We start from the raw sequence: 144,179 nt of genomic DNA on the forward strand, positions 1-144,179 counted from the left end.
ATCTCTGCATGCACTGGCATAGATAAAATGTGAGCGAGCCTGTAAAACAGTCTTGTAACATATCAATAAAGGTATAACATTTGCTCAATATGTCTACTGTATGCAGTGTAATGTCAAATACAGGAGAGAGCCTGTAGAAAAGAGTTTTAATGTAAATAAGAAAGGTGTAATAATTGCATTGTGTATGTGCCAGTTACTCAGAAATGTTGTAGAACCCTTGCAGTGAAGAAATGTTACTCTGTTGTAGTAAGTGCTGACAACCCCCAGTAGTGCAGTCCCATATAAAGTGGATGAAGAAAGTGCCAGTAGCTGTGAAGTATGCAACAATCCTAAACAGTTGTGAAATGGCTGACATGCATAGGTAAATCTGGCACACAAGTTGCCTGTCAAGATGTTCCCCAGAAACTTAAATGTGTTACCTGAAAAGTAGGTTTGTGTAGAAAACAAGTGAAAAAGCCATGTGAACACATCCATATGTGCACATAAATAAACAAGTCAATTTAATGCAAGTATGTAGCAGTAACATCTGCATCCTGGACAGTTACCATGTCAGATATAGGCCAGGTATATCATGAAGTAGCAAAACCCATAACGCAATCAAATGCATGTTGCTCAGTGTAAGAATACATGTAGGGGATATACACCTGCAGTCAATAGGAATGTAGTGTACAGTTAAAGTACTAATAAGATGTTAATGGAAGTTTCTTTTTACACCCTACTCCATGTGCATAAATAATGCAATTCCACACCTCAATGGGTATGTGTAATTTCATAACATTTGTTGGGACATATGTCCTATTGTTATTTAAATCTGCACCTACTTTGATGCATGTCCCCTGTTAAAACACCACAATCCTGGTGGCCTGTTGCCACCAGTCATCCCTGCATGCTGTTGGAATGTCCACTGTCGTTCAATACATGCATATGTTATGCTTGCTGTTCAACTGTTGTAACCCTGGTGTGTTGGGTTAATGGGAATATTACTGCATGCTGTTACAACTAACTTGGAGTGCTGTTGTTTATGTTGTAATTAAAAACACCTAATCACAGAACGTATGGGAAGGCTGGTCCCAGCGGACCCACCTGTCCCACCTCAGCTGGCAGTTGCACCTGGCACCAGCAGGTCTGGTGCCCAGCCCGGGCCATTCTCCTCCGTAGGTCCTGTGCCACCTTTTGGGTGGAAGTGCTGCAGGGGATGGGGCTCGCCTCCCCTGCAAGCGTGGGCGGAGAAGGGCCTCCTTTCACCCTCCGAAGGGTCCAAGTTGTGGTGCGTAGGGAGATTCAGCGTTTAGTCGAGGCGAGAGTGGCGTGACTCACGGGTGAGCCTGCCTCACCTACGCAGCCCCCACCACAGCGACCCTCGGGTCTTTGAAGGTCCAGTGGTGACTGCCCATGGGTGGGGATATCAGTCCCACTGTTACCATCTGTGGGCTCATGCGCTTGCGATTTCCAAACATCCGTCCCCATCAATTGTGTTTACCCACCCCATGTGTCATACTCCGCCCCTGTATGCATCTTGCTTGTCTTGTCTGTTTATCTACCCAACCTACCTCCCCAAATATACCTACTTCCTCTCCCTCACTTACTACTCTCCCCTGAAAAAAAAAAACGGCAATCTGTACCCGAAAAAAAATTCTGCCCCATACATAGCTTTCCATTTTGCACACATGTCCACTGGACATGTACACCGACAATTCTAATTGGCAGTGCACCAAACTATGTTGTCCTCACCCCTCTCTCAGGGGTGGAAGGTTTCAAATCTCACTCCAAATTTTCAACATATGCACAGCTGTTGCTGGTAAGGAAATGGGGAGCTATGGGCCTTCCCTACACCCTTCCTGCACATCCCAAGCTTGTTTTCCTACTGTCTTTTACTCTCTGTGCCCCCTTTTTCACCAATTTCCTATCTCCCCATTTTCTTTTCTTTAAAAGAAATTAGCGCGGGGGTTAGCGGGAGTAAGCACTTTTAAGCAGTAGTAAGCGGGATTAAGCAAGTGTGAGTATGTGTGCGCTTAGCTAAGCATAGCTAAGCATTGCGCAAACCCACGCAGACCCACTTACAACTGCTTAAAAGTGCCATAGTCACTCTGTATGACAGGGCCCTTGTATTGCTCAGCAGCAAAATAAAATACACCTGACAGTCTCAAACCACAGACCTTGGGCTCACTAGTCTGTATGAAGTACCACTACACCACAGCAGATATACAATACCTTGGTGCTGAAAGAAATATATCATGCATTACAATTAGTGAATGTAAAGGGAGAATACGAATGGCATAACACAAATCATGTTCTGTGGCCCATAACCAGCAAGTGTTGTGGAATTGCATGACATGACTGTGAAAAGAGAACCAGCCATGCTAGTAGGGAATAATGTTACAGTAGCACCTTACAAACCCCACACAGTATCAGAGCAGGATAAACAATGGCATATTTGAATAGGTCAGAGGCCAGACCTCCCAACTGTGACTGGTTTACAGGGATGTCCCTGATTTGCAAACAAATGTTAGCTGTGCCCCTCAGACTCCCTGTGAAATGTAGTAACAGTAGGCAGAAACGTGGGGAATACCACTTAATGATAAATGTCAATAAGTGAGAGTAGACACTGCTTGCACATCAGAAAAGGTGTAGTAATACATATGCTCAGAATCCCCCAAAGTTGCACCTGCAAAATATCTGAAATATATCACAGTTGTATCCCACTGATATGTACCTTTCCCTGAGGCTGTTCAAATATATACCTGAGAGTATCTGAGGCCTGGAAGAGTCAGAAACACGCAGGCATATCAGCCTGTCTGCTATGACACACTCTGCGAATAGCTGTAGAATTAATTCCACAAGCAGGCCCTTATGTAGGAGTATAACACAGAAATATCAAAGGATGTAGCCATGTACTGCTAGCAACCACCTGTGACAATGCCATCGTTCAGGTGCTGATAAGACTGGTGTGGTGCACAGTCAATGAATACTAGGCTAACCTCTGTCTACCATCTGGATATGTCCACAGGTTGGAGCTACTCAGACAGATTACTAGCCTTTATAGACTTACAGGTACACATCAACTCTGCATGTTCAGCAAGATAAACATCACACGATAATAAATAATGCACTCTGCAGTTCTGCACCCCTACCCAAAGGTACTATATACCCGTGTAGTCAGGCACAACCAAGGGTGTAGGTAGGCATACACAGTAGTGAAATATGTCCAGTTGTCCTGAGCAGACTGTGCTAATGTCAACACAAACAAACCACAAACTGTTCAGAAGTGAGTAACGTACTAATGACAGTATAGCAGTTCACAAACAGTGCATGTGCCTGATATTCATAATTGGTAGTAAAACATACTTAGTTGTCCTCACCCATCTCTCAGTGGTGGAAGGTTTTAAATATCCTTCCTAATGAATTGCATATGCACAGCTGTTGCTGGTAAAGAAATGGGCAGCTATGGACCTTCTCCACACCCATCCTGTACATCCCGAGCTGGTTTCCCTACTGTCTTCCCCTCTTTGTGCACCCTTTATCACCACATTCCTATCTCCCCATTTACTTTTCTGTCAAAGAAATGAGTGCAGGGGTTAGCGGGAGTGAGCACTAGTAAACAGTAGTAAGCGGGTTTGCACCAGTGTGCGCATGTGTGCGTTTATCTTAGCATTGCTAAGAGATGATAAGCTAAGCCAAGCTTAGCTTAGTATTGCTAAAATAAAATAAGCTAAGCTAAGCTTAGCTTAGCATCGCTAAGCGTTGTGCAAACCTGTGCAAACCCACTTACAACTGCTTAAAAGTCCCTTAGTCACGCTGTATGACAGGGCCCTTGTACTGCTCAGCAGCAAAATAAAATGCCCTTGTCAGTCTCAAACCCCACACCTTGGATTCACCAGTCTGCATGATGTACCGCTAAGCCACAGCAGATATGCAACAACTTGGTGCTGAAAAAAATATAACATGGATTACAATGAAGGAATGTAAAGGGAACATAGGAAAGCCATAGGAATAAATTGCAATAACTACTTTTGTATGCCAGTTAATTCTCTAATTTGAAAAGAAAGTACATATTCCCATGTATCCAGTGTTAGCATTAGGAGGTGTGAGTAAACCTACACACTGAGAAGAGTGTACTGGAAGAAGCAACAGTCAGGTTTCACTACAACATGCATTTTACTGGCTACAACCCAGCTTCAGATATGAGACATATACCAACCATCTAACTGAGACAACAGTGTCCACAGCAAACAAGCATGGTCCCCACCTTGCAAAACTGAAAGGGCTATGCCTACCTAACCTATCATTTTATAGCAGTGTCCTGAAATCACAGTGAGAACTGCAATTACCACACAGCAGGCTGCATGCAACAATTACTAAATGGTGGGCACCAATTGGTGGAGAGGCCATCACAAGCACATGTGCAGATACCTAGAAAAGCAGCCTGTATCTGCTGTCCACACATGCAATAATATCATTGCACCAACTGGGAGAGAGAGAGAGAGCGCAAGTGACAGAGACAGACAGAGACAGACAGAGAGACGGATACAAACAGGCAGTAGGAGACAGACACTGAAAAAAAAGCCCAACACACAGAGGAAACCAAAACCAAAAAAAACAAAACAAAAAAAAAAACACCTACAACAGACGGAGGTGGGGAATATAAAGGTAAGGTATTTAACAGATATGTATTTGCTGACATCCGAATGATGTGTCTGAAGGGTACTCTACATACTGTGTATCATCCATATGTGGCAGCAATCCGTATCTATATGTACATGCACATTTGCATAGGGCAAGGGACATACTGCAACTGTTAGTGAAGGCTGGACATATGTATGTTGTTGAAGGCTGCTATGTTCACATATGTATGTAGGTGGTAGTGTGTGGCATTGCAGACAGAAAGCAGTGCCGGTATATGTCATGTGGTGATTAAATGCTGTGGGACTGAGCTACAGGCAGTGAGGCCTGCTACAGCTATACGGCCTGAGGCCAGCAGAATGCATTCTGCACAACATTGTGCAATAGTATTACATAACCGTACGTCTCACAACTGTTGCATAATTGACATCCCCACCATGAAAGTTGGGCAGTATATGTGCCTATATGTGCAGCTATATGTACAGCAATGGATGTTTAGATGTATGTGTATATATATATATATATATATATATATATATATATATATATATATATATAGATATATATATATATATATATATATATCTATATCTATATATGTGTGTGTGTGTGCGTGTGTGTGTGTTTGTGTGTGTGTGTGTGAGTGTATATATATATATATATATATATATATATATATATATATATATATATATATATAGATAGATATATAGATATATGTATATATATATATATATATATATATAGATATATTTAGATATATATATATATATATATATATATATATATATATATATATTATATGGATATATAGATATATATAGATATATATGGATAAATATAGATATATATGGATATATATGTATATATATAGATATATATAGATATATATGTATATATATAGATATATATAGATATAGATAGATATGTATGGATATGTATGGATATGGATAGATATGTATAGATATGTATAGATATGTATAGATATGGATAGATATGTATAAATATGTATAGATATGTATATATGTATATATATATATATATATATATATATATATATATATATATATAAATATATATATATATATATATATATATATATATATATATATATATATATATATATATAGAGAGAGAGAGAGAGGGTGGGGGGGGAGACACGGGGTCATATGTACTGCAACAGGTGCCTGTTGTCCAAGGCATGGACTGAACACCAGTGCTGATACTGCAGTGCCATACCCCAGTCCATAACACCTTACGCAGTAACTACCACATAGGTGGTAGCCTGCCTAACACTGAAGGTGTCAGAAGGGAACATGGGACGCAGGTGGACAGTAGGCTCCCCTTTAATAATCACAGTGCCACAATAGTCTTGTAATCTGTCTACGTGGTACGTGTCATCACAAAAGGTGTGTCATCTAGGGAAATATAGGTCGGTGTTCCCCTCTACTCATCACAATGCCTCATGTGGTATTTACCTCACATGACAACTACAGCAAGTGGAAAGGCCACAGACATACCTAACAAAGAGTAATACTGCCCTCAAACACATGCCCTATGCAGACTGTCTCACAAAACCACAGCTAGAGTGCATTGCATACCGCCCACCCAGAGGTTACCACTGCCGGACATACAGAGGTATGTCACACCCATAGCAGTCGGCCAACCATCATGACAACACCTCACAATCCCTCCAGGCTACATGACCTAGGGCCCTAATCATTGTCACCTCACTAAACAGCACATGCTGGAAGTATAGGTTCCTATCCACAAATATGCCATACTCTGGACTAAACCACTCAGCATTAACAAACAAGGCTCCTCATTAGCAGATGTCATACATACCCCTGATGATTGTTTTGGAGATAGGTAATATGCCCTGGGAGTCACCTCTGTGTATCCGGTTGACAGGAGCAAGTGAAATCACATTACATGTGTGTCAAAGGGCAGGGTAGCATATGGCTAGGCTGCTCTAGGCCCTAGGTCCAATAGCATATTACCTACCTATGACACAATGCACACACACATGTACTCAGTGCAATATCTGCTATGTGAGGTGGAATGAGTGTGACAGTAACTGTGTGCAAGGTTTGTAAAGGTGTGATAGCTTAGTGTGAGGTTGTGTCTGTCATGGTAGTTTGTGTCCTAGGTGTGAGGCCAGAGAAAGATGTGTCAGTTATTGGGAAGCAGACATAGTAGGATGGCATATGTTGTGATGTAGTTCCTTGTGTATGACTGTGGTGCCCCATTGTAGGCTGAAGCAATACATGTATGCTCAGTAAGTGGTACTGCTGGTGAATCCAGCTCACATATGAACTGTTGTACTACCTGAAGCTGTAGGCCTAAACAGCACAGTATGTTGTATGTTCACATTCCCTGGTAACACTGTCTTGTGTGTTTCCTGTAGTCTGCACAGATTACATACCTCAGGCATAGGTATCTGTAAGTAGGAGCACACAGTACTATAAGGTACACAGGTAATGCTCATCTGTGTCGGTATACATTTGTGTGTTGTATGTATGTCTGATGTGTGTGTAATGATGCCTGTACCATGCCCGCAATCACATGTGTGTTACAGGGTATGTGTGTGTACCTAGCAACATGTATACTCTGTTACAGCAGTATGCCAGCTATATTAACAACCGTGCACATATGTTCAGTAGGGGTATGGCATCAAAGACTAGGGTGGTTTACTGGTAATACTGTAAATGTACATTACATTCATTGCATCGGATGACATATTTCTTCATGCATTAGCTTGATATATACCCCCAGGGCGAGGTTGTGCATTGTATCCCAAACAGTGTGCCGACTACTGGTGTATACTGGTTTGTTATATGGAGTGTGGCAGGCACTGTCAGCCAGTTATGGGCTGAGCAGTGATATGTGGTATTGAACATGTGTATCCTCTGATAGACAGATAGATGCTATATATGGCAGTTAAGTGATATCTGTACTTCATAATGTTAAGTGTGCCACATGACTTGCTCACACATACCATTTAATTGTCTTCCAGGGTTATGGCTCATCAACGCAGTCCATCGTATACAGCAGCAGAGAAGCAGGAAATACAGAACAGCCTGGTGCAGCACTATAACCTGCTTTTTTCTAGGGCCAGCCAGCACCAGCATGAGCGTACTGCACTGTGGCAAGATGTTGTTCACCGGGTAAATGTCATAGGCATGCATAACCGGACATATGAGCAGGTACACCATCACTGCAGTGATTTAATTAGACATGTCAGGTGGCATGCATCAGATATCCATGGGCAACAGCTTGCCACAGGTGATGGGGCGGCCATACATCCCCCCCTCACCAGAGTGGAGGAGCTGCTCTTAAGTGTGGTGGCTCCTGGCCTACAGCAGCAACAGCATCACACATGTGTCATCATGGAGGCCGGATCCACCCAGCAGGATGACATGGAGCGTGCAGGTAATATGCCCTAGCTGTAGATTACCGTTACATATATTGTTAGAATATGCATATGTGAGATGTGTACTGTGTGTTTAGCAGTTGTGCTGCCTATCGTGTGCAATACTGATATTTGGAATAGTATCTGTACACCTGTGACTGTTGACTGTTGTTCCACTGTAGTTTAGCACACTCACAGTAGCAATGCCACAGTTGTGGCCACTGACAAACTGTGTCATATTCTTGTAGGTCCCTCTGGTGTGACAGCAGGGCAGACGATACATGCTGGTGAGTGTGTTAACACTTTAATATTGGTAATGAAATGTGCATGTCATAGGTGAGATGTAGGTCATGTACACAAAACACACCTACGCATAATGCATGCTGTGCATGTTTGCTGTGAGACATCAGTCATCCCAGTAAAGTCAGTAGCTGCCTCAATCACATGCAATGCACAGTGCAGCAGACACAATTGTGGCAACACTGTACTGCACATTGGATATGCATAGTTGCTACAGGTGTACACAACAGAACACATTTATCATACGCAGTACACAAAAACATGCTACATTTGGCATTACCACACACCCGCTGTAAGGTCACACTTCAGTATCCCACATGTCATGCACACACACATGATGTACCTCAGGGGTAGAGGCCTATCATAGGGCTGTGCAACACTCTGCAGCACATACAGTCATGTTAGGTAATGCTCCCTATTGGGCACCTCACACACCCATGTACAAGGTGGCTGTGTAATTGTGAACACAGCCACAGCACTGCAGTTCAGGTACAGCATGCTAGGTGGTGGTGTTGCACACATTAGTAGTTGTGAGTGCCCACAAGATGCATGTTGATGATGGCACAGGGTACTACACCCCATCCAGTTACAGTGACCATAGTACTACTCATAGCAGTCATTGCTTTGCACCTCAATGTTGTGTGTGTGCAAACATATGCACCTATACACAATATGCATAGCATGTTGTGTGTGTGCTTACATATGCCAGTATACACAATATGCACAGCAGTCACCATCCAAACAGTGTCACATATATGTCCTGGAATGCTAGTGGGTGTATAGGTCACTTGACACACATTGGGTATGTGTGGTGTTTAATGTTGCAGTCGTGTAGCATGCCATGCCATGTCTGGCACCGACATATCTGCAGTATGTCCCACACTCACCATCACCACAGTACACTGGCCATGTCGAGCATTGGGATTCCTTCACGTCAACATGCACCACTCATCCTGTGTGTGTACATAGCATGCATGTGTTACACCCGTGCCCACTATTATCTGCTATGGACACAGACACTGTACTCAGACATGGATATCTATGTGTCACACAGATAACAGATGCAGCCATGGCATGTATACTTGTGAGTGATGGTGCACAGAGCATTGCAGAGCTGATAATACCTGCAAAGCAATGTTGTGTCCATGTACACATTGTGTTCCAGGGTGTAGCCAATCACTGAACAACTACACAGTTGCATCAAAGCCATGTATACTGCCATTAAATAGGGGCGGCTACACTTGCACTGCATGGTCTTGTGCAACACATATTCTGCATGCTGACACATGTGTGGTGACTGTTTACCTTGTCCAACAAATAGTGCCAAAGTAAACTCAACCAAAATCCAAAAAGAACACACCACGTAGCCAATATCCTCCAACCTCAAACCACACTTTATGTGTACAACAACGTGAATAGTTAAGCGCTTTCATTAGTTGACTTCATCAGAACAATAGTAAAAGACAAACACACTCTTATATATAGCTACAATCCTCATTAGTCCTAAAATACCATCAATTAAACAATTAATTCTTAAAAGGGAAATTTATACAAAAATATATATATATATTTTTTAAAAAATACTTATATATGTTGTATGTATAATGAATTTAAACATCATAAATAAAAACTACAAAATATGTTATATATATATGTACATTGAGCATGTTGATTGTAAAAAGAATAAATAATAATGATAAAAAAAGAGAATAACCCTCTTAAACATGATGTTAATCATAATTTGTAAGCTCTATACTTGAGCTCAGGTTTGATACTGGTATGATCGTTTAGTCCAGGGTAAACTGTGGCATTCAGTTCTAATTGCCACTTTACCTCTGCCCTTAGAAGTTTATTAGTCCAATCCCCACCTCTAACATCCTTACCTACCACTTCCAAAATACCAAACTGGAATTTATGCTCAGGAAATGTTTGAATATGTTTAGACAATGCATTTTTATCATCCTTCTTGGAAATACTGTATAAATGTTCATATATCCTCCTACGTAACTGTTTACCTTGTGATACTGACACCCACCTTCACCCACTATAGAGTATGTGTTGGATTGCTGGTGTGTGTCTGTGCATGTGCTGTAGTGAGGAGTGTATTAGTGTTCATGTGTTCATGTGTGCATGTGTTCATGTGTGCATGTGTGCATGTGTTCATGTGTGCATGTGTTCATGTGTTCATGTGTGCATGTGTGCATGTGTTCATGTGTGCATGTGTTCATGTGTTCATGTGTGCATGTGTGCATGTGTGCATGTGTTCATGTGTGTTCATGTGTTCATGTGTGCATGTGTTCATGTGTGCATGTGTTCATATGTGCATGTGTGCATGTGTTCATGTGTGCATGTGTTCATGTGTTCATGTGTTCATGTGTGCATGTGTGCATGTGTTCATGTGCAGACTGTAAAGTGTGTTTCCTGTCTTCCTCTCACAGGTGCTGAGTTAGGGGTGGCCGAAAGCAGCAGGGAACCTGAAGCCACTGCCATGAATAGTGGTGATGATGAGACATGTATTTTGGCACAGGAAGGTTTGACAGGGTCTGTCGTTGGTCTGCCAATCGACAGTACACAGCATTCAACCCCATCTATGCGCACACTCATACTGTCAATACATCCCTCACCACCAATGGCCATAGGCGAGGGACAGCATACAATTGGCATTGACCAGGAGAGTGTGGTACCCATGGCACTTGCATCCCCTCACTGCAGCTATAGCCATATTCCTGGAATGGTACCACATAGGCGGAGGTCCAGGGGTTCTCGGAGGAGCACCACTGGTCATATTGCCCCTGGCAGGTGTGCCCTCACAGGTCTTACGACTTCCAGTATGTTCTGGGCTGTAATGCAGGCTCATGCACTTATGGAACGGTACACCAGGCAGGGACTCAGGGCACAGAGGGCACATTGCACCGCTATCAATGACAGCATCTGTGACCTTGCCGGTGTCATCCAGACATACACCAAGGTCATTGATAGACATTGGGGGGAGACATTAGATGCCCTCCACAATATGTCTTCCATGAGCCAGGACCGTGCAGGATGGTTGCGATGTCGACACAGATGCATGCCAGCAACAGCTGGCAGTGGTCGCGGATGGCCCACATTTCACAGCCGCTCCCATAGTGGCAGTACCAGCCCCAGCAATGCTGGGACTGGCATGTCCATTGACCGTCCCAGTAGACCACGTGCATGTGGCTCTGGCCAGTCCCAGCAAGGACATGGGTCCAGTCATAATACCTCTGCCTCTGATGACAGTACCCAGTCAGGGTTGGTACTCAATACTGTCCATAGCACCCCTGCCAGCCACAGGTACTGTGTCTGTGGCCAGAGACAGGGATCTGTACAGCCTAGCAGGTACAGTCTGTGGCTGTCCCACAAACTACCTTATATGGCAGCCACATGGTGGAGCTGTGTGCATGCAGACACACACATATTAACCAAACAACTAGGGCTCACACATACACACACACACATTACATCAACATTGGCCCATGCTGTACTGTTGTCCCTCACACACACACACACACACACACACACACACACACACACACACACACACACACACACACACACACACACACAAACACAGACATGTTGATTGGATGGGTCAATGTCAGGCTCTGGCAAACAACAAAACGCCTTGTGCATATGATGATACCTGTGTCGCCTCCTGTCATCTGTAACATTGACGGAGGAACAGGCTAACATGGTGCTGATGCACAGGGTGACACTATAGCAGTGCAGCAATATTAGCAAGTTGTCAACAGGAAAGTGTAATGACATCCTTGTAGGTATATCTGAGCAGACATTATGCATCAAAGCTCTGATTGTCAATGTAGCATCGTTTACACCACTGTTAGGTCTGAGTATGTATTGTCCACCCATGTGCCACTTGGCTGAAGTATAATGTGTTGCCAGCATGTGTTAGTGAGTGGACAGTATGTGTGTGATGTGTACAGTGCAGATTAGCAAGTGTACATCTGTGAACATGGTGTGTGTGCACTGTCTACATGTACGTGCATAGTGGACACATGGGACATGTGGCATACCCTGTTGTACACATTGTTAACATCTCATAGTATCTTTCAATGGCCAGTATGCATTCTACTACAGTTATGTACTAACGTGGGTAGACATGTGTGTATAACATGGGTTGACACTATGCTGTGGGTGATACCGTTAATATCTGTCAATGATTTGTGGTCTGGTAGTATACACAACCTCAACAGCATGACTATAAGAAATCAGTGGACGATGTCCTGACAAAAGACACACAGTCGTAGGGAACTCAGTAACAGTTGGATCCTTCCGGTGCTACACTATAACACTAACCAGTGGTAATGACCACCACCCATACCTGTGACCACACCTGTTTGGCATATAGCCCCCTTAGGTACATGCAAACACACTAGGGATGTGTCTATCCAAATCTGGAAATGCATGGATTGGCCTACAATGCATTCCCTGGATGGGACGCATATCCTACACAAGGGTATCATACAGACAGATACCTGTTGTCTGATACATGCTGTATAGCAGTAAGCCGACTATGGCATAGTCATCCACATGTACTCTACATACTATCCAGTCAGTACCACACAGGTGGTAGCCCTCAACATGTATGTTGGGTACCAATGTGTACATACAGCCTCATGTTATGGCATGTGTCCCTTGGTATCCACATATCCATAGGTATTGTGGAGTCCCAAGGTGTATCACATAAGAGATTAAAGGCCTGAATGCATATCCACAAGGCAGTTGTACACCTATAAAGACTGTCCATTATTGGTAGTCATTGCTGTGTATGAACATGTCTGACATATACCCCAGGCATATACCCTCACTCACACTACTCTTAAGTAACTGTCATGGGCGTGTGTGGCACAGATGACCTTGGCCACAGATCATGACAGTGGACGGCCTTGTCACATACATACATATGTGACCTAAGATCTGAGAAGCAGCGGCACAACCTGTCAATGGAAACAAATGTATTCATGTAGTATGCAGGCTTCACACCTATGTACTGATTGAGGGGACATGTACACATATATTTGCCCACAGATACCTGATGTGTGCAATGCACTTACTGTAGTAATCATAATATGTCATACCATAGTAAAAGCAAAACCCACACCGCATTGACCAACAGTGACACATACACAGTCAGCGTTTGCAGGATTCAAGACCCTACCTAACTATGTTATGATACTAGAGAGAGACACATTAACACGGCACGCCATTTGCTTTACTGGGTGGTTTTTCTTCTCCGTCTGTATTTGTAGGATGGTGACATCATCAGTCTTTCCAAAGAGGAATGTACCTCATTTAGTGTGTTTTCCCAGTCTCCAAAAAGGGCACTCCTTTCAAAGACAATTGCACACATACACACACACACAGTCAGCATTTGCAGGATTCAAATCCCTACCTAACTATGTTATGATACTAGAAAGAACTGCATTAACATGGCACGCTAATTGTTTTACTGGGTGGTTTCCCTTCTCCGTCTGTATTTGTAGGATGGTGACATCATCAGTCTTTCCAAAGAGGAATGTACCTCTTTTAGTGTGTTTTCCCAGTCTCCAAAAAGGGCACTCCTTTCAAAGACAATTGCACACATACACACCCCCCCCACACACAGTCAGCATTTGTAGGATTCAAATCCTTACCTAACTATGTTATGATACTAGAGAGAGACGCATTTACACGGCGCGCTATTTGTTTTCTTGTTGGTTTCTCTTCTCCTGCTGTATTTATAGGATGGTAACATCATCAGACTGGACATGGTAATGTGTGTACACTTTGTTTTATGCCATTCCAGGAATGGTCCTTGTGGGTCGTCGGGTGTCAACAGCTTGAACAGTAACTCATAATCCTTACCTTGTGTGATCTATCTGTGGACACATTGACATTCCTTCATATGTCAACACATAATTATACACAGCTTGTTGGTTTTGTGGGTACTACATGTGTCTGGGATGTTGATAAAGGGCTATTCAAAGTCTATGTTAGACATGTGTAGCTGTGTTCAGTGATGTATGTCCTGGGTGGCTGCCTTGCAAACAGTCTAGCATGTTTGGGAGCCATGATCCGCACATGAACATAGCACAGTTAGTTGGGTTGTGTGTATGTCAGCTTCCAATAGCTCTGTTTATGACTTCAACCATGACGGACTCCATGGCCTTGCAGATCAGACTTCATAGGGGTACTGGACTGTACTTCCCATGGTGTGTTGTGCACCAACACTTGTGTGGAGTGCCATATGTTGCTGTAACACATTCAACGGTTCCACATCCTGTGTAGGGGGGGAGGCTCAGCTGACTGTTCAGGTGCAGGATCTGTTTATTCTGTAGTTTATGCATGACACATATTGGGAATCAAAGTATTCCACTTGCTGCCATGCTTTTGGCATTGGGGGTAGCTGTTCATCCATTCTACATGTGATATCTCCTGGTATGATGATATGGACTATCGTCAGTGGGAGGTGGGTCGGTATATATGGGCCTGTCTGTCAGGATGTCGGTATTGTCAGTCAGGTACAGTTGGCTCTGACTCAGGACATATGTGGGTGTACATTGCTATATATGACATAGCTGTCGGAGGTGTCATGATTCAGTCTGGACTCCTTCTCAGCTACTCTTTACAGAACACCAATGAACCTGAGCATTAATCCCTGTTGCACTCTTTTACACACTTAACACCCTACTGATCCTTTGTGATCTGGCTACAGTGTATGTCATCATAATATCCCGGCATGTCCAGGGGTCGGTTTCGTGTGTACTCTCCAGTCCAGCTGGTGAATATTGTGATGTTGACACAATGTCACATCTGCCTCATGTACACAGACAACCCTCTCCTCCTCCTGACAAACTCAGATATATGTGTGAGATGCACTTATAGAGACATACAGGGTACTGAACTCTCTCGACCCATGACTGGCACAGTCTATCAGGTGGTGAAGGTAACCACACACACCACATATCAGTCTCACATATCCTCTGGTGACAGCACTCAAACCACATTATCACACATAGACATACTCGGATGCTGTGAATTAACTCTGCCTAAGCAGCAGAGACCTCCACAGCAGATACACACACAACTGCTACCCCACTACAATGCCCACGTATCACATAGTTCACAATGTTAGTGTGCCACACAGTCACTGCCCTTCGGGCTAAACAACACACCTAATACACTTGTAATAGGCAACACTTATTGTACCACTCACCAGCCCAACCATGGGAATAGTCACTTTGGGCTGTCTGTCGGGTGCCAGTATCTGCCACATAACACATGCAGTCAGGTCACTCCAAAGCAAGTACAGGACTGGCACCATCATTGTCTATGCTGGTGTGTAAATCCTCAGATGTTACTCTCTGGACCACATGACATGGTACATGGAGGAACACTCTGATCATGTAGCCCAGGCCAGTATGACCCTGACCTTGTCTAACATCTTACACTCAACAATTATGATGTCACAGTATACAGGCAAACATATCACGTTTAACAGTTGGCTAACAAATTGGTGTCATTCATAGGGGATACAGTGTCTGTCAGCCTGTGGTGACATGCTCGACATGCCATGTAGCTTCACTATGGACAGATTGCACCTGTCACCCTTGGACTTTCGAATGCTGCCTAAGGCTGTTGCTACCACCATAGTGCATTTGTTGAGCAGGGCTCAAAAGACAAACCCACCTCCATAGACATTACAGGTTAAATGACACTAAGGGTAATGCTACTCAACACCAGATGTGTTACTCTCATATTGCGGCCACTCAGGACTCTCCTCAGTATGGAGGATAGCGATATCTGTGCACTAACAGATGCCTAGTTCAGGCTCACATATGCACACCAGGACTACCAGGTTGTGTTTCATACCATGCTTTCTGACCACAGGACTTGGAACGGACAACACGACTAGGGGGAGTATCCATATACATCACAGATACACACACCTCCGGGTTAGTAGCACTGCACAAAGCATCACAGACCATACATATACAACTACCATTGTGCAAAACTGCCTTTCAGTTTGTTGCCTGCTACTGACCACCCTCCCATACTCAGGAACCACACTCAGCATTCCTGGGAACGGTGGAGAATATGAAGGTCTCCACAAACACCATTATATTGGGTGACTTCAAATGCACAAATATTGACTGGGGATACTACTCAAGCCCCAACACCCTCGCCCTACAGTCGCTACAATTTGTAAATTCATATGCTATGGCACAACCAGTCACCACAGCCACAAGGGGGAATACATATTGGACCTGATCATCACCAACATGGGGAATCTATGTTCCACACCAGCGATATACCCCTCATTGGTAAGGTCAGAACATACATATATCTCACTGGACATACATATACCCTCCACACACCCATCCTGGGTAATCTTGGTGAACTTCTCATGAGCCAACGTCTCACTTCACCAAAGCAAGGTGGTATCCTTCAGAGACCCTGCGACAGTGGCAAATACGTCTCCGACTGCTGAATCCTTTACATACACATTCTATGGACACCTAGTGGACTGCATGGATTGTGCTATCCCAAATAACAACAGGACTCACTCCTCCAATGGCAGGGAACCTGTCTGGTAGACCCCAGCCATTAATAAGCTGTACAACATCAGGAGGAAGCTACTACATGATAGAGCACAATCCCAGACGGGGAAAGCATCTGTGATCTGTACTAGCAGACAGCTACAATCACTCATGAACGTATCTAAGGGCTGCTTCTCATGGACAATTGCACCAGACACATAGGACTATCACAAGGCCTTCTTCAGTTATGTCAGGAACCTGGGTGAACACTCACTGATATGCTGTGAGTTACTGCATACTGACTAAACTTACCCTGAACCCACTGGCATTCCCAACATCCGGGCAAACAGGTTCAGTGCAGATGTCTCCCCCCATCCCCCATAGGGAGCAACTATCCATCCCAACAGAGTGTAACCTCTCTGACATCACACAGTAACAGGTCAGTTCTGCCCTCCCCAAAGCATACATCACAGCATCAATGGGACCAGATAGTGTCCTGGCATGCATCTTGTATGAGCTTCATGACAGACGTAACCCTCACATTACATCACTGTGCAATATCGGAGTTACTACAGGATATGTACCCACAGAATGGCATACAGCTACAGTGGTCTCACTCCACAGTATTGGTGCCACAATGGACCACAGACAATATTGTCCTATAAGCCTAACTAGCCTGTTCTGCAAAGCTATGGAGCGTATTGTCATGGGTCTCTTACACACAGACATCGGGAACCTACAGACACTGTGTCCTACACATTTCAGCATTGTTGTGGGCAGATCTTGCCTCTTGAACATGTTTGTGTTCTTTAGAGGGTTAAAAGGCAAATCGACATAGGGACAGTTGTCCACACAGCCTACCTGAACCTTACAAACCCCTTCCACACAATAACCCACTGAGCCATTATGCATAGGCTCACCAGCGTCAATATGGACACATATCTCACATGATGGATTGCTACCTGGATCAGGGATAGCACCCACATAGTCAGAATTGCAGGTGCCATGTCTGACTATACACCAGTTACACATGGCATCCCACACGGCTCGGTCCTGGGACCTGTCTTGTTCAGTATATATTTGTCTGATGTACAGGCTACCACAGGGGGAATATGGCTGACTTTGTTCGCACTTGACTGCAAACTGGGTGCCATAATCAACTCTCCAGCTGCCACATGCATACTCAAACAGGGTCTCACAGAGATGGTTGACTGATGCCTGAGCCATGGCCTACAGCTAAATGCCATTAGTTGCATAGTCATCCCCTTTGGGAATAGCAACATGCTCACACATTACCACATAGGTAGTACTTCATTACATATGTTAGGAGTTGTTAGGTGATTGGGGACATGACTTGTTTGTACTGTCGCCTTTGACATTCACGTTGCCAAAGTGGTTCGACAGACCTTCTATATAAGCCACCTTATCCCATATGGTTTCACATCTAGATCGAGTGAGGTCATTGTGCCCCTATACTCATCACAACCATGTTTGGTTACAATGCCACATTTGGGGTGTACCTTACCCAACACCTGCAGCAACTGCACTGGCCACAGAAGTTCCTCACCAAGCAGATGTAGGGACTCACACAGATGACCTGCACAGTTCGGATGCAGTAACTCCAGCTATACTCAGTCGCTTACCACCTACTCGGATATGATGTGTGCCTGTTGTTTACAGAAATACCCAACCCAGAATTACTGGACATGCTCCACCTCAGCATATCCAACTCCCTTGGAGCTACACACTCCAGGGACATACACCTCAGCACAGATGTTAATAGGACATGCTGGAGGGACAGATTCTTATCCCAGGGCCTCCACTCACTCCGGATTGTGATCACAGTTTCACATAGGCAGAGCCACCCACTGACCACCTACAGGGGACATCTTGATGGCTGTATGGGTGATCGTATGTTTACCCCTGGGATATCCTCTGTGTCCCTGCAAGACAGAGGCACACTAGCCTAGACGTCCATGGGCTATCTTGTGTGACCTACTATTCACTGGCACAGTGTAGTAATCTTACAGGGTTGCAAAAGCCAAACAAACTCTGGCTAGGCTTGTACATGCCCTAGGGCAGATAGCCTAGTATCGATCTCTGAACCTATGCTTATGTTCAGGATGCACAATATTTATTGTTGATACTGTTGAAGGTCTTTATTGTCTTTGCTTTCCCAGTTTCTATGAACAACTTAAGTATCTGCAGAACATATTTGATTATGACAGGGTTCCACTATATTATATATGTGTCTGTTGTCATGTAACTGTGTGCACAGGGCAGATTGCTGGATAGTGAGAGGTTCCTGGGTTAACACATGCAACTGCCAGATATGTGTGGCCCACTGCTGTACTCAGACATGGCCTAAGTGTGTGAGCATGCCCAGTTCAGGCTTTCCATGTTTTGTTGCCTGGCATTTGTCTCATTTATAAGTGTGTGAGCATGCCCAGTGTGACCTTTCAGTATGTTTCAATCTGAGGTCCACTACATTTGTGGATGTGTGTGACCATGACCAATATTAACATTTATACTGTGTGTGTGTGTGTTGGAAGTCAAGTTCTGTTCTTACTGCAGGACTCACCTTTGTGTCATAACTCAACAGGGATTATGCTGTGCCTGCAGTTTTTCCATGAGATACTTTGCATAGACTTATCAGCATTCCTTCATACTGGCTGCAAACTGCAATACTGTCATGGTTTAGTGGTTCAGTACTTTAGCTATAGTGCACAGTATCCTGGGTTCGAGGCCCATCACTGCTTTATATTTTCATACTGAGCAGACCAGACTGCTTAAGGGCCCGTTAAGCAAATATGAGCATGTTGGCTTTTGTTCAGCTATGCCCTACTTAGACCAGGCTTGTCTAACATTGCTGAATATTCACCAACCTTGCTGGACGTTGCCCAATATTACTCAACATTGACCACAGTTGTGCTAGTTGTGTGCGATTCTGTTTGCATATACTACATGGTGGTAAATGCTGTTTAGCACAGCTTTAAATTGCTTAACACATGGCAATCATGCCTCAGGTGGTGCTGCAGGGCTGCCTTCGTCGGATGCACATACTACACTCCCTGTACATGTTTGAAAGCAGGTAGTGTCAACTTAGGCATCACTTTTACTATATGTGCAAGTCAGAGAGCGGTATCATTTCCAGAGTTCCTACTGAGCCAGTGAATGTGCTACACGTTTCCTCTTTGCGAAGGCCAAAGCATACTGGGCATGCCTCCTTCTGCCTACTGGGGCAGGCTCAGGTTGTTCCTCCTCCGAGTCACGCTCTGCCTATGATGACCTTGGCAATGGTGGGGGGCTGTTTGGCCCAGGCCTATGCTGGTCCTGTTGCAGCTGTTTCTGCAGGATCATATTATGTAGCATAGCACATACCATGACAATTTGGGTACATGTAGTTGGTGAGTACTGCAAGGCTCCAGCAGATGTGTCCAGGCACCGGAACCGTGACTTGAGCAGCCCAAATGCATGCTCTATTACATTTCATGTTTGTGCGTGTTCCTCATTATGGCATTCCTGTTCAGGTGTATGTGCGTTTCTGATGGGTGTCATCAGCCACGGCTCCAGTGCATAGCCAGCATCCCCCACTCGGTGACCATGTGGGATGCCCCCATTGACAAATGTCTGGTACAGCTGCATCAGATGCCAGATATGGGAATCATGGTAGCTTCCAGGGCAGCCAGCACACACATTCAGTATTATGCCCTGGGCATCACACATGACCTGGCAGTTGATGGAGGGGAAGCCCTTGTGGTTGAAGTAGACCCTACCCCGCTCGCCAGCTGGTACTTTGATGTGTATGTGCGTGCAGTCTATTGCACCCACTACCTCAGGGTATTTCACTATTTGCTGGAAGAGATTCATATTGCTGGCTAATACCTCACGGGAATTGGGGAAATATACATGATCACCGACATGTGCTGACATGGCATCCAGGAACTGGTGCAGTACCCTGGATGCTGATGCCTGTGATATCCCCATCATATCACCAGTTGGTCTCTGGAAGGTACCTGTTGCTAATATTCTTAGGCCAATACATACCTTGGTTTCCACTGGGATGGGTTCCCCTCTGTTGGTTCTGTGTGTGAGGCGTGGCCTGCACAGCTCAACAATTTGCTGCAGGAGGTCTCTGTCCACTCTAAAGCCCTCCTCTATCTCCAGCTCATGTAGCCTCTGGTAGGTTACCCTGGGCCTGTACACTCTTCTCCGTCTCCTCACTGTGGGTTGTCCAGCAGCATTTCCATTGTCACCACCCTCAGCATGTTGCATATGTCACCTTATAACAGCAATGGCAGCCCCTAGCATTTCTTTGTCTCAGTAAAGCTTTTTCAGTTTTCACTTCTATTAGCTTACTGCAGTGTCTCTTGTGAGAAACATTATGGACTGTTGTTTGCAGAGTTTTAAGTGCTAGGCTGGGCTTGGCTAGTGTACTGCATGTGTAATTGCCTGATTCTGATTGTTTCACCTGCTAGCTCTGCTAGTACTCCCTGGTAGCTTCCTACTATTTGTTGTGTTTCCTATTTCCTTTCAGTTTCCTTGGGGGGGGGGCAGCGCCACGCACACAAGCGCAAACACACTCACAACAGCTCACACGTGCGCCCACATGCTTACACGGACTACAACTTGCTTATTCGGGTTAAAACGCGCACACACCAGCTCAAACACGCTTACAACACTTTAAACTGCCTTATACATGCTTACTCCGGATTATACGTGCGCACTCACGCTTAGACGTGCGCACACTCTCTTACTCGGGTTTACAGGCGCGCACACACGCGCATACCTGCTCAGCATGAAATTTTGGTGTTATTCATGGCATACACCTTCCATTTCTTGCCTTTACCTAGCCTACCTGTTGACACACCTCTTTTAATGATGTGTAAATGACAGCTGACACATGCCACTCTGCTCCAATGAGCTTCCCTCCTTTCATACATACCCCACTCATGATGTCACCTATATTCTACTCTGTTACTCCCCTTATCCTACTCCTACACTCCACTGACTGTGCCCATTTGCTATGTAAACCTGCGATTCACTATCCAAACCCTCATTTGCATAGGATTGCCTACTAATGCTTCGTTTCATCTCTTAGACTGTGCTTCCCCCCTTAGCAACCTCTACTCGGTGGCCATGTTGTCATCAGCCTGCCATTCCCTTGCATTGTAAATTAACAATTTAAATAAAATCCATATTTGTGGGTTTTAATTTTTATTTTTCTGGTTTTTAGAGCGCAGGACGTTTGCGTGGCGCTGCGCTACACTTAAACATTGGAAATCAGAGAAACAAAATAATTTTTTTTTTCATATTGCATCAGGAAACATTGCCATTGGCCGTATATTTGGCCATTGGCATGCTTCCTGCACTGGATGCAACCTTTATTTGGAGCTGTCACGGCTCCGTTTTGCTATTTGCAGAACGGTACTCAGTTGTCAACTGAGTACATTTCTGCAGATAACACTGCTCTTACTCAGACAGGTTCGGGTTTCCTGAATCACAAATCTACCTCATTTGCATGCCTTTCACCTGCAATTGAGGTAATTTGCATAACCCGGCCCTGTCCGTGTAAAAGCCATTTTAGGAGCTCTCTTGCACGCCCCTGCAGGCTGTTCCTGGATCGCTCGTCGGACATGATGGCTGCATGGAGTCTTGCTCTACTCTTAGACTCCATGCAAGCCATCGTGAATCCGGCCCAAAGACAATTATATCTAACCATATAATACTATATGGCATACTCATGAAATTTCTGACCTGCATGAAATATAAATATGAATAGAAATATAACTGTAAAAATGTAAATACAAAATATATATATATATATATATATATATATATATATATATATATATATATATATATATATGTCATCCTAACTAACCTAACATAGTTGTAAAATAGGCTTTATGGTAATATACTCATTAAGTCCTGGTTCTCTAGCAGCATCAGTTAGTATCTGCCACATAATTTCTCAGCCCTAAGAGAGAAATTATGTGGCAGATACTAACTGATGCTGCTAGAGAACCAGGACTTAATGAGAATATTACCATAAAGCCTATTTTACAACTATGTTAGTTTAGTTAGTATGACACACCACATTATATATATATATATATATATATATATATATATATATATATATATATATATACATATATATTTTTATTTTGATATTTACATTTTTACACATATTTATATTTCATGCAGGCGAGGAATTTTATGAGTACGCCATATAGTATTATATGGTTAAATATAATTGTTTTTATATTTCAATTAAATGTACTGGTAATTACGTCTCAGCTTCTCATAACAATTGTATTTATTTATTTATTTATTTATTAATTAACACATACATTTATATAGGTAATACTATACATTTTAAGTGGATATATTATATTTACTATTTTTAGTACAGATTTTACTTATATTGATTATTATTTAATGAACTTCATTGTTGAATGCATAGGGAGTTTGCATTTTTGTATGTGGTCATAAGAATTATTTAATTGGGCACTGGGTCACTTTAAATTTTCGTGTATAGAGTGACTTTTGACGCCAAATGTTTTTTAAATATTTCAATGAACAGTTGTTATGCATTCTGATGAAGTCTACCTTAATGTGGATGAAAGTGCTTAATGTGAATGTGTTCATTCTTTTAATGGTTCATCAAAAGAAGTATGTTCGTGTACTTTGTGCATTGGCTTCTGTTTAGTGTGCTTCATACATCCGTTACCTAATTGTGGTTTCAGCTTTTTGTTTTGTGAATGTTAGCTGTATTAGTAATATGTATAATAGCTTACTTGTTTTTTTATTTATTTAAATAAATAGGATAGATTCTCACAGCTTATTTTCAATTACTCTGTACTTAAAATTTTACTTGGTGCACATTATATATTAAAAGTACATTATTTTGTACTTACAGATCCTTAAATGTATAATCATGTTGTATTGTTATTCATTTATTGGAATCATTACAGCTGCAACTTACATCACAACCATGTTTGAAAAGTGCCTTCTCTAAGGCTGGATCATACCTGAAAAGTGTATGATGTCTAGTTTGCTTACCTGATTAATATGCAAACAATCTAAATAACTGAATAAGAATATGCTTTCATTTACTTGTCTACATTGTTCTGTTTGCCCCAGCATTCTGCTTGGATGAAATTAGCTTTTATTTGGACACCCCAATACAATACTTCAGAACAGTAACAGACTACTCATCGAGTAAAATCAATACTAATCTACTAGAAATGCACAGCTTATGAAGGTAGGAGAAATAAAGGGTTAACATCCAAGTCACCCCTGATTTTAAGCTCAGTATTTAATAGTTTCCTTTCTGTAATGTTGGCTCTTCACTTTGTAGTAGTAGTAGTAGCACTTCTACTGCATGAATTCACTGTCTTGCATGATATCATGCAAGCATCATACAGAATCTAAATGTGTTAAAATTGACCCATATGTGTTAGGATGAATAGCAAACTGGCTGAAAGATAGAAACCACCAAGTAGGACTTGCTGGTTCCTTTTTAGAAAGTATGACAGTGGCCAGCAGTGTCCCTCAAGGCTTGGTGCTGGGAAATCTACTTTTGCTACTTAAATCTCAAATTATCAAGCAATGTGCCAAATTCTTTGGCTTAGAAAGTTTGCAGAGTACTGCAAGCTGCAGATTGTTGCTAATTTCCTCTATGATACAGAAACACTCCGAAATGAACTTCGGCTAGTAAATTCTTGGTGTACTATAATTAGTCTCAAACTAATGCAGTTATGGGTTAAGATGTTCACCTCACAAAATACAGGATTTGTTTCCTAACATTGAGCACTTTCTTGTTATTAGCCAGACATGCAATAGTCTGCAAAGTGATTACCCAGCATTTACCCGTGACTAAAATGTTTAGTATCATCACTGTTGGTAGACAACACCTCCTCTTCTGCATCAATAAAACAGTACTTCATCTTCTTCTTTTGGCTTTTTCCCAGTTGGGGGCCACCACAGTGGATCAACTGTCTATATAATGAAACTAGAATCCATGACCTAGGAAACTGCTGTTTTATTTAGCACATCTAATTACCAAAGGAATACCATCAAGGCATGAACAGGTAAACACTCTCTTAGACTCTGCATTGATCAAGGCAGTTATGGAGTAGAATACCCCCTTCAGGCTGTATTTCTCTAAACATTTCAAACAGGTTGAAGGACCTCAAAAGGTTGCTAACTAAAAAGTCACAGGCCTAAAGTCCCTGCACTGCCAGGACAGCCTGAAAGATATATTCCTTTACTCAGTAGTTTATACATTTTGAGGGGAGATCTCCATCTCACCACAGCATTAGAGACCTGGTTGTCCTAGACCTCCTGTATCACCGCAAGTCCAAAATCTCAACTAATACCAGAAATAGGGGCTCTAAATCTTCTACATCAAATGAATAAAATATACTGGAGAGACAGGTCTATACCCCAGCACCTCCCAAATGTTTCTAATAAACTTCCCCTATATTTTAAGCAGTGTGACTCATTATCTTCTTTTAAACATAACCCAAATGGCTAGATGAGTGTTCACAAATTTACTCTAGGATTGACTAATAGGGTCTTCCTGGAGAAAGGAGGAGTGGCCTAATGGAGGGTACTCACAAGACACTAATGAGCATAAGAGTGAAAGACCTAGGGCTATCTAATAATCTATGAATCTGTAACTGTTTTCCTTGCATTCCCAAACTTTAAATAACCATATTTAAGGCACAGGTTCCATCATGAAGCATTTGATTAAATAGATTATCATAACTATATGAACATCTTTCTTCCCTATTGGTACCACACTACTGCAATGGAGTTCTGAATATATTTTTTTCATGGCCGATTTGAAAGGAAAGCCCTCATTTTATGATGTATCCAAATACTTTTTGGTGCTACATGCCAAGTCTTAGATGATTCTAATCTTTTTAGAATCTTTTGCAATTATGCTCTAATTTTATTATCCTTCTAACAATTTTATCACATAACTTAAAGTCAAAGAACATAGATAAACCAGCTGCATATTTGGAATCCAAATTGAGGTGAGAAACTTGTCTGCCTTTTTTCTGACTTGCAGTATTTAGAACTAAGTTTAATTACTGTTATCTTAATGTTGTCTGGTAATTTTCAGGAAGAACTCCCTAAATAATGTGGAAATTGAAGTAGTGAAAACAGCTAAACTTCTGGGCATCACTATAGATGATAAACTATCATTCAAACAATATATTCTTAACACCATCAAAAAAACACACTCAAAACTAGGTAAACCATATAGACATAAACTGTATATGAATAAGCCCACAAGAATAAAATTGGCACATCCCCTCCTACTTCCCTCACTCTTCTATGTTACCCCCATCTTTACCAACCTTCATGCATCCTTAAGTAATAAACTACAATCATACTGTTATAAAATTGCCAATTTTGATTCTGGACTGCAAAACATTACTCACCACTATCACACCATTAAAGAATTAAAATGTTTGGAATTCCCACATTACCTCCAATACACTCAGCTAACTCTTTCTCAGAAATGAATATACAATTCAAATAACTACCCATCACTACGTGCTATTGTACAGTCCTACATCCCAACCTGAAATCTTCATTCTGCTAATTATTAGCTTCTTACCGTATACAATTCCAATAAGAGAGCTGGAGAAAGCTAATACTCTTACTTCATAACAATGCTATGGAATGCCCTACCCCCCATCCATAACACAAACTGAGTCTATAAAAACCTTCAAAGTCACAGTAAAAATCACTTTCTTAATAATCACATCTGTCCTTGTGATCAGAACTTCATACCATCATAAACCAATACCAATGAGTTCATTGACTAGAATACCACTTTTTTTAGATAAACTGAAATACCAGTAAACCAACTGTACTTCCGTTACTTTCTCTTAAACAAAGTATGCTAATCAATAATTAATCCTTAAGAAACTTCCAAAAGGCAAAATTATAATCTCCTTCATGTTGTACAGAATATAGGTCGGGTTTCACTAATCCTCCGTGTAAGACTAACTAAGTCTTACACGGAAACTGCAGTGTAAGGGTATGATGTCAGTACATCATGCATATTCATGAGGGTGCACTGACTCAACTCTAAGGCTTACACGGAGCATGCACGAGTGCAGGGGGCATGTCAGACTGCCAAGCAGTCCAAATATCCACACCCCTGCAAGTGTCTAAACTGCAAATGTCAACTGAAATGAGCGAGTCCGCTCAAATGTCCACATATCCAACACTACACTCCCCCACATTCTAAATCCCTGTACAAGTTGAAAATGTAAAGGTTTCCTTTTTTTTATTATTATTATTCCCAATATAGCTGCCCATATTTGTGCGTGTATGCGCAGGTTTGCCCATTGCTTAGCTACAGGTAGCAGTGTAGACATCGAAGAGGATAATAAACTATTTATATGCAAATTAAGCCAAATAGTAATAGTGTAGTGTTAGAGGCCTCGCACAAAGAGGAGGCATTCCCGGTTCAAGTCCCGCCACTCCCCTACCTATTTTCTGCCGGAAATGTGTGCATAAATAGAATTCCTGACATTTACCTTTTAAATCTCAGTAAAATGCATTGAAATGGCCTATGTGTTAGTGAACGATATTTAATATTTATATATATAAGAATGTGGAATGGTCATGCATACTGATAAATGCATAAGTAACATATCTTAAGCAATGTGAAGCACTACTAAGCAAAGTTTACTAGTATTAAGCACAGTTAAGTATAATTGCTCATAGCTGAGCACTGCTATAACTAGCGGAATAGTTTTGCGCAGAGCTGCGCAATGTGCCAACCAGCGCAAACAAAACATGTTCGCGTGGAGCTGCGCACCGCGCTAAATAGCGCAATGTCAGGCAACGTCGGGCAACATCGAGCAGCATAGAGCAACGTCGAGCAACATTGGGCAAAGTTGAGCAAAGTCGGCTAAACACAGCCACACCTCCAAGCCAGTCTGGCCAGTAGTAAAATAAAAAGCAATGGCAGGCCCCGAACCCGGGATACTGTGCACCATAATCACAGTACTAAAACACTAAGCCATGACAGCTTTAAATATAGATGCATTTCCAACACACTCATATATATATTAATGGAAGTTTACCCATTGCTAAGCAGGTTTGCTTTTAACTGAGAATTTTCAAAACCAGCCAATCACAAATAAATGCGGGAAATGAGGCATATTTAAGCTCCATAGGTGGGAATAATTGCTATAACTGGTTGTAGCTCCCATTTGCAGACAGTATGGCCGGTGTTGGAGAGGGCTCTTGTTTTCGAGCGCAACGGTGGGGCATTGAGGAGTCAAAAGTAATGGTTTGGCTCCTTGTCCATCATCATGTTGCAAGACTCCTGCAGGGCCAGTTTCAGGGCACTGTTTACAAAGCGGAAGCCTAGAACCATCTAGCACATGATCTCATCAGTGCCACAGGCTTTTCTCGGACTGGTGAGCAGGTCAGACACCACTTTTCAGACCTGAAGAGATGCAAGAAGGACTGACTGAACTAGTGGATACAGGAGGTCCGTCAAATGGAAAATGCCCTACTACTAAGTATGTAGCCATGGAATGAAGTATGTAAGAATTGCTATAGCAGTCCATGTTATGGATAGGTATGTCTCAATATCCCTTCATTTACTTCACAGCTGCAGGTGCCCGTGCTGTGAATCAGCAAGCCTATGCAGATAGGCTGCTAAGGCTGAGCCACCAGGTAGGTTAGTAATTATTCTGCATGTGTTGTCATATAAAAGAAGTGAGAGAGCCTGAAAAAGAGTGTTGTAATCCATTAATAAAGGTATAATGAGTGTTGAATAACTTATCTGCATATACTGTTGTATAAAATAAGTGAGACAGCATGAAAAGGTGTTGTAACCCATTAATAAAGGTATAATATGTCTTGAATAAAAGACCTCTGCATGCACTGATATATCAAATAAATGAGAGAGCCACTAGAAAGTTGTGTAATGTAATTAATAAAGGTATAATTCCTGGAGTGTGTCCATGTCACTTTCTTCAATATGTTGTTGTACCCTTGCATTATAGAAATAGTACTGTTGTAGTAAGCGCAGTCAACCCACACATGGTAGGCCCATATAAAGTGGATGAAGGGAGTGCCAGTAGCTGTTAAGCATATATACAGTCCTCAACTGTCAGTTCATGGCCGGCATGTACAGGTTAATCTGGCACATGAGTAGCTTGTTATTCTGTTCCCCAGAAATGTCAGTGTGCTGCTAGAAATGTAGAGGGCTGTCAACATATACCTGATAATGTCACCTGAACACATACAGACATGTGGATATATAAATATAAATGAAATATATAAATATGTAGCAGTAACATCTGCATCCAGGACAACTTGTATGTTAGATACAGGTCAGGTATATCAAGAACTAGCAAAACCCATTTTACAATTTAACAGACATTGCCCAGTGTAATAATACATGTAGGGGATATATAACCACAGTCAATAGGAATGCAGTGTAAACTACAAGTATATATAAGTTGTTAATGGAGGTATCTTTTTACACCCTACTGTATGTGCATAAACAATGCAATTCCACACCTCAATGGGTATGTCTAATCTCATAACATTTGTTGGGACCATGTCCTATTGTTTGATAAATATCTGCATTTACTTTGATGCATGTGCCCTGTTCACATACCACAATCTTGGTGGCCTGTTGCCACCAATCAATCCTGCATGTTGTTGGAATATCTACTGTTGTTCTATATATGCATGTGTTATGCTTGCTATTCAACTGTTGGAATGCTGGTTTGTTGGGTTAATGGGAATACTACTGTATGCTGTTACAATTAAATTGGAATGCTGTTGGCTATTACTAACCCAAATTGTCATTAAATCCTCCTAAACATAGAACATATGGGAAGGCCGGTCCCAGCGGACCCACCTGTCCCACCTCAGCTGGCGAAGGCACCTGGAATCAGCAGGTCCGGTGCCCAGCCCGGAACCTCCTCCTCCATTGGTCCTGTGCCACCTTCAGGTGGAAGTGCTGCAGGGGATGGGGCTCGTCCCCCCCATGCAAGCATGGCCAGAGGAGGGCCACCTATCAGGTTCCGAACGGTCCGGGCTGTGGTGCGTAGGGAGATTGAGCGTTCAGTCACTGATCCTCTATGCCAGCTCAAGGCCAGAGTGGCGCGATTCATGGGTGAGCCTGCCCCTCCTATGCAGTCCCCAGCACTGCCACCCTCCGGGCTGTGAAGGTGCAGTGGTGACTGCCCATGGGTGGGGATCTCAGTTCCACTGTTGCCATCTGTGGGCTCATGGGCTTGCGATTTCCAAGCACCCTTCCCCATCAGTGGTGTTTACCCCCCCATGTGTCATATTCCACCCCTGTATGCATCTTGTTTGTCTTGTCTGTTTACCTCCCCAACCTACCTCCCCAAATATACCTACTTCCCCTACCCCACATTCCACTCTCACCTGAAAAAAAAAATGGGCAATCTGCTCCCACAAAACAATTATGCCCCATACACAGCTGCCCAATTTGCACACATGTCCTCTGGACACATAAACTGAAATTTAATTGGCAGTACAACATACTTCGTTGTCCTGACCCCTCTCTCAGGGGTGGAAGATTTCAAATTTCCATCCAAATTATTAGTATATGCACAGCTGTTAATGTTAAAGAAATGGGCAGCTATGGACCTTCCCTACACCCATCCTGCACATCCTGAGTTGTTTTCCCTACTGTCTTTCCCTCTTTGTGCCCCTTTTTCACCACTTTCCTGTCTCCCCATTTTCTTTTCTTTCAAAGAAATGAGTGCGGGGGTTAGCGGGAGTAAGCACTTTTAAGCAGTAGTTAGTGGATTTGCACGAGTGTGCGCTTGTGTGCGCTTAGCTAAGTATTGCTAAGCATCGAGCAAACCCGCGCAAACCTGCTTACAACTGCTTAAAAGTGCCTTAGTCACTCTGTATGTCAGGGCCCTTGTTCTGCTCAGCAGCAAAATAAAATACCTCTGTCAGTCTCGAACCCCGGACCTTTTACACACTAGACTGCATGAAGTACCACTGAGCCATGGTAAACATACAACAAATTGCTGCTGCAATCAATATATCATGCATCAGAATGAGTGACTGTAAAGGACAAATAGGAATGCCATAACACAAATCCTGTTCTGTGGATCCTTACCAACAGTTCTTGTGGAATTGCATTACATGACTGTGAAAAGAGAACCAGCCATACTAGCAGGAAATAATGTTACAGCAGCACTTTACAACCCCCACACAGTATCATAGCAGGACAAGCACTAGCATATCTGATTAGGGCAGAGGCCATACTTCGCAACTGTGACTAATTTTCAGGCATGTCCCTGATTTTGAGACAGGTTTTAGCTGTGTCACTCTGAATCCCTCTGAAAGCTACTGACGTTAGGCAGAAAGGTGGTGAATTACACTTAATGAATAATGATAATAAGTAAGAGTTGGACACGTTGGGCAGAAAGGTGGTGAATTACACTTAATGAATAATGATAATAAGTAAGAGTTGGACACGTTGGGCAGAAAGGTGGTGAATTACACTTAATGAATAATGATAATAAGTAAGAGTTGGACACGTTGGGCAGAAAGGTGGTGAATTACACTTAATGAATAATGATAATAAGTAAGAGTTGGACACGTTGGGCAGAAAGGTGGTGAATTACACTTAATGGATAATGATAATAAGTAAGAGTTGGACACGTTGGGCAGAAAGGTGGTGAATTACACTTAATGAATAATGATAATAAGTAAGAGTTGGACACCGCTTGTACTTCAGGAAATGTGTATTAATCCATATGCTCTGGTTCTCTCAAAGTCTCAACTTAATGTATCTAATATTGTAAAGGTGTACCTCACGTCTACCTACTTTTCCCTGAGTCTGTTCAAATATGTACCTGAGTGTTTGAGAGGCCTGGCAGAGGCAGAAACACACAGGCATATCAGCTATTCTGCTGTTACTCACTGTGCAAATAGCTTTGGAAGGAGTTCCAGAAGCATACCCTTATGTAGGAGTACAACAGTGAGATACCAAGGGATGTAGCCACGTACTGGTAGCAACCAACTGTGACAATGCCATTGTTCCAGTGCTGAAAAGACCGGTGTGGTGCACAGACAAAGAATAACAGGCTAACCTCTGGCTACCATCTGCATAGGTCCACAGTTGGGAGCTACGCAGACAGACTCCTTGCCTTGGTAAACTAACAGGTACACAGCAACACTTTAAGTCCAGTAAGATAAAGTTCACACATTAATACATAATGTTCTCTGTCCTTCTGCTCCCCTACCCAAATGTACAATAAACCTGTGTGCTCAGGGTCTACCAAGGATGTAGGTAGGCATACTCAGTACTGAAATTTGTCCAGTTTTCTTGAGTAGCCTGTGCTAATGTCAACACTAAAAAGCAGAAACTGTTCAAAAGTGGGTAAATTAATATTCACAGTATAGCAGTTCCCAAACAGTTCATGTGCCAAATGAATACATCTCAATAACTACTTTTGTATGGCAGTTAATTGTATAAGTAGAAAAGAAACTGCATACACCCATGTATCTTGCTTTAGTATTTGTAGGGGTGATTACAAATCTACACTGACAACTGTGTAGTGGAAGTGGCAACATTCAGGTCTGAGTACAACATTTAAATCTCTGGCTACACCCCTAGCTTTACATATAAGAAGTATACCAACCTTCTGACTTACACAACGGTGTCCACAGCAAATAAGAATGGGCCCCACTTTGGAAAGCTGAAAGGGCTACACCTACCTGACATAGCAATTTATAGCATTGGGTTGCTATGACAGTGAGTACTGCGATTATCACACAGCAGGCTGCATGCAATTACCAAATGGTGGCCACCAATTGGTGCAGAGGCCATCACATGCACATGTGTAGATACCTATAAAAGCAGGCTGTACCTGCTGGCCACACATGCAATCATCCCATTGCAGATGCTGAGAGAGAGAGATTCAGAGACAGAGAGAGAGAGAGAGAGAGAGACGCACACCCCCTTCCACACCAGTGGAAAAAATAAATAAATAAAAACAATAAAAATCTAAAATAAAGCTAAAAATGCAGCAAAGTGAAAACTACAATCACATACAAAGGAAAGGTATGTAACAGATATGTATTTAATGGCATGTAGTAGATGTATTTGAAGGCTACTTTACATACCTTGAAACATCAATATGTGGCAGCAGTACGTATCTATGCACAGATGCCCTGCATAACTACTGCCATGGACAAATCAGTGTGTAGCTGTGTGCAGTGGGACATAACTGTGATATATGTAGCTCAGCATTAAATGTCAAACATCTGAACCATGTCATCTGTGCTCTGTACAGTAGTGTGGACAATGGCTGTTTGCTGGTATATGACATGTGGTGGTTAAATGCTGTGGGTGTGATTTGTTAGGTTTGCAGTGTCACAGCCAGTGAGGCCTGCTAAAGCCACATGGGCTGAGAACACCTTCAATGCATTTCGCTCAAGACTGTGCTATATCATTACATAAATTTATACCTCCCATGCTTCGCATAATTGATATTCCCACCATGAAAGGTGGACTGTATATGTGCCTATATGTATATACATATAAACACCAATGGATGTTTATATGTATGTTTATATATATATATATATATATATATATATATATATATATATATATATATATATATATATAGAGGCAGGGAGAGACAGAGTCACATTTACTGCGACAGATGCCTGGTGACAAAGCCATGGCCTCAAGCTCAATGTCTGAAATACATTCACATCCTTTTGCTAAAAACTCTGTACCCATGAACTACCACATAGGTGGTAGTCAACTTAACACCGACAGTGTGATAAGAGACCATGGGACACAGGTGGACAGTAGTCTCACCCTTGATAATCACAGTGCCACACTAGTCATGTAATCTGTCTACATGGCACACCTCATCACAAAAGCTGTGTCATCCAGGGAAAAAGAGGTCAGTGTCCCCCTCTACTCATCACTCACAAAACCCATTATAGAGTGCAATGCCCCTTCCGGTATGTACCTCACAAGACATCTACAGCAACTGGAAAGGCCACAGACATATCTCACAAAGAGTAATACTGTCCTCAAACAGGTGTCCTATGCATACCGTCTCACAAAACCACAGCTACACTGTGTTGCATACCGGCAACCCAGAGGTGACCCCTGCCTAATATACAAAGCTATGTCAAACCCAGAGCTGTTGGACATGCTCCACGTAAACATATCACTATCCCTATGAGCTACATGCCCTAGAGACCTAAACCTTGTCACCACAATAGACAGAACATGCTGGAGGGATAGATTCCTATCTCAGAGACATCCCATACTGTGGAACAAACTACCTAGCAATAGCAAACAAAGCTCCTCAGTAGCACCTGTCATGAATAGTCTTGATGATTGGATGTGAGATAGGAATTACCGGGAACCATCTCTGTGGCTCTGCTTGACAGGGACACATGGAACTAAATTACTTGGGTGTCAAAGGCCAGGGTACCATTTGGCTAGGCTTCTATAGGCCCTAGGGCCAAAAGCCTATAACCTACCTATGAACCAATACACATCCACATGTACTTGTTGCAATAATTGCTATGTGAGAGTGACTGAGTGTGATGGTGAATGTGTTGGTGAATGTGTCACAGTTGTGTATATGTGGGATAGCTTAGTGGGAAATTGTTTCTGTCATGGTATTATGTGTCCTATCTCTGATCCCAGCAAAAGATGTGTATGCTATTGCTAGCCAGAAAAAGCAGTATGGCATATGGTCCGATGTAGTCCCTTTGTGTTCACTGGGGTGTGCCATTGGAGGATAAAGCAGTACATGTATGCTCATTGATTGGTACTGCTGGTGAATCAAACCCCTGTATGAACTGTAGTACTACCTGAAGCTGTAGGCCTAAACAGCACAGTATGGTGTATGTCCACATTACTTGGAAACACTGTTCTGTGTGTTCCCTGTAGTCCTCACAGATTACATACCTCAGGCATAAGGGTTTGTAAGTACTGACACACAGTACTGTATGGTACACATGTAAAGCTCATCTGGTTTGCCATACCTCTATGTCCTGTATGTATGTCTGATGTGTGTGTGGGTATGCCTGTAACATGCCCAGGTCATATGTGTGTTACAGGATATAAGTGGGTATCTAGCAACATGTATAGTCTAGTACAGCAGTATGCCTCCTATATTCATGAATGTGCACATATTGTAGGCAGGGGTTTTCCATCAACAACTAGTGTGGCATACTGGTAATACTGTAACTGGACTTTACAATCATTGCAATGGATTACATATTTCGTTATGCATTAGCTGGATATATACCTACTGTAGTTAGGTGGTGCATTGTGTTGCATACAGTGTGCCATGTACTGTTGCATAGTCTTACATAGTGGTTTATCTTTGTTGCTGTGCAGAAAATGTTTTAATATATAGAGCGTGGCAGGCAGTGTCAGGCAGTTGTGGGTTGAGCACTGATATGTGGTATTGAAAGTGTGTATCGTCTGACAGACAATAGTTTGCTATTTATGGCAGTTCAGTGATATCTGTACTGTAGAATGTTGTGTGCCACATGACTTGCTCACACATATTGTTTTCTTGCCTTCCAGGGCCATGTCCCACCATCGCAATCCTGCATACAGCCGTGCAGAGGATGAGATACTAACCAACTGCCTCATCGAACAGTACAACCTGCTATTTTCAAGAACAGGCCAGGACCAGCATGAGCAGACTGCGCTGTGGCAAGATGTTGTCCGTAGGATAAATATCATAGGCATGCATAACCTGACTTATGAGCAGGTACAACATCACTACAGTGATTTACATAGACATGTCCGGCAGCATGCGTTTGATGTCCGTAGGCAACAGCTTGTCACAGGTGGTGGGGTTGCTACCCATCCCCCCCTCACCAGAGTGGAGGAGCTGCTCCTGAGCCTGGGGGCTCCTGGCCACCAACAACAACAACAGCACACATGTATCATCATGGAGGCCGGACCCCCCAGCAAGTTCACATGGAGCATGCAGGTAAGTTGGCATATCTGTAGACTACTGTTACCTCTATTGTTAGATCATGCATATGTGAGATGTGTACTGTGTAGTTAGAAGATGTGGAGCCTGGTGTTGTTCAATACTGATAATTTGGACATGATGTGTAGGCCTGTGACCGTCAACCATTGTGCTACTGTAAGATTGCAAAGCCACAGTAGCAATGCCACAGTTGTTGCCACTGACAAACTGTTTCATATCCTTGTAGGTCCCTCTGGTGTGACAGCAAGGCAGCAGACCCATGCTGGTGAGTGTGTTCTACATTTAATATTGCTAATAAAATCTGCATGTCATTGGTGAGGTGTAGGCCATGTACACATGTAACACACCTACCCATAATGTATGCTGTGCATGGTTGCTGTGAGACTATGCACATCTCACTAATGTGAGTGGCTGCCTCAAACACATGCAATACACATAGCATCCCAAACAATTGTGGCTACACTATAGTGGACATTGGATAGGCAGTCGATACACATGCACATGACATACACAACTCCATCATACACAGTACATGTTAGTATGCTACACATGGCATATTCAGACACATGCTGTAAGGTCACACTCCAGTATCCCAAATGTCATCCACACAGCACACATAATATACCTGAGGGGTAGTGGCCTATCATGGGGCAGTGCGACACTCTCCAACACACAACACATTCATGTTAGGCAATGCTCCCTAATGGGCACCTTACAAACCCATGTAACAAGTGGCTGTGAAATGGTGAATGTAGCCATGGTACTGCAGTTCCGGTACAGCATGGTATGTGTTGGTCTGGCACTCAGTAGCCTTCAGTGACCACATGATGCTGCATGATGATGGCTCATGGTACTACACCCCAGCCAGTTACAGTGACCACAGTACCACACATAGCATTAACTGCTATGCACCTCAATGTTGTGTGTGTGCAAACATATGCACCGATACATATTATGCATAGCAATCACCATTTGTGCAAAGTGATACATATATGTCATGTAATGCTACTGAGTGTATAGGTCACATGACATGCACTGTGTATGTGTGAAGTTTAACTTTGCAGATGTGTTGTAGCATGCCATGTCATGGCTGGCACTGGCATGTCCACAATATGTCCTACACTCACCATAACCACTGTACAATGGCTATGTTGAGCAATGGTATTCCATCAGGTATACATGCACCACTCATCCTGTGTTTATACATAGAATGCATGTGCTAAACCTGTGTCCACAATCGTCTGCTAAAGACACAGACACACTAATCAGAAATGAATATCTATGTGACACACAGATACACATCCAGCCATGGTATGTACACCTGTGAGTAATGGTGCACAAAACATTGCAGAGCTTTTAAGACTTGCACAGCAATGTTGTGTCCATGTATGCATTGTTTCAGGGTGAGGTCGATCACTGAACAACAACACACATGCATCAAAGCCATGTATACTGTTATTAGCAAGGGCTGTCTACACCCGCACTGCATGCTGTTGAGCAACACACGTCCTGCATGCTGACACATGTGATATAACTGTTTGCCTTGTGATACTGTACCCACCATCACCCGCTATTGAGTATGTTCTGGATTGCTGGTGTGGTGTGTGTGTGTGTGTGTGTGTGTGTGTGAGTGTATGTGTGTGTCTGTTTTAGTGAGGAGTGCATTCGTGGGCATGTGAGCATGTGTGCATATGTTCATGTGTGCATGTGTGCATGTGTTCATGTGTGCATGTGTGCATGTGTGCATGTGTTCATGTGTTCATGTGTGCATGTGTGCATGTGTGCATGTGTTCATGTGTTCATGTGTTCATGTGTGCATGTGTTCATGTGTGCCAACATCATGTACAGGTCGTAAAGTGTGTTTCCTGTCTTCCTCTCACAGGTGCTGACTTTGGGCTGGTTCAATGCAGCGGGGAAACCAATGTCACTGAGCAAAATAGTGATGATGATGATAGGTGTGTTGAGACACAGGCATGTTTGCCAGGGTCTGTTGGTGGGCTGCCAATCGACAGTAAACAAGTGTCCACCCCATCCATGCACACAGTCATACTGCCAATACATCTATCACCAATGCCCTTAGCTGAGGGACAGCATGCAGTCAACATTGGCCAGGACAGTGTGGTAACCATGGTGCATGCATCCCAACACAGCAGCCATGCCCAGATGTCTGGAAGGGTACCACATAGGCAGATGCCCAGGGTTCTCACGGAACACTGCTGCTCATCATGCCACTGGCAGATGTGCCACAGATCTGACAATGTCACGCATGTTCCAGGCTGTCATGGAGGCACAGGCGTATGGAACGGTACACCAGACAGGGACTAAGGGCACAGAGGGCACATAACACTGCCATAATTGACAGTATCCATGATCTTGCAGGTGCCATCCGTCATTACACTGAGGTTACAGATAAACATTGGGGAGAGACATTAGATGTCCCCTGCAATGTCATGTCCATGTGTCATGACAGTGTGGAATGGTTGAGTCATCGACATGGATGTATGCCAGCAACATCAGCAGCTGGCAGTCGCCATGGACGTCCCACAAGTCACAGCTGCTCTCGTAGTGCCAGTGCCAGCCCCAGCAATGTTGGGGGTGGGCTGTCGATAGAACGTCCTAGAAGACCAGGTGCACATGGCTCTGGACAGTCCCAGCAGGGACCTGGGTCCAGTGTACATCCATCTACCTCTGGGGATAGTACCCAGTCTGGCTTAGTACCTGAAAGTGTCAGTAGCACCCCTGCCAGGCACAGGTACTGTATCCATGGACAGAGACGGTGATCTGTAAAGCCTGGCAGGTACAGTCTGTGGCTGTCTCACAAATACCCGTATATGGCAGCAAAATGGTGGAACTGTGTGCATGCAGACACACACACACAGGAACCAGACACCTGGGGCTAACACATACCTGCACACATTACATCAACGTTGGCCCATAGCAGTGCTCTTGCCCCTCACACACACACACACACACACACATACACACACACACACACACACACACACACACATGTCAATTGGATAGCTCACTGTAGGCCTCTGGCAAACCAACAACACACCCTGTGCATATGATGAAACCTGTGCCACCTCCTGTCATCTGTAACATCAATGCAGGAACAGGCTACCATGGTGCTGATGCACAGAGTGACTTTATGGCAGTACAGCAATGTTACCATTTTGACAGCAGTAGAGTGTAATGATATGCTTGAAGGTGTAGCTGAGCAGGCATGATGCATTAAAGCTATGATTGTCACTATAGTATTGTATACACCAGTGTTAGTTAAAATAGTGTATTGTCTGCCCCCGTGCCACTTGGCTGATGTGTGTAGTATTGGCAGCATGTGTTAGAGAGTGGACAGTATGTTTGGGATGTGTGTAGCACAGATTTGCTGGTGTACATCTGTGAACATGGTGAAGTTGCACTGTCTGCATGTACGTGCATAGTGGGCACATGGGCAGGGTGACATGCCCTGTATTACACAGTAACACTACATAGTTTCTATTGGTGGCCAGTATGCATTGTACTACACACATTTCGGAACCTGACTACACATGTGTGTATGACATGGTTTTACACTGTGCTGTGGGTGATACTGTTACTATCTGTCATTGTTCTGAATTCTGGTAGTATACATAACTTTGACAGCCTGACCATAACCAATCATTAGATGATGTCTTCACAACTGACACACAGCTGTAGGACACACAGCAAAATTTGCATCCTTCAGGTGCTATACTATGCCAGTAACTTGTGGTATTCACCTGCACCCATTACTGAGACCACTCCTATCTGGCATATAGCTCTCTTAAGTACAAGCAATCACAGTTGGGATATGTCTGTCCACATCTGGTAATGCATACTGTGGCCTATAATGCATTCTCCATATGACACACACATCCTCCACAAGGGTACCATTCAGGCAGATAACTGTTGTCAAGCCTATGCTGTAAAGCTATTATCCAAACTAAGCATAGTCATCCACCTTTACGGAACATAGTATCCCCACAGTACCACATAGGTAGCAGCCACCAACATAATGAACAGGTACCGATGTGTACATGCAACCATGTGTTACGTCATCTCTCCTTTGATAATAGGTTCATAGGTATTTACTAGGCTATTGGCCCTAGGGCCTATATAAACCTAACCAAAAAATGTACCCTGGCTTTTACCACCCAAGAAAATTATTTTCCTGTGCCCCTGTTGAGCAGAGCCACAGAAGTGATCCCTGGGGTGAATTTCCCATTTCCCATCCAATCATCAAGATTTTTCTTGAAGAGTGCTAATGAGGAGCTCTGTTTGACATAGATAGGTAGTCTGTTCCAAAGTATGGGAAGTCTCTGGGACAGGAATCTATCCCTCCAGCATGTTCTGTTTATTGTGGTGACAAGGTTTAGGTCCCTAGAGCATTTAGCTCGGAGGGATTGGGATTTCTTTAAGTGGAGCATGTCCAACAGCTCTGGGTTTGACATAGCTTTGTATGTTAGGCAGAGATCGCCCCTGAGCAGGCGATATGCAATGGAGTAAAGGTGTAGTTTTTTGAGACGGTCTATATAAGGCATCTGTTTGAGGCCAGTAATCCTCTTTGTGAGGTATTTCTGTGGTCTTTCCAGTTGTTGTAGATGTCTCAGTGAGGCCCTTTTGTAGGATGTCCACATCTTTAGTGTTTACAATTATGGCACCTAGTTTGCAGTCCTCTGGTAATGTCTATAGCCACAGACCTTCCATGTTAAGGTTTACTTCAGGGAAGTAGATACTAAACAGGAATAGACACAGGACTGGACCTTGTGGTACTGCACTCATTCCTGGTCCAAAGTCATACTTGGAGTCTGCTACTTTCACAGTGTGTTCTGTCAGTAAGCCTGTTGGCAACCCATCTTGTGACATAGCAATTTATACCTAGATTAGTGGGTTTATCTTTAGTTCCAGAGTGTGCGGTGGTGTTGTAAGCCATGGCAGGATCAACATAGGCTGTGTGAACCACCTTACCCTTGTAGACGGTTTTGTTGACTGCTTAAGTGTCATCTATCAGGTTTAGGTGACATGATCTGCATTTTACAAACCCAACATGGTTGTGGTCCAGGGTTTGGGGATTACAAATGTAATTGTTTATATGTTGTATGATGATACATTCCATGGCCTTGAAGAGCAGGCGCATCAGGCTGATGGGGTGCTAGTTCCTGGGGTCCGTGGTGTCTCCACCCTTGTGTAGTGGGATAACTGTCACTGTGCACCATTCAACAGGCACAAGGCATGATGTGAGGCCATGACTGCACATGGTAAGTCAGTGTGGTGCCTGTTAGTTCTGTGGTTTGTGTGGAACACAGCCTGTGAAGTTATCTGGTCCCATGGCTGCTGTGATACTGGCTTTGGAGAGTGTTTTTTACCTGTGCAGCCGTGATGACAGCAACTTTTCAGTCTTCCATTATAGAGGTGTGCTCTTTCATGGGTGATTTTGGGGTACAGTTAACAGTGATACTATCTGCCAGGATGTTGGCAATATCAGTTGGGTCTGTATATTTAGTGCCATTGAGCTGTAACTCAGTACAGATCTGAGTGTAGCCATGACATGGACCTGTCTGTTGGGCAGAGATCTCCTGAGTAGACAGTATGCAACAGAGTACAGATTGGGTTACATTCAGTCTTGTTGCATGGGGCAACTGTTTGAAGCCAGTAATCCTCTTGATAGGGTACTCCAGTGGTCTTTCTGGCTGTTGAACGTGCCTAGACTGATTCATCGCAAGTGTGTTGTGGTACTCTCTGGTGGGTCTGATGACTGATGAGTACTGGGAACCTCCTTTGACCTACATGCACAGACCTTGGCATTTTATGTGAACACATAGCATGATTTTCTGATAACTTTGTGAACGTGTTTCTGGAAGTAGAAATGTCTATCCACATTTGTCCATAGATCCCTTATTATCACCTCCGTATTTTGCATAAGTGTGTGAGCATGCCCAGTATGCCCTTTCAGTCAGATGATGAATGAAATCCACTACATTTGCTGGAGTGTGTGAGCACGCCCAGTATAGACATTTAAAATATATGAGTATGGAAAGTCAAGCTGTATCTTTACAGCAGGGTTCACCTTTGTGTCATAGATCAACAGGGATCATGCTGTGCCTGCAGGACTTCCATAAGACACTTTGCATAGACTTATCAACATTACTACATACAGGGGGGACAGCTATTCTTTGTACATTTCTACCCAGGGGCACACTTGATTGCTACTGTGGGTGTACATAGGATGAGGGTTTCACCTGACACTTATACACATTTGCTATGCCTGCACTGCTATGTACCGTACACCATTTCAGTCTGTACTGTTGCCCATCATACTGGCTTGAGGCATACTACTGTGCTACAGATCCTAGCATCCAATGTCACGTATATTAGATCGCGACTTCATAGCCTACACTACCCACATCACACCACCTGGCCTGATGTTCTCTGTCTGCATAGGCCTGTAGGGGAGGTTACCCATATGCATCTTTAGGGACATGATACAGCATTTATTTGTGTTTGCATTACTGTACAATTGTCCTGCTGTGTCTGTGTCACTGGAATGCTATAATGGCTTAGTGGTTCAGTAGTGTGACTATAGGGCACAGTATCCAAGGTTTGAGCCCTGTCACTGCTTTTTATTTTCATGCTGGGCAGAGCAGACTGCTTAAGGAACAGTAAAGCAAATATGAGCATGTTTATCTGACTTTGCTCAACTTTGCACGACTTTGTCCAACCTTGGCCAACATTGCTCAATGTTGCCCAACATTGAGCTAGTTAGCACAGGCACTTTTGTTTACATATACTAAATACTGGTAAATACTGTTTAGCACTGCTTTATATTGCTTAAAACATGGCAATCATGCCTCCGGTGGTGCTGCAGGGCTGCCTGTGTCAGATGCACATACTACACTCCCTATACATGTTTGGAAACAGGTAGTGTCAAGTTAGGCATCCCTTTTATTTTATGTGCGAGTCAGAGAGAGGTATCATTTCCAGAGTTCCTACTGAGCCAGTGTATGTGCTATGTGTTGCCTCTTTGCCAAGGCCAAGGCATACTGGGCATGCCTCCTTCTGCCTACTAGGGCAGGCTTAGGTTGTTCCTCCTCTGAGTCATGCTGTGCCTGTGCAGTCCTTGGCAATGGTGGGGGGCTGTTTGGCCCTGCCCCATGCTGTTCCTGCTGTGGCTGTTTTCACGGGATCATATTGTGTAGCATGGCACATATCATGACAATTTGGGTACATGTAGTTGGTGAGTACTGCAAGGCTCCACTGGATGAGTCCAGGCACCGGAACCATGACATCAGCATCCCAAACACATGCTTGATTACATTTTGTGTTTGTGCGTGTGCCTCATTATGGAGTTCTTGTTCAGGTATGTGTGCATTTCTGATGGGTGTCATCAGCAACGGCTCCAGTGCATATCCAGCATCGCCCACTAGGTGACCGTCAGGGATGTCCCCATTGGCAATTGTCTGGTACAGCTGCAACAGATGCCAGATATGGGAATCTTGGTAGCTTCCAGGGCAGCCAGCACACACATTCAGTGTTATGCCCTGGGCATTGCACACGACCTGGCAGTTGATGGAGTGGAAGCCCTTGCGGTTGATGTAGGTCCTATCCCACTCACTGGCTGGTGCTTTGATGTGTATGTGCATGCAGTCAATTGCACCCACTACCTATTTGCTGGAAGAGACGCATATTGCTGGCCAATACCTCAAGGGAATTGGGGAAATATACATGATCACCGACATATGCTGACATGGCATTCAGGAACTGGTGCAGTACCCTGGATGCTGAGGCCTGTAAAATCCCCATCATATCACAAGTTGATCTCTGGAAGGTACCTGTTGCTAGTATTCTTAGGCCAACACATACCTTGGTTTCCACTGGGATGGGTTCCCCTCTGTTGGTTTTGTGTGTGAAGCATGGCCTACACAGCTCAACAATTTGCTACAGGAGCTCTCTGTCCACTCTATAGCGCTCCACAATCTCCAGCTCATGTAGCCCCTGGTAGGTTACCCTGGGTCTGTAAACTCTTCTCCGTCTCCTCACTGTGGGTTGCTCAGCAACATCTGCAATGGCACCACCCTCAGCATCTTGCACATGTTGCCTTATAATAGCAATGGCAGCCCCTAACATTTTTTGTCTCAGTTAAGCTTTTTAAGTTTTCACTTCTCTTTGTATACTGCAGTGTTGCAGTGTTTCTGAGTAAAACATGGGGGAATGTTGTTTGCAGAGTTTTAAGTGCTGGGCTGGGCTAGTGTACTGCCTGTGTAATTGGCTGATTCTGATTGATTTCACCTGGCAGCTCTGCTAGTTCTCCTTGGTTGACTTCCTAATACTACTTTTCCTTCCTTTTCCCTTTTCTGTTTCCACAGGGGGTGGCACCACACAAACAAGCGCAAACACATGCACACAGCCTTACACAGGCTTACACAGGCTTAGGCGGGTGCACATCCATGCACACAGGCTTTCACAGCCTTATACAGGCTTACACGGGTGCACACATGTGCACACAGGCTTACACGGGTTTACAGGTGCGCACACGCATGCACACAGTGTAAGCATCTTTGCAAGAAACTTTGGTTGTAGCCACAGCGTACGCCTTCAGTTTCTGGGTTTCAGTTCAGACAACTGTAGACACGCCTCTTCCAGTCCTGCGTCACTCACAGCAAACACATGCCACTTTGCTCCAATAAGCGTACCGTCTTTGATACATACCCCCCTCATGATGTCACCTATCTACTACTGTGATACTCCCCTAATTCTACTCTTACACTCTAGGGACATGGTTCACATGACAGGGAAAATTGGGATTCACTATCCTTATACTCATTTGCATAGGATTGCATTCTAAGGCTTGGTTACCTCTCTCACACTGAGCTTCCCCCCTTAGCAACCACTACTCAGTAGCCATGTTGTCTTCAGCCTGCCATTCACTTGCGTGGCAGATGGATATTTGTAATAAAATAACTATTTTTCACTTTTATTTTTATTTTTTTTTTGTTTTTTAGACTGCAGCACGTTTGCGCGCCGCTGTGCTACGCTTAAACATCGGGGAGCGGAGAAAAACATTTTTTATTTTTTATTATTTTGCTACACATATAAATGCCAATGGCCTTATATCTGGCCATTGGCATGCTTCCTCAACTGGATGCATCCTGTATTTGGAGCTGTCATTGCTCCGTTTTGCTATTTGCAGAACAGTACTCAGTTACCAACCGAGTACATTTCTGCAAATAACACTACTCTTACTCAGACAGGTTAGTGTTTCCTGGATCGCAAATTTACCTCATTTGCATAGCTTTCAGCAGCAAATTAGGTAATTTGCATAACCTAACACTGTCCGTGCAAGAGTTGTTTTTGGAGCTCTCATGCACACCCCTGCCGGCTGTTCCTGGATCGCTTGGCAGACATATTGGCTGTCTGGAGTCTTACACTACTCTTAGACTCCGTGCAAGCCTTTGTGAATCCAGCCCATAGTGTGTCATGATTGCTTATATTGAATGTCCTCAACAAGTTATTCTTTTATATATTGTACAAGTTCTACTGTTATTTATTTTCACTCTTCACTGCATGATGACATTGTACTCTGCATATTTCTATCACCAAGAAATGCTATTTATATTTTTTATATTTGTATGATTTCTTATTACTATAAATCTTATCCTGTAGTATAATAATTTTTGTTTAGTTGTTTGCTGTAGTAAGTTTTAATTTGTTACTGGAGCTTTTTTTCTCTGGGCCTCCAGTGAAAATGGGTTATTCTGACCCAGTGGACTTTCCCGGTCAACAAGTGTCAGTCAATCAGTCAATCAATCAATCAATCAATCAATCAATCAATCAATCAATAAATAAGAAATTATAATAATTGATTCTCTACCCTGAAGGCTATCTGTGATGCAGATGAACACTTAGAAGTTTTTGAGAAATGACACCATAGCTTCCAGCTTGAGTAAAGTTGCTTAAGGAATGTGTTCTTAGAGCTTTAAAATATTAATAAACTTTGCAATCTTTAATATATATATAGGTCTGTCCTAAATGTTGCAGAACCATCTGAAAGAAATGGGTGAGAGTGTAGGACAAGGGTATTACAGTAGACTATAAACAGCCTTAGTATTTAATTCCCATGTTTTGATAGCATTTTGCTGCTAAGTTAATTCACTCATATTTAAATATATCAGTCTTTCCTGGAAACTGACAACAGAGGCATCCTTCATCTCCAAACACAGATTAGCGGCTTCACACAAGAAAACTTCTAAAAAGCTGTTAATGTCCACATTGGAAAGCAAATTTGGAGAATGATCAATGGGGGGTATATTATTTTATCAAACTGTCATAGAGTATCTGATTTCCCACATGGGGAATAACTGTAAGGCAAAAACTAGCAAAACAAGGGTTAGTATTTAAATTCTTATGATAGCCTACTGATGAAAGGAGACAGAAAAATACTGTAGCTTAATCGTCATCAACATTGACCACAGGGAAGAAGTTTTCTAACAATATTTAAACAAATTGTTATTATTGATATTTTTGCTTCTTTCAGAGTCTTCCTTGACAATCAGGCTTACAATAACGGTTTCATTCTTCCTTGACAATCAGGTTTACAATAACTGTTTCATTCTTCCTTGACAATCAGGTTTACAATAACTGTTTCATTCTTGTGCCTCATGGACCTTGGTGATGAGCCCATTTGCATTAACAAATGCTTTACGAAATTACCAATAAAATAAGTAGTTAGCAGAAAGTGTAGATGTAAAACAGGCAATAAGAAATGAATGTCTTCTGAACTCATAATGCTATGTGAATGGAAGAATTATGCCTTTATCATTTGTAGGAATATTAATCCTACAGAAACTGGAAGTTTGTTGTAATTAAAAAATATTTGCAAGCTAACTTCTCATTTCAAATTATTATTATTAATAATAATAATAATAATAATAATAATAATATAACTAGAAATGAAAATCTTGCTTGACTTGAAATGTATTTGTAGTTCTTTAACTTCTGAGCTGTGTTATTCAGAATATTGTGAGTCACTCATACATTAAGCTAAGGAAAATACTTAACCTGCTTAGTCATAGCCAGAGTTTATCAAACCAGCTTAAGAATTCATTTGCTGTTTCAGGAGTTTCTTATCTTTTAAAAATTTAATGTTAAATGTTATATCAGCCTAAAACATTTTGCTAAATTGAGGTGTTTAAAACATTTTATTAAACTGAGGTGTTTTTAAGCTGATCTGTAAAACCATTTCAGCAGAAAGAATGCTGTTGAAAACTATTCTCACAATAGTTATATTTTTAACAAGTCATTTTCTATCCAATTGCTTCTATTTAAATTACTTGATTGGAAGTTTTCTTATCTGTAAGAAGGATTACAAGTCTTCTTTCTGTAAAGGTTTCAGCTTAGTAGGTCTGGGGTTAAAGCAAGCAAGAATAATGTTTTATTGTTCCCTGCATAATTGTTTTTCTTGAATGCAATGCACATACCTGTGTTACTTTAATTTTGTGCTTCAGAGTGCTTGCTTCATTAAGGAAAACAAAACTAGGCTACATTTATGTATTTATTCATTGTCACCTAGGTTTTACAATTGCATTAATATGTCTGCGGCAGTTTAAGCATGTTAAATAAAATTCAGATTAAAAACTCAATGTGCTGCAGTTATCTAAAGTGTCATATTTCAGATTCTATACAGTGACCTGACATACTTTATATTTCTAATATACTAAGCTAATTTGAAAGTATAAAAATAAATTACCAGCAATTGAAATTACATGACCATCTTTAAAGTCTGCAAAATGGGATTTGGGGCACTAATCATAAATGTCATGCACCATGGAGTATGGCTGGTAATCTGTAGAATGGCGTAACAAAGCCCTATAATTCATAAAAGAGGTAACATGTTTGGGTAAGACTACATATCTAGTTCAACTTGATTATGTAAGCATAGTACTCTGTTCACAGAGTAGGTATCGAAATGACCCAACCAAACACACACACACACACACGCACACACACACACACACACACACACACACACACACACACACACACACGCACACACACACACACACACACGCACACACACACACACACACACACACACACACACACACACACACACACACACACACACACACACACACACACACACACACACACACACACACACACACTGTATGCAATTCACAAACATTACACAATTAGTTGTACCATCTGGTTCCAGTTAGTTAACTTACAGGACTCCATATGTGCACCTACAGATGGTGTCACACTTCTGAGCACTTGTGACCACAGAGAAATCCCATTCCCTGCTGATACATTGCTGAGCTGACAGAGGTGATAACAAAATCAGGCTGTAATTGTAAAAAGATACTTCACATGGTTAACCTCATACTTTTCCCCTCATTCCACTTCATCTATCATATACTGCATCAGTGGGTCCTGACAATATGTCTACATACATCTTAAATAACATCAAGCAAGATTTAGTCCACCCCCAACCCTCAGCTACGCAATTTCACTTCAGCCTTCAAACAACTTTTGTACCAAGTGAATGGAGAACAGCTATCATCCTTGCCTTTCATAAGGAAGGACCTTCCACAAACTCATATTTCTGCCCAACTTTTTATGCAAAACCATGTAAAGACTTAGCATTGAATTACTGAATAAGGATATAGGGAACCTTAAAAGACTGGACGGAACTCAGTTTGGCTTCATCAACGGCAGGGCATGCTTACTCAGTCTGGTAGACTTTTTTGAATAGTTCACCAAAGCAATGGATGAAGGCAAAACACTATAGATCTCATATCTCAACCTGGTTATTGGTTTTGACACAGTCCCCACTCAGATGCAGTAGAAAGGCTAAATAATCTGGGAATAATACACTCCATTACCCACTGTATTTCCAACTGAATCACAGACGGGATGCAGGCGATCAAAATGAAGGAAGCTACCACTGCAAAGACAACAGCCAGCAGTGGAATACCCTCAGGGTTAGGTGCTGGGAAATCTCCAGTTTGGTATCTATTTCTCTGAAGTAAAATATAATAAATGTGGTCTCTAGCTGAGTAAGTTTACAGATGAGCACAAACTAGGAGCTATTATTAAATCCCCACATGATTTAGCCAGCCTGCAGGAAGGATCGTATCAAACATATAACTGGCGCCAGAATCTTGGGCTAAAATGAAATGCCAAAAATTGCATTATTATATCCTTTTTGATAAATGTCTTACCCCAGGAGAACTACCATATTGACAATATGCCCCTGAAAGTTGACAAAGGTGTTTTGGAATTTGAGAACTTATGTGGACAGTGACATAAACTTCAACCAACATGTGTCCACTGTCATAAGAAAGTCCTTCTATATTGCACAGCTTATAAATAAAAGGATTAAAACTATTTCTGGAGGTCATTGTCCCTCTTTACTTAGCCCTCATTAGGCCAATCATTGAGTGTAACATGCATGCATCTGTTCAGACACATACAATAATTGGAAAGCCCACAAGAGCTACCTTTCTGAGAAGACAGAAGGCCTAAACAGTATGCCTGACATGGAACTCATTAAAACCCTGTCAGTATACTCAGTATCCTACTGACTGCTATGAGACAACTTGTACATAACCCATGTGTGGCATACCAGGTATCCTCTAACCAATACTGATGGGCCTACTGCACATCAACAAGTCAAGTAGCATCACAAAAACTCAGTTCAGGGACCGTAAGCCTCTTCTGCAACATCACCAGAATAGTTTGGGGGGCAGGTTTTATCTTGCAATGTATAACACTGCTCTAGAACAGACTCCACATCCACAGAAAACAAAGCTCATCCCTGTCTGTATTCAAGCACAATTTGGATCTATGGATGGGTAATAGAAAATTTACCCAAGGACTGTCCCCTATACTTATAAGGATAGAGGCAACTCATAGTTGCTTTATCCCATGCACGGGTACTCCCAGATTATCTATAGTCTAATCAGTTGTTATCAGTAAGGATAACATATAATTATTGACCATGGGATGGGGAAAGCTAATCTAATACCAAATGGGATAGATTAATTCAAGAAACAAAAGGTAAACTAGCTAGGCTTAAAATGGCTCTCAAGGGCAGCTTGCTTCATACTTAACTATTAACCTATGAACCTAAGAAAATCCTTAGCAATTATAGAGCCCCCATTGTTGCAGTCACTCTCATACCTCTCAACCTCTTAGTGCAAGAAATCAGGACAAAGCCTAAAATAATGGGGTACAAACACCCAAAAATAGAGACAGAGTTTAAGTATTGCTCTTATAAACTTGGAAAGTTACTAGAATAACAGGATTTGTATTTGCATACATTTCTGAAGGAATCCAAGTCCAAGACTCAAATTTATGTCATTATTTAGTGACTTCAATCCTCAGTGGTTTGCCAGAAAACCATACATTTTATGAGGAAGAAACTAAAAGTATGAAGTAAAAATCTGGGCAGTTGAAAGGTATGGTCACCCTCACTGCCACGACCAATCCTGTTTGTGTTTCCATTGTATGATGCTACCAGCATTCCACCAGTGGGATATCGAACAAAACAGTTCCTCCATTACCTTAATATGATAGTCACCACAGATCCAGCTTCTTTCCTAATTAATTAAGCTTTTTGTAATAAATCAGTCTTAGGCATACATGTGGAGCATAGCACATCTGTGGGCAATAACACACTGGATTATTAATAGGAAGAAAAGATCTAAAAATTGCTTCTTTGAACATCAGTGGTATAAACATTGAGGGAAGCACTTTGCAATCATGGCTAGTCACTGGAGAAATATATTTATCTGCTATTTCAGAATCTTTGGTTAAAAAATGATTCTTCACCTCACAATTTATTTACTGCAACTACAGTATATTCAGTAATGTTAGACTTGGCCCAAGAACTGATGGTGCTACAAGACATGTTGGTGGTACAAGAACTAGTGGTGGTACAAGAACTAGCAGTGGTACAAGAACTGGATGTAATACTGATGGTGGTACAAGAACTGGTGGCTGTACAACAGCTAGTGGTGCTATAAAAACTAGCAGTGGTACAAGAACTGGTTGTGGTACTGGTGGTGGTACAAGAACTGGTTGTGGTACAAGAAGTGGTGGTGGTGCAACAAATGGTGGTAGTACAAGAACTGGTGGTGGTACAAGAACTTGTGGTAGTACAAGAACTGGCAGTTGTACAAGAAGTGGTAGTGGTATAAGAAGTCGTGGTGGTACAAGAAATAGTGGTGGTGCAAGAAGTGGTGGTAGTACACCACTAGTACTAAGAAAAAAACAGCACCACCTCCATCAATATCTCTCAAACTAAAGAGGTAAAACTAAAGATGACAAAATTGATAATGGGATTACAGGTCATCTCCCTCTAGGAAGAGGTACTCATTGTCATATAGGTCCTATTTATATGCCACCCTCTTTAATTTTTTACATGCAACAATTGTTGAATGAATTGTATCCTAATGGTATCCCAAGTACCACAATTACCCTTTGTGATTTCAACATAAATGCAATAGACCCTTCTTCTCATCACCTAAATAAGACACTTCATCATTATAGACTTGAGCAAATACTAAAGCAACCAACAACACCAAGCATTACAATATTAGTCTACATAAAGCTAAGATGTCTGCAAACTGATGCCTTCCCAACCATCTTTGTAACCAATGTCCTATAATCACATCATGGGCATTTAGAATTCAGAAAAAGCTGTCTCATAGTCTTAAAAGGCAGACCTGTGTCTAAATCTAAGCAGACAGTCCTTAATATATACCCACAAGCTGTAGAATGGTCAACTTTGCATCATCAAACAGGCACAAATGTAACCCTATCCTACTTCATTAGTAAATTTGCCAAACTGCAGATCACAATCTTTCCAATAACATACTAGAGATGTAGGAGACAGAAAAGCCTATGGCTGACAACAGGCTAAAGTACCTACCAACACAGCTATGTAGTCACAGCTATATGCTCTTACAGCTTACCACCTCACCTTTAATTTTAAACCAGCAACAGTTAAGGGGACCAAAACATTGATTAAAAAAGTTAAGTATTAGCTCTGGTGCTAAATTCTGTAAGCTACACTCACCTAGGATTCCTAAGAATGACAGCTTCAGCTATTGCAAATTCACCCATAGTTACGGTCTATTTTTATCATCTGTAATAGTCCCTACTCCCTTTAAGATTTTTATCATAATTTCCTTGCCTAATGACTCTGCCTAAATGACCATAAGGATTAAGGACCTAGTTTTAAGATATACCTTGCAATTAAAACATTTGAAAAGATACTATGTACTCAGATCTTTGACAATGCAAACAGGTATGGTCTTCTGTGTGATCAGCTACACGGTTTCTGTAACTCCTTCAGTACCATGAATGATTTGTATATTGCATTGCAATATGAATGATAATCATCATGGCCTGTTTTTTTAGATATGAATATGGCTTTTATAACTGTTAATTACTCACTGTTATGAAACAAACTTATCAAACGTATCTGTGGTTCTACAATTAACATTAATTTAAAAGCTACCTGTAAGACAGAACTTTCCAAGTATATCACAGCAGTTCCTTCCCTTAAATTTGCAATACCACATGGATCAGTTATTGGCCACATTGTCCCTTCTCTTTTCATAAATGATTTATCCTGTGATCTCCACTCCCTCAGCATTGTCGTGCATGCAAAGGATCTACTGCAGTTTTACTCTGGCAACTCCATCATCGAACCTCAATACAACTTTTAGACTTGTTTCAGTATGCTGTGCAACAGAGTGCACAATATCAGACTACTAATTAAACCAGATAAATCTAATCCTATGCTGTCTGCCTCTCCTTAAAAGTTAACTAACTTTCCTCTAAAGAAAACAGGAACAATAATGACCGGAGTTCCGCTGTGGCGACTCCTAACTGGGAAAAGTCGAAAGAAAAACAAGAACAACTTGGTACTACACAAAAACAAGCTAAGTTGATCCATTGGAGGGAACTGTTTTGTATTCAGATGCTATATGGGAACAAACTTGTCAGAGATAAAGTTATCTGTCTTGGAGCTGACAACATCAAGATCCACTCATCACATCTGGCTTGCTGTTCTAATTAAATCTGAGCTACCAACGTGTTAATGGTCAACAAAGTTTCTTCCATTATTGGGCTGAATAGCTGCAACGGTCGGTGTTGGGGCTTAGATGTCAGTGCTGATATAGCTGTGACCTATGTGGCCGCCTAGTATGCCATGCCTAGGACTCAGTATTAGTAAGGTATATATCCTACACAGCTATTTCTTGGACTGTGAACTTTGAGGACTTGGCAGATCTGACTACTTATTGACAGCATTAATCCTGAAGTATTTTAGGCCCTATTGTATGGTGTGTATTCCTGGAAAAGCAGTGGTGGAGGAAAGACTTAGGGAGTGCTTTGCCTTAAACAGCATCTCTTGTACTGGGCGGTTGAAGTAAGGCAAAGTCGTGGTGGATTTTTAATACTATAGCTGCTGAAGATCATTTCAGAAACAGAGTCCTCTGCATAGAGCATATGCACACTCTTGTGGAGCAACAGAGACAGAGAGAGCAGCGGATGGTGTGAATCTACTTAATGGAGCAGGAAGAAGCCAGGAAGTGGAGAAGTTTGTTTGCTTTAAGAGAATACTAGTTTGGTGGATTTAGCAGTTTTATGAATGACAGACTGAGAAGGGACTTTGCTGAATTCTAGCACTGGTCATAAGGACTTTTTTGTTCCCAGAGACTGTTTTTTCTCCGGTGACCCAAGCGGGCCGGTCTGATAGATTTTCACAGCTGGAATCAGTTAGTGGACAGCAGTGACGCTATTCTCTGGGGGAAGCATACCCTAGGTGTACTGCACTTCTTATATGCTATACAAAAGCAACAAACAGAATTCGAGCCCGCACAAGTAAGAAATAAACCGAAGGGCAACATCCGTTTTATATGTTGTATAAGTTAGTTATTTATTTAACTGTTTCTGAATAGAATATCAATAGTATAAGAAACCCTACTACTGTATGCATTTACTATCTTATCTATTTTGACATTGAAATATTTATTTTAATTGTATTCTGCCTGACGTTATTGTATAACTTAAAAGATTTTGTTTATACTGCATGTAATTAAAATGAAATCACACTCTCACTGCATCAAACCCAAAACATCCTCTATTCTAACCACAAAACTTCATATAACTCCTCTCCTTCTACAACCATCCACGACCCTCTAACACAGAGAACTCAATTACCATGTTACCAACACCACTCTCCCACAACCATATCATCCCATTACTCTTGCCTTCTCCATCTGTCTTTACTTTATCTTCATCATTACCACTTATCATCACCCACTTAACACCATGTACTGTATCAAATCACCCACCCTACCATACACCACAAACAATCCCTCCATACCTGCAAACACACAACTAATTATCTATTTCCCTTTAATTGTATAACTCCCCTCTCCTATCCATTATACCTCACAATCTAAAAAAACACCTTAGCCTCAAATACCACTTCCTAGCTATATTCTACCTTAAAACCATCACCAGCATTGCAGCTCAGCTACTACTAAGAGGTGATATTCACCCCAACCCTGGCCCAACAAACAACACCCATACCACACCTGACCCCAATCTCCCATTTAAAGACAAATCCACTGATATGCTCATACTAAACCTAAACATTTGCAGTATCATAAATAAAATAGAACAATTACATGGAACCATCTCTGTATATAACCCAGATATTATAGTGATTACAGAAACATGGCTCAAACCCCACATTAAAGATAACTTCATAACTCCACCTGGTTTCAATATATTAAGTGCAGACAGACCTCACAGAAAAGGTGGTGGTATTGCCCTTCTTTACAAATCCAATTTAAAAGTTCAGCTACTTCAGAAAGAAACCCCAGATTTCAACACTGCCAAGACCCTATTTACCAAAATCCTACTAAATCAATACAAACAACTAAACCTACTCAGCATTTATATACCACCAGGAGACAACATTAAGACACTAGTATCTATACTCCACTGGGCTTCCCATTACTTGTCCCAAGAAACTGTACTCCTAGGTGATGTCAACATAGACTGGAACACCATACACTCACCCATAGCCAGCAACCATATAAACCTATATAATTTCATACAACTCATACACTCACCCACAAGAATTGACAAAACCACCAAATGTGAATCCACCTTAGACTGGATCCTGACTAACCAGCCCAATACTGACCACCTATCCAGGATACTACCTGATTCCCTCAATGACCATAGCCCAACCTTTCTACTTTGGCAGAAACTAAAATCTGCCAACACCCCCGCGCTCTTACAAATCTGCTCCCACAAAAACTTCTCCCCAGTACAATTCTCAGAAGCCCTAAAATCCTGTGACTGGGCTCCTATAAAAACCCTTTCCCTGGATATTGCAGTAGAATACTTTAATGCCAAATTCCTAGGGATTTTAAACCATCTAGCCCCACTGAAAACAATAAGATTGTGAAGTAAACCTGCTCCCTGGTTAAACAAAGCCACAAAAATCTTACTTAAGACTAGAGACAAAGCTTGGTTAACTTGGCAAAAATACAAAACTCCCGAAACTAGACAAAGCTTTGCTGAGCTCAGAAATAAAGCAAAAAAAAAAAAACGGGTCAGGTTGGACAAGATAAACCACTATAGGCTTATAAATACCTTTGGGCAGATAGCCCAGTACCTACATATGAACCTATGAACCTATATTTCCCTACAAAGGAAACATAACAACTCACAGAAATTCTGGGCTGCAGTAAACAACATCCTCCAGCCTGGAAAAGTCACCATACCACCCCCAGATATCAAAGGTATTGTGTCACATATAGCCTCAAGTTTCAATAACTACTTTACCTCTTCAATACTGAACCTGGTAAGTGCAATATCACTGACAACCCAACCTCAGCCATTAAACTACCAGACTAACTCCACCCCCTTCACACTCACCCCAGTACCAACATCTACCATTCAAAATCTCTTAGCTAAACTAAAACCTACCAGACTAGCTGCCGACAGTCTTCCAGCTAAATATCTACAAATTGCATCCAAGGCCATCACCTACCCCGTCTCCCTACTTATTAACAGATCTATCACCCTGCATACTATTCCTTCATTATGGAAAACCTAATATATCATCCCCCTCCACAAGGGAGGTCCATCTACTGACATCTCCAACTATCATCCCATTGCAATCCTAGCACCTCTGTCAAAAATTCTAGAAACATGTATCCACCACCAACTCCTTACCCACCTGCTAACCAACAACCTTCTAACTAAAACCCAGCATGGATTCAGACCTTCCCATAGCACCAACACTGCCCTAATTAACTTTTCCAATATCATAAACTCACACAGGAACCAAGGAAAGCTGGTCTCTGCCACCTTCTTAGCCCTATCCAAGGCATTTGATACAGTTTCCCATAACAAACTCCTCACCTGTCTAGCAGAACTCAACCTTGATGACCCCACTCTTCAATGGTTTAACAGTTACCTAACAACCGGTCACAATCTGTCAAATGGGGCAACTCCCTATACCCCCCACTCCCTGTCACATGTGGTGTCCCACAAGGTTCAGTGTCTGGCCCCCTTCTTTTCAACATATTTACAGATAATCTCCACCTAGCTACCACTAAAGCCAACATTGTCCAGTATGCGGATGTCACTACCCTAATCTGCTCAGCAACAAACATCCAATTACTTCAAAGTAAAACCCAAGAATCCTTCACTGAGGTAGAGAACTGGCTAAACAACTACCAACTAATACTAATCCCCCAAAAAACACAGCTAATACTATTCCACCCAACCAATCACTGCAATGCCACCTTTACCGTCTTGTCTAACAATGGCCCCTTCATCACTCCAGTAACTGAAGCTAATCTCTTAGGTATCACTATTGATCTTCAACTTAAATACAACAAGCACATATCCCAAACTATCTCTAAAGTCCATAGGTTCATATGCTCATAGTTGGGTACTAGGCTATCTGCCCAAAGGCATTTATAAGCCTAGCCAGAATGTGTTGGCTTTTGCCATCCCCTTAGATTAGTTCATTGTGCCTCTGTCCAGCAGAGCCACTGAGGTGATCCCAGAGGTAAACTTTCTGTTTCCCATCCACTCGTCAAGGTTTCTTTTGAAGAGTGTTAGCGAGAAGCTCTGCCTAATGTAGATGGGGATCTTGGTCCAAAGAATGGGAAGTCTCTGGGACAGGAATCTATCACTCCAGCATGTCCTATTTATTGTTGTGGTAAGGTTTAGATCCCTAGAGCGTGTGGCTCAAGGGAATAAGGTTTTCTTTAGGTGGAGCATGTCCATCAATTCTGGGTTGGACATAGCCTTGTATGTAATTGTCCATACAAAACCAGGTTGCCTATATCATTGCAAACTATTCCTAACCCCTGAGACTAGAACAACAATAGCCAGAACTCATCTCTTATCAACACTACTTTACGCTTCTCCGGTTCTCACCAATATTAACAAAACCAACCTTAACAAACTCTCTACATGCTACAATAAAATAGCTAGGTTCGCTGCCAATAATAGATCACACTCCCACCATTGCCTATCTCTAGCTAAACTGCACTGGTTAGAATTTCCAAACCTCCTATGCTACCACCAACTGATCATAGCCCTTCAAATTCTCTTCCAGCTGGGGAAGAGCCCTGCCCTTGATGACATGCTAAACTTTCACAACCCTAAAAGGGAGCTATGTTCATGTATCAAAAACCTGACTGAAGTTAATCCATGCAATAACAGTTCTGGGGAGGCCTTATTCTCCCATGATGTTGCCAAAGCATGGGACACCCTCCCACCTGAACTCAGGCTACAAAGTCACACAGGCACCTTCAAAGGCCTTTTTAAATTACACCTCAGTACTAACCCTCTGTGCAACTACAAAGACCCCCCCCTGAAGACATACTTTTCCATATGTAAGTGACCCGTTGAAGCCTTTAATGCATACACTATGCTCTCACCTGAAATGTACTTTTTGTATATATTGTAAATAATGGTACTACTCCTGAGTATCTTATTGTTCTACATAATTGTTTTTGTACTTCATTGTTTCTCTTATCTTGTATGCCAGTTTTATTGTTATCTAAAGCATGTATGTACACTATTATTTCTTTGGAGCTTTTCTCCCCAAGACTCCACTGAAAAAGGACACATGATGTCCAGCTGGACTTATCCTGTTAAAATACATGTTAACTAAATAAATAAAATAAATAAATAATGCAACTGAACATTGCAAGAGAGCACTATAGTAACTCGCAGGATAGAATGAAAGCTGTGATGCCCATCATATGAAATTACATTGAAAGATCCCAGACAATATATCATGTATTGTATAATAGAAATGTAAGGACTAGAGATTTCAAACTAAAGACCACATGTTACTTTTGGCTCTATCAGCAGAAAACAAGCATTTAGTAAATGACAGGTTCCCTTTAAAACAAACAATTCAAATTATGTTAACTTTAGAGATACAGTTTGGTAAGTAAGGCCAGAATAAATATACCCTATCAACATTCTGAAATGATTAAAAGATATGGATACCTATATAATTGGTTTCATGGCAGAAACTAAGAAAAATAGTGGAAAAAGAAAACTGACCTCTATACCTGCAGTGCAGGTTGATGACATACTATCTAAGCCATAGAAACAAGAGATACTAGAGTTCCTGTTAGGAAACTATGAAATGTTTTCAGATCTACTTGAAAAAGAGCAAACCTGGTTTTGCAACAAAGTGAGATCACTTAACTTAAACCCTTACATAATACCAAAGTAACAGAGCACAGTTGTGCAAGAGGACGCAAAAAAATGAATACGATTGGGGGAAATAGAGGAGTCAAACAGTGAGTCTAACAGCCACATATCACTAGGCCTAAACCTTGACAAAACAATCAGGTCTTGTAGTGAGGAAAGCAAGATTCTTGATTGCATTAGGTCTGATAAAGTGGTACTTGCAAATTCCTAATATAGCGGAATCCAGAAAAGAGATATCATTTTCACCCCCCAGAGGCCTTGTTCCTGCATACTATCCTTTCTTTTGGGTGACATGGTACCCCAGCAATTTTTCAAAGAATAAACATTATGCTGAGCAAATAGCATGGAGGTCTGTCCATATTCATTAAGGATATCCACACCTCCAGGCTAGTTGCTCAGCATAATGCATCAGAGGTTATCCAAGTGCAACCAAATTGTAGCTTGTTACAGATCCCCTCCATGCCCCAGGATTCCCACTCCTCTTTTCTTGATGTACTGGAAAATATTAGGGTTGAACCAAACACCCTAATAATGGGTGATTTCAACTACCCCACCATTAACTGGGAAAACTACTCATGTACCAACTCCTTCACTCAATGCTTTCTGGAATTCATAAACTCCAATGCCCTGGATCAACTTACCACACCCCCACCAGGGGCAACAATATCCTAGATCTAGTCATTACCAACATGAGTGATCAGTGTTCCACACCTGAAGTCAACGCCTCATTGGTCCGATCCAACCATAAGCTAATCACCTTAGATATCCACATCCTGCCCCTACCCCACCCCACCCCCCATTAAGGAAACCATGGTAAAAAATTTCTCCAAAGCCAAGTTCATGCTTCTTAAGACAAAAGTGGTGAACTTCATGACATCCATGCAGATGGACAATACAATTACGACTACTGAATCCTACACAATTTCACTTTATAGGCACTTACACAAGTGCAAGGATCGTGCTATCCCAAGCAGAACCAAGATGCTATCCTCCAAAAAAGGAAGCCAATCTAGTGGTCCCCTGCCATAAACAAACTGTACAACAGAATGAAGAAACCGTTGTAAAAGAGTAAAATCCCATGAGAGTAAAATACCAGGAGGATCTCCCTGGCCAGCCTCAGTAAGAAGCTGTGATCCCTGATAAAACCCATCAAAGCTAGTTACAAAAACAAAATTGCCACTGATTCTAAAGACAACCACAAAGCATTCTATAGCTATGCCAAGAATCTCAAGGGCAACACTCCGATCTGCTCTGAGTTACAGCACAACGGCACTAAATATACAGACCCAACTGATATTGCCAACATCCTGGCAGATAGGTTCAGTGCTAACTTTACCCCCCTCTCACCCCCTAAAGGGCCCATCTCTATACCTGAAGAATGCAAAGTTCCTGTAATCACGGCAGCACAGGTAAAAATCACACTCTCCAAGCCAAGAACACAGTATCCATGGGACCAGACAACATTCCAGGCTGCATTCTACACGAAGTACAGAACAAACTGTCACCCCACCTAAGTACCATATCTAATCATAGCCTCACCTCAGGCTTTGTGCCTGCTGAATGGCACACAGTGACAGTTATCCTACTCCACAAGGGGGGAGCCACCATGGACCACAGGAACTACCGCCCCATTAGCTTGACAAGCCTGGTCTGCAAGGCCATGGAACGTATAATCAAATAACTTATAAACAAAGACATTGGTAATCTCCAAACTCTGGACCCCACCCAGTTTGGGTTTGTAAAAGGCAGATCATGTCTCCTAAACCTGATAGACTTCTTTGAAGCAGTCAACAAAGCCATAGACGAGGGTAAGGTGGTTCACACAGCCTATCTAGATCTTGCCAAGGCTTTCGACACCATCCCCCACTCTGGAATTATAGATAAACTCACTAAACTAGGTATAAATCCCTATGTCACAAGATGGGTTGCCAACTGGCTCACTGACAGAACCCCACTGTGGAAGTAGAAGACTCCAAATCCGACTTCAGACCAGTGACAAGTGGAGTACCACAGGGTTCAGTCCTGGGTTCTCTCCTGTTTGGTATCTACTTCTCTGAAGTACAGGCTAACACAGAAGGTCTTTGGCTAACAAAGTTCACAGATGACTGCAAACTAGGAGGATAATCAAAACTCCTAATGATATGGACATCCTACAAAAGGGCCTCACTTAGACAGATGCCTGGTGTCAAAGCCATGGCCTCAAGCTCAATGCCAAAAAGTGCATTGTCATCTCCTTTGGTAAAAACTCTGTATCCATGAACTACAACACATGCAGTAGTATACTTAACACCAAAAGTGTGATAAGAGACTTTGGGACACATGTGAACAGTAGTCTCTCCTTTGATAATCACAGTGTCACAGTAATCAGGAAATCCTTCTGTGTGGCACACCTCATCACGAAAGGTTTCTCATCCAGAAAAAAAGAGGTCACAGTGCCCCTTTTGGTATGTACCTCACAAGACATCTACAACAACTGGAAAGGTGGCAGAAATACCTTACAAAGAGGATTACCAGCCTCAAATAGATGCCCTATGCAGACCGTCTCAAAAAACTCCAGCTTTACTCCATCGCATATCGCCTACTCAGAGGTGATCTCTGCCTAACATACAAAGCTATGTCAAACCCAGAGCTGTTGGACATGCTCCACTTAAAGAAATCCCAATCCCTCCAAGCTACACACTCTAGGGACCTAAACTTTGTCACCACAATAAACAGAACATGCCGGAGGGATAGATTCTTGTCCCAGAGACTTATCATACTCTGGAATAAACTACCTAGCTATATCAAACAAAGCTCCTTATTAGCACTCTTCAAGAAAAATCTTGATGATTGGATGGGAAATAGGAAATTCACCCCAGGGATTACTTATGTGGCTCTGCTCGACAGTGGCACAGGAAAATAATTTTCTTGGGTGGCAAAAGCCAAGGTACCTTTTTGGCTGGGCTTGTATAGGCCCTAGGGAGATAGCCTAGTACCTACCTATGAACCTATGAACCTATAATGGGCAAAGGTCTAAAGCCCAAATGTGTCTGCTTACCTTGACAATGTCATAATGTACTCTGAGGATTAAAACTCCCATCTAGAGAAGGTACAGGGCATGTAATACACTCCAAGACAAACCATATTGGCAGTTAATGCCTCCAACTACAAGAATAAGCATGATGGAAGTAAAAGTTATAGGACAGTTAACTGAAAAAGGAATTGTAATCCCCAGAAAAATAATCTAAAAGCAGCAAGTAATTGAGCCATTGCAGTTAATAAGAAGTCTCATGCTGCATTATTGCAACTATTCAATCATTGTTAGAAATATGCACCCTTTTTTGTTTCAATAGTATGCTCTCTTACAGATTAGACAAATAGAAAGATGTATTTATGTTTAGGGTTATGTTCCCCTATTTGTTTGTATTATTTCTATATTTCAGATAATCTGAAGTGTAGTGTTCTTGAAAGCTACATGGAATTTTTTGATTCCAATATCTCTCATTTAAATAATGTATTGTCACTATTTTCTTTGTAAATTCCCCTGGTGAATGTAGGATGTTTCCTTTTCAGTATTCTCAATGTTTTATTTTATCTTTACTGGTAGTTTATTTGTTGGCTTTTGTAAATGATTTGTTGCAGTCTGTAAATTTTTTTGACAGCCAATACTCTGTGCAATGTCATACGGCATTCATATTCTGTTCGCCCTTTCTTTTTTCATGCCATAAACAAGCATTGAGATAACACTTGAAGTATGTTGGAGGCATTTGTAATTTCTTTGGCAATGTACTTGGCTTCTGTGAATGCTTCTAACATTTCTATGCCACTTGTAGTTTATGTATTACTTTTGTGTTTAACGTCACATATTTTTATTGTATTTATATACTGCATCATGTATATTTCCTTCTTTTCTTTTCATGGTGGTTTGTGTCTTCAGAGTTAGTTATTTTTTTTTTTTTTTTCAAATTTCAGTAGAATTTATGTTAATATTTGATTTTGTTGCTATTTTAGCTTTTTTGTATTGCATTTTTCCCATGCATATCCAGTAATGATCGTGTTCCTTTAGTATTTTTTTAATTTAATATTTAAGATATTTTATGATATATACCCTTATGTTTTCCTTTACCATTTTTCTGTATTTCTTGCTGTGGTTTGTTCTTTCTCTTTTTTTTTGGTAGTTGTCTATTTCTTGGGGATTTTTTTTTGTAAGGCAATGGTAGCTATACCTTGTATTATACTTAACTTACTGTTTTCTTTCCTTAATGCAGTTCTAAATGTTGTTTTCTCAGGAAAGTCACTGCTATTCAGAAATGTATAAATGTAGTGCAAGAGAGCTGTTCCTGCCATGTATTCAAATCATCAGAATGTGTGGGTTCAGACTGAGAAAATATCTAATTAAAGTTAGGGTTGATGAAGATATCATAAACACATATCCGCAAGAGGCCCTTATTGCAGCTGGTTTGTGTGATTTTTCACAACATTGCACAGGCTCAAGGTCATCTAACTGAGTTTAATATTTCATAGACTCCAAAAAATGATATTGTAGACTCATACCATGCTGATAAGGACAGATTCCAAAATTTGTGGACATGTGTTGAGCCTGTCTGCAGCCTTCTGGGAGTCTTGGAGTACTCTTTCTGTATATAGTATGTGTCACCTTATGCATATTAGTTGTAGGGACCTTTCAGTGACCTACTGGGTGCATAGTGAGCATATCTCAAACATCGACTTCAAGACCATGCTGTAAGTTTATCAATGTCATGCTTCAGCATGTGGCGAGCATATATGGTTCACATATACCCTAGAAAAGAAAGTCAACACCATATGGAATTTCTATGATATAGTCAATTTTCATTATATACTGGTAGCCATAGATTGTACCAACATTGAAATAAAGGCCCCATGTGATAAATTGACAAGTAGATTCATGTACTGAAAAGGGTTTTACTCTGTCAACTGTCTAATACACAGAGTATGGTTCTACAAGGACATGGCCTGGCTTGGTCTGCTGAACAGGTCCAGGGCATGCATGGCAGAGGTTTCAGCATTCTGCTCAAATCTCCCAAGAGAGCTGGCTCTACCAGTAGTTGCACTGGATTTCACATGACCTGGATAGATGCTGGTGTGGTGTTGTGCTGTGTGAACATGAGTGACATGTGCTATGAGATGTGTTACTATCATGGTGACCGTGACCACATGGATGGTCTCTCCTGTGAGTACACACCTCCAAAGCAACATTAAAGTGTCATTATAAACCAAAATAATTAAATTCCTATATAAAATAAGCCCAACATCTATCTTGTAGATATGGTGATAGCCAGTAACTGCATGTGTGCAATAGGTGGGACATATAAGACCTGATTTGTGTGCTAATTTTCATCCAGAGGTGGTGTGTGAAGGAGACTAATATATTTCTCCATCTCCTCCATCAGGATTATAGGTAGAGGCTCCTGCAAGAGAGTTATAAAGGGCCTCAGCAAAGGATTAAAGCCTGCCATGTTTTTCCAGGCTGTAACCAGTGCAACTGGAATCCTAAGCAAAGGGGATCAGTACTGTCACCATTACAGTGACATGAGACACCATAATCCTGAATTATACTAGCAGGAGGCTGCAGTAAAACAGCAGGCACCTCATATGTACTGCTAGCATAATGCATCTCAACTACATATATATGTCATAGTATGATATCCACAGGTATTACACAGTGTTTTCTTTATCTCTATAGCCCCTGAAGATGACAAAATGACTAGGTAACTTCACTAGAAATGATTGGAGAGCTTAAAAGAGCACAAGGAGGGCTATACAAGCTTCATGCTTTCTTGTTTTAATGTATCAATGGTAGGAAGTAATTCCAAAAAAATGTAAAACGCTGATACACCGCTGCCACTTCTGCAATCTCTACCACGAGTAAAAGATATCAGTGTGACTGTTCAGTGTCATTACTGTGTAGATGTATCCTCTTGTTTATGTGAAAAACTGACACAGGATGTTAAGGATCTCCTCTCATGTGGTGCGTATGCTTGTGCGTTCAATTCATTCAATCCCCTCCTCACAAGTTGTGTTATCTTGAACTATATCTAAGGTTTAATTTTCCATCTCATTATAACTGCAACCTTATACAGAGCAAATTGGTATGATCCTCATTATTGGTAGGGTGGACATGTTTCACTTTATAAAAGAGAAGTTTGGTGTTGTATTTGTAGATATTTAATCTTACATTACAAGCTAGCAATTACACTGGTATTGTTGTGTGTTAGGCTTGCCTCTTTCTGTGGTTATGTTTATAATGTCACTGTATTCTCACATATGTGATAAACAAGCGCTGTTCTCTTGAATGACATTCATCTTCTAAGCTGGCATAAGTTGTGCTCTCTTGTCTTTTATCCAATTTTCTTTTCTGTATTCAAAATAACCTATCCCATTTTATTTAAAATTGGCCTTACCCATCCCATGGTCATTAACTATATATTATAGGTTCATAAGTTCATGGGTTCATATTAGGCTAATGACCTCAAGGGCATTTTTAAGCCTAGCCATACATCACAAATCTCTGACAAGTTCTGATACCCTAGATAATTGCAAGCATGGGCCTGGGAAATGAACCATTTACAGGTTACCTGAGTCCATTAGAGACATAGGTGCCAATAAAAAACACAAAGTCACAAACTGTTAAAGAAAACAAAAAAAGAATGCTAAGCTCTGGTCCACTGTAAAAATCCCAAAATACATTAAACACTGTACGCAGACAAATTAAGCTCTAGTTCATAAAATTCCAAAGCATTATTAAAGCTTTATTCATACAAAATAAACACTTTCATCTCAACCAGCATAAACAGACTTAATCAGACATCAGTAACACATAAAATTCAGTTTAAATAGATAAATGAATCACATGACCCTAATTATCCATGTAATCACTATAGCAACACTAATGATGTAAATGAAAACTAAATAAATATTAAACAGTATCCATACTAAAAGAACAAGATACATATCATAAAAAAAGAAATATCATTAAAAAGTAACATAACAATCTCGACCAAAATATATAAGTCTATCTACTTAAAGCTTTCAGCTTTAAGATACATCCAATAGGGGCTGTTTCATCAAGCCCAGGCCAAACAACCACATTTAATAAAAGAATCCAATAAGCTTCTCTTTTCTCCAAAAATAATTCCCAAGCCTGTTCTTGAATTTTTCTTAACTTTCTCAATAACCATACATTTAAAAGTATGATCATGATATTCTAGGGTATATTTAAATAAGGCATTAGTAGGTTTTTGTTTTTCAATCTCATACAAATGTTCATACAGCCTATTTTTTAATTTATGTTTGTTTTTGCCAATATAGAAAGCCGGGCAATGTTGACATAATGCACTATAAACAATACCCTCTGGGTCACAATTAAATCTGCCTGTGACTTTCAGATGATACCCATTAATATCAAATAACACACCCATAAACACATATGGGCATAATTTAGATCTACCACATTTGTTCATTGAGTTGGAAATACTTTTATTAAAATCAGGAACAGGGTGCACAACTACATTTTTCAAATTACATCCCTTTCTAAAAACTATCATTGGCCTATCTGCAGTTTTATTCCTAACCATTCAGTCCTCTTTTAATGCTGTCCAATTCTTATAAATTATTTCTCTAACCTGCACATGATTAATAGTGAAAGTGGTAATGAATGATAAACTAAAATCAACATTCTCAAGGGGGATCTTTTGCCCTGGGTAATTTTGATATATGGCCATCTCTATATCCAGTGGATTGAGAATAGGTTTTGGGTAATTTTGATATATGGCCATCTCTATATCCAGTGGATTGAGAATAGGTTTTAAAAAAAATAATAAGTTCTCTTATTGATCACCTCAGTTTTTATTTCCTAACTAAGATGATAACCCATCTTTAAAAACATATTCTCCAATAAATTACATTCCATCAAAAAGTCATTTATTTATTTATTTGTATTTATTGATTTATTTATTTTACATTTTTTGACCGGGAGTAACCAGCTGAGTTATTGCCCTTTTTCAGTGGAGGCCCAGAGAGAAAATCTCCAATGATATACAATGCAATAAACATAGCAATACAGATACATTTCAGTAAAAATAGCAATAGAGCATTTTGGTAGTTAAAATATGTAAGCTACATACATGTATATTGTTGACAGATAAAACAGTCCTATAAACAAAAAGGAGAATGTTTAAAAAGTGGAATATGTTGTATGTTTTGGTTTAAAAAGAGAGTTGAGTAAATATAAGGTTACATAAGAATTTTAGGGAGCAGAGAACAGAAGAAGGTTTGGAGATTGCATAGGAAGCATAGGATGAAGTAGTTAATCGTAAGTTTTAGTAAGTTAATTTTACTGTACTATAAAAGGTAGGTAATAATCAGGGAGGAGGAGTACAATTGCAGGACTGGTGTTATTTTTTTTTAAATGGCCTTTGGTTGCTAGCTTAAATTGTTTGGGGTGAGTCAGGGACCTTATTTCTAGTGGGAGTTTGTTCCATGCAATAGAGGGATGGTAGCTAAATAGGTTGCACCCTGTGTTCGATTTGGGTTTGTGGATTTCTAGTAGGTCTTGGGTTGAGCTTGGGAGAAGTCTTATAGGGAGTGGTGAGAGATGACAAAAGATAGACTTGGGCAGAAATCAGGCTGATATAGGTTGGAGTGTATAATTTGGAGATGAGATTGTAGGAATGGGTGAGGTAGTTTGGGTCAGTACAGGTATTTTAGGGAGAGACAGTGGTGAGATTTATATGTTTGTTGAGCTGCAAATCTATCTATTTTGTGGTAGGTTGATTCTAATTTAGTAAGTAGGGAGGAGTTCAGGTTTGTGAGTATTTGGGAATAATGGGATAAACATGGTAGAAGGCGCGCATGGATAAGAGAAATCCTAGCTTCAGTAGTTAGGAATTTGTTGTTCCTGTACAGTAGTCCTAGCTTTTGCTGTTTTTTTTTTTTTTTGATACAATTGATCATGGGAAGATCGGATTTTAGTTGGTCGTCAATGGTAATGCCAAGGAGTTTTGTGCTAGTTTCAACTTCTATAGGAGTACTGTTTAAGGACCTTATGGCGAAGGAAAGTTTAATGTGGTTTGCAGATTTAGGTAGAAATAGCAGCAATTTTGTTTTCTTAGGGTTGAGGATGAGCTTATTATTACTGAGCCATGTCTCTACTGAGTTGAAAGATGTCTGGGTATTTGTTAGGAGTTCTAAGGGGGAATCAGCAATAGTTATGACTGTAAAGTCATCTGTGTATTGGACAATATTAGACTGAGGACAAGAGGAGTGGAGTGAGATGGTGAAGATATTAAAGAGTTGAGGTCCAAGAATGGAACCTTGGGGAACACCAGTTCTTACTGAGAGAGGGGTAGATAGTGTTGAGTCCCATCATATTGACTGCAGCCTATCAGAGAGATAGCTAGAGAACCATGCAAGTGTATCAGGGGAAACGTTTAGGTCTACAAGTTTACTAAGTAGCAGAGGGTGTGAGACAGTGTTAAAAACTTTAGAAAGGTCAAGGAATAGACAGGATCTGAGTTTGTGATCATCTTTAGCCAGGGCTAAGGTGTTGAGAAATGATAGAAGAGCTGTGGTTGTGCTATGCTTGCTGTGTTGGAGTGAGAAGTTTTTCTTGTAAGAGATAATGCACAACTTGTTTGAGTATACATTTCTCAAGGATTTTTGAGAGAGGGGAGAGGATAGTGACAGGTCTGAAATTAGATATTTCTGTGGAGTTACCTCCTTTATGAATAGGAAGACTATAAAACTGTTTCCAGATAAAATGAACTTTAGATTCAGAGATGGAGTAATTAAATAGTATAGATACAGGCATAGCAAGGGAGTGTGCAGAAATCCAGAGAAAGTAAGAAGGAATATTGTTTGCTAATACAGAGCATGGTTTGAGCTTTGAGAGTACAGTTCTGACATAGTCAGTTGAGACAGGTTTGAGAGAGAAGGAGTTTATTGAGACAGTGGTTGAGGGGTGTATAGGGAGGTTTGAAGTGTTGTTGTTTGAGAGGTTGGGGTTAAATAGCTTGATAATGGATTTGATAAAGTAGGTGTTGAAGGTATTGACAGTTTCTTCAGGTGACTTGTCAGGACATGGGTTTGGTGATGTTGGGTTACCTGGATGTAGTATTTGGTTTATAGCATTCCAGAATTTTTTTGGATCAGATTTTAATGTTTTTGGGGGATTATAGTAAAAGTCTTTTTTGTCTTTGTTGATAAGTTTTTTTTTTGTCTGATTTCTAAGTTCTTTATACTTTAGGAGGTCAGCTGAAAGTTTGGTTTGTACCCATGTTTTCCATGTCCTATCTCTGGATTTCATAAGAGTATGGGTGGTTTTAGTTAGCCAGGGTGAAATGTTTGCCTTTAATCAAACTTTTCTCAGTGGGGCTAGACAATTTAAAATATTTAGGAAAGTTGAGTTGAAGGCATTTGCTGCTTCATTGAGTGGGAGCAGAGTAAGGAAATTCTAGTTAATTCTAGATTGAAGGGTTTTAAAAGTATCTGGGTTAAAGATTGACAGTTTGTAGCAGGTGATAAGCCGGTGTGGTCTGGGGTGGTGGGTGATGAATTGTGGCACTTTTATAGGTGAGTGGTCACTCAGGGCATCGGGTAGAGTTTCAGGGTTATGGTATTTGCTGGGGTTAGAAACAAGTATCCAATCTGTCATGGACCTTGAAGAATGAGAGTTATTAGTATGGGTAGGTTTGGAGATTAGTTGTGTAAATCCAAGGAGCTTTATGTGTTGTGGAGGTTTTGAATTATTAAGGTTATGCCAATTAATGTTTATGTCCCCAAGAAAGATAGTTTTATTAGGGAAATTTAGGGAGAGATATGACAATATATTTTCCATTAAGGGGATGTTGTCTCCTGGTGGAATGCATATGGCTACTACTGTGATGGTAGTAAAGTCACTGGGTTTGAGGTTTGCTATTAGTATTTCAGCAGGTGTAAAGGAGGGAATTGGTTCTTTAGGAAGGGAGAGAGTGAGGTAATTATAGTAAACTAAAGCAACACCTCCACCTTTTTTTCTTTAAGCGATCTTGGTGCAGTATATTATAATCTGGAGGAAGAATGTCTTTATCTTGGTTTTAAGGTTTAAGTCAAGTTTCTGTGACAGAGATAATGTCATATCCAAGCATAAAACTGGCTTAGTTTGTTGAGCATACTTTGAGTATTGATAGCATAGAAGGAGAATTTATTTTTTGGTATGGATGGTTAATTAGAATTGGGGGTAATATTTGTGGGGTGTTAGGAATAGTGGTAGGATGAGGGTTAGGGTGTATATCACCTGACAAGAACAGAGTCCTTGGAAAGTCATAATCTTTCATTTTTTGTGGGTAGTTGTGAAAGTATTTTGTTTTATACTTATATGTATTATGGTTGAAAGGAGGAGATTTTATTTTATGGAGCAGTATATTCATTGGAAGGATAGATGCAGAGATGGGTATGGGCTGCTGAGGGTAAGAAACACAGCTTTGGTGAGGGTAGGTGGGGGTTTATGTATAGGGGTTAAGAGTGTGTGAGGTGATGTTATGTTGTGTAGGAAGAGCAGTGTAGGTAAAAGTAGGACAGGAATGATAAAGGTCTGGCATTTTTGAAGAGGTGGAGAGGGCTTTAATAGGGTGAGTTGGTTGAGGGTTTAGGGAGGAGTTGTAAGGTAGAGAGAGAGATTGTAGTGGGTGTTAGCTTGTGTAACAAGAAAGGGAGGAGTTTGATGGTTGGGAGGGACCTGTGGTTAGGTATAAAGAAAATGATATGGGGGTGGTTGGGAATGTGGGTGAGAGGAAATCAAAGTGAATGGAATGGGGCTACACATGGGACAAAGTACAAAAAAAAATCAGCCAGTAAAATCCAGTGTCTGGGGAAGATAAACAGTCAGAATTAAGGGCAATTAGACAAGCTAGATTCTAAAGAAAAAAAAAATGTCTTTTCTTTTCTGTTTTTACTTTTACTTAAAAACACAGGAGCCACAGTTCACTGAGAAGTAGAGAAATAATGTAGTTATGCCAGGAGTTTTAAAAAGGGACATGCAGTAAATTAGGAGTCAATAGAGTAGTATTTAAAAGGAATGGAATATGGTATATGCAATTATATTACTGGGGATTCCAATGAAGCAAGGGCAAAAAAGCTAAGTCAAAAGATGGTGCCTTTCTACATCAGTTTTTTTTATTCCTCTGTAATTAAGCAGGAGTGGGAGGGAGATGTGCAGGTTCAACATGGGAGAGGTAGATAGACATAAAGTAATACAAGGTTGTGAGCCAGAAAAACTGGACTAGGCCAGCTGCTAAGAAAACAATCAAGGAAACCAAGTTCAGTCAATTCCAGGTCAGTGTAGTACAGTATCTTCCTAGTAAGTACAAATCTTGTGTTACTAATCTAGTAAAGTGTGATGAATAGGACCACTACTTCTGTATGGAAAGACAATTGAAGTATGGGCTGCAGGTACATAGGTAAACCTTTTCCAAGAGAAAGAAAATAGTTTTAAGTAATTGACCTAGGAGTACAATAGTTAAAGAAAAAATGGGGAGGGGGGACCAGTAGTGTGCATGCTTACAGTAAAAGGCTATCCCAAAAAGCCTTCAGTTTAGAGGACAGATTAAATACAACTCTAACATACACTAGTGTTACTGAAAGCACTTTAGTGTTCCACAAATACAGGGTCTCACAGTGCAGGACAACCAGACAGCCTTTAGTTTATTGGAGGTTGGCCAACAGAATAAAACTTTTTCTGGGGTGAATTAGTGTAGCTGAATGCACTTTAGAGTTCCACTGATGCAGGGTCTCACAGTGCAGGACAACTAGACAGCCTTTGGTTTATTGGAGGTTGGCCAAGACAGAATCAAACTTTTGCTGGGGGGAACTAGTGTAGCTGAAAGCACTTTAGTGTTCCACCGATACAGGGCCTCACAGTGCAGGACAACCAGACAGCCTTTGGTTTATTGGAGGTTGGCCAAGACAGAATAAAAGTTTGCTGGGGGGAGCTAGTGTAGCTGAAAGCACTTTAGGGTTCCACTGAAAATTTGTCAGAGCTGCAAGGAGACCATACATGCAGCTCTGAGAAATTCTTCTTTGACAACCACCTTCTTTTGGGATTTATGGTGGGAGCTAGTATAATGTAAAAATGAATTTGAGTAGGTAGGTTTCCTATAGATGTTAAAATTAAACCAACGGTTAACCAAAACATCAAGATAGTTAATACTTAAATCATTCATTTCACTTGTAAATTCCAGAAATTTAGTAGTGCTCTTAAGATATTCCAGAAAAACATTAATCTTACTTGGACTGTCCTTCCAGATGATAAAAATATCGTCAAGGTATCTAATATATAATTCACAAACTTTAAACAAATCACGTTTAAATAAAAAATTATATTCCCACTCTAACATCACAATATTAGCATATAATGACTCACAGGCGGACTCCATGGCAACATATTTTTCTTGCACAAAATATTGTTCATCAAAATAAATGAAATTATTTCTTAAGACAATCTCAAGCATTTCAGAATCTAGATTATCATCATCCTGGGACAAACCATTCTTAAAAAGATAATCGTTAAAATACATAACATCAATATTGTTGGGAGTCACAGAATATAAGTCTTTCACATTAATTGTTAGAAAAATAAAAGACTCATTAAATCTTAGTTGTTTGCAGAAAATTTGAATCCACATATAAGTGTGATTCTTTTGCAAGCAGACCCTTAAGTTTCACATCCACAAATTGTGCAAAGGTAGATGTAATTGAATTATGTGAATATATAATAGGTCGCATAGATGGATTTCCAATGTTTTTATGCAATTTTGGCATGCCACATATAGTAGGTAATGCAGGGTTGGTAACACTCAAAAACTTAAAACCAGACAAAGAAATACATCTATCTGTTAACATATCATGAAATTAAATGGATATCCTTATTTAAGCTAAGTTTGCTTCATTCCTAGACACCTGTGAATATGTGTCGCTAAATAAAATATTATAAATCCTTTCTGTATAATGTTATACATCTATTACAACCAACCCCCACCTTTGTCAGGCTTGATAAACCTAAGGTTTGATTACCTAATAGTATGAAATAAATCTCTTTCCTCAGATTGTAAATTAAATTCACCATAGTCATTCACCTTATTGTTTAAGGAATGCTGTAAATCCAGACCACACACTTCCTGAAATAATATTAATGTGGGAAGTAATGGGGGTTAAAAGTACTAGATACATAAAGGTCAGAGTTTCATTCAATAAAGGAACTGCTAAATAAAATACTGAAGTTCAATTTCCTAACAAAAAGCTTTAGGTCCACCAAAACTTCTGCTAGGTTTGTTCTTACCATAGAAACAAACATAGGCCCTTTAGAGAATTCAGCTACATCAGTGGTCAAGCAAACAGAACTAAAATTATAAATCTTAAAATCTCCAGTACTATTAGTAATAATCTGAGGCAAACCATAACAATATTCATTCAAAGAATTTGAAGGTCCTATTTACAGTAATGTTTGTTGTAAGCAGGATTCCAGTTCTGCCAACCCTTCTAATGTTGTTGAGAATGTAATTGGTCCAGTGGGTGGTTCAAATTCTGTTGGGACCAGTGATGAAACTGTTTTTGATTTCTCTCCTTCAATCTCTTGGAACACCTTATATTTAAATGTACTAAAGGGGCATTTCCACTGGTTTCGTCAATGGCCTCATTAATATTAATGTTCCCTGAATGTTGCTTCATAGAAGCAGTTAAACCATTAAATTTATGTCCCTATTGCTGAGAAGAAGGAGGGCTGGGATATGCTTTGTTCAAAAAATAATCCTTATGGTCTTTCTCAGTTTCTTAATCTTTCTTTCTTAAATTTTATTAATCTGGGTATCAGTGTTCCTGAAAATGTGGAGGTACTCGGAGCAGTATTTATCAAAAAGTAGATTGGTAGGGATCACAGTGTCAAGTTCTTTGATTTCCCTGATTAGCTGTTCTACTAATTTAGAATTATGCACCTTCAGATTAAATAAATGTCTTGAGATGGTTCTAGTATGAGGAAATACAGTAATTAAGTTTCTCCACTATGTATGCATACATTTCATGTTTGTGTTACCAGTTTTTATACTGTTTTTCATAGCTATTTTTATACCACTGGTGAATATATGTCTTTAAATTGTAGTGCATTTTTAAGCTAGCGTTTCTATTTGCTCTTAATTAATTGCTCATTAAGCTTATTGCTTTAAACAATTATTGCATTTGTTGCTGCTATATAAGAGCATATAGTTTTGTTACTATTTTCATGGTCTGAGGAAGCGTACTGAAAGGTACGCGAAAGCGCTTACCTAATAAACTTTTAATTTCATTCTACAGTCGTGCCGAGTCCGAAGTTTTTCTATTTGTCATATCTTTTATTTGCTTAACTGAGGACTCTGTTGTTGTGGTGGTCTATTGTTTTGCTTTATCACTTTTTTGTCTTAGTACCACCACTACGCACGACATGACAAACCCTAATGTGGAGTTGGATTATGTTCCAGAGCCGAGGATACCACATAGAAAAGAACAATGGACAACAATGTTGAACATTGAATTTAATCCTTTATTGGATCTGGACCTTAGAGCACCGAATGGTAATCAAACTGACATTAACGCTGATAATTTGGAAATGTTTAATTCTAAATTTAAAACTTTAGAAAATGATCTTTATAGATTCCAATGTTTAAACTGGCAAAGAAAACATATGGAAGCTTGTAAACCTTTTAAGCTCATTCCCCGAGGTATGCGCATACTCTGTATGCCGACATACGGTGACACCCACCCCATTTTACTCAAGAGATGGCAGGAGCTTAATTTGGAAACTAGTATGAAATACATCCAGTTACTAATTGATTACTTTGCCCCATTGGAAAAAGAACTTTTGACCAAGATTAACTGTGTACAGCATGAACTGAACAAAACCTTTCCTTAGGTTCATAGGTTCATAGGTTTATACTAGGCTATCTGCCCTAAGGCATTTATAAGCCTAGCCCAAATTTTTGTGGCTTACGCCACCCCTTATATGAAAAAATACTGTGCCCATTAGTTTGTTGTGCCTCTGTCCAGCAGTGACACAGAGATGATTCCCGGGGTAAACCTACGATCTCCCATCCACAGGTCTAGATTTCTCTTGAACAGAGTCAGCAAGGTGCTCTGCCTCACATGGACCGGGATTTTATTCCACAGCATAGGGAGTCTCTGAGTGATAAATCTATCCCTCCAGCACATCCTATTTATATCCGTGCTAAGGTTTAAGTCGCTTGCTCTAGTGGTTTTGGTGGATTTGGATTTTTGAGGTGGAGCATGTCCATTAATTCCGGGTTGGACATGGCCTTGTATGTCAGGCACATGTCACCTCTGAGCAGGCGGTATGTGACTTAATAGAGCTGGAGTTTCTTCAATCTGGCAGCATATAACAGATTTTGGAGTCCCTTTATCCTTTTGGTGAGGAACTTTTGGGGTCTCTCCAATTGCTGCAGATGTCGGGTGAGATACATCCCGAATGGGGCATTGTACTCGATCATTGGTCTGATAAGTGAAGAGTACAGGGGAACAATGACCTCACTAGATCTGGATGTGAATCCCTTCATGATCAGGTGGGCAATGTAGAAGGTCTTTCTAACCACTTTAGCAATGTGAGTGTCAAAAGAAAGGCCACTGTCAACCTGGGTCCCCAGGTCCCTGATAACCTCTTCTGTGCTTAGTGGATTGCCACCTATATGGTAGCTTGGGGTTACCTTGTTTTTCCCAAAGGGTATGACTATACATTTTTGGCGTTTAACTTCAGGCCATGGCTCTGGCACCAGCTATCTGTTTCCGTGAGTCCCTTCTGAAGGATATCTGTGTCCGATGCACTTTCCACTACTGCCCAGTTTGCAGTCGTCTGCAAACTTTGTCAGCCAAAGTCCTCCCATGTTGGCCTGTACTTCTGAGAAGTAGATGCCAAACAATAGGGGCCAAGGACCGAGCACTGTGGGACACCACTTGTGACCGCTTGGAGTCTGACACAGCGCCAGCAACTCTAACCCTGTGGGTTCTGTCCTTAAGCCAGTTTGCAACCCATCTTGTGACATATGGGTTTACATTTAAGCTGGTAAGTTTTTCTACAATACCCGAGTGGGGTATTGTGTCGAAAGCCTTTGCAAGGTCAAGGTAGGCTGTATGGACTGCCTTTCCCTCATCAATGGCCTTGGTGACTGTTTCAAGAAGTCGACCAAGTTCAAAAGGCATGATCTTCCCTTGACAAAGCCAAACTGGGTCGGGTCCAATGTCTGCAAGTCCTCTATATCTTTGTTTATGAGCTCCATTATGATCCTCTCCATAGCTTTGCAGACTAGACTTGTTAAGCTTATGGGCGGTAATTACCAGGGTCCGTGAGGTGCCGCCTTTGTGGAGTGGGACCACAGTTGCCGTCGCCACTCCTTGGGCACGTATCCTGTGGTAAGGCTGAGATTAAACAGCTGCCTTATGTGCGGGTTTAATTCCTCATTTAGCTCATGTAGCACACAGCCAGGGACACCATCCGGTCCCATTGATGCTGTGTTTTCAGCTTTAGAGAGAGCAGCTTTCACCTGCGCATTTGAGATGTCTGGGAGGCTACACTCGGCTGGGATAGTTATCTCTCCTTTAGGGAGAGGGTGAAGTTTGCACTGAACCTGTCTGCCAGTATGTTGGCAATGTCTGTGGGTTCAGTGACGATCATTTTCAACGTAGAATGGACAATTTATATAATCAGGTTAGCTCTTATGCCTCACGTTTACAGCAAATTAAGCATAAGAAGCTACAACGCGATTATCAGGACTTCCTTTCTGGGAATGTCTTTATTTGGCCAAGAAGGGAATCACCCAATACTGCTCCTCGCATGCACTTTCCAAATCTGGCGCCCCATGACGACACACTGACAGCGCCAGTCAGGGCTGATTCTGCCGTTCTACCATCCGCATGAGCCGTCCAAGAGGACATCTCAGGAGACAACTTTACCACACCACCAGAGGCTCCTATTATTGCTACGTCCACAGTGGTCACCTCTACACCACTTCCAAATCAAGAAGCGGATCGCATTAGGGCAGGTCCAAGGGATTTAGGAGCCGTACCAAAAAACAGCACACATACTGCTCCTTTTTTGCCGTATCCGATAAGGAAATCTGTTCCAACGAGAGAACAACGGAACAGCTGGGACAACAGGAAACGCAAGTTATCGGAGGAGAATGTAGTCTTTCAGAGAAGGCGACAGAAACTATAGAGACTCAGCTTTTTTTCAACATGTCAAGGTATGTTTTATCCGCACATGATAAAGAGTTACTTAACAGAGGGTTGATGTTTGTACCCTCGCAGGGAAGCATCCTCCCTGATTTATTGATGGATCTTAGAATGTTTGGACGCGCCATAGCGTTGAAGATATTCTTTAAATCGAAATCTTTTGATAAAGACAGTAATACAGCTAATGAAGTAACTCTGTTCAAAAGAAAAAGTTCTTTTTCTCCCATACTACCGGGGCACGTTGAATTGTTTATAAAACTCTGTGAGAAAGACATTTATGAATACTGTATCAACACAAAGAAAAAATGCATGTATTTTAATATGTCCAAGGAATTACAAAACTCCTTATTTACTTTGATTAATAATCCTTCTATAATTTTTAGGCCTGTTGATAAGGGAGGAGGGGTAGCCATTTTTGATAGTATGTTCTATCAGTCCCTGATGCTAGATTTGTTAAAAGATGAATCCACTTATTTGGAAATAGATGCAGCGAGAATGGCAAGTATCATAGCTGGGATAAAAGATGAGTTATATGACCTACTCATGTGCGGCCAAATATCACAAGATTTATATGAATATTTTTCGGTAGATAATCCACAGGTGCCCTTAATTAAAGGATTACCAAAAATGCACAAAGGTGTTTTTCCCCCACCATTAAGACCCATTGTAGCTAGTGAGAAATGGGTAACAGAATATTTCTGTATACTTAGAAAAAACTATGAGACCTTTAATTAATGAAATTCCCAGTATACTTAAAGACACCTATCAACTTTTGGAGTCCTTTAATTCCATTGATAAAGCATTGGTCAAGGGAGAACACCTTTTAGTTACTCTGGACGTAAATAGTTTATTTACGTCCATACCTAATGCTGAGGGGATACAAGCTGTAAGAGAATTGTTATCAGCTTTCCCACAAGTGAAAAGGAATGATGTTATTTTAATCTGTCAACTGTTGGACCTTGTTTTGAGCAACAACGTGTTTGCCTTTGAGGGGTGCCTATACCTACAGACCTCAGGGGTAGCTATGGGCACCCCTTGTGCAAACACGGATGCAAACTTGGTAATGTATAAATGGGAGAAGGATTAGGTCTTTACTCACCTTCTTATTAAGAAAGTTGTAGCTTATTATCGTTTTGTCAATGATATTCTATTGATTTGGGAAGGCTCTATAGAGGAATTCCTTGTTTTTAAGAGTTATTTGGAAACCACCACTACCTTCCTTAAATTCACAGCACAGACCTCATTTGAATCGGTTAATTTTTTGGATGTGACTTTGGATATAAGGAATGGTTGTTTAAGCTCTACTTTATTCAGAAAAACTTGTTGGAGGAATACCATACTACGCTATGATAGCATGCACCCACGCCATGTATACAAGGCCATAGTTAAAAGTCAGTTTATCAGGCTATTGAAAATCTGCAAAGACCCAGCAGATTTGTTTTTAGAGGCAGATAAACTGGAACGTCTATTTCTAGACAGACAGTATGATGTTAATTTAGTAAGAACAATTAGGGCGCAATTGTTAAAAGATGTAGAGTCACCAGCATGTACTACACATGCTTGCCCTCACATTACAGGTACCAAAAATGTTTTCCTTTCCTCAGGAAAGTTGAGCTTCGTTACAACCTATACCAATGATAGCTGTAACATTAGAGAGATAATAAATAATAATTGGAAGGTGCTTATGACAGATGCCTTCACACAACAACTGGTAGGAAATGTTCCTCACTTTACATATAGGAATAACAGAAATCTCAAAAGATTGCTTTGTGACAGGCCAATTTCTACCAAACCGCAACTCCAAGAAGTATTGGGTACTTTCCCTTGCAAACATTGCAGTTACTGTAAGTTCATCACTAAAGAACAAACATATGTACATCCAGAAATAAAATATACCTTCAAACCTAGGTTTTTTGCTACTTGCGATAGTTCAAGGTTAATTTATTTAGCGACGTGTGTACATTGTCCTGCATTTTATGTAGGCCTCACGAAACGCAAGTTAAAAAATAGGATTTACAATCATACATATGATATAAAGAAATTGAATGAACTAAACGCTTTGGCTAAACATGTGCAATGTTTTCCAAGTCATTCCTTTGTGTTCAGGGTGCTAGAAATTGTAGAACCCAACGTTAGAGGTGGAGACTACCAGAATTTGTTAGAATTAAAGGAACTAAAATGGATATTGAGGTTAAAAGGGCATTACCCTCCAGGCCTAAACCTATATATTTCTATAAAACCCTACCTTAACACATGTAGATGAGCTTTAGGAAGAACATACCTATAGTATCTATGGTACTATACCACTATACAAGAACATCTCCTGCATGAGGTTTTTCTCTTCCTTAGTTATTTTTGTTTGGGTTTGTAAGCTCATAGCTTCACTTAGGTTTCTCCAGTGACATGTACATGTACATTTTTATCGATATATTAAGTTATTTTGCTTTATTTTTATAAGTTGAAAAATGGCATATATTTGATATTTACTTTGTCATATTGTCATATTCTGTGTAGGTGTCTTTTTTATATGTTAAATTGTCTCTTAAACTGTTCATCAATTCATTGCACATGCACTTTATTTAAACATTTTTATATGCACCTTCAGATTAAATAAATGTCTTGAGATGGTTCTAGTATGAGGAAATACAGTAATTAAGTTTCTCCACTATGTATGCATACATTTCATGTTTGTGTTACCAGTTTTTATACTGTTTTTCATAGCTATTTTTATACCACTGGTGAATATATGTCTTTAAATTGTAGTGCATTTTTAAGCTAGCGTTTCTATTTGCTCTTAATTAATTGCTCATTAAGCTTATTGCTTTAAACAATTATTGCATTTGTTGCTGCTATATAAGAGCATATAGTTTTGTTACTATTTTCATGGTCTGAGGAAGCGTACTGAAAGGTATGCGAAAGCGCTTACCTAATAAACTTTTAATTTCATTCTACAGTCGTGCCGAGTCCGAAGTTTTTCTATTTGTCATATCTTTTATTTGCTTAACCGAGGACTCTGTTGTTGTGGTGGTCTATCGTTTTGCTTTAATTTAGAATTATGTTTAACCAATACCTCCATGTGCTCCCACCCTTGCCAATCAAATAAGTTCCTGATGTAAAAAAATGAGTTTCTGACCAGTCCCGTAGGGAACTTCCAAGATCTCAGTCCCTTCAGGACTAGGTGATTTCTAATGCATTCAATTAAGTAGGCATTCTCAACTTGGAGTTTACAGATTCTTAATAGTTTCTAATAATAAATATCCAAACTTTATTTAAGGGTGCCATTGATTTGTACATCTTCGAAGTTTCCAAAAACAAATTTCTGTTGGAGCCACTCATTGAGGTTTGGCCATTCTGTACTAGCATCATTCAGTGTTAAGACTGAATGTTAATATGCCAAACCAGGGATGTATTTCACCTAATTAGAATAACTGGATCATACTACAGATAATTTGAGGGGACGCATGAATGGGATAAATCACTTAGGAGCTGCCTCTGTATATTAGTATTACGGGGCCAGTCTTTCAGTAAATGTTTTGTTTCTCATTCATAGATCTAAGTTGCATTTGAAAATGGACAAGGATGAACTTTGTTTAATGTGTATGCAGAGTCTGTTCTACAGCAGCAATATCCTCTGTTAGATATACCTGTCCCTCCAAACCATTGTGCTGATGTTGCAGAAGAGGTTTAAATCCATAGATCAAGTATTTGTGATGCCATTTGACTAGGCGATGTGCACAAAATCCATCAGTAATGGGTCAGGTGATGCCTTGTTTGTCAGATCCAGGACACCTCTTATCAGTCTGTAGGATACTGTATATAGTGACAAAGGTTTGAGTTAATCCATGTAGGACATGTTGCTAGGCCTTGTATCCTTTTAGTAAGATATCTCTGTGGACATTCTAGTTGTTGCATGTGTCTGGAGAGATGCATGCCAAAGGGGAAATTGTATTCAATGACTAGCCTAATGAGGGCTGAGTAAAGGGGAACAATGACATCCCTAGATCTGGAAACAATCCTTTTTTATAAGCTGTGTAATATAGAAGGATTTCTTACAACAATAGACTCTTGTTAGTCAAAAGTTAGGTTACTGTCCACATATTTTCCCAAATCCCAAACAACTGGGTCAACTCCTAGAGGCATACTGTCGATGCAGTAGCTCACTGGGGAAGACAACTTCCCGAAGGATACAATAATGCAGTTTTTGGCATTTGGTTTCAGTCCAAGATTGTGGCACCAGTTATTTATTTGAGATAAACCTTCCTGTAGAATGGTTAAATCATTAGAGGATTAACTTGTAGTCATCTATAGACGTAGTCAGCTAGAGTCCTATGGCACTGGCAGACTAGATCCCAGCACAGAACCCTGGGGGGTGCCACTGGTGTCTTGTCTCTTTGTGTAGGTCATTTCTGTGATTTTGATTATCTGAGTTCTATTTGTGCGCCAGCTGGCAATCCAGCAGATAACATAGATTTATTCCTAATTTCTTTAGCTTTTCTAGTTAGTTTATTTAGATTTCTTTAAACAAGAATCATTACTATAACCACTCTTTAAGTCTGTCTAGTTAGTACAAACATGTGAATGACCAAGTATCAATTGAGTAGAAGGATCAATGCTAGTTATTAAAAACAATGAAATGTGTAAACTGTAGCTCCTTCCTCCTCCTCATTCATTTTAGCAAATCCCAGTTGGTTCAGTTTGAAAAATCATTATAAGCTGCAGTACATGACATTTTGCTCACTTCTTCGTTTCCTGCTGATGTGGACACATTAAAATAATCTTTTAATACTCATAGATGTCAGTCTTGACTGTATATGATCTCCAAAATCACTGTTAAAAATGCAATCATCCTTCACAGCCTTTCTCACTTCAAGTCCAAGACTTGTTATTTCATCATGTGATATTTTACAGACTCATTTTTTGATGCACTTCTCACTGCGGTCTCACACGGATGCTTATTAAGCGTAATGCCTTCTAAATATTTTTTCTAACCACTTTCCTTTAATTTCCTTCCTTTTTATTCAAAATAAATTCCACCTATTCTTGTCAGTTGTAGTCACTTACCTCACACCAGAGGCAACATTCTGATTACCTGATTCCTGTTCATCAAATGCACTCCACTGTATTAAATAATGCACCCCTACCATTATACTTCACTCCTTCAAACTACCACTTCTTCCAGGACTGCTTTTGACTAATTCCTGGAATAAAATTTAAGAAATTATGGGGGAAATAATTGAGACAATACACGAGTATAGGGAACTGATCTGGCAAATCGGGATGAATTCTGGATCATTTCCAGGCTTATATGATATCATTTCAATTTGTACTATACTTAATTTTTTAATCAGCTAAATTATAGATGCTGATATCTCTTACTTTGTATTGGTTTCCATTCATTTTCTTACAGTTATGTGTTACTGTTTATTCACATGATGTTTTCTGCAGTTTTTGCAGTTATAGGATTTTAAATAAGTTTATATCTTAAGTTTTTTTTTCACTGACTTTATTCAAGGAAGTCCTTTTTTTAATTAATTAATTTATTTTAATGGATGAAAGAACTTCATAAATTCAGTCACTTTTATTTAAATGTATTTAGTTCTTGGTCTTGTGTAAGGCGATCATTGCTTTTTATGCACTGAAATAAAATCGTTGAAAGATCAAAGAGATATGGCCAGGAAAAGCTACAAAGATGGCCTCAGTACCATCTTTACTATTTTGTTGCAAATCTTAGAAATGAGAAATGAAATGTCGGGGGTGTGGCCAAGATGACAGTTTGATAGCAGCAGAAATCCATAACTCTGCTTAGATTTTAATATCCTGCAGGAACTATACTTTAATTTTTAGAAAAATCTAACTAAAAGTTAGATTAATATAGACTCTTTATTATTTTCTAAAAATTAATACATAGTCAAGAGAATTTTTTAATTATTCCTGTCAAGAAGTTTTCTACTGGAGATCTCAAGATGAGCAACTCGAAGAACCCAGACCAGGAGAGTGCGGTGAAGAAAGATCTACATCTTATAACAACAAACATCCAAGAACTGTCACTAAACATGGACAAATTCGAAAACAAAATGGATATTATCAAACAAGAATGCAGTAAACAACTGGAACTTCTAAATGGAATAGTAAAAAAACAATCTGAACAGATTCTTGCCTTAGAGGAAACAGTAACTAACCTAGATACTAGAGTGACAGAAAATGGACATCATAATGAATTTCTTCTGAAACAAAACACCAGGCTGATTGAGAAACTGGAAGACCTTGAAAGGAGATCAAGGAGGAATGATATAAGAATAGATGGAATTCCTGAGAAAGACGAGGATGCTAACATGATTCATTTCCTCAATAAGTGGTTTTCATCAGCACTAAACATGCCTGAATCCCACTCTTTTGGAATTGAGAGGGTTCATTGGTCCCTGGCAAATTCAGCTTAATCTCTGAGTTCATCTAACCCCAGGTCTATAATAATTAGATTTCTTTACTTGCAAGACAAGGATGTAGTGCTGAAATCAACTTGGACTAATTCCCCTATCAAGATGGGTGAAAAAGTTATTTGTTTTGACAATGACTGCACCTCTACAGTCATATCCAGAAGAAAGGAATGTGTTCCTTTAATTAAGTCCTTGAAAAAAGCCAATATTAAACATCAAATTCTTTTTCCTGCAAGAATAAAAATCACCTTGCCAAAAGTGATGATCTTTGATTCCCTACAAGAAAGAGTAGAATTTATCCAAAAGAAGAACATACTGTTGGACATAGAAGAAATGGAGTGGTCATCCCAGAGGTTGAAGAGACAGGCAAAAAAAATGGATGGTCTGTGAAGGAAGGAGCAAACAAAACTAAGAAACTAAGGGACACATGAAAAAAATCCTTCTAATTTTAAATGCTTTGTTTTATGAATCATAATATATTTGATTCTGGAAAGTCTCTATGCTGTAAGCTATTGTAAATCATCCTTATTATTAACTTTCTCTTTTCCTTTCTATATATACTTCCTCTAATTACATATGGTACTGAGTATTTAAATAACATTCTCTCTCTTTCTCTCTCGCTCTTCTTTCTTCCTATTCTTTTTTGTTACTAATGTTCTTTTTCTTCTCTTTCCCCATTATAAGTACTTTACATACTTTTCCCTTTTAAATAACTACAAATGATGTATGCCTTCTAATTCTTCAGTAATAGTATAATTTTACTTAATACCAAAGTGTATTTTTTTCTAGTGGGTCAGTGGTGGGGTAACAAGGTGTTTATGATTAGTGTTTCTAAATAGATGTTTTATACTCTTTGTTTAGATACATATAAACATTAATACAGTAAATTAATGGTGTTTTATAGATAACTAAATATAAGTTATATATAAATATATACTAGGCTCCTTTTTTTTTCTTTCTCTCTCTGGTTTGGTTAACTGGTGGGTAAATGTTATAGGTTCATAGGTTCATAGGTAGATATTAGGCTATTGGCTTAAGGCCTTTAAAAGCCTAGCCAAAGGTACCCTGGCTTTCGCCACCCAAGAAAATTATTTTCATGTGCCTCTGTCGAGCAGAGCCACAGAAGTGATCCCCGGGGTAAATTTCCTATCTCCCATCCAATCACCAGGATTTTTCTTGAAGAGTGCTAATGGGGAGCTTTGTTTGTTATAGATAGGTAGTTTGTTCCAGAGTATGGAAAGTCTCTGGGACAGGAATCTATCCCTCCAGCATGTTCTGTTTATTGTGGTGACGAGGTTTAGGTCCCTAGAGTATGTAGCTCATAGGGATTGGGATTTCTTTAAGTGGAGCATGTCTAAAAGCTCTGGGTTTGACATAGCTTTGTGTGTTAGGCAGAGATCGCCCCTGAGTAGGCAATATGCAACAGAGTAAAACTGCAGTTTTTTGAGGCGGTCTGCATAGCGCATCTCTTTGAGGCTGGTAATCCTCTTTGTGAGGTATTTCTGTGGTCTTTCCAGTTGTTGTAGATGTCTTGTGAGGTACATACCAAAAGGGGCATTGTACTCTATAATGGGTCTAATGAGTGACGAGTAGAGGAGAACAATGACCTCTTTTTTTCCTGGATGAGAAACCTTTTGTGATGAGGTGTGCCATGTAGAAGGATTTCCTGACTACTGTGGCGATGTGATTATCAAAGGAGAGACTACTGTCCACCTGTGTCCCAAGGTCTCTTATCACACTTTCAATGTTAAGTAAACTACCACCTATGTGGTAGTTCCTGGGTACTGAGTTTTTACCAAAGGGGATGACAATGCACTTTTTGGCATTGAGCTTGAGGCCATGGCTTTGACACCAGGCATCTGTCTCACCGAGGGCCCTTTTGTAGAATGTCCACATCTTTTGGAGTTTTGATTGTGGCTCCTAGTTTGCAGTCATCTGTGAACTTCGTTGGCCAAAGACCTTCTGTGTTGGCCTGCACTTCAGAGAAGTAGATACCAAACAGGAGAGGACCCAGGACTGAACCTTGTGGTAGGTACTCCACTTGTCACTGCTCTGAAGTTGGATTTGGAGTCTGCTACTTTCACAGTGTGGGTTCTGTCAGTGAGCCAGTTGGCAACCCATCTTGAGACATAGGGATTTATACCTAGTTTAGTGAGTTTATCTATAATTCCAGAGTGGGGATGGTGTCAAAAGCCTTGGCAAGATCTAGATAGGCTGTGTGAACCACCTTACCCTCATCTACAGCTTTCGTGACTGCTTCAAAGAAGTCTATCAGGTTTAGGAGACATGATCTGCCTTTTACAAACCCGAACTGTGTGGGGTCCTGAGTTTGGAGATTACCAATGTCATTGTTTATAAGTTCCATGATGATACGTTCCATAGTCTTGCAGACCAGGGGCGGTAGTTTCTGGGGTCTGTAGTGGCTCCCCGTTTGTGGAGTGGGAAAACTGTCACTGTGCGCCATTCAGTGGGCACATAGCCTGAGGTGAGGCTATGATTGAACATGGTACTTAGGTGGGGTGCCAGTTCATTCTGTAGTTCATGTAGAACACAGCCTGGGATGTCGTCAGGTCACATGGATGCTGTGTTCTTGGCTTTGGATAGTGTGTTTTTTACCTGCACAGCTGTGATGACAGGAACTTTGCATTCTTCCGGTATAGAGATGGGCCCTTTAGGGGATGACAGGGGGTAAAGTTAGCACTGAACCTATCTGCCAGGATGCTGGCAATATCAGTTGGTTTTGTATATTTAGTGCCATTGTGCTGTAACTCAGAGCAGATCTGAGTATTGCCATTGAGATTCTTGACATAGCTATAGAATGCTTTGTGGTTGTCTTTAGAGTCAGTGGTGATTTTGTTTTCATAACTAGCTTTGGAGGATTTTATGAGGGATCTCAGCTTCTTACTGAGGCTGACCAGGGAGTTTCTCCAATCATGGGATTTTACTCTTTTTTGCAACAGTTTCTTTCTTCTGTTTTAGAGTTTGTTTATGGCAGGGGACCACCAGATTGGCTTCCTTTTTTTTTGGAGGATAGCATCTTGGTTCTGTTAGGGATTGCATGATCCATGCACTTGTGTAAGTGCTTATAAAGTGCATTTGTGTAGGATTCAGCAGTCATACCTCTATTGTCCATCAGCATGGGTGTCGTGAAGTTTGCCACTTCTGTCTTAAGAAGCGTGAAGTTGGCATTGGAGAAAATTTTTACTGTGGTTTCCCTAATGGGGGGTGGGGGAGGGATGTGGATGTCTAGGGTGATTAGCTTGTGGTGGGATGTGACCAACAAGGAATTGACCTCTGGTGTGGAGCAGTGGTTGCCCATGTTGGTAATAACCAGGTCTAGGATATTGCCGCCCCTGGTGGGGTTGTGGATAAGCTGATTCATTGCATTGGAATTTATGAATTCCAGAAAACGTTGAGCATTCTTGACATAGCTATAGAATGCTTTGTGGTTGTCTTTAGAGTCAGTGGTGATTTTGTTTTCATAACTAGCTTTGGAGGATTTATGAGGGATCTCAGCTTCTTACTGAGGCTGACCAGGGAGTTTCTCCAATCATGGGATTTTACTCTTTTTTTGCAACAGTTTCTTTCTTCTGTTGTAGAGTTTGTTTATGGCAGGGGACCACCAGATTGGCTTCCTTTTTTTGGAGGATAGCATCTTGGTTCTGTTAGGGATTGCACGATCCATGCAGTTGTGTAAGTGCTTATAAAGTGCATTTGTGTAGGATACAGCAGTCACACCTCTATTGTCCGTCAGCATGGGTGTCGTGAAGTTTGCCACTTCTGTCTTAAGAAGCGTGAAGTTGGCTTTGGAGAAAAGTTTTACTGTGGTTTCCCTAATGGGGGGTGGGGGAGGGATGTGAATGTCTAGGATGATTAGCCTGTGGTCAGATCTGACCAACGAAGAATTGACCTCTGGTGTGGAGGAGCAGTTGCCCATGTTGGTAATAACCAGGTCTAGGATATTGCCGCCCCTGGTGGGGGTGTGGATAAGTTGATCAATGGCATTGGAATTTATGAATTCCAGAAAATGTTGAGCACAAGAGTTGGTGCATGAGTAGTTTTCCCAGTTAATGGTAGGGTAGTTGAAATTGCCGATTATTAGGGTGTTAGGTTGTACCCTAATATTTTCCAGTGTATTAAGAAATGAGGAGTAGGAATCCTGGGGCATAGTGGGGGATCTGTAGCAAGCTACAATTTGGATTGCAGTCTTGCCCAGAGTTAGTTGCACTTGAATAATCTCAGATGCATTATGTTGAGCAACTAGCCTGGAGGTGTAGATATCCTTAATGAATATGGACACGCCTCCGCCTTTAGTGTTTCGGTCCAGGTTAGGTGGCCGAAAAATGTGGTATGAATTATAACCTGGTAATGCAGGGGTACTCTCTGGAGCCTTGAACCAGGTCTCTGTCACTGCACAGATGTTCTCCATTTTAAGGAGTGCCTCGAGAGAGTGCATTTTGAGGTTTAGACTTCTAGCATTGAGTAGCAATACCCTCAGATTCTTCTTGCCTTTACCTGTTAGGGTGGTGAATTTGTCATTTGAACCTTGCCTATAAAAAGCACTATAGGGGTGGCTAGAGCCTTAGCAAGTATCCGGAATCCCAGGGGTGACAAGGTGCAGGCCATCTCTGGCAAAGCATTGTGGCCTGTCAATCATGTCATCCCAGGCAGACAGATACTGGAGCCCTTTAGAATGACACCAGAAGCTTAGCCAATTGTTGAAGTCAATCATTTTGTCCTTGTACTGTGGTATCATTCTGGGTGATGGCAGGATGCTACTCAGGGCTAGGGTCATACCTGCCTGGGCTACAAGACCGGACAGCTCCTCCATGTCCCTTTTCATGTAGTCCAAGGAGGTATGTCTCAGGTCATTCACACCAACATGGACAATGACAGAGTCATATTTGTACTTGTTGTGGAGTGACCTGAGTGCATGCATTATGCGGTGGATCCTGGCACCCGACAGGCAGCTGACAGTAACTTTCTCCTTGTTTAGCCTGGTGAGTGGAACATCAGTGTGCCTGACTATAGAGTCACCTATGACTAGAGTGTTGGGTACATTATTAACCTTATCGGCTGTGGTTGAGTGGCACACTGAGTTTGTGGACAATGTGTCATTTGGGTTGTGTTGGGGGGTGGAGGTTGCTTGTGTTTCTGCTTTGGAGATCCCTGTTACTTGGGCAGGTTTTTACTGAGAGCCTCCGCGAATGTAGATGTGTGTTTTGTGTTTCTATGTGTGTGTTTTGGTGGTGTATATTTTGAGGGACTATGTGCCGAGTGTGGTGTGGTGCAAGTGTCTACCTTCTCCTCTTGACTGTCTAGTCCAGTCTTGGGTGAAGAGAGCTTTGCTTCCAGTTTGGCTATATAAGTGCATCTCTCACAGGTTGTAATGTTGGGTGGTAGGAGAAGAGGGTTGTCTGTGTACATGAGACAATTACTGTATTGCCCCAAGATGCCCAGATTCATCAGGTAGACAGGAGAAAACACCGGGAGCTGACCCTTAGACATGCCTGGATAGGTGCTTATTTGTTAAGTACTAGAAACTGTTTTCCTCTAGACAGTGAGGAAAGTTGAGTGCAGTAGTAATTTGTAGCTTATTTAGTGCTTACAATAAGTTCTGAACAAGTGCTGAGCTCAAAGAAACAGATGAGTGCTGAAACAAAAACCTGGCTAGTTCTAAGAAACAAAATTAAGCTAGAAGGCTTCCCTCCAACACAGAAAGGCTTGGGGGCCTAGAAGCCTACAAATAGTCCTGGACACAGCAAATCTATAGCCAGGCTAGACTACCCACAGGAAAGGAAAGAAACAAGCTTAGAATTTTGTTTTTTTTAGTGGAAAGAGAGAAAGGAGTAGCAGAAACTAAGCTGACTGGCCTTCTCAAATGTTCTCCCTGTACTGGGTAGAATGAGGTAATGACACTAGACTGGGAGGAGGGTCTCAGATCAAATTTACACTAGGGGCGGGCAACTGCAAAGCCACCAAGCTGCAGAAATGTTTCTCACAGCAGAAAAGCAGCAGTGAGCCTTTAAATGAAAGTTTTAAACAGCTAAAGGAGCCTCTAGAAAAAGAGTTTAACTGCAACAAGTTATCAGAAACAAACAAATCAACAGATGCTTAATAAAAGTGGACAATTTCCAGTTACTACCTCACACACAGTGAAACTAGCTAGAAAAATATACACTACACAAAGTGCTATAAATGACAAAGAAATAAAGAACAAAAATAATCAAAAAAAAATCAGGATACTTAATGTTATATATTATAGTATAATATGATTTCTGATTTGAGACAGCTGTTGTTACTTCTAAATAGCTGTTTTTATATGAAAGGGTTCATTTTTTCATGATATTGAAGTTTTGTGAGGAAACTGGCCGTCTGTGTGACTGTTCTCATTGTGGAGATTCATGCATTGACAAGGCAGCTTGAGTGTGTTTTTTTTTTTTTTTTTTTTGCTTTCTGTAAACTCTAAAAGCTTCAAGATCTGAATTTTCCACTGAAACTGCTTTTTTCTTCACTAGAGACAACATCTGTTGTGCATGAGCCTATTTAGATACATTTTAACATGTTTGTTAAGCTGTAGCTTGAGGAAACAAAAGTGATGATATCATTCAACCTTTTGAACTTGTTAAATGGTTGTACTTAGAATTCTTTTCTCTTGAAATTCTGTTATTCTTCACTTAGATACTTTAAATGGTAAATAATTAGTTCTGATAAAAGTGTTTAACACCTTTAAAAATGCCTATGTTCTCTTACAGATGCATACTTTCTGCAGATTCAATGACACTATTAGTAACTAAATGACATCAAGTGAACTAGGAGCTGCATTAGAAAACTCATTATGCATATTAACATCAGAATTAGGTTACATAACTAAACCTTTAGTAACTAAACAGAGGGTTGTGAGGCCCCATTTCTCTCTCTCTCTCTCTACCCCCTTCCTGATGAAAGATGTTAACATAGATATTGTTAATACTTATGAGTAATATGTGTATAATTGCAAAATATAATAGTTATGTTGTAATACGTGTTTATATATATATATATATATATATATATATATATATATATATATATATATTCAACAGATCTTTACATGAAAAATGTTAGATAGATGACTGACAAAATGGTTAAATCATCTGATGTTTCTTGAAAAGTCTTGGAAATATTGACAATCTTCATAACCTTCAGCTTCTAATGTTTATACATACTTTGATCTGATGTGTATGTCTGGCATATATACGTATTACAGATGCTGTTATCATATGTGACATATTCATATAGCTTCAGATATATTGGACACTCTCATTCTATTGTATATTTCATGGATTCAGATTTATTTAGTTGCTTTCGTAAATGGCAAAAACTGGAAAACGTTTTGAACAAATACTGTTAACTTCTCATGGATAAAATGATTATTTATCATGGATGAATGTAAATATTGTAAATAGTTCTGTTATTGTTTTATTGTATTTGTTATATGTACATTTGCGTATATTTATAATGAAAACAAAATAAAAATGTTTTTGAAAGAAATGAAATGTCACCAAAGCAGTCATATCTAATCACTGTAAATCACAACAAAAGACAATATTAAGGAACCTTATCCACTGCTGGGTAGAATTCCGAAGTCTTCTTGACTAGTAAAAACAACATACTGCTTCACTTCACAAAATACTCCCATTCAGCAGCAAGATGAATATTTAACTGACTTTTTCCAAAACTGTCTTTGTGTTCAGTGCTCATGAATAGTCTGCCAGCAATGGGCAAGGATTTCACCTTTCCATCATTATCATTGCAAGATCCCCTAATGGACCAGTCTACTTGAATTCTTTACATACAGCAATCAAACAGACAATATTGCATCCTTCAGGAAGGCTCAACATTCCCATCTGCTTGATGAAAACAAATGTAACTGATTTAGAGATGCTAGTTAGAAAATTCTTTAACTCACCATCCTTGATATTCATGTCATATACTCATCTGCTTCATCATACTGATTCATGAAATATTCTGGTGATAATGGGGGTATTATAAAGTAGCATGACTGATGGGAGGATGTTTAAACTTTTTATTATTATTTCTTTTACACTTCATTATGTGTTCCACATCCTGATCACTATTATACTATGTGTACATCTCTTCTATGTTCTGCCATTGGCTACTTTACTGAGGGGTACCATCATCTGTACAACTGAACTGCATGTTAAACCTTATATTATTCTATTTGCTTTAATAGGAATTATATGTTTTCAGTTATGCTTTTAAATATTTTAAAGTACTTTTGTTCTTGTATGTGATATGTTTTTGTACTTCACATCAATATTATTTTGCTTGTATGTGCACAGAATAATTCAGTTTTTTTTGTATTTACCCAATTGGTCTAGGTCGTGGCAGAAAATTATCTTGCGATCAGTACACTTAACTGATTAACAAATGGTAACTGACTAACTAAATAAATAAACATGTTAATTAATTAATTATGCCCTTCAAATTAAAACCTTTAAATGAAATATAAAAGCATACCATCTTGTAGGCAAATTCTCCTAAAAAGTCAGCCTCTTCCTTCTTGCATCTATACCCAGGCATAACAAAATATCCACTTCCTTCATCTTAAAATATCAACTTCCTTCATCTCTTTATGATTCAGATTCTCTTTCTATTGATCAGGTGATTTTGTTCCCAACAAATGGAAAACTATCACTTGTGTTCACTCCCAAAAGCAAACAATGCAATAAAACCTGACCATTATTCATTATCAATAATTATATGAACCATAGTAAAAAATTATGAAAAAGTTATTACACAGGCAAATAACCAATTTCCTACAAGGCTGGCACATACTATAGCAGAAATTACATGGTTTCTGACCCTTCAGTATTTTAGCATTTTATCCATTACTCCTCAAATCTGCTAGTAATTTCCATGCAACGTGCCACTGGTATAACATTGAATCTTATATTTATTTGAGCTTTTTCCAAATGTTCTTAGCCTGGGAAAATCAAGCAAGTTGTGAAGAATAGAATTATGATACTACAAAAGAACTTAGATATATTTCTGGCTATATGATTGGATCTGTACACATACTCCATCTGTCTTTACATTGTGAACATAGTCTTACAAGTTCGGCAAATACAATATTAGTGGAATTTCTTTTTTTAAGTTCTGAGATTAAAAAACAAAGTGTCTTGAATTTCTAGCTCCTGTGTTCTTCTTTGAACATTTTTGAAATAATGGCTCCATCACATATCCAGAACATTACGCAATGTGTACAGTGGTGGCTCTTCAGCATATTCTAGACCAAATACTTTGAAAGTATCTTGACAGAAAGTATGACATATTCTGCCTCTGTCTCTCAAAAATTCATTAAAACCCATCTTGCTAATAGTCTGACTTGCACTATTCACTTTGTGTATCTGATGCATTTTCAGATTTCCATGTATGGGGTCTATTTATTTTTACTTCACCTTCCTTCTTGTGTCCATCACTTTTTCTTATGCTAGCATATCATTTTGCTCACATTTTATCTTACACACATTGTTTTCCTTGACTTATTATTTCACTGTGTGCTAGTAGTTTTAATTATTCCACATTTTTTCCACAGTTCTTGGCATTATTAGGTCTGTTTCTCTGTCTTGTCATTTATTATGACACACACATTTTGTTTCTTATTAACTCATTAACTAATCAGTACCCTCTTCCAATGTACACTTCTAGACTGTATTCTTAGCTTAGTTCCTTCAGCATCTATAGACTCTGTATGCCCTTGTGCTTTTGTGGAGAACACATGGCATTTAAAAGGCACACTCTTTCTAGGTTCTAGAAGTGAAGCTTCTTTCCCAACAACTTACAGGAGTGAAGCACTCTGTACCTTTTTGCACTGTTAAGAAAATGAATTTCTAGATTCAAACTTGTAGTTTTATACAAAGTTCACATGCATCAAAAAATGATCAAGGGTTGCAATTGAAGTGTATATTCTTACTGTGAATTTTACTTTTGAACTTTCAAATATGTAAGTGATTGAAAACGACTGTGTTTTTATTACTTCTGACATATTTTTTCACTTCTCCATGTACCTTTTACTCCTGTTATTGTATAGTGTCTAGAGAGAAATTATGTAAGATAGATGCATATAGGATTTGGTCTAGCATAGGTGAAGTCTACACCTTGAGAGAACTATCTAGAAGAAATGTGCACAGCATGACATGCAACTTCCTGCAGCTAGCACATTGGCATTAAAGCTGTATACTCCATATATACAAATCTCCCCAAGACTGAAATTTGATGACACTTTGCATGTGGGATAGAGTCTGCAGTGCTGTATTCCTAGTTACTTCTACGATGGAAGTCCTCATCTTAGTATGCAGTCAGTGTGCCATACGAATGTGTCATACTGAGCATGCTCAGTAGTCATTAGATTTCTCCATACTGGCGATAGGTCATTCGCTGTCCTAAACATGAAACTGCTTACGGATAGTACACATGACAACAGCAAGCACTAAGTAAGATCCAGGATGCAGTTTTATTCAGAGAGGATTAAGTCAACAGATGCTTGTGTTTGTTGATATAATGGTTCCAACTGCATTTTAGTGATTGTTCAATTTGCGTATCTTTCTTGTATCACCATAGAACTCCTAATGAGATAGTGACATTATAATTTGCTGGTATATATTGTAACAGCATACATTTATATTATCATATACTTTGTATTGTTAAGATGTCATGTATATATTACAATGTTTGACATTTTCATAAGCTCATATATGCATGCCTTGAATCAGAGGACTATAAAATGCATATGTAAGAAGTCATAAGTCATGAGCAGCCTGTCCAGGAGCTTATATCCTAATTATTTTTCCTGATACCTAAGAAAACTATTATATTATAGAATGTACTTTTGAAGATTTTTAGAAAACTTGTGCATTTTAACTAAAAGTTAAATGGTTCTGTTCTGCTTTAACACAGGAGCAATAAAACCCACATTTTGATTTCTGGTGGTCATCAATGTGAAGTAAACCCTGATTTCCGATGTTGCACAGTTATTGGTTCAAATGTATATACTTCATGGCTATTTTTCATGACCAGAAAAAGACTTATAAAGGTTAACTTATTTACCAAGTTTTGAAACCAGAAGAAGAAATGAAATATATACAATTCTATAAATTCATGAAGTTTAGCATAGTCATGCAGACAAGTGCATGTCTTGGTATATTTTAATGGTTTAAAGCAGACTGCAAGTGTTGTTTCTGCGTAACAGTTACTTCTTTATTAGTTCACATACTGTGTAACTGAAATGAATATTCAATAAAAGCTACCAGCAACATGAGAAGTGAACAATGTAGTTATAGGGTAAATGACATGTTATGCTCATTTTCTATATCTAAAAACATATTCTTCATCCAGTGCTATCTGATAGACTTTCAGTTCCCTGTTGCTAAATTTAAGGACACATCTTGATCACTACCTATAGATGACCACTGAAAGGAAACAAATGGAACACTATCTACCATATCAATAAATGTTCAAGCTTAAGCAAGAATTTCACAAACCCAGCTCCTACGTGAATGCCCATGTGCTTACATGAATTTCTGTGTTTGCATGTATAGGTTTGCATGCAGTCATGTGTTTTGTTTTACTTGCTAGCTGAAGCATATAACACTTTCAGCTATATGTTTGTTTCTCTTCTAGCACAAATCAATTCAGTTATGTTATATTCCAATATTATTTTTCGTGTAACTGATTCAAGAAATTTAATTGATGGCGAGTTTCAGATGACACACATTATAAACCACTATAAAACTTGACTGTGTTATGAATATTTGTACAAGCACAAAATATGTGTACATATGCAGTGGATGAAATACAGAAAATAAGAATGACATTTATGAACAGTACTTTTTAATAATGATACCTTATATATATGTGACCAGACTGACCAAGGATTTATTTGCAGGTGTAGTTTGACAGCTAAACCATCTTTCACAAAATATTATTTGCATTTAAAAAGTGTATAATCCTGGCACTATTCATGCACCTTTCACCAGTCTGTTATTAAACCTTTGGATCTCAAGGGATTTCCTTGATTTATTTCCTACTAAATCAGTCTGTGTTTTCAGCAAGTAAATAAAAAGCAATTTTTTTACTTGATAATAGCCATCACTGTGCACTTTATATTCAGTCTTTTCAGCAGTGAGCAAAAGCATCAGAAATATTCCCAGCCATCTGTTACGGCAGCTGTCCACATGTCCAGCAGAGACATATCCATTATTTGAATACACCAGCTACATTACTTCACAGACTAATGATTGCTGAGATTAATATTTTGAGGGATTTCTGTCTTCATCAAAGTCTAATTCATTATAAGACAACAAATCCCATTGAGTAAAGCTGTTATTAGTATGAGGTGACTTCAGATTAAAAGAATGAATCTGTTGCCTCCATATTTGTGCTAGTTATATTGCACTGCAACACTTCCAGCTTAAAATGGTTTAGTTGCACTAGGATATTATTTGCTTGATAAAATACTAATATATATTAATGTTGTGTGACAGAGTGTAATTCAATATAAAAAAGAACTGTGAAGTTAAAACATAAATTTTATTCTATAGCTCGCTTTAGTGAAAGCTTTTTTCTAATAGTATAGAAATATAGTAGCTAGGCTGTTGTTTACAAAAAATAACATTCGGATACATTTTAGTTGCTTTAAAAATTTGCATTCTAAAGTCTTGGTGGCAAATGCATTAAAAATGTATCTGTAGATAATTGCTTGAATAACATAAATTATGTTGTTATATATAAACATTTGTCTTAATAAAACCTGCCATAGAAACACGTTAGATCTTACTTAAAACATTCTTATTTCCTTACAAATTTCTTAATTTTAATCTTTTTTCCTGTTTCACATAAACATAAACAAATTGATTTATCTTCACCTAGGCAGTGAAAGCTACATATTTATTATGAAAATGTTAGACTTTATGCAGACACTATTATAGGCTGATTTTGCAACTCTGCATCAAATAATTCCTATTTTCCTGTTTCATTATCCTTTCTCTTTTTAAATGTTTCCATTGGATGTGTCATTTATGTATTGTCTGAATGAATTCCAAGTCAGTGAGACAGATTCATGAATGCCTACACTTAGTGTTGCTATTGTGTATGCAATGCTAGATACTCACTAAGCAGTCCTTCTCTTCACGTCTGCCCTCAAAACAAGAGAAAGCAGAAAACTATGCTGAAGAAGGCATACTTAGCCAACTTAAATGCAAATTAAGGAATCTGATATGGCAGAGGTATGTAGGAACATACACACATACATACATACACATAATTCAGGCATGGGGATTAATGCCTTTCTTGCTTGCCAATATACCAAAACACATGTTCCCATAATAAGTGTCCAGGCTGTTGTTAAAAATATCTAAACTAGCACCTGCTTTAATGCAGTTTGGTAGTCTGTTCCATACAGCAGCTATTCTCTCAGAGAACTAATTAGTATACTAATCATTCCTATAGAATCTTTTACATAGGTTGTCTAATGATTCTCTAGTACTTTTTGATAACTCCAAACATTCCCAGAGATAACTGTCTGTAACAACCCACTATACCAGGATAAGCTCTCCTCTGAGATATCTATAAGAGACACTGTACAAGTTCAGATATTTTAGTCTTTTATAATAACTTAAATGTTCACATCGATGGATGTCCTTGGTATATTTCTGCTGTATTCTTTCCAGTTTATTCATGTTTATTTTCTTATAAGGTTTCCGTATTGTGATTCTACACTCAGGTTTGGGTCTAGTGTAACTAACAAACAATGACTTCATCATTTCTGATTTCCTAGACTTTATAAGTCTTTTTATACAACCTATAGTTTTATAACTACCACTAACCAATTGATTGATATGATTAAAAAAAATCATAACTGAATCTACCCATATACCCAGGTCTTTAAATGACTCTACAGTTTCAATCACTGTGTGCTTTATTGAATAGCCACCTTTTAATTTATGTCTCCCAAATATCATATGCTTAGTTTCTGATGTATTGATCAGCATATTATTCTCCTATGCCCAGATATCCAATTTAGTCAATTTCTTTTCCAGAACTGCCTTGCCTTATCTGTAATAACACATATAATCAGTTTACTCAATGTCAGGTCATCTGCATATAGACTGTAGAATACCTCAGATGAAAAACCTTGGTCTGAAAGATGCAATCAAAACAAGTAAGGGCCTAGGACAGAGCCCTGTGGGCCACTTTGACGGTAACCAAGAATTTCACCTGTCCAATTGTATGATACTTGTCATGTCTTATTTTTAAGTCATGCAGCTATCCATCTTATCAAGAGTACAAAAATACCTAGTTTTAATTTGTTGATCAGTGTTTTGTGTATCACCCTGTCAAATGGTGAAGTTAAATCTAGATAAATTACATCACAACACAATTTTTCATTCATAGCTATTATTATATTGTTATATAACATCATGTTACAGGTCTCTTATAATAATTATATAATTTTAATTATATTATATAATTATATATTATTATAATAGATCTATTTTCAACATATGCATGCTCATAAGTTTCAAGTCCCAACCTATCCAGTTCTGACAATAACTTATCCAGTATTACCTTCTCCATTTTTTTCCACAACATGAAAGTAGACCTATGGGTCTATATGACTCTGGGTTTGTCCTACTCCCCTTCCCCTGAAAGACATGTTTAATAAGTGCATGTCTCCAATCTTGAGGAATCTCTCCATGTTTATATGATCTAGTAAATAATAAATAGAATGGAACTGTAAGTTCTTGCTGAAGTGTTCTCAGGTCATTATTATTAATTCCATCTCAGTCTTGTGCTTTTTTCAATCCAATTTGTCCAATTCTTTTCCTATGTAATCTAATTTTATTCCAGTATCTGAGGTTACCTGGATGTCACTAGGGCAACTTATCACCTGCTTTGTGGAGCCAAACTGTTTTCCATAAGATTTAGTAAATATATGTATAATCTGTTGTGCCTGAGAGTAAATTTTTGAATCGACACACAGTTTATCAGTTTGTATGTCTTACTTTTTACATTTTATGTATCAATAAAATGTTTCCTCTTATGCTCAATATCTTTATATAAATCTTCTTCAATTTTTTTTTTATCATGTCTCACACTATGCTTAATTTGTTTGTCCAGCTTATTTATTTCAGTTTATAAAGTTGTGGTTCTACCTCTCTTCTATTTCTTATATTTTTTGCCTCTTGCCTTAATCAGGTATCTTGTTCTTATGGGAGTATATCCCCCTGACGTTGTATGCCTAGATCCTAATATTAAACATTTTTTTGATATTTTACACTCAAAAAAAATTCTCTTTTTCACAACTTTCCACATTTCATCTGCAGTTTTTCCATTGAACACATTACTACAGTTAGTTTTACATTGTGACTGTTTTGCTTTCATATAATCTATAATTAATCTTCTGGGCATTGATTTAGAGTTCAGTTAGGTAGAATTATCTAGTAACAAATTAACCTTTATAACCCCATGATCACTGCACATCAACAGTGGTAAAACTTGATTTGACATAACAGTGATGTCTTTAGGAACACAAACAAATGTTAAATATGTTACGTTCCCTAGTAGTTTTTTTTACAGTTTGAAGCAATTATGGTTACTGAACATACATTGTGAATAATTTCCTTACTAATGTAGAAACAATATTATTCCAGTCTGTTTCTGGTAAATTTAAGTCCCCAGCTAATATTCTTTCATCCTGTGTTTCGTGCAAGAAATGTATGAATTCCTGTATATTATCAGCACTTGAACATATACATTCCAAAAATTTTTATATGTTCCAGGGTTGACTTTATTGTCACCGTTACACAGTAAATAGTATTGGTGTTATCATTGAACATGTAATAATCACAGATCTCATAACTATCTTTAATTCCTATCATAACACATCCACCAATGCTTTAGTTACAATGCCTGTTACAGTAAAAAACATTTATTCCCTGACAGAACTGAATTTCTATTCATTGTTATTTAACCATGTTTCACAAACAATAGCAACATCTTGTGGAAACATAGCAATTTTTCAAAAACAAAAACAAAAAAAATATTATTAATGTTCCTAGCATTAACAACCATCACAGATACATCAAATGCTTCCATTTTTGACCGGGCAAAAATCCTGCCAAATAATGCAAAATATCTGCTGCAAAAATTGTCTTCCTTGATCTTGACAAATGCACACCATCCCCTCTGAACATGTGTGCCCAAAACTAGACTTGGATGCTCTACACATTTCCATTTTTTAAAATGGGACATATGTCATCTAGGTATTTACCTAAAAACTGTTTTCATTCTTGGTGACCTGACTATCCTTTTTACATGTGACTTGTGAAAAAGCATCCTAACACCAGTACAAGCTATACTGTCTAAGAGGGTTGTAACTCCCCTACTAACAGTCAGAGAGTCCTTGCAGAGGAGATCATTCGTACCAGCATGAATAACAATATATCCATACTTCCTTACATTAAGGCATTCCAAGGCTTGTATTAGATCTTCTATTTTTCCTCCTGGTACTCATAACACAATTTGATGTTCATTATATTCTCTGCAAGTTCAATTATCAGTTTCTCTAATAATTGAATCTTCAATTACAAGAATATCTTTTCTGACCAGATCTGGAGAATTGTCAACTTCTAATACAGTAATATCTGCTCTATCAATGTTCCAAAGGAATGATCTTCATCACCATTAGTCTTATTAAGTCCACTGTTTTCCATTCTGTATTGAATTTGCAAGTATACAATTTCATCCAACTGGCTTTGTACATCCACAGCTTAAGCCATCTAGGCAACATCTGTCATTCTCTTCTTTTTTCTTACAGTAATGTTTGCCAGTCCTTCTACTTTCAGTTTTGATTTATTCCTTTACACCTGCCCTGTGCCTCTTTTTTCTACCTTCTCTTTTGGAAAAAAGATGCCTTCCTCTGTAGACTGAAGGTTTTCTGATAGAAACATTTTGTTTGGTTTATCTGACCATACTACTTCTTGTTTGGTTTATCTGGCCTGGATAGCAAGTTAGAATTGGCTGAGATTAAATGGATAGTTAAGTTTCTAACACATAGGCCACCAGGCTTGAATGAGTGTGTGCCTATAAAGCATGTTTTGAGTGCTTGTCCTTTAATTCATTGAAGGCATTGGTTTTAATTATTGTTTTACTGAATGTATTATTTAAATGTTTTGGTTCTTACTCTGTTCTTTGTTCTGATGAAGTACAGGGTGCCTGTACGAAAGTGCTTACCTTTTAATAAATAGATGATTTTTAGCCATGTTTAGCTGCCTTATCTGTTTTTTATTAGAAAAATCTTATCATTTCCTGGAATCTGTGCATTAATAACAAAACAATATCAATTTTAGTACATATTCTTTTACTTTACAGACATTTATCAGTTTATATTTCTTCCTTGTTATTTGTTAACTTGCTTTCTTTCTTTTTTGTTTCCTTCTAAACAGTCTGAATCCTCAGATTGTTGAATACTTGCATCCAGAATTCCAAATATGTCTGAGGCATCGTTTTGTCTCATAGGGGTTGAATGATCTTTACAGACAATAGGTGCATCATTTCCTAAATGTGTTCTATTTGCTCTTTGTCTAATGTTATTTATCTCAGCAGTGCAGTCATTAATATATGTTCTCCATGCTGTGCCAGCTGGACAAGTGCAATCATCATCATCAAGTTGTAACTCTAGATTTATGTTATAATAATGGTAAGCAAATCATCCAACTTTTGACATGAGGAACACAGATCTCCAGTATTATCAGGTGTTACCTTTAAAAATGCATGGCATTTATTACATTGCACAAGATATAAGTCCTTTAGCAAATCATTAATGGCATACTCATTTATGGAATCCATATTCAGCTTCAGTCAAATAAATAATTAAAAAAGAATAATCAAAATCAGTGACCACAGAACTGAATTCAAAGAGAACTTAAATCAACTATTATGAGAAAAATCACGCAAGCTATATAAAACTAAATACTAAGGTAAGTACAGTAAAGTTGTTGTTCTGACCATACAGTTTCTGAAAGTCAAAGCTGTAATTCCTTTACATTTCTTTACATCACTATAGTTCAGAATTGCACTTCTTTTTAACAGTAAAGCTCAGTAAATCACAAACCAATATAGGATTGTGTAAATAAGCTCTGGCTTCTCCTCTCTGCAGTCTGTGTGATTTTATAGCTAATTTGGCCCCTTGGGATGGCTAGAGCTTGTTTGTCTATAACCTATCCCTTTCTAACAACCAACAGTAAAAATAAAAGGTAAATCAACAAAATATAAAACAAAGTAAATCTTCTTGTCTACAAGCTATCCCTTCTATCCTACAAACAATGTAAAACAGTGGTAAAAAATACAATATAAATTCAAATAAAACTTCTTTTACCAGTCAATTCCATAGTAAATCACAACCCAAGATAGGGTTGTTTAGATAAGCTGTGGATTTTAAAGTACACGTGTATATTCAGTGGCCCCTTTTGCCTTCATTTCCAATACTTTTTGGAATACAGCCATGGAGTAGGTTGCAGTTGCCATCATTAACCTGAATGTGGAACAGGCTTTAATACAAGGTCATGCTGCCAATTGGTTTATAGGTTTATATGTAACTACTAGGCTAGATGTTCATGTCACCCATTTTAAGCACTGACAATTTCAATTTTTGGGTTCAAATGAACCTGTCCTATTAAGTTAGATATTGGCTTTTCCCAACCAATGGTTGATAATTATATATTAACTGAATCATGCCGTAGATAATTTGAGAGGACCCATGTGTGGTATAAAGCATTTAGGAGCTGCCTCTGTCCATTAATAGTACAGGGGTAGTCCTGGGGTAAATTTTCTGTTTCCAATTCCATAGTCCCAAGTTGCACTTGAATATGGACAGGGACTGGCTTTGCTTTATGTGGATGGAGAATCTGTTCCACAATAGCAGTATCATCTATAAGAGGTATACCTGTCCCTTTTTTTTTAATTTCTGCAAATCCCTTGGGTTTCTAATACCTTGGTGGGAATAGACCTCATTCCTAAGTCAAAGTATGACTAAAGTTCATGAAATTGGTATTGTTTCACTCTTTGATGTCAGCTAAAAGTGCTCTTCGCAGCACTTACAATGTGCCTAATAATGACTCCTTCTGAGGTTCTTATGGAGTTACATGTATTGGTAGTATATCTAAATAAGATTTTAGACTTTTTTTATAAGACCCTGTTGCCCCTACTACTATTGGAATGATCTGGGTATCTTTTTTCCACATTGCTCTCATGTCTGCTTGCAGATCCTGGTATTTTATAACTCTGTGTCTCTCTGTGCAGAAGACACTGTAGTCACTGGGTATGGTGATTTCAATGATCAGTGATACTTCTGTCTTCTGTTCCTGGACCGCTATATCTGGTTTTCTAGCATTTATCTTTTGAATTGTTGGTAATGGATCATCCCATGTGATGTAGACTTCATAATTTTGTTTGATGCTTTGTGGCTCATTTTTCCAGTGCTTTTCTGCCACTTCAGAATGATAATGTTTGCACATTCCCCAGTGCAACAGTCTCACCACATTATTGTGCCTTTCAATATGCAGTCCTTCTGCCATTAGCATGTCACAACCAGCAACAAGGTAGGCGACTGTTTCCAGTTTGGTTTAACAAAACCTACATTTGTCTGTTTCTCCCACATGTTCAATGGGCTTTGTAAACCAGCGTGTATGTAGCCCACTATCTTGAGCCTCCAATATTAACCTTTCATTTCTTGGTTTGAATTCACCTCCCCTTAACCATTCCTGCATTTGTTCCTGATCAACATGAGGTTCTTCCAGAAGTTTTCTATACTTGCAACTATATTTATGCGTTTTTCACATTTCTTGCCTTTTCATCTGATCCTTCACCTTATATTCTTTCTTTTGTTTTTTTGCTACATTTAGTTGCTGCCTGATTTTTATCTACTTCTGATTTGATTTCCATTCCTACTTGATGGCAATATGCTTCTGCTAGGTTAGGGAGAGAAGTCATCTTAAATTTATTCTCCTCAAGTTTCAAAACTTTCATTACATTTGGATCTTGTGAGGTCAGCAGATATGTGTGAAGTCCCATGATTGCAGATCTGTGCATGTAATCAATTTCAAGGAGGCCCATCCCTCCTTCAGAACAGGGAATATATAATCTTGGTATGCACTGATTTTTATAGATCATTTGGTGAGCATGAATCATCCTTCTTGTATTAATACCTAATTTATCCAACCCGTTTTAGGGCCAATCACTCCAAAACTGTAAGTTAGGACAGGAAGAGCAAATTGGTTTACAGCTTGGATTTTGTTCTTAGACATCAATGCTGTTTTCAGGATTAATTTAAGTCTTCTGAAGTATTCCATACTAAGTTTTATTCACATTTGTTCATGTTTTATTGCCAATCCTTCATCAATTCTCAAGTATTTGTATACTCCCTCTTGCTCAAGTTCTTTTATATCACATTCTTGTCCCAAATTGATGTTTTCCTGGTGCTGCAGTTTTCCTGCTTTTGCACATTTATCAAGACCAAATGACATTCTAATATCATCTGAAAAAGCTTTAACAACCTGAATATGTGCTTTCAATTCCTCATCTGATGAGCTATACAGTTTTACATCATGACAAATAGAAGATGAGAAGTCTTTAGACTTTGTTGTTTTCTAGGATCCAAATTGTAGCCATAGCCTAAGCTGTTAAGTAAACAGCTTAATGGATTAAGGGCAAGGCAAAATAGCAATGGTTACAGGGAGTCACCCTAGAATATCCTCCTTTGGATTTTTATTCCTGGGATAGCAATTTGTCCTTTATCATGGTTTAATTGCAAAGTGGTGTGCCATTGTTTCATGGTCACTGTAACATAATCGATCAGTGTAGGGTGTTTCTTATACATTTTTAAGCAATCTTTTTATCAATGAATGTGGGTTGCTATCAAATGCTTTTTTGTAGTCAGTCCATACCATACTTAGATTCTTCCCCTTTTTACAGTTCTCTACTATGACTTTATTTAACAACAAATGATCCTTTGTTCCATATGACTTTCTTTTATTGTCCTTTTGTTCTACTGCCATAATTGAGTTTTCTTCTAAATGACTATAAACTCTGTCAGCATCAATTCCCATGTATAATTTATACGTCATCGGAAGGCAAGTTATTGGTCTATAATTTCTGGGGTAGCTTGCAGGTTCACTCTTAGGTAGAAACATTGTTTTACCTGTTGTTAGCCAGACTGGTGTATGTCCAAGGTGTGCATATAAATAGTTCTTACTCATGATTAGGTCTTCATGCAAAGATGTTAATACTTTTAACCAAAAGTTAGGCACTGCATCTGGGCCTGGGGTTTGCCAGTTCTTAACCTTGTTTCAATTTCTCTGGCTGTTACTTCATCCCATTTCATATCCTGTACTTTTAAACATCTTATTCTTTCTTTTACTTCTTTTATCCATTTAGCATCTTTGTTGTATTCTACAGGATCTTCATAGTTACTTCTCTAAAATGCATCTATTTCTTCTTTTTTTTGGTGGTATTTCAATTCCTTTTACCTTGTTTCCCAAACCTCTATAAAACTTTTTTGGGTCATCACTAAATTGCCTATTTTGTACTTTTCCTTTATATTTATCTGTGTCAGCCTGTGCTGAAATTTTTAATTTGTTATTTGCGATAGTGCAAGAAAGATCCTGGTCTCTTCTAATACTGTGCACTGCTTTTATCACATCTATTTTCGTAGTATTTTTGTTGATCTATTCCATCTTCTATAGTCTTCTAACAGTGACACTTCTTGTCTTAATTGCTTTATATTTGTCTCTATTTGATACTTCCATGACGGTATTCAATTTCTCCCATTCCTTTGCCTCACTACCCTGTGCTCTTGTGGTAGAACTTCATCAGTTATTAATTTAGCTGCACAGTAATATACCCTGTTTATTTCTATTATATCACATGGATCTCTATGGACAGTCTTAATTACTGTGTCCATTTGTTTTATCAGACTTCTGACTTTTGGGGTTTTATTGATCTTCTGCAATTTATTTCTTTCATTGATTTTAATATATCTGTCTATGTCCATTAAATTAAGCAATTCTTCCATTGGTTCATTTTCTTCCAGACTGAGGGCACATCCCTTGTTTTCCATTTCTTGTGGGCATTCTATAGAAAGTTTTATAGCATATTCCTGTGGCACCTTCTCTTCGATTTCATTCTGTACCATCCATTGCTCTGTCATATGAGAACCCAGTGGCCAGGCTATCACTCCTCAAAATTGACTGCATCAGAGTTTCCACAGTCTCTTGTTCATTCCCTTGCTGTCTAAATTTAACTGAACGTTTGCACTGGTTTCCTGCATAAGGCTCCAAAATATCTTGATATGGCTCCTGACAAATTGCTTCTTGTTCCACTGGTTTCCCCTTAATTTGGATATCCATTGCTCTATCCTGTTGTGGTGCTTTCTGTATTAGATTTTCAACACTGAACACTTCACTTTGCAGGTGCTCTATAACCTCACTTTCTATTCCTTTAACTTCTCCATTACTGATCTCCTTTTCTACTTTTCCTCTTTGTCTTCTTATTTTTTGTATTGTAAAGATTTCCATGTCTGGATTCATTTGCCTGTCAAATATCTTTGGTGCTGCTCTTTTTGTATTGGTTAGTTTTGCTTTCTCCTTTGCATACATATTACACCATATTAAATCTATTTTTCTTTCCCATATCCATATTTCTTCTTCAGATGTCTCCTGATCTTCCTGCTTCTCTTTACTTTGGGGACTTACTCCATCATGATGTGATGTAACCTGTGTTAGACTTTCGACATTAAATCCTTCACTTCGCAAACACTCCATAACTTCAACTTCTACTTCTTTAACTTCTGCTTTATTAATCTTCTTTTTCATATTCCATCTTTGTGATATTAATTTTTTATTGTGAAATTTTCCATATTTGGATGTCTTTGCCTGTATTTCTCTTCAAATATCTTTATGGCTGCTTTCTCTTATTAATTAACTTGGGCAGGCTTCACGAAACCTCCGTGTAAGAGTTAATATGTCTTACACGGAGGCTGCAGTTAAACGGTGTGACGTCAGCATGTCACGCATATTCATGAGGGCATGCTGAATCACACCCTAGGCTAACACGGTACGTGTAGGAAAGTAGGGGGCGTGTCTGCACGGCGAGTTCTGCAAAGGGACACGCCCCCAGAAGAGTCACAGTCCTGAAAGTAAACTCCCACGAGTGAGTCCGCGGAAATGTCAAAAAAGACACCACACATTCCCACACAGACTATAAACCCAATTGTAATGTAAAACGTAAAAATCAACAGTTTAATTTTTTTTTATAATTTCAAAAATGTTTGCCCATAATTGTGCTCATTTGCGCAGGTGTGCCCTTCGCTCAGCCACAGTTAGCAGTCACTGAAAAAGCATATAAGATCTAAATATGCAAATTAAGCCAAGTAGCAATAGCGTAGTGGTAGAGACGTTGGCCAAAGAGGAGGTAGTCACGGTTTGAGCCCCAATAACATAATTTTCTATTTTTAGTGAAATAAGCACAAAACAATCCCCTGACATATATGTATATATATATAAAACTATAATTTAAGTAAAATGTAATGAAATGGGCCATGTATTTTTGAAGAAATCTGACACAATAAAAAAAAAATTTTTTATAAGTGCCCATAGCTGAGCAGCGCTCTAACAAGCAGAGTATGACTGCCCGCAGGTGAGCAGTGGTTTAACAGGTGTAATATGAGTGCCTGAAGCTGAGCAGTGCTGTAACATGCTGAAACTGTGTGCCCGTAGCTGAGCAACGCTTCACACAGTGTAATATGCGTGCTCATAGCCAAATAACGCATTAACCAGCATAAGCCATTTGTGCGGAGCTGTGCAGCGTGCCAACTGGCTTACTGGTGGGCAACATTGAGCAAGCTGTATCAAAGCCACCTTTACACAGACACACACCTCCTAGCCTGTCTAGACAGTAGTAATGCTCAGGCTCGATCCCAGGATACTGTGCATCATAGTCAAAGTACTGAACCACTAAGCCATGACAAAATTATACATTTCCAAAATGGCCAATCACAGATAAGTGTGGGAAAAATGGCATATATAAGCCCCATAGGCGGGAATACACAGCATAACTGATTGTGGAACCTATTTGCAGTCAGGATGGCAGGTGTAGGAGAGGGCAGTTGCTTCAGAGCACAGAGGTGGGATGTTGAAGTGTCCAAATATATGGTTTGGCTCCTAGTCCATGATCATGAGGCTCAACTCATGCAGGGCCAGGTTCTCTGGGGTGCATACAAGGCAGAGGATGGAACCGGTTGGCACATGATCTCACCAGTGCCACAAGCATACCAAGGACTGGAGAACAGGTCCATCACCACCATGCGGACCTGAAGAGACGAAAGCAGGACCAACTGAACCATTGGATCCAGGAGGCCTGGCAAATGCCCAACGCCCCACTACTGAGTAAGTATCCATGTAATTAAGTATGTAAGAAATTATCCTAGCTGATATTATGGAGATGTATGTTCCAATATTACTTCATTTATATTACAGCTGCAGGTGTGCATTCCGTGAATCGGCGAGCCTATGATGATAGGCTGGTGCGATTGTGCCACCAGGCAGGTTAGTAATTATTTTGCTGTAATTGTTATAGAATATAAGTGAGACAGCTTGTAAAAGAGTTCAGTGTTGTTACATATTAATAAAGTTCAAATAACACTAGAAGAAAGATTCTGCTAGTACTGTATGATTAGATACGTGATGCAGCCTGTAATCCAGAAATAAAAATTAAACAAGTCTGAAATAGAGATTTTCCACCTGTATTGTAATATCAGATAACTTGCTTCAACCTGAAAATTACTGGTAAAGAAGATAAAGATGATAGACATGTGTCAAATACATCCCCTTTTAAAATCTGCCATATGAAACAAGTGAGTCTGTTGGAAAGGATTGTTGTAACCAAGTAAGAAATGTTAATAATGTCTAGAATTAAGTACCATCTTGAACTGTAAAAATAAAACAAGTCAGAGTGTGAGAAAGAGGTATGAATCAACCAAGAAAGCTGTAATAAGTCTTGAATAAAGTTATACTGCAGTCAGTACATAATGAAATGAATGAGACAGCCACAACCAAAGAGTGAAATGTTTGTAATAAAGTACTGAAGCTGGAATGTGTCTGTCCCACAATTTGGATATGTTGCTGAACCCTTGCAATATGGAGATAGTATGGTTGTATGAAATACTGAACGTCCACAGTTGTCTAGAGCCATATAAATCAAATGTAGCAGGATGCTGTACCTGAACACAGCCAGATATCAACGTGTATGAATAAAAATGCAATGTATATTAATGTAGCAGTAACATTCCCATCAACAACATTCCTAAGGTTACATATAGGAAACTGTACTAAGACCTGTAGGGTATATATATCTGCAGCTACTAAAAATGTACAACATATGTATAGGTAGTTGAAGTTGTTAATGAAATATTTCTTCACCCTACCCTATTTTCACAAATAATGCCATTCCACACCAAACTGGGCACGTGTATTCACAATTAATTCCCATGGACATTTATCCTGTTGGTTCATACATATTTGCATGTACGTTGATGCATGTGCCCTGTTCACATATCCAAACCTGATGGCCTGTTGCCATCAATCAACCTTGCATGCTGTTGGATTGTGTACTGTTGTTCAAAATATGCATGTGTTATGCTTGCTGTTCAATGTTTGGAATTCATGGGTGTTTGGTTAATGGGAATACTGATGCATGCTGTTACAACTAATTTTGAATGGTATTGTTTGTTACTAACCCAAAATGTCATAAATTATTGCTAAACATGGGACAACAGGGAAGGCGGGTTCCAGCGGACCCACCTCTCCCACCTCAGCTGGCGAGTGCACCTGGCACTAGTGCCCAGGCCAGAACCTCCTCCAGTGGCCCTGGGGATGGGGCTCATCCCACCTCTGCAAGCGTATCCGGAGGAGAACGACCACTCACCCTCCAAAGTGTCTGGTCTGTGGTGCGTAGCGAGATGAGGTATTCTGTGCTTGAACCCCTATGCCAGCTTGAGGCATGGGTGGCGCAACTCACCGGTGTGCCTGCCCGTCTTACACAGCCCCCAGCACAGCCCCGGTCTGGGCAGTGAAGGCGCAGTGGCAACTGCCCATGGGTGGGGATCTCAGTTCCACTGTTGCCATCTGTGGGCTCATGGGCTCGCAATATCTAAACATCCGTCCCCATCAATTGTGTCCCCCCCCATATGTGTCATACTCCGCCCATGTATTCATCTTGTTTGTCTTGTCTGTTAACCTCCCCTACCTACCTCCCCAAATATACCTACTTCCTGTACATCACATTCCACTCTCACCTGAAAAAAAAATAAAAAAGGGCACTCTGTTCCCACAAAAAAATTACGCCCCATACATAGCTGCCCATTTTGCAGACATGTCTGCTGGACATGTCAATTGGTAATTACAATTGGCTGTACAACATATTTTGTTGTCCTCACCCCTCTCTCAGGGGTGGAAGGTTTCAAATTTCACACCAAATTACACACATATGCACAGCTGTTGCTGATAAAGAAATGGGCAGCTATGGGCCTTTCCTACATCCTTCCTGAAAATCCCGAGCTTGTTTTCTTACTGTTCTACCCTCTTTGTGCCCCCTTTTTCACCACTTTCCTATCTCCCCATTTTCTTTTCTTTCAAAGAAATTAGCATGGGTGTGCGCGAGAGTAAGCACTTTTAAGCAATAGTCAGCGGGTGTGCGCTTGTGTGTGCTTAGCTAAGCATGTGTGCGTGAAGCTAAGCGACAGTGCGCATGCGTGAGCACCGCGCAAACCAGCACTAACCCACTTACAACTGCTTAAAAGTGCCTTAGTCACTCTGAATGACAAGGCCTGTTGTCTACTCAGCAGCAAAATAAAATTCCTCTGTCAGTCTCGAACCCAGGACCTTGGAAACACTAGTCTGCATGACTTACCACTAAGCCATGACTGATATACAAGAGCTTTGTGCTGAAAGCAATATATCATGAAATAGTAGGACTGAATGTAAAGGGAATATAGGAAGGCCATTACACAAAGCTTTTCTTGTATCTTTACTGGCAATTCTTGTGGAATTGCATTACATTAGTGTGATAAGAGAAACAGCCATGCTAGTAGGTAATAATGTGACAATAGCACCTTGCAAACCACACACACTATCAGAGCAGGATAAACACTGCCATATTTGAATAGGTAAGAGGCCAGACCTCCCAACTGTGACTGATTTACAGGGATGTTCCTGATTTGCAAACAAATGTTAACTGTGCCCCACTGACTCCCTGTGAAATGTACTAGCAGAAGGCAGAAAGGTGTGGAATCCTACGTAATGGTAACTCTCAATTAGTTAAAGTACACAGTACTTGCATGTCAGAAATGGTGTAGTAATACATATGCTCAAAATACCCCACAGTCACAACTGCAGAATAGCTGAAATATATAACGGGTGTATCCCACTGATATGTACCATTCCCTGAGGCTGCTAAAATATACACCTGAGAGTATCTGAGGCCTGCAAGTGTCAGAAACTCACAGCCACATCATTATGTCTGCTGTCACACACTCTGTGAATAGCTGTAGAATTGCTTCCACAAGCACACCCTCATGTAGGAGTACAACCCAGAAATATGAAAGGATGTAGCCATCTAATAAAATAAGGACAGTATAGCAGTTTACAAGCACTGCATGTGCCTGATATTCATAACTGTTAGTACAAAGTACAAGGCCTCACTACTGCTCAGCAGCAAAATAAGATACCCTTGTAGGTGTCAAACCCCACACCTTGGACTTACCAGACTGCATGCAGTACCACCAAACCACACCAAACATATAAGGAATTGCTGCTGAAAGAAATATATCATGCATTACAAGGAGTGAATGTAAATGGAAAATAGGAAAGCCATAGCAACACATTCCAGTAAAGACACTTAGCAGGTCTTCAAGGAGTGAATGTAAAGGCTAAATAGTGAAGCCATAGCAACAAATAGCAAGAGCTACTGTTGTATACCAGTTAATCCACAAGTCCCACAGGAAAGCACATACTCCCATGTAAACAGTATTTGTATTATTAGGTGTCAGTTAACATACACACTGAGAAGAATGAACTGGAAGAAGCAACAGTCAGGTTTCAGTACAACATGCATTTCAGTGCCTACAACACAGCCTTAGATATGAGAGACATACCAACCTTTTCACTCACAGAACAGTGTCCACAGCAAACCAGCATGGTCCCCACCTTGAAAAACTGAAAGGGCTACGCCTACCTAACCTAACATTTTATAGCACTGTCCTGAAATCACAGTGAGAACTGCAATTACCACACAGCAGGCTGCATGCAATTAGTAAATGCTGGCTAACAATTGGTGCAGAGGCCATCACATGCACATGTGCAGATACCTACAAAAGCAGCCTGTACTCCCAGTCCACACATGCAATAATATCATTGCAGCAACTGGATGGATATATATATATATATATATATATATATAGAGAGAGAGAGAGAGAGAGACCAAAAAAAAAATAATAAAAAGAAAAAAACATCAAGACAGCAGCAGCAAGCCAGCAGCAAGCCATACAGCAGCAAGACAGCCAGCAACAAGCCAGCCATCAGCAAGCCAGCCAGCAGCAAGGTAGCCAGCAAAAAGCCAGCCATCAGCAAGCCAGCCAGCAGCAAGCCAGTCAGCAGCAAGGCAGCCAGCAGCAAGCCAGCCAGCAGCAAGCCAGTCAGCAGCAAGCCAGCCAGCAGCAAGGCAGCCAGCAGCAAGCCAGCCAGCAGCAAGGCAGCCAGCAGCAAGCCATACAGCAGCAAGCCATACAGCAGCAAGGCAGCCAGCAGCAAGCCAGCTAGCAGCAAGCCATCCAAAACAGCAGTCAGAAACAAAGGTAATGTAAACTACATAATCTAGTAATCTACATAATGTGAACCCTCCATATGTGTTAGCAGTCTGTATCTATATTTATATAAAGATGTGCATAGGGCAAGGGACATACTGCAACTGTTAGTGAAGGCTGGACATACATACGTAGTTGGAGGTTGCTAACAGTATGCTGCCGTAGGCCCAGGGCCAATAGCATACTACCTACCTATGACACAATGCACACACACACATTTACTCATTGCAATACCAACTATGTGAGGTGGAATGAGTGTGGAACTGACTGTGTGCAAGGCCTGTAATGGTGTGATTGCTCAGCATGATGTTGTGTCTGTCATGGTAGTGTGTGTCCTTGGTGTGAGGCCAGAGAAAGATGTGTCAGTTATTGGGATACAAACATACTACATTGCCATATGTTGTGCTGTGGTTCCCTGTATATGACTGCGGTGTAGGTAGGGGTATGACCACAAAGACTAGGGTGCATTACCATTGAAATTGTAACTGTGCATTGCATGCATTGCATAGGATGACAATATTCCCCATCCATTACCTTAATATATACCCCCAGTGTGAGGTTGTGCATTGGACCTCAAACAGTGTGCCGAGTGCTGGTGTATACTAGTTTGGTGAATGGAGTGTGGCAGGCACTGTCACACAGTTGTTGGCTGAGCACTGATATGTGGTAATTTACATGTGTATCCCCTGATAGACAGACAGATGTTATATATGGCAGTTCAGTGATATCAGTACAGTAGAGTATTGTGTGTGCCATGTTACTTGCTCACATATTTTTCTTTTCCTTCCAGGGTGATGGTGCATCAGCACAACCCCTGTTATTCAGCTGCAGAGGATGAGGAGATACACCAGAGTCTGGTGCGGGAGTTTTCAACACTCTTTTCCTGGACCAGCCAGAACCAGCAGGAGAGGGCTGCACTGTGGCAAGACCTTGTCAATCGGGTAAATGACATAGGCATGCATAACCAGACATATGAGCAGGTATGCCATCACTGCAGTGATTTAATTAGAAATGTCTGTCAGCATGCATCTGATATCCATAGGCAACAGCTTGCCACAGGTGGTGGGGCACCTATACACCCCACCCCCTCACCAGACTCGAGGAGCTCCTTGTAAGTGTTGTGGCTACAGCCCAACAACAACAACATCTACAGACATGTGTAATGATGGAGGCTGGAGCCACCCAGCATGTGGACATGGAGTGTGCAGGTAACATGCTATATCTGTAGTTGACTGTTCTCTGCACTGGTAGTTTATGCATGTGTGAGATGTGTACTGTGTTTGCAGCTGTTATCCTGGAAATTATTGTGCAAGATTGATATTCTCAATATCAGCAGTACACCTGTGAAAGCCAACTGTTGTACTACTGTACTGTATCAAACTCACAGTATCAATGGCACAGTTGTGCCCACTGACAATAACTGTCTTATTTGTGAAGGTCCCTCTGGAGTAACAGCAAGGCAGCCAATCCATGCTGGTGAGTGTGTAATAACAATACTTTTAATACTAATGATAATAATAGCAATAATACCCTCAAACAGTATTGTTATATGTTGGATTGCAGGTGTGTTTGTGTGTGTGTGTTTGTATCTCATGTACTGAGGAGTATGCATGTGCCCATGTGTGCATGTGCCCATTTGTGCATGTGTGCATGCGTGCATGTGCCCATGTGTGCATGTGTGCATGTGTGCATATGCGCATGTGTGCATGTGCCCATGTGTGCATGTGCCCATGTGTACATGTGTGCATGTGTGAATGTGCCCATGTGTGCATTTGCCCATGTGTGCATCTCTGGTAACATTGTGTACACATTGTAAACTGTGTTTCCTGTCTTCCTCTCACAGGTTCTGGTGTTGCTCTGGTGGTGTGCAGCAGGGAACATGAAGCCACTGCTGGGGATAGTGATAATGATGATACATGTGTAATGGCACAGGGAGGTGTGACGGGGTCTGTTGTTGGTCAACAGTACACAGCAGTCAACCCCATCAATGCGCACAGTCATCCTGCCGATACATCCATTGTCACCAACGTCCTTAACTGAGGGACAGCATACAGTGGGCATTAACCAAGGTAATGTGGTATCAGTGGCACATGCATCCCCTCACAGCAGCCATGGCCAGAGTCCTGACATGGTACCACACAGGCAGATGTCCAGGGGTTCTCGTGGGAGCATCCATGGTCATACTGCCCCTGTCAGACGTGCCCACAGAGGTTTTTCAACCTCAGCTATGTTCCAGGCTGTAATGCAGGCACAGGCACATATGGAATGGTGCACTAGACAGGGTCTGAGGGAGCTTAGAGCACATTGCACTGCTATGAATGACACTATGCGTGACGTTGCGGCTGCCATCCGTACTGTCGGCGAGGTCATTGACAGATGTTGGGGGGACACATTAGATCTGTTCCACAACTACATGTCCATGAGCCAGGGCAATGCAGGACGGTTGAGGCGTCGGTGTGGACGTATGCCAGCAACATCAGCAGCTGGCAATCGTCGCGGACGACAACAAACCTGCAGCTGCTCCCATAGTGCCAGTACCAGCCCCAGCAATTCTGGGTCTTTGCTGTCATCAGACAGCCCTAGGAGACTTTGTGGCTCTGGACAGTCCCAGCAGGGACATGTGTCCAGTCATCAACCAACTGCTTCTGATGACAGTACCCAGTATGGCTTAGTACCTGATACTGTCCGTAGCACCCCTGCCAGGCACAGGTACCGTGTCCGTGGCCAGAGATAGTGATCTGTATGACCTGGCAGGTACAGTCTGTGGTTGTCCACAAACATCCGTATATAGCAGCGATGAGGTGGAACTGTGTGCATGCATACACACATGCATAATGCTAACACATAGGGCTAACATATACACACACACACCGCATCAACATTGCCCCATGTTGTACTGTTGTCCCTCACTAACACACACACACAAACATGTCGATTAGATGTATCAGTGGCAGACTCAGGCATACCAAGTACACACCCTGTGCATATGATGAAACTGTGCCACCTCCTGCAATCTGTCACATTGATGCAGGAACAGGATAACATGGTGCTGAAGCACAGGATGACTACATAGAACTGTAGTAATATTATCATGTTTTTAACAGTACAGTGTAATGATATTATTGTGGGTATATCCCAGCATGCCTGATGCATTAACAGTATGATTGTCATTGTAGTTTTTTATACACCACTATTAATTACAAAAGTGTAATGTCTGCACATCTTTGCATTCTGGTGGTAAGGCTGAAAATACAAACCCACCTACATAGGTAGCACAGGGGATAAGAAAATGGAAGTAATGATACTCAATGCCAGACATGTAAACTGCAAGATGCATGCAGTCCAAACTCTACTCAGCATGGAGAATGTTGATATCTGTGCTGTAATAGAAAACAGGTTCAAGGTTCCCAAGAGCACCCTAGCACTACCAGGTTACACCTCATACCATGCTTGACAGCCCCAAAACACAGAACTAACTATGAAAGGAGGGTGAGTCTCAATAAATGTCAAGAATACCCACACCCCCAGATTGTTGCCACAGCATGAAGTTTCACAGACTATCCATGTGCAACTAACAGTGGGTTAAACTGACTTCCAGGTCATAGCCTACTACAGACCACCCTCCTAAACACAGGTAACCCACTTGGCCTACATAAGAACACATGAATATATGAAGGTGTCTCCAAACAACATTATATTGGGCAGCTGCATCTACCTACACATAGACTGGGAGCATTACTGTAGCTCCAACACCCTAGGCGAAAGGTTCCTAGAATCCATACACTCAAATGCTATGGAACAATTTGTTACCACTCCCACAAGAGGGGAAAATATACTGCACCTGATCATCACCAACATGTGGACTCTATGCTCCAGACCAGAAGTGTATCCCTCACTGGTAAGATGACACCATAGAGTAATCTCACTATATTCACATACCAACCCCAGCCCCTGCACAGAAAACCACAGTGAAAAAGTTGTGTAATGCAAATTCCATGTATTCACATGAGGCAGGCTTCACACATAGGAACTATTTAAGGTCACAGGTACATATCTCTATGTGGCACACACATACCTCATGTGTGCATTGAAATTACTGCTATAATATATGTCATACAATAATAAAAGCAACACCCACCACACATTGACAAACAGTGTGACAAAAACACACATGGCATTTGTAGGATTCAAACCCCTAACTAACTATGTTATAACACTTGAGAGAGATGCATTAGCAGAGTGTGCTATTCACATTACTGGGAAGTGTCCCTTCTCCTGCTTTACTTATGTTGTGCTGTGGTTCCCTGTATATGACTGCTGACATCATCAGTCTTTCGAAAGAGGAATGTACATCATGTAGTGTGTTCTTCCAGTTGCCAAAAGGGCCATTTCTTTCAAAGAAAATTGCACACACTCTAACCCCACCCCACCCCACCCCACCAAACACACACAGCATTTGCAGGATTCAAACCCCTACCTAACTATCTTATGACACTTGAAAGAAACACATTAGCAAAGCACGCTATTCCCATTACTAGAAGGTTTTTCTTCTCCTGCTATACGTATAGGGTGCTGACATCATCAGTCTTTCGAAAGAGGAATGTACATAATGTAGTGTGTTCTTCCAGTTGCCAAAAGGGCCATTTCTTTTCAAGAAAATTGCACACACCCGAACCCCCCCCCCAAACACACACCCAAACTAAGGATTTGCAAGATTCAAACCTCTACTTAACTATGTTACGACACTTGAGAGAGAGCTGCATTAGCAGAGCACGCTATTCGAATTACTGGGTGCTTTTTCTTCTCCTGCAGTATTTATATGGTGCTGACATCATTATTTAGAAAGAGGTATGTACATCTATTACTATCCGTCAGTATGGGGGATAGCATATATATTCATTAACAGACGCCTACTTCAGGGTCACACATGCACATCAGCACTGCCAGGTTATGTTTTGTACCATGCTTCATGACCACAGGACTTGTAACACACAACACAACCAGTTCAGACCTCCCCTCCCATATCCAGGAACCACACTTGGCTTCCCTGGGAACAGTGTAGGATATGAAGGTGTTCATATACACCATTACAGTGGTTAACTTCAGGTACAGGAATATTGAGTGGGGGAACTACTCAGGCCTCAACAACATCACCCTACAGCCACTACAATTTGTGAATCCATGGGCTATGGCAGGACCAATCACCACAGCCACAAGGGGGAATACATATTGGACCTGACCATCAGCAACATGGGGACTCTATGTTCCACACCAGAGGTAGACCACCATTGTTAATATCTGACCATAACCAACTTTCCCTGGACATCCATATCCCATCCCCACCCCTAGGCAAGGAAATCACTGCAAACAAAGGATTTATCAAAAGCAGACTTTGCACTTGTGAAGAATGGGGTGGAATACTTCAAAGGACCCATGCTGGAGGATTATACAGGCCAATCTGCAGAATCCTTGACAAATGCATTCTATGAGCATCCGGAAGGTTTGCATTGATCATGCTATCCCAAATAAAACCAAGACTTCTCCACAACAGGAGACCTGTCTGGTTTACACCAGCCATATATAAGCTGTACAACAGAAGGAGGGAGCTAATACATTACAGAGCAATATCCCACAGAGGGAGGACATCTCTGAACAGTATTGGCAAGACACTTCTATCCCTCAATATCATCACTTCAAAGTGTTGACAGTGAAATTGTCCAGACACTGCAGATAAGGCTCCCCTCAGTCTGTAATTGACACCCAATTACTGTTATAACTCCTCGCCAACCCTCTTCCAGCAAACTCCAGCCACATGGATGTGACATTGCAAATTCAACCCCTGGGATCTCCACTGTGTCCTTGCTTGATGGAGGCACAGCACACTAGCCTTAAATGGTGCCTTCTGTGACCTACTTTACAGAGGCACAGTAGCCTACTCTACTGGGGAGGAAGACACCAAATACACTCTGGCTAAGCTTATGTATTCCCTAGGGCAAGCAGCCTAGTATTGACCTCTACACCCATATGTTTAAGTTTCATATGCACAATATTTGTTGCTGATAAACTGTTTGCAGGTCTTTATTGCCATAGCTTTCCCTATTTCTATGAACAACTTGTGTATCTGTGGAAGATTTTCGAATATGAGAGGGATCCACTATATTACTTATGTCTCTGTTGTCATTTAACTGTGTGCTCTGGGCAGATTGCTGTATTCTGGGAGTTTCCTGGCTTAACACATACAAATGAAAGATATGTGTGGCCAACTGCTATACTGAGACATGGCCAAAGTGTGTGAGCATGCCCAGTTCAGGCTTTCCATGGCTTGTTGCCTGACATATGTCTCATTTATCAAAGTGTGCGAGCATGCCCAGTGTGAGCTTTCCATATGTTGAGATCTGAGGTCCACCACATTTGTGGTTGTGTGTGAACCTCAACAATATTTCACATTTATAGTTGTGTGTTGGAAGTCATGTTGTGTTCTTACTGCCCAACTGCTTTGTGTCTGAACCCAGCAGGGATTATGCTGTGCCTGCAGGGTTTCCATGGGATAGTTTGCATACAGTTGTCAACATTCTTTCATACTGACCAATCACTTTAATATCGTATAGTGTACTGGTTCAGTACTTTCACTGTGGTGGACAGTATCCTGGGTTTCAGTCCTATCACTTCTTTAAATATTCATATTAAGCACACCAGACTGGTTAAGGGCCGGTTGTGCAAATATGACCATGTTGCATTTTGTTCAGCTATGGACTACTTAAATCAGGCTTGTCCAACATTAGTAGTGTATTCCGCAACTTGGGTGGACATAGACAAACACTAGTTATGTGCCCTAGGCCATTTCTAATGCTAGTCAGAGAGTGTGTTTGTCCTTCAACACACATTTTAACTGGAGTTTGCCATGACAGTTTTCAAGGTTAGTATACTGTGCCTCTGTCTACCCGTGACATAAAAGTGATACCCAGGGTAAACCTACCATCTCCCATCCACTCATCAAGATTCCTCTTGAAGAGAGTCAATGAGGGACTCTCTGGCTAACCTGGACTGGGAGTTTACTCAAGAGTGGAGGGAGCTTCTGGGTTATGGATCAATCACTACAGCATGTCCTATTTATGTCAGTGCTGAGGTTCAGGTCTCTCGTGCATAGCTCACTGGCATTCAGATTTTACAAGGTGCAGCATGTGCATTGATTCCAGCTTGGACATGGCTTTATACATCAGGCACAGATCGCCTCTGGGCAGGCAGTATGGCACTGTGTGGAGCTGCAGTTTGTTTAATCAGGCAACACATGGCATCTGTTAGAGCCCTTTGATCCTCCTGGTGAGGTACTTTTGGGGTCTTTCCAATTGCTGGAGGTGTCTGCTAAGGTACATCCCACAAGGGCCATTGTACTCAATTGTGAGGCTGATGAAGGATGACTGAAGAGGCACGATGACCTCCCCTGATCTAGATGTGAATACCTTCATGATTAGGTGGGTATATGATATGTTTCTCTAACCACTACGGCCACATGGTTGTCAAATGCAAGATTTCTATCAACCTGTGTCCCCAGGTCTCTTATTACTTCTAAAGTACTTAATGAGTTAACACCTATGTGGTAATTGGTGGGCACTTACTGTTTTTCCAAAGGGGATGACTATACACTTTTCTGCATTTAGCTTGATGACATGGCTCTGGCACCAGTTGTCTGTTTCTATGAGGCCGTTTTGTAGGATGCTTGTGTCAGCTGGAGGGTCAGATATGGTGCCCAGTTTGTAGTCATCTGCAAACTTGTTCAGACACAGTCCTTCCATGTTGGCCTGTACCTCTGGGAAATATATACCAAACAAGGGAGGTCCCAGGACCGAGCCCTGTGGGATGCCAGTTGTAGCTGGTTTGTAGTCTGACATGGCTGCAGCATTTCTGACCATGTCAGTTCTGTCCTTGAGCTGGTTTGCAACCCATCTACTTGAATAGGGGTTTATATTTAAGCTGGTGAGCTTATCTATAATGAACAAGTGGGTTATTGTATGGAAGGCTTTTGCAAGGTCCTGATAGGCTGTGTGGACCACATTCCCCTCATCAATGGCCTTGGTGACTGTTTCAAATGAGTCAAACATGTTTACAGGGCAGGATCTGCCCTTAAGAAAGCCACACTGGGTAGGGTCCAGTGTCTGTAGGTCCCCAATATCTTTATTTCTGAGGTCCATGATGATCCTTTCCATAGCTTTGCAGACCAAGCTAGTCAGGATTCTGGGGTGATAGTTTGCAGTATCCATTCAGGCACCAGCTTTGTGGAGAGGGACCACTGTTGCTGTACACTGCTCTTTGGGTACATATCCTGTGGTAAGGCTGAGACTGAGCAGTAGTTTTATTTGGTGTTCCATTCTTCTTGGAGTTCATGTTGAATGCAGCCCAGGACACTATCTGGTACCAGTGATGCTGTGTGTTTTGCTTTGGAGACACTGGCTGTTACCTCAGCATCTGCAATGTCAGGGGGCCAGCACTCTGCTGGGATAGATATTTGGCATTTTGGTGGGGGGGGGGGGATTTTGCACTGAACCTGTTAGGTTGGATGTTGGCAATGTGTGTGGGTTTGGTGTATTGTTTGTAATTTTGGAGTAATTCTGAGCATATCTGTGAATTTCCACCAAGGTTCCTACCATCAGTTAAGAAAGCCTTGTGATTACCCTTAGTGTCCTGTACAATTTGTATCTTCATAGTTTCAAAGGTTCATACTAGGCTATCTGCCCTAGGGCGTTTATAAGCCTAGCCAGAGTGTGTGTGGCTTTTGCCGCCCCTTGGAATGTGAATATTATGCCCATTTAGGGTTTAGTTTACTGTGCCTCTGTCTAGTAGTGACACAGAGATGACCCCCGGTGTAAACCTACGATCTCCCATCCACTCGTCAAGATTTCTCTTGAAGAGAGTCAATGAGGGCCTCTGCCTAACATGGACTGGAATTCTGTTCCAGAGTGTAGGGAGCCTCTGGGTTATGAATCTGTCCCTCCAGCACATCCTATTTATTTCTGTGTTGAAGTTCAAATCTCTCGCTCTCGTGGCTCTGATGGATTTGGATTTTCTGAGGTGGAGCATGTCCATTAATTCCAGATTGGACATGGCCTTGTATGTCAGGCATAGATCGCCTCTGAGTAGGCGGTATGCGACTGAATAGAGCTGGAGTTTCTTCAGCCGGGCAGCATATGACAAATGTTTGAGACCCTTTATCCTCTTGGTGAGGTACTTTTGGGGTGTTTCTAACTGCTGCAGGTGTCGGGTAAGGTACATCCCAAATGGGGCATTGTACTCAATTATGGGCCTGATAAGAGAAGAGTATAGGGGCACAATGACCTCTCTTGATCTAGATGTGAATGTTTTCATGATAAGGTGGCCAATATAGAAGGTCTTCCTAGCCACCTTGGCAATGTGAGTGTCAAATGAGAGATTACTGTCAACTTGTGTCCCTAGGTCCCTGATTACTTCTTCCATACTTAATGAATTACCATCTATGTGGTAATTTGTGGGTACCTTGTTTTTCCAAAAGGGTATGACTAAACATTTTTTGCCGTTCAGTTTAAGGCCATGGCTCTGGCACCTGTTATCCATTTCTATGAGGCCTTTCTGAAGGATGCTTGTATTCACTGGAGTATCAATTATGTCGCCCAGTTTGCAGTCATCTGCAAACTTTATCAGTCACAATCCTCCTATGTTTGCTTGCACCTCGGAAAAATAAATGCCGAACAAGAGGGGTCCTAGGACAGAACCCTGTGGGACACCGCTTGTGACTGGCTTAGAGTCTGACATGGCTCCAGCAATTCTGACCTTGTGGGTTCTTTCCTTGAGCCAGTTTGCAACCCATCTTATGACATATAAGTTTGCATTTGAGCTGGTGAGCTTGTCTATGATGCCCGAGTGGGGTATTGTGTCGAAAGCTTTTGCAAGGTCAAGGTAGGCGGTGAGAACTGCCTTACCCTCATCAATGGCCTTAGTGACTGTTTCAAAAAAATCGACCAGGTTCAAAAGGCAGGATCTGCCCTTGACAAAGCCAAATTGAGTAGGATCCAGTGTCTGTAGGTCCCCAATGTCTTTGTTTATGAGTTCCATAATGATCCTCTCCATGGCTTTGCAGACCAGGATCGTCAAGCTTATGGGGCGTTAATTTCCAGGGCCCATAGAAGCACCTCATTTGTGGAGTGGGACCACTGTTGCTGTATGCCATTCTTTGGGTACATATCCTGTAGTAAGGCTGAGATTAAACAGCAGCCTTATGTGTGGGTTTAGTTCCTCATGGAGTTCATGTAGCATGCAACCCGGGACACCGTCTGGTCCCATTAATGCTGTGTTTTTAGCTTTGGAGAGGGTGGCTCTCACCTGGGCATCTGAGATGTTAGGGAGGCTACACTCTGCTGGGATAGATATTTCTCCTTTTTTGGGGGGGGGATTTGCACTGAACCTGTCTGCCAGAATGTTGGCAATGTCTGTGGGTTCAGTGTATTTTGTGTCGTTTTGGACTAACTCTGAGCATATCTGGGAGTTTCCACCCAGGTTTCTAACATAAGTAAAGAAGGTCTTGTGATTGTCTTTTGTGTCCTTTGCGATATTTCTGTCAAAGTTGGCCTTGGATGATTTCAAGAGTGATCGTGGTTTTTTGCTAGTACTGATCAGAGATGCCTTCCCTTTTAAGGATTTTGCTCTGTCATGTAGTAGCTTCCTCCTCCTTTTGTAAAGTTTGTTAATGGCTGGGTTCCACCAGACATGATGCCTGCCTTTGGGGGAATGGGTCTTGGTTTTATCTGGGATTGCATGATCCATGCATTCTTGAAGGTGTCCGTAGAAAGTGTTTATAAAGGATTCAGCGGTGTGGTCTGTGGTTTCCAGTGGCCCAGGGGCCTTGAAGGATACCACTTCAGTCTTAAGAAGTGTGAAGTCGGCTTTTGAGAAATTCTTCACTGTGGTCTTTTGTGCAGGGGGGTGGGGGCGGGATGTGGATTTCCAGTGAGATTAATTTTTGGTCTGATCTCAGCAATGAAGGGTATACTTCCAGTGTATAGCATTGTGTCCCCATGTTTGTGATGATCAGGTCTAGTATATTATCTCCTCTTGTGGGAGTGGTGACTAGTTGTTCCATTGCATTTGAGTTTATGAATTCTAGGAACCTTTGGGCTAGGGTGTTGGGGCTTGAGTAATGTTCCCAGTCTACGTTTGGGTAGTTGACGTCTCCCAATATGATGGTATTTGGAGAGACATTCATACTCTCCAGTGTCTTCAGGAAGGCTGAGTGGGGTACCTGAGTTTGAGAGGGTGGTCTGTAGCATGCTACAAACTGTACGGCAGTTTTGCCTATGGTTAGTTGCACATGGATGGTCTCCGATGCTTCGTGCATTGCCAGTAACCTGGAGGTGTGGGTATCTTTGATGAATATGGCTACTCCTCCTCCTTTTGTGGTTCGGTCCAAGTTTTAGGGCCGAAAAGCATGATATGAGGTATAACCTGGTAGTGCTGGGGTGCTCTCAGGAGCCTTGAACCAGGTTTCCGTCACTGCACAGGCATCGACGTTCTCCATACTGAGGAGGGCCTCAAGATGGTGCATCTTGAGGTTTAGACTTCTGGCATTGAGCAGCATTACCCTTAGTTTTTTTCCACTTGTGTTTTCAAGGGAGGTGGGTTTGTCTTTTGAGCCTTGCCTAACAAAGGCACTATGGAGGTGGCAAGAGCCTTGGCCAATATCCGGAAGCCCAGGGGTGACAAGTGCAAGCCATCCCTTGTGAAGCAGCGTGGCTTGTCAAGCATGTCATCCCGAGCAGACAAACATTGGATCCCCTTAGAATGACACCAGTAATTGAGCCAATTGTTAAAGCTGATCATTCTGTGTTTGTACTGTGGCATCATTCTTTGTGAGGGAAAGATGCTGCTCAGGGTCAGGGTCATACCAGCCTGGGCTACATCATCAGAGAGCTCCTCTATGTCTCTTTTCATGTAGTCCAGAGAGGTACGTCTCAGGTCATTCACACCGGCATGGACAATGACTGAGTCATATTTATACTTGCTTTGGAGTGACCTGAGTGCTTGTGTTATGTGGCAGATTCTAGCGCCCGACAGGCAGCTTACTGTAACCTTTTCCTTGTTCAGTCTGTTGATCAGGACATCAGTGTGTCTGACTATGGAGTCACCTATTACAAGTGTATCAGGCATGTTGTTTGGCCTTAAGGGCTGTGACTGTTTGGCACACTGACTTTGTGAACTATGTGTTGCATGTGCTATGTTTTGAGGTAGTGGTTGCTTGGGTGTCTGCTTTGGAGACCTGTTGTTTTGGTAGATTTTTAATTAGAGCCTCCGGGAATGTTTTTGTGCATTTATGTGTTTGGTTTGCAGTTGTGATTGGTCTATGTGAGACTGGGTTTGTGGTGTGTGTGGTTACCTTCTCCTCCTGACTGGTTTTGCCAGTACTGAGTTCAGAGAGCTCAGCCTCCAGTTTGGCTAAATAGTTGCATCTCTCACATATAATTGTATTTGTTGAGGGGAGGAGGGGGTTATCTGTGTACATGAGGCAGGTGTAACATTGCCTCAAGATTCCCAGATTCAACATGTTGTAGCTGGCCTTAGAGGATTTTATGTGTGGCCATATTTATTTGCCATAATACTGATCAGTGATTACTTCCCTTTTTGGGTTTTGCTCTATCATGTAGTAGCTTTCTCCTTCTCTTGCATGGTTTGGTAATGGCTGGGGTCCACCAGGCCAGATGCCTGAGTGTATGGGATTGGGTCTTGGTTTTATTTGGGATTGCATAATCCATGCATTCCTGAATGTGTTCATATAATGCGTTTATAAAGGGTTCTGAGGTCTGGCCCATATTTTCCACAGGCACAAGGCCTTTAATGGATTCCACCTCAGTTTGGAGGTGTGCAACATTTGCTTTACACATGTTTTTCACTGTGGTTTTCTGCACAGGGACTGGGGTCAGGATGTGAATATCCAGTGAGATTACTCTATGATCTGATCTTACCAGTGAGCCATGCACTTCTCATCTTGGGCATAGAGTACCCATGTTGTTGATTATCACATCCAGTTTGCTTACCCATCTTGTGGGAGTGGTAAGTTGTTCCATAGCATTTTGGTTTATGAATTCTAGGAACCTTTGGCCTAGGGTGTTGGAGCTAGAATAATACTCTGAGTCTATGTTTGAGTATTTTCAGTCGCCCAATATAATGTTGTTTGGAGAGACCTTGATATTTTCATGTGTTCTGAAGTAGGCCAAGTGCAGTTCCTGGAGTTAGGAGTGTGGTCTGTAGCAGGCTACTAACTGGGAGGCAGTTTTAGCCACTATTACTTGTCCATGGATAGTCCATGCTGCTTCTTGCTGTGGCACCAACCTGGGGGTGTGGTTATCCTTGACAATTATTGATAGTCACCCTCATTTTGTAGTTTGTTCCATGTTTTGGGGCTGTAAAGCATGGTATGAGGTGTAACCTGGTAGTGTTAGGGTGCTCTTGTGAGCCTTGACCAAGGTTTCTGTTACAGAACAGATATCAACATTCTCCATGCTGAGGAGAGTTTGGACTGCATGCATCTTGCAGTTTAGACTTCTGGCATTGGGTAGCATTACTTCTAGGTTCTTATCCCTTGTGATACCTACGGAGGTGGGTTTGTGTTTTGAGCCTTACTTATTCAAGGCATGGTGGGGGTGACAACAGCCTTTGCCAGTATCCAAAAGGCCAGGGTGATAGGTGCAAGCCATCCATAGCAGGTGGAGCATCGTGTCTTGCTCAGCATGTCATCCCAGGCTGACAGGCATTGGATCCCCTTTGACTAACAGCAATACTTAAGCCAATTATTGTAATTGATCATCTTGTCTTCATATTGTGGCATCATGTTTGGTGAGGGTAGGATGTTAGTCAGGGTCAACAAGTTTGCATATACTACATGGTGTTACATTGCTTAACACATGGCAATCATGCCTCAGGTGGTGCTGCAAGGCTGTCTATGTTGGATGCACATACTACACTCCCTGTACATGTTTAAAAGCAGGTTGTGTCAACTTAGGCATCCCTGTTACTATGTGTGTGAGTCAGAGAGAGGTATCATTTCCAGGGTTCCTACTGAGCCAGTGTACGTGCTATGCATTGCCTCTTTGCCAAGGCCAAGGCATACTTTGCACGCCTCCTTCTGCCTATTGGGGCAGGCTTAGGTTGTTCCTCCTCCGTGTCACGCTCTGCCTGTGATGGCCTTGGCAATGGTGGGGGGCTGTTTGACCCAGCCCTATGCTGGTCCTGCTGCAGCTGTTTTCGCAGAATCATATTATGTAGCATAGCACATACCATGACAATTTGGGTACATGTAGTTGGTGTGTACTGCAAGGCTCCACCAGATGTGTCCAGGCACCGGAACCGTGACTTGAGCAACCCAAACACGCGCTCGATTACAATTCGTGTTTGTGCGTGTGCCTCATTATGGCATTCTTGTTCAGGTGTGTGTGCATTTCTGATGGGTGTCATCAGCCACTGCTCCAGTGCGTAGCCAGCATCCCCCACTAAGTGACCATGTGGGATGTCCCCATTGGCAAATGTCTGGTACAGCTGCGTCAAATGCCAGATATGGGAATCATGGTAGCTTCCAGGGCACCCAGCACACACATTCATTATTATGCCCTGGGCATCACACATGACCTGGCAGTTGATGGAGGGGAAGCCCTTATGGTTAATGTAGGCCCTACCCTGCTCTCCAGCTGGTGCTTTGATGTGTATATGCGTGCAGTCTATTGCACCCACTACCTCAGGGTATTCTGCTATTTGCTGGAAGAGATGCATATTGCTGGCCAATACCTCACGGGAATTGGGGAAATATACATGATCACCACATGTGCTGACATGGCATACAGGAACTGATGCAGTATCCTGGATGCTGATACCTGTGATATCCCCATCATATCACCAGTTAGTCTCTGGAAGGTACCTGTTGCTAGTATTCTTAGGCCAACACATACCTTGGTTTCCACTGGGATGGGTTCCCCTCTGTTGGTTCTGTGGGTGTGAGGCGTGGCCTGCACAGCTCAACAATTTGCTGTAGGAGGTCTCTGTCCACTCTGTAGTGCTCCACTATCTCCAGCTCATGTAACCCCTGGTAGGTGACCCTGGGCCTGCACACTGTTCTCCGTCTCCTCACTGTGGGTTGTCCGGCAGCATTTGCATAGTCACCACCCTCAGCATGTTGCATATGTCTCCTTATAACAGCTATGGCAGCCCCTAGCATTTTTGGTCTGAGTGAAGCTTTTTCAGTTTTCACTTCTAATAGCTTACTCCTCTGTTGCAGTGTCTCTTGAGAGGAACATACTGCACTGCTGTTTGCAGAGTTTTAAGTGCTGGGCTGGGCTACTGTTCTGCCTGTGTAATTGCCTGCTTCTGATTGTTTTCACCTGCTAGCTCTGCCAGTATTCCCTACTAGCTTCCTACTATTTCTTCTGCTTCCTTTTTCCTTTCTGTTTCCTCAGGGTGGAGCGACGAGCATACAAGCACAAACACGCTCACAGCAGCTAACACGCGTGCACACATGCTTAGACAGACTAGAATCTGCTTATTCAGGTTAAACCGTGTGCACACCAGCACAAACAAGCTTACAGGTCTTTAAACAGGCTCCTACATGCTTACTCCAGCTTAAACGCATGCACGCACGCTTACACGCGTGCACTCTATCTTACTTGTGCCTCTCAGCGAGCACACATGCGCATGCACGCCCAGCAAGAAACTTTGGTGTTATCCATAGTGTACACCTTCCATTTCTTGGCTTTTCCATGCCTACTTGTTGACACTTCTCTTTCCATGATGTGTGACTGACATCTTTCACATGCCACTGTGCTCCAATGAGCTTCATTTCTTTCATACATACCCCCCTGTGATGTCACCTATCTCCTACTCTGTTACTCCCCCTTATCCTACTCCTACACTCCAGGGAATGTGTTTATTTGCTATGTGACAGTGCCTATTAATGCTTAGTTACATGCCTTACACTCAGCTTCCCCCCTTAGCAACCCCTACTTGGTGGCCATGTTGTTTTCAGCCTGCTATTTCCTTACATTGTAAATTCATGCTTTGCATAAAACCCACATTTATGGGTTTTAAATTTTTATTTTTCTGGTTTTTATAGCACAGCCTGTTTACGCTGCGCTGCACTACATTTAAAAAAAAAACATTTTTATTTCATTTTTGCATCAGGGTACGTTGCCAGTGGCCACATATTTGGCCATTGGCATGCTGCCTGGAACATATGCAACCTTTGTTTGGACCTGACAAGGCTCCATTGTGTTATTTGCAGAACGGTACTCAGTTGTCAACTGAGTACATTTCTGCAGTTAACACGACTCTTACATGGGCAGTTTTCTGCTTTCTGGATCGCAAAATTACCTCATTTGCATGCCTTTCGGCTGCAAGTGAAGTAGTTAGCATATCCACGCCCTGTCCATGTAAGAGCCATTTTAGGTGCTCTCTTACACGCAAATACAGGCTGTTCCTGGATCGCTATGGCTGCGTGGAATCTTACACTACTCTTAGACTCCGTGCAAGCCATCGTGAATCTTTCTCCCTTGCATAAATATTGTACCATATGAAATCTCTCTTTCATCCTCATGTCCATATTTCTTTTTTATACTTTTCAAAAATGTCTAGGTTTTGTTGCTTACATTTTTGCACTTCCTCAGGTGCTTCATTTTCCAAACAGATTAACGTTTCTTGATCTATATACTGTTTTTCAAAATTCTGCTGTATTAATGAATGCAAATTTTTATTTGAAGCTTCTAACAGTTTTTCCTGTGAAAATATTTATCACGTAATCTCTTTGTATATCATCTGTCTGAAAACTCTGGGCTCTTTGCATAATAGTAACAATACATAATTTCTTTCTTATCCTCTATAGTCCACTCTATTGTCTTTATGGATCTTCTTCGGCCTATCAGTTTTTGTGATTTTTGTGGACTGCAATTTTCTTCTACAATGGGGGTGGGAGGGGGGGGCTATCCTACTCTCAGACCTGGCTTGGCCCCGTTGTAGGAATGTTTCTGGATTTTGAGGATTCTACACTGAGATTTTTTCCAGTCCTAGCACCAGTGGGTCTACCAGGATCGGGCACTTTTTTATCCTGTGACTTGTGCACCCAGCTATCTTTTTTTTTTTTGTTTTTGACTTACTTCTGTCCATGATATATGCTATATAAATACAGTCTGTATATCAGTGTCGCCTTGGTGAGATTTTGTGAAAAACAGAGTCCACCTCACAAAGGTACTCACCAAGACTTGAGGATGAATTCAACTTCCGCACTAGTACTCTCCTTCGCTTTCTGACTTTTCATCTCTCCATTAGGACACTCCCAAATGGTTCAGTTGATGTTCTATAAGCTTATATCCCTAGACTGAGTATTTTTGATGCTATTTGACTTACTGACATGCAGTAAATCCATCAGTATTGGGTCACAAGATGCCTTGTATGCCAGATACAGTTCACTTCTTAGCGGTCTGTAGTATACCGAGTACAGTGAAAGGGCTTTGAGTCAGTCCATGTATCCTTTTACAAAATCTCTGCCAGTATTCCAGTTGTCCATGGGTCTGACAGATACATGCCAAAGTGGGCATTATATTAAATGACTGGCCTAATGAAGGCCAAGTAAAGAGGGGCAATGGCATCTCTAGATGTAGACACAATTCCTTTCTTTATATTATAAGCTGTGCAATATGTAAGGACTTTCTTACAACAATAGACACATGTTAATCAAAAGTTACATCACTGTTCACATTAAGTTCCCAAATCCCAAAAAAACTGGGTCAGCTCTTAGGGTTGTATTATTAATGTGGTAATTACCGGGGATAGATGATTTATGAAAGGATACAATAATGCACCTTTGGCATTTTGTTTCAGTCCATGATTTTGGCACCAGTTATTATTTGGGAAAAATGGGGAGTCACTGACTGCTCCTAGCTTGCTGTCATCTGCAGATGTAGTCAGCCAGAGCCCTTTGGTATTGACTTTTACTTCTGAAAAGTAGATGCCAAACAATAGAGGTCTCAGCACACAGCCCTGGGGAATTCCATGGATTAGTCTCTTTGTGTGGGTAACTTCATTTATTTCGATATCCTGCATAGTATCTGTTTGCCAGTTGGCAATCCAATGGGAAACGTTGGTTTATTCACAGTTTATTTAACTTTTCTATTATGCCTGATTGGGGAATTGGGTCAAAATCTTTTTTCAGGTTGAGTTATATGGTGTATATTATTTTGCATTTATCCATTGTTTTAGTGACCCTTTCGATAAGATCTACCAGTTTCTGTAAGCATGACCTACCCTTGATGAATCCAAACAGAGTTGGGTCTAGTGTTTGGAGACTGATTAATTGCATGATAATGGCTTTGTATATGAGGCTGGTCAGACTTATGGGTCTGTAATTGCCTGGGTCTGTGGAAGGTCTTCCCTTATTCAGAGGAATGACTGGCTGTTCTGTATTTGCTTGGTACAAAACATTTGTGGAGGCTGATATTGAACCTTGTAGTTACGAGTGTGGCTAAATTGTTCTTCATGCTACTTAGGATGCATCCAGGCATATTGCCAGGACCCATCAATGCAGTATTTTGCACTTTTGATAACACTTTTAGGACATGTGTGCTAGCTGGAGGCAAACCAGTTTCAACTTTACCTTGAGGGACAGATGGAGGGGAGACAGGAGCAAAGTTAGAACAAAATTTATTGGCTAGTATGTCCATTATATCTTCAGCCTTAGTGTAGGTGATGTCACTCATAATCAGCTCAGCATATTGCTGTATTGTGCTTTTGACATTACTGACATAATTGTCTTTGGCTTGGGTATCTATTTTAGCCTCAGACTAGGTTTTAGTGGATTGTATTAAGCTGTGATGTTTGTTTGTTTCAGTGATGAGAGCTCTAATATTCTGTGAATTATTCTTTTAACATTTGGACAAAATTATTTTCCTTTTATATTTATTATATGTTATTGTATGGTTCTACCATGTGGGTTTGCTTTTGTGGTTTGCCCTGCACATGCTACTAGTATAGTGTGGTGGTGTATATTTCTGCAAATTCAGTTGAGTTAACTGGGTTTGGTGGGGATTTGAAGCATGCCTGTGCATCACTTAGGAGTAGGTAGTTTATCTTAAAGAAATTTCTAAAGGTACTTTGTGTGAAGATATGTGAAGGCTGCCAGCCTACCTAGATAGAAATTTGTAGATAATTCTATGTCATTGTAAATATGAATATAATCCACTGGCTTGTCCTGCTAAATGTAAGAAAACTGTGTTAAATGTTGAACTTCAAAAATGTAACCACAGTGCACTCTGCTAGAAGAAAGTTGATAAGTCAAGCATTGTATGACTGTTTGATCTCTAAGCTCAGAGACATAATGTCTGGCCTGGGGAATTCCTTCTATTGTTTTGAGACCAGAGTTAACTGCTAGATTTTTCATATATAATGTCCTTTATTGTTGTAGTTTCCTGGCCTAGTGCAAGATCAAAGAAATGTTAAAACTCTGAGTTTCTGTTAGCCTGGGAACCACAGAAGAATGATGTAATCTAAAATGAGTCAGCAGTGATGTCTTATTTTAAGACTTTCTCAGAGAGATAGAATCAGAGAGAGAATCAGAGCATTTTGCATTTGTCTTCAGAAATGACCACTCACCAGTACTCTGCCTTTGCTCTATATGTAAGTTTATTTAGAACTGTGATTGTTTTTAGAGTTAGATAGAAATTTAGTAAGATTTAGTATAACTGTTTTCTATATTTATGTCAGACTATTCTACAGTATTATTTTAAGCATTTTTCTGTGATTTCTGAACTCTTGACTAGCACTGTGTTGTATTCATAAGATTTACCTTGTGTTTTTATTATTTATTAAATATTTTAAACCTTTCAACTGTGGCTGTTTTGTGTAGAGATAATTTAAGCTGTAGAGTACATTGCATGTATATAGTGATACTGTGCAAAGCCATTCCAAATAAGCTTTACTGTTTGACAAACTTACTAATTGGATAATAATATTGCACAGTAGTAATTGGACACCCTTTGTTAAGGGGCTTTTTAGTAGCTGATAAGAGTGGTTAGTGGCAGTGATTACTACCTTATAACCTGGCAGGAGGGGGCATAGCTGTAGAACATGTGCCAGCCTTCCCCAGGAGTGTCTGTGTGTTTGTATATAACCCAAATCTCAAAGTGTGTATGTGTGTCAGCCACTTGGGCAGGGACACGAAGCACTGGTTGGACAGAGAAGGTACTGAAGGTTTTGGCTTAACTACTTGGCTGATATTTGTACACTATAACTGTGCCAGTGGGGAGTCTTATTTGGGATCTGGAGATAAATGGAGAAACCAGACCCAGACAGACTGTGATCTCTGTGTGCTCTTAAGGGAAATTGTGCTTTACTGTGTGTGTACTTGATATCCCTCCCAATGTGCACACCCATCACTGGTGTTAGTGGTGAGGATTGAGGCTCCTTGATTACTTGGCCAGTGCATGGGTGTCACACCTTGGTTGGAAGGGATCTTAGGTTTCAATTTTGTTTTGAAGAAAACTACCTTATGGTTAAACCCAATAAGTGATGAAGAAACAAAAGGGATACAAGGGTTTGCAGTTGCCAAACTTCAGCCTAAAAGGAGAAAAGTACTCACACTACACTTGACTTATCATGATCTGCATTATACAGAAACTGGAGAGTGATACAGAGTCTACAGGGATACCCTAGGAGAAAAGTGCTCACACTACATTTGACTTATCATGGACTGTATTATACAAAATTGGAGAGTGATACAGAGTTTATAGAAATAGCCTAAAGGAAAATGTAACCACTGCCACCTTCACATGGAGGAGAACCCATTCCAGTGGAAACCACGGTATGTGTACCATTATGTATACTAGCTACAGATACTTTTCAGAGACCCACAGAAGATATATTTGGGGTGTCACAGGCCTTAGACTCTAAAATATTATATCAGATTCTAAATGCAATGCTACAACAATGCAAGGGATCATATCTGTTTCAGAAGAGAGAGAGCAAGAACCATGTAACAATTCCATGCCATAGCACACTTTTCAGAGGTTATGGAGTCATACACTGCACACACACATATAAATTAAAGACCTACTTGGTGAACAGGGAAGTATATTCATCATCAGGAAAGGCTACCAGTCTATTATCTGTCAGGTGATCAGTGTATCAACATATATATCTAGATAGATGCAGATATTTAGATATATATGATTTTGCCCAGTAGTGTGCAGCACACATTATACATGACCAGTCTGAATGACCCGACAGTGAGAAGGTCAATGTTAGCATCATCTGCACAAGTATAGGAGCAAACAATAATAGCTTAACTAACAGGATGTCCTTAGTAAGAATAATACAACAAATACAAGGAAGTTCAAGAATACATGACCAATCATTCACAATCCAGCAAGCAAAAGAAATATAAATAAACATAGTGCAATACATTTTATTAAAGCAAGCATCTGAGTAAGCAATCATTAGCTATCCACATGGTCCCTCATGCACAGACAACCCTAAGTCACAAAGAAATGTGCAAAGGGCAGAGCATAGTCATCATCACTTGCACAGGGTGGCAATGGGTGGTTTAAAAGAGGGCAAGCCTGACACCAAAGAAGTGAATGTGTGCATACAATTGCCAGGGCTTGTAGCAACAAATTTCTAGCAGTCAGCAGTACTGTTTATAACATGTGTGTGTGTGTGTGTGTGTGTGTGTGTGTGTGTGTGTGTGTGTGTGTGAGTGTGTGTGTGTATGTGTGTGAGTGTGTCTGTGTAAACACAATCAAGCACTGTGCTAGCCCTATGTCCTGGCATCTTGAACAGGTGTTAGCCATGCATGGAAGAGTAGTCAGTTCACCACTGCCGCCTTTGACTACAAGAACTATCTCTGCCTTTGCCAGGAGTTACACTGATAGTTCCATGGCCCTGGCTAGAATTTGGGGTGCTATCTGAATGTGAACAATTTCTGCTGGACAAGCTTGCATCATCACTTCATCCATGAACATGTGGCCTACCATGTTTGGGTATGGTCACCTCAATACCTGAAGGAACAGTGGAAGTAGTTCTACTACAGAATTGAGATCTGGCATGGCTCTATCAGCTAACACATGATCATGTATTGGCATTCTGGCCACATGGATGCTGACCATCACCCTGTACTTGTTCCATTACAGACACTACCCAATTCAGGGTGTCAGTAATTCTATCCAAGAAGTCACCCACATGGTTTAGGCAGTTCAATGCATCAAAATGCATAGCATTCAGTACTCAGACTAACTGTCCCAAGGCCCTGGTGGAACATGTCTGTGCCTCAAGTAAAGGCTTACACATTTGTTGCATGACACCTACTGACATATCAACATCAGGATGAGGGTGGACAGCAGGCCTCCTCTAAGCACCTTTTTCAATACCCATGTGTGGTGCTTCACCCTCACAATGGCTAGCGGAGAATCAGCCAGCTTTGCAATTGTAGTAACTACACTACCCTGATCAAGTGTGTTACCCTCAAGCTGTCATATCATTGATGGATCCATGTCAGGGGTATGTGCAGGAATATTGACTGTCCAAAATCTGGGCAGGGGATGTGGGAGCTACTGCCTCAGTGTCAGGTGACTCTCTGCATTCTCAAACTGTACCTCTTCATCGCCACCATCATCATTAGAGGCTATTAATATTCTGACATCAGGTGGTAGGAGTTCCATAGTTCCACTGGCAGGCTTATCTATGATAACAATTACAAACAACAAAGAGAGAAATGGAATAAGAACTGATCAAAGCTATGTTAATTAAAAAGTTAAAGTTAAGCAATAAGAGATGTAATTGCAGATATGCAATGTTATGTACAGTAATATGAAAAAGTAATGGTATATGCCTATGACTTGCAGGTGGTCAGGAAATTTTGTACCAGATGATAGTGTTCTAATTATTTAATTATTTGGGTTCAATTTACAGTTTTGAATAGATAGTGGATTATTGTGCTCTTACTGGTTGAATGAATGCATGTGACACTTTTTATGAAAAGTATTTATTGAAATGTTTTTAGTGGAATGATAGTTCTGAAGAAGTTCCTACGAATTCAGGAATGAAAGTTCTTAACTATCTGTTAATCACAGGATCATAGGATCATAGCAGATTACTAGTCTATCGATCCTGAGGTCATTTTAAACCTCGAAGATACACTAAGTCACTGTTCATCCAAAAGTAGCCAAAAACACGGTAGTCACAAACAAACAATTTTAATGAAGCTTTTGGGTCTACACCCTTCATCAGCACATAAAATCACCTTACATAAGTTGCAGTTAAATAGAGGAAGCACTGAAAAACACATGATCAAGCCAGCCAACCAGATACAAACCAAAATTAATTATGCAAATACTTTAAAATGCATCACACCCAAAACTCTTAAAGAAGTTTTACTTATATTAATAAAAAACAATTTTATATAGATTAAATATAGTAACATATAGATAAATCATTCATATCAAATAAGAACTTTTTTAAAAACTTTTTAAAAACTTTTTAAAAAGGTAGCAGCTCAAAGTTAGCATCATAAATTCTCCCTCTGACGCTTAATCAAAACTGGTTTGAGACTTACTGCTCCATTCAAGCCAGGCCATTTATCAGCCTGTAAACGTACTATCCACTCATATTCCTTCAATAACAAAAGATTTTCCAAGTCACCACCCCTAATACCCATTCGTACAGTGCATATGCATCTGAATTTAAAAGCATGAGTTTGAAATTCATGTAAATGTCTGAATAAACCATTTGTCTCAATCTTCCGTCTTATTTCGGACCTATGCTCTATTATTCTATCTTTAAGCTTCCTGGATGTTTTCCCTACATAAAATGCGTTACATGAAACACAGGTAGCTAAATAAACTAACTTAGTAGTACTACAATCTGCTTTGCAAGTAAACTTAAAACATTCACCTGTTGTAGGATGTCGGAAGCTATTATTACTATCATTAATATCAGAGCAACAGACACAATTATAGCACTTAAAAGTGCCCACTTTAGTACATAAAGGAGCAGATTCAGTTTGAAAATCCTTATAACATAATATTTGCTTAAACGCCTGACCATTCCTAAAGGCAAACCTTGGTACTGGACCTAAAATGTCCTTTAAATCTGGTTGAGACATTAAAATTACCCAATTCTTTTGAATTATTTTACATACATCATTTGTATTGGCATTATAGGTGGTAGTAAACCTGATGACAGGCTTGCTTATTACCTTATCATCTTCATTCCCTAATATATACCCTGAGTGAGTCAAAGAAACGGAACTAAAAACTGGTTTATAAGGACCTCTTCTGCCTTGCAAAACCTCTTCATAACTCATATTTACATCTCTAAGGTAATAACCATTCTCAATAAACTCTTTTCTCATCTTCTCAGTTTCCTCCAAAAACACACCCTCCTCAGTTGTTAGTCTACTAACTCTTATTAACTGAGATTTTATAATGCCTCTATATATATGTACTGGATGCATGCTAGCAGTATTTAAATATCTTGCTGCATGCACATCCTTCCTATGCACCTTTGTTTCCAACCTTCCAAGTTTCCTATATACCCTTATATCTAAAAAATCCATTGTATCTAAAGAAAAATCCATCTTAAATTTAAGGAAACTTGTCGTAGTGTTGAGATAGGACAGAAATTTTTCTAACTGAATCAGAGTCCCTTTCCAAACAAAAAAACAGTCATCAACAAATCTGCAGTAACAATCAAAGTAAAGAGCAAATTCATTATTTTCATTTAAGATGTATTGTTTTTCCCATACATATAAAACTAAGTTAGCAAAGGTATTGGCCACGGACGTCCCCATGGCAACCCCAGTTAACTGCTTGTAGGGAACACCATCAAAAATAAAATCATTCTTTGTCAACACCAAATCTAATAAGAGACAAATATTCTCTATTTCACATGTTTGTTGAGAGGATTGCATTGTTAAAAAAAACTTCTAATTGCCTCAATCCCATATTCTATTGGAATCACCGTAAAAAGTGACACAATATCCAGTGTAACTAAAAAATAATCAGAATTAGTTTCACCATTAAACCACACAGTAAGTTTCATCCCAATGTAATACCTTGAAAATGCTAGTCAATACCCAGTATTGCTTTTAGTGATGACTGCCCATGTCCAGGAGGGTTGGGGGCACTATCCCTCGTAAGAATTTCTGGTGCCCCATCCACTCGTTCAGGTTACTCTTGAACAGAGTCATAGAGGTGCTCTGTTTCACATGAATTGGTAGCCTGCTGTTCCAAAGATGTGACAGTTGCTGAGAGATAAATCTGTCCCTCCAGCATGTCCTATTAAAGTCACAGGCCATATTTAGGTTCCTGGAATGGGTAGCCTTAGTCCCATTTGATTTATGGATATGTAGCAAGTCCATTAAATTTGAAACTTAGACTGCACTGTAGGCCATGCATAAATCTCCCCTAAGAAGTCTATATAATACAGAGTATAGTGACAGGGTCTTTAGTCAGTCTGTGTATGGTAGATGCTGGAGCCCCTTGATCTTCTTTCTTAGAAACCTCTGAGGTCTCTCTAATTGTTGCAGGTGCTAAGTACGGTACATGCTGAACAGGGTGTTATAGACAATTATTGGCTGAATAAGTGCCGAGTATAGGGGGGTTATAACTTCTTTTGCTCTCGAGGTGATGCCTTTACTAATCAAGTGTACTACGTGGAAAGCTTTCCCTACTACTACAGTAGACACATGGTGGTCAAAGTTAATAAAAGGATTTATGTGAGTTCTCCAGTGTCATTCTGTCAGCACCACAGGATTTGTCTTTTTTGATTTCATGTGGTTTCCTGTTGAGAATGCAAGTTTGTTTGCAACAGATGTGTCTAGACAGGAGAAATGGAGATGAATGTGGGATGATAAGTATTACAATGCAAATATCACATGATAAACACATGATAAACAGCAACAAAATACACTTTACATCTGCATATTAAGAAACATCTTATACAACATTCTTCTCTCCACTTTTCTTCTTTCCCCTTCTGTCTCCTTATCTTACTTTCTCTTCTCCCTCACCCCTCTCAGACACTGTATATTATTTTGGGGTCTATATTAGAAGAACAAAAAGACTAAACATCGAACAGCCTAAAGGCCGAAAATGCCAGACCTCGAATATACCAACTCCAAGATCGCACTACAGTGGAAAAGAGCAAATATTCTGATCTTCGCTGTAATGCAATCTCACAAAAAGCACTTCGAGGTCCAGCATTTTTGGCCTTTAGACCGTTCGATGTTTAGACTTTTCATTCTTCTAATATAGACCCATTATTTTGAATATGGCATACTTGGATGTTCACCAGTAGACACTATTTATTCATCCACCACCTCCACTACTAAGTAAAGAATGACTTAGGAACCTCCTGGTGAGCTGTCAATATCTATAACAGTGGACAAGAACTCATCTGTCTCTGACAGTGGTGGTTCAGTATCAGGATCAACACCATTAGTCCTGCATTCCTGTGCAAAAGCAGCAGTATTTTTCCTTGGCTTGGCTATAATATCACTGGCTTAATGTCTGCTTTTCCCATAATCATGACCATAGCCTCCTAAGGCATTCACATCATTGACCACCTGCACCCATATTCAGTCAAGATAGGCCTTATTAACTTTGCTTCTATTGTACAGCTATGGCATGGGCCTGCATAAACACTATATTCTCCACATCTGTGAATGGAGGTTTAAATGAGCCAGATGTCCTGGTTGCCATATTCCTTTATGTGACTCCAAATAAGAAAAAAAAGGAAATCAAGCAAAGTTACTGTTAAAAGAAATCCATGAATGTACGCAGGTATCATGAACAAAAGCAATTTAAACATGTGAGTCTTTAGTAGCACACACAGATAATACATAACTACAAAACTCAACACCCCCCCAAAAAAGAAGAAAAACAATTAAATTAATAGCAATGATAAAATTCAGTAAGGATGACAAGAAATGTGTAACTCTGTAGTTATAACAATACATTTCAATTTAAATGAAGGAAATTCAACATGTTTAAACATTTCTGATCTCCCCTTGGTTAATGTCATGTATGTGTGTGCGTGTGAGTGTATATATATATATATATATATATATATATATATATATATATATATATATATATATATATATATATATATATATACACATAGTGCTATACATGCTATGACAACATCACTATACCAAATGCAGACAGCAAACAATGCTATTATGAAATGTAAGGCATTGGTAATGCAACAATAAATTGCTATATAAATAAGCATCACATACCTTTTAAGAGTCTGTTGTAAAGTACACAGATAATTGCAGTTCCAGCAGTCAAACAGCAGTATCTAAGCTGCTGGAACCAAGCAGTCTCACCCTACTAGAATACAAGTGCCTCACCAATACAATTAGCTTATTTAGTGCTGAACAGGTAAACATGATGTGATGACCTACATGATTGCATGCACACACCCTAGCAGTACAAGAAGAAACACTGTGACTTGTTGCTTGCTAAGGACTTGCAAGTATTAATGATTAATATTACTGCAGGAATAATTATTTCTCTCTCCTGACAGTTTGATGTACACTTACTGAGGGTGTGTCAGGGAGAATAGAGATACCTAAAAGTCAGGTATTACACTGACTGATTTAGGATATAGCCTTTATAAGAGTATTGTTACTAATTGGTTATAATCATACTGTGCTTCTGAGTAAAACGTTGCTGGAATTTAAATGAAGTACACACTATTTACATATGCTAACATATATCAAAAGCAGTTTAAATGACATTGCATTCATGCTAGAAAAGCATTAGAAATATAATGATGCCCATAAAACAAAGAGAAGAAAACAACTCTTGTCTTTTGAATATTGGTTACTATTGTGACAGGAAGTCCAGATGTAGCATTCAGCTAAACTTCCACTGGCAAACTACAAGGATACCAGTGAGGAAATACTTATCTTCCACCTTTAATGTATAGTAACATAATGTCACATCCTGAGTGTATGAAATCTCCTTTCTGTTTATAATAATGTATGTCTGTGGCAAATTAAGAAAATAATCTCACATTTATCTTGTTAATGCTGTGGTTTCAATGTTCAAATCCAGAAATAATGCTGTCTGAGTATATGCTCATTTTATAAGACAACAGACAAAGTATAGAAGGCAACGACAAGTTATATTTTAGATCCCTGTTTTCTAATTTATATATACACTGGGGACTGTCAGTGGTCACTAGCAATGAATGACAGCTTACTTCCTAAGGTAAAAACTCACAAATTTAATGTGTAATTCCAGCAGTACTGCAAATGAGCTTAGTACCGTTGCACTTTCATCAGCACTTTGTATAGCCATGAGTGAAGAAAATGCAGCTGTAAACTATTTCTGTGGTACAACATGTCTTTAAAATTAGTTTAGAGAAAGAGGACAGAAAGTATGGTTTGAATCCAGCAGATATTTTTACTGAGGGGGTTGTAGCAACTACCGACACAAATTTTTGTTTATGAATTGAACAGGCTTAAGTCTGCATGATAAATGTTACAAATGTTACCTCTACTCCTTGTGAATTGCTGTTACAAATGTGCTTCTGTTGGAAACTAAACACTTCTCTTTATTAACAATGTGCTATGATATATGACAGTTTGTAAAGTGTAATATTACAAACGCATTAACATGATGAATATGGAAATATGTATGTGTTATATGTTTTATGTGTATATGCTGGTTTACGTTTCCATATCTCCCAAGTAGTCATCTTGGCAGTATTATATTTCCTTTAACAGTCTGTCATTATTAACTGTATATGCTGTGTGAAAAGTAAGCTAATGTAATGTGTTGAGCACCCCCTTTCTGAAGAGTGGGCATTACATCAAAGCCAGATGATGTGTAATGCAAATACTAGTTCTAATGTGGCAACTAGATGAGAAAAGGCTGAATATATCAGGCTGATGATGCACGGGCTTTGTTCATTACTAGATACAACCACTTTTAATTGTTTTATTTTTTACCTATAATCTATTTCTATACTTATTTTATTTCTTTTTTTTTTTTTTTTCCTTTTTCATTCGTGTGCCATTTGGCAGTGTACAGCCATGATTCACAGCTGAGGGGAAAAAAGAAAAATGTAATTTGGTCTGCCTTATGTAGTGCCAATGGGCCTGACACCATTGCACAGCCATCAGCACTAGGGACAGTACTGCATTGTGCTTGAAAAAGCAGAACAGATAATTCAGAGCTCTAATCCAATTTCCATATAATTTTACTGAAGGAGTTCAGAATGAGATTTGTCACAGACTTATTATTAGGAATTTAGCACACATTAGATTGAGTATCATAAAGATGATTTTTAAACAAAATTAGCATTAATGTTTGAAATATATTTTCAATATAATGTGTTTAAAGTCTGTTAACCATGATGATGATTATTAATTTAAAATTAACTTGCATAGATGTAATAATGTGTACAATAGTTTCTGTTATTTTTATTTTTATTTTATTTTTTATTTATTTTACATTTGTTGACCAGGCTAGTCTAGCTGGATACATGTCCTTTTACAATAGAGGCCCGGGGAGAAAAGCTCCCACAATAAAGATAAATATCACAATACAATTAGATAAAAGAAACTACATTAGTATAATAATAAACAAGAAAACAACTACATTTACATGCTGATAATTTGACAATCCTTTGTTGAGTAGCTCAACTTGACATGGATACTTGGAGAGGTAGTGAAATACTAGTTTAAAAAACTTGAGAGGAAGACGAGACTAAGGTGTTGTGAGACCTATAGGAATTAATCTGGGTTAGGACATGGGTATAACCAGTGAGTGAGTTATAATTAGTATGTATCATCACATGTCATAAATATGCATTCAGGGCAGTTTTTATCTCATGAAAAGTATGCATGGAAGCTACCCCAGCATGTATTACACAGATCGTGCAACTCCATGCATCTGAAATGTGTTTACAACCACAAATACTGCCTTTTATATACAAATGCAGTACCATGAGTACTTACAGTCACTCACATGCAGGCATATCTTAAGTACATCTCCATTCATTTTGAAATTAGTTTATCTCAACTTACTACTTAAAAGAGAAATTTCTGCTGTGGCACTGGCAGTTAATAAGCAAGGTTACCATTCTATCCTTCCAGGTTGTAAGTTAATTATACTAGTGTATAAGTCCCAGCAGCTCAGTATGTGACAGTTCATAACATTTTACCTCTAAAAAAACAATGATTATAATAAACATCATAAGGCATTTCAGTGTTTAACATTGGAGCATGTGTAAATAGAGTGAACATTATATATGGCCATATTGCAATGTTGTATTTCACACCTTCATTGTTTCTTGATGTAATCATTGCCAATGTTTCAGCAAAGCCATTTTTATGTTTTCAGTTACACACATGCATCTGGCAAAGCTGTGCATGGTTGCACACAGGCTGTTACATGTGAGATCTGAACTGGATGCCAATTCAGGCACATAGTTCTATCTTGACCACTGTAGACATGGCTGGTGATGGTGAGGATGGTACTCCATTTAAAAGACAGAGGTGGTATGAAGAGGAGTTCAGGATCTTTGTGGCACTCCTCATCAAGCTCTATAGCTGTAGGCTGCTACAGAGGATATGGACCAGGTCTCAGCATAAGGCTAAAGCTGGAGATCTTGGCCAAGACTGTCTCCATGCAACTGGCAACATGCACACTGGGGAACAATGTCATTACCATTACAGAGACATGAAGAGGCACAAGCAGCACCTCCTGAGTTGATGAGTGGATGAGTATAAGACTGCAAACACCTGAGTAAGTGTAGTGGTTTATCACCACTTAACATAGCATGCATCAGACATCCAATACAATTATTCATTATGCTTTCATAGCTTGCAATTGTTCTCTTCTGTACAGCTGTGGAAGATACTGCATGAACAGGGAGGTGCAGCAGGAGAGACTGGCTCATCTCAGAGTGGCATGCAGTCAGTATGCATCAGGTATGAATGCAATCCAGTTAATAATTGTTTAGGGCAGCCTGAGTAGGCATAACAAATCTTTATATCAAGCATTCATGGCTGCTCCAATAGCTCTTGGTGATTGCATTAGACAATAGGTATGCCAGCTTAAATGTGTGCGAATTCAACTCCCCGGAATCAAAAATTCAATTTTATTACCAGGTAGTATTTCTAAAAATCTTTTCTGCAATACTAAATGACATTATCCATTAAATTTGTGTAACTGGAATTATTCATTTGGAAATGAGATATGATTTATTCAATCCACAAAAAACAAGTAATGCGTAATTAACGCTGTAATTATAATTGGCGTTTTCATAAAAAACTTCATCAGATACACACACTTGAATGTCTTAACCATGTTTAAATAGTGAGCTAAAAATTGTGAAACAGAACACCATTAGATGAACAATTAATTAATTAATTAATTAATTAATTAATTAATTAATTAAATATCACCAATGAATTAATTATTCGCCCAATGGTGTTTTGTTTCATCATTTTTAGCTCACTATTTAAACAAGGTTAAGGCATTCAAGTGTGTGTATCTGATGAAGTTTTTTACGAAAATGCCAATTATAATTATAACGTTAATTATGCATTACTTGATTTTTGTGGATTGAATAAATCGTTTAACTCGGCTCATTCTCCATTTGGTTGCTTTCAGTGAATTGTGGTGTTTCTTAGTATTTTACATTCACTGACATCTTAATTTTGGTTATTGGAAATGAGATATCCCATATGCCATAGTA

This window comes from Protopterus annectens, chromosome 1.part0 (genome assembly GCF_019279795.1).
Source record: "Protopterus annectens isolate FY-2018-M chromosome 1.part0, PAN1.0, whole genome shotgun sequence".
Classification (NCBI taxonomy): Eukaryota; Metazoa; Chordata; order Ceratodontiformes; family Protopteridae; genus Protopterus; species Protopterus annectens.